At 37.9% G+C, this 144,179-nt stretch overlaps 1 protein-coding gene, 1 long non-coding RNA gene and 1 other non-coding gene across 6 annotated transcripts in view; 1 reads left to right on the forward strand and 2 right to left on the reverse strand.

Annotated features, from left to right (window-relative positions):
- Positions 1-16,260: 16,260 nt before the first annotated feature.
- Positions 16,261-69,208, reverse strand: LOC138924795 (uncharacterized). The gene is made up of 3 exons (XR_011440052.1): positions 68,975-69,208; positions 58,434-58,475; positions 16,261-17,698 (listed from the first exon to the last, which is right to left on the reverse strand). It is a non-coding gene; the product is annotated as an uncharacterized lncRNA (long non-coding RNA).
- Positions 69,209-111,145: 41,937 nt separating this feature from the next.
- LOC111773967 (uncharacterized) lies at positions 111,146-113,231 on the reverse strand. The gene is made up of 2 exons (XR_011440053.1): positions 113,094-113,231; positions 111,146-111,313 (listed from the first exon to the last, which is right to left on the reverse strand). It is a non-coding gene; the product is annotated as an uncharacterized protein (transcript).
- A 1,321-nt stretch (positions 113,232-114,552) lies between these two features.
- Positions 114,553-144,179, forward strand: part of ARID2 (AT-rich interaction domain 2) — a 161,213-nt gene continuing 131,586 nt past the window's right edge. For 2 of the 4 annotated variants that reach the window (XM_070271289.1, XM_070271290.1), the window contains exons 1-3: positions 114,781-115,199; positions 115,314-115,407; positions 116,488-116,585. Coding sequence is in view for 2 of the 4 variants with exons in the window: in XM_023643424.2 (XP_023499192.1) it covers positions 115,108-115,199; positions 115,314-115,407; positions 116,488-116,585 (284 nt within the window). In the remaining 2 variants the exon portion in view is untranslated. Of the gene's footprint in view, positions 115,200-115,313; positions 115,408-116,487; positions 116,586-144,179 lie in introns of all 4 variants that reach the window. The other 2 variants (XM_023643424.2, XM_023643426.2) reach the window with 2 other exon arrangements.

Here is a 144,179-nt window from a genome sequence, read left to right on the forward strand (position 1 = left end):
AATAATAATAGCACCTACCTCATAGAATATCATGAGGATTAAATGAGATCAACCATACAAAGTGATTTGTGTAGGATCTGCACATAGTAAGCACTCACTGAGCAGTAGCTACAGGTAGTTTATCTTAAAACGTATGTTAAATGCATAGTTCATGTTAGCAGGAGCAATGAAAGTACGGGTAGATAACAGTTACATATTTGGCCATCATTCCTCAGCCATATGCTCAATACTTGTGTGGGTTACTTAGCAAGTGCATTATATCATCTCTGCAATCTTAGCTCTACCATTCAGCAAGAAGACGGGACGTTCACAAATAAACTTACATAGAAAAAGGAGACAACAGAAAAGAAAAGAAGAAGTCAAATTCTATCATCAATGTAATTTTATATATGAAAAATAGACCAGAGTCTCATAGAATGTAAAAGAAAAAATGTTATACTGCACTGCTAACTGGTTTCATATTTAAGCATCGCTCAGGAATAAAAAAAATACTTCCTTAATATGATTGTTTTTAAATATCACACACAGAGCCAATATCAACAGCCAATAGAAACATTCCTATTAAAATTGGGATGATAACATGGGTCTGGCCCAGCTGCATAGCGGTTAAGTTCGTGCACCCCACTTCGGCGGTGCAGGGTTTGCCAGTTTGGATCCTTGGCATGGACCTACACACCGCTTACCAAGCCATGCTGTGGCAGGTGTCCCACACATAAAGTAGAGGAAGATGGGCAAAGATGTTAGCTGAGGGCCAATCTTCTTCAGCAAAAAGAGTAGGATTGGTGGTGGATGTTAGCTCAGGGTTAAACTTCCTCAAAAAAAAAAAAATTGGGAAGAAAACAGAGGTGCCCACTAACACCATCATTATTTAAAACAGGTCTGAAAGTTCTGGACAATGTCATAAGATATGAAACTGAAATGAGACATAACAATTGGAAGAGGGAATACATTGATCACATTGTAGATTACAATGTTAGACAATATGAGAATGCACTGGAAAAACTAGAATTAACAAAGTTTAGTGAAGTGCGCAGAAGCACTCTATATCTAAAAATCAGGAGGTTTCTACACAACACTATATTGTCTGCCTACCTGTACTACTAGTCATTATTTATTCTGCCACTCAGTTAAACTATCCTATCCCAGCGGCTCAGTTCTTCACTGCTCTAATTATTTATGCAATTTATGGTCATTGACTTAGGCTTTTCCTTATTTGCTTAAAATGCCAAAGCAGTAATAAAAATAACCTAGGAAATTACTGGGGTGGCTTTGGGCCCAACAGTGCTACAACGTGGTCCCCTAGGGAAGTCTATCTCATCTTCTGAGCGCTGGAAGAGAACCAGGCTGAGATGAGACTTTCACTTTTTCAACAAATACATCCTCCATATCTATGCCAGACACTGGGATAATGCTGGGAACACGACAACCACATGGCTCCTGCCCTCATGGAGCTTGCAGTATAGTGAGAAAAAACAGAAATTAAATGAGTAAACCCAAGAAAACATTCATGAAATGCAAGTTGTGACAAGATCTGTGAAGGAATAACAGAAAAACAGAGAGTAGCAGGGGGTGGGGGAGAAGAGCAAGTATAAAATTTAGAATGAGGGTCCCGCAAGCCCTGCGGAAGAAATCACAAATACCAAAACTACAAATATAAAACTAGATACAGGCTGTTGAAAGGGGCCTGGGTGCGCCTGAGCTTCATTTATTTCACAGTGTATCAACCTCTGGCTATAGGAGAGGGAGGCAGAAATCCCATTGAGAGCTAACGTTTATGGAGCATTTACTATTGCCAGACACTGGTTTGTACGCTTTAAACATACTTTAATTCACTTAATTCTACAACAATCCAATGAGATATTTTCATCATGTCCATTTCACAGATGAGGAAACTGAGGCTCAGTGAGGTAAGAAATGCATCCAGGTCAACAGTGAGCGAGCAGTAGAGCTGATATGTGAAGCAGGATTCTAGACCTTGATGATGATGCTAGGCTGCCTCAATACATAACTCTCAGGTTTAGGGATTGAGAAAGAAGAGAAATGACAATACGATTTTTTGACAAAAAATGCAAGATGAGCAGTTAGGGGGTTCCTGGGGAGCAAGAGTTTGGTTCTGAATAAGTTAAGTTTGCAACAGTTAATACTATTTAAATTGCAATGTCAGGTGGGCTGTCTGATATACAAGTCTGAGTCTCAGAGAAGAGAGCTAAGTGGAAGATGTACATGTGGGAGTCACCAGCATGGGAATGAGTGAGGTAACCTAGGGAGACAACACTGCAAAGGGGAAGAGACTTGAAGGAGACCATAAAGAAGGTACAGTTAAGAGAGAGGAAAACCAGCGTCACAGAAGCCAAAGGAGGATATGATGAACCATATAACTGATTATGGGATTGGTGACCTTGACTCCCTAGTCAAGTGCAGAAAGAAATAAGCTTAAGAGGAAAATGCCACTATTTAAGAACATCCCAAACTCGTACTTTTAGGAGCCTTCTTACAAAGCAACCAGAGATAAACTGATGAAGAGAAGCCTCTGGGCAAGCATTCTATGGATACAGCAAACAATTCATGGGAGGACCATCACTGCCTAGATATAAGGAAATTTTCAAGTACATCCAGGTCCAACACTACCTGGGGAGAAGCCCAGAATTCTGGAAGATGTAGGGAATGCACGACACAAGCCTACAACTGCCTCCTCCATGTCCCCATCCAGCAGAGCTTCTTGAACTTTATTTTTTTGCAGGCGCATAGAATTGGATCAAACGTAATCCAAGTTCATGACACCTGCATGGCCCAATATAATAATTAACTTATCTAGTTAGTTAGTTATTTTTAATATTGTAATGAAAGCACCTCCAAATCCAACACTCAAAACGCTGGTCCATTAACCTTTGAAAAAGCCACTTAGGGAGATCTTGCTGGCACAGGGGAGTGAAACAGCTAGAAAATCCCAGGCTGGAATTGCAGTTCACTTCCGGAGCTACAAAAGCAAGCAATCTTAAGTCACATTAGTAAGACTGTCCACACCAAGGACAGTAAAAGTCCCACGGTAGCCATCAGTGGGGACACGGTATCTGGTTTACTTCCAGGAGTTATATTTTAAAGAGGACTGTTGACATATCAGGGTATATCCAGAGAACACAATTTAGGATGGTGAGAGGTGATGAATAACTGAAGACATATTTATCCAGGAGTTGCAGGCAATAGAGGTGGGTTGGGAGGGCATGGTATGGCAAGCAGATTAGGTCCTCTAGAGGGGTTCCACGTTGTACCAGAGGGAAGAAAAGGGCCAACTGCTGGTTTTTGCAGGAAAGTTGATTTTAGCTAAATAAAACAAAGAACTTCCTAAAAATATCCAGGTTCTATCAACAGCTCTGAAAGAATAAGCTCTCTGTCACCAGTGAAATTCATGGGTAGGGATGCTGCAGAAGGAAGCACCTGCATTCAGGCAAAAGTTGGGCCTGATCAACCGACCTTTAGTTTCTCTTGGTTCAGTTTCTTCATCAGGTTCTGCTCTCCAAATCCCTCTCCATAACCCCCCATCATAACTAGTCAGCTGGCTTCTTTAGCTGTACCCAACTACCTCAAAGCTAGGATGCTTATCAACTAGTCGTACAGGGCACCTACCTAAAGAGGAAACCTTGGCGTGTCATCCATCACTGTTTTACCCTTCTGGATATTCTTCTCTGGACCAGATCCTGAAGGCTGTGTTTTATGATGCCTTCCCACCCTAGCCCATGTGACTTCTGGCACATCTCTCTGAACCCTCGCTCTCCCTGAAAGTTACCATTCTCCACCCCACTGCCCCCCCACAACTTGCCTTTAAATTTCCAATGGTCGCCATATTGTCAGTCATATTTGTTCAAAAATCATGAGGTTTATTTTATATTGTTTGGGTGCTCTGGCCTGAAATTTGGAGAATTTCTACTTCCTTTCTTCTACCCACTCCCTTTACCGCTTCCCCTTGCCTGCACTTAACCTTCATTTCTTGTTCTCTCTGTCCCTACTGCTTCCCATCTCATCCTATTGCCCCTATGCTTCATCTGCAAGTTATTTGGGGAAAAAAAAGAACAGCAGAAATGTAGACGGCAAGATACAAAAACAGAAGCAGGGAATGCAAAACATCCTCCCTCTGTCTCTGTCTCTTTCTCTCTCTCTGGCTCTCCCTCCCTCCCTCTCACAAACTGTAAAAGGAGTGAAGCACCAGAGTGGGTAATCACTCAGGCCTTTGTCTCTGGGTTTGAGAGGAGGTTCCACCCCTTGTTTGCAGTTAGCCTTGGGCAAGTTACAGACCTCTTTGAGCCTTAATTTCTCCATTAAGAAGATGAAGATAATAATCATATCTGCATCATAGATGAAGCAATGCATGTGAAGGGCTTACACTGTGTCTGGCACACAGTAAGTGACTAATGGATGTTTGTTGTTACGAGCACCATGTGAGGAAATTATTCTATGACAGGATATGGTCATCTCTTGATTACATACGTCACATGTATGTATCCACCTTAAAGAGATGTCTCCCCTCTGTTGCCCTGCTAACTTATTTATTCATGTATTCAACAAATACCTGTTAAGCACATACTAAGTTTCATTCGTTGTAGTCTATTAGGAGGGGCGTGGTTAAATAAACTCCGGCATAAACACACTATAGACTATGCTGCTACAGCTAAAGAGAACTAGATATGTTTATACGTGTTATTATGGAAAGAACCACAAAGATGAGGAATTCAGGGGGAGAAAGAAGTTGCTGAAAAGTTTATCCAGAGTGACAGTCATCCTATAAAATTACACAAACACTGTCAAAAAACTGCATATTTTGTATGGATCTATATATACATCTATAGATATTATGTAAATGTATGGAGGGAGTTCTAGACCCATGGACACCAAACTGGGAAGGAAGCTAGGATGGGGAAGTGGAGAGCCGTTTAAAGGAATGTTTGCCTTATTTGTCATGTTCAAGTGTTTACATGGAGAAGGAATTCCTATAATATCTAGATAGTTTGTAAAAACAAGTAGTAATATGGCTCCTGCCAAGTTTCCTTAAAGTCCGCTTGTCACGGCCCCTGGGATTTCTGCCTTCAAACAGGGATTCATTTATCAACTTAAAAAAAAGTCTAACCACACTCAGAAGATCCCCCTAGATCCCAGTCTTGTCACTGTCTTCTTCAATGTCTTGAAAAACAAGGCAGAGGCATATTTATATAAGCACACTCACACCAAGTTCTAAATTTACCTATTTAGAAGCGTTCGCACTTCCACACGCCGCCTCGCGGGAGAACCACGGGCAGCGGGCTGACGCCGTGGTCGGGCGCGCTGGACGCAGCTGCCTGTCTTCCTTCCAGCAGCCCCGCTCCGGCGACAGCACCTTCCGTTCTTGCATCAGCTTGAGTCTCCACAATATCAGCCTGAAGGAAGCAGTAAAAAAAAGTCCTGGGTGACACTTCTCACTTCCAGTATGTGGGATGCTGAAGATCTAAGTTCCCACCTTCTTCGGGCTTGCTTCGTGGTCCTGACAAATCAGATTAACTTTGAGGCATGGGTGAAGCTGAGGGGATGATGGGAAAGACTGTCAGTCCCTTTAAACAGGAAACTTTGAATTTGCTGAGTCCTTGGAAAGCAGAAAGGGTTATATGGATGCAAAACACGCACCTTTGTGAGTTTTTATACATGTACATGATGTATGTAATTCGATAACAAGTGATTATATTTATAAAAATAGTATATCCTAGGTTATGTCAGATAGCATGAATAACATGATGTATTAATATTTTATGTACATGCATAATTGTGTATATAAATGCTGGGTTTTAAATAATATTAATATTTTAAATGTCTATTAAATGTATATACTAATATGTTCACAAAGTTTTGTCTCTTGTTAATATCCCAAATATAAATTCTAATGGGTGTTCATAATCAATACAATAATGGCTATCAGCAGAGCACATAGGTATAAACTGCATAATTTATAATTATTCTGTTATGAGATATTTTTAATATAGGATTAGTAAAGTATAGTTTAAAACTCAAGGCCAGGACTAGGGTGAAGCAAATGAGGTGCTTAGGTGCAAATCTGAGGAGACCCTCCCTCTCAGGCTCCTGCAAATGCCGCTTGGCTCATCCTAGTTGCATCCCTGACAAAATGCCCATTTCTCCCATCATCCTCGTCCCCACCAGCAACAATTACAAATTACTAAATGCCAGGCACTGTTTTATGTACCTTACATACATTAAACTATCTAAAGAAATATTGTGACTACAAATAACATGAATTCTAAGTGAATTATGAGAACTTGTGCCTAACGAGTAAAATGTTTTGAAAGCCGTAACTGAAAAGCTGCAGTCTACGTGACCTCTGATGAGACCTCTGCAGCGGAGCGATTAGCCCAGATCTCCCAGGAAGCCATAGCACCGGCATTAAAATCTAGAGTTCTTTACTCTGCATTAGACACGGTGAGGTTTTTCTTTGAATATACACAGCATCGTGCCCTTTTACTAAACTCTCTCTGTGCTGGCAGGCAGTAGGCTTCAAATCTATCAGCCTAGGTTTAATATAATGGACAAATTTCAAAAGAAAGAAGGATACCTATTTTCATTTCCTAGATTACTACTCCTCCTTGGAAAATCGAGGTGGATAATGGAGCTTATGATAGTCCAACTGTACTTCAACAAGATAATACGTTTCTATTTAAACTCATACGTAGACCAAGGAAGGGGGATTTACACAACACATTATCTAGTATCTAGCTACAGGTGATTTACTGCTGTGCACTGAAATATGGTTGATGTACAAGATGGATAGTAATATTATATTGTGGTATATATCCTGTTCACATCAGGTCTTCGTAATAAAAGCCGAGCAGCAATCTACAGAACCTGTCTTAAATCTGCCACCTAAGATACTGATTGTAAAATAAAATGATCAAAGTGCAGCTTCTCTCTATACTGCCTTCCCCTGAGAGAGTGGTATGCAAAGAACTTCCTACTTTTTATTTATTTACATTCAGTCCACAGAAACATAAATTAAATTAAAAACCTTAGTGTTAGGTGGACTGAATAAAGCACATCTAATATGTTGCTAAGTAGATTTTCTTTGGATACTACAGACCATAGCCCGTATTGTACTTTGATCCAGTGCACCTTTTACTACTTACTGACAACAAAATATGCTTATAAAAATAATAGATTAAAATGAATTTTGCAAACTAGCAATTTCACATGCTACAATCCTTGTGAGGATAAACAATTTTTAGTGGGTCTTTTTATTTGACCCACGAAATCAAACATTCCTGCAAGTTGATTTCATTTTAAATAATTTCTTGAGGATGCAATGGAAATAGACCAACAGAAACTCATTAACATTGCATAGAGAAATCACAAATGGATTTTAAGCAAATCTCTTTGTCTTTATAGGCAAGTAATTGCAAGAACGTTAAAGGCCAGACTTCTCTGTAAAAAGGGATGTCCTTGTGTGTTATATAACGTAGAAGGCAGAAAAGTCTGCAGTCTGGGGTAAATCTTCCTCTCTTCTAATGTGTATACATACATAGACTCAGGTTCAAATGAAGGCCAAGAGAATGGTTAAAGGGGAAAAGAAGTTCCAGCACTTGGATCACGTTTCTATTCTACCCAGGAGTTAAGACACACTTCTCAGTGCGTCCTCGTGCCTGACACAAACCCCTTCTGCGAGACTCATCTCAATGAATTACGATCATTTGTTTGTTATATATTTTTGTTATATAGAACAATATTAATGTATATCAATATGTATAATATATATTTATAAATTATAAAGTATTTATATATGACAAATATAAATTATGATATATAAAATAACTAAATTATATTACATAAAAATAAAAGATATTTATATCTATACTTATATAATATAAAATAGATATTATATATATAATTTGATTATTTGTTATCTTCCCAGCTAGAGTGTACACTCCTTGAGAAGAGAAACTGTCTCCTTCATCCTATGCCCCTAGCGACTAGCCCAGTACTTAGCCCTGAGTAGGTGGTCTATAAATGCCGGGTGAAATTGATATTGAAAACAATAACATATGACTTGAAAGACAGAGAGAGGAATGTGGAGGGGGGAGGGGACGATATGGTCACATTGGAATGATCTTGTGAAAATGAGAGCTGGTTACAGGTAGATTTGACACATGGAGCTTTTTAGGGTCAACTGTTGAACCACCTCCTTCTCCCACTTGGGCCAGTCACCTCCTCCACTCATTCATTCATTCATTCAACAAATATCTATTGAGAGCCAACTATGTGCTAGGCAATCATTATCTACTACAATAGCCTGATAGCATGAAACTCAGGATCCCTGGAATTTGTCATGATTTCTTTACAGATAGGCCACCAAAGACTCAGAGCTGGGCTTCAAGTTCAAGCTCAAGCCCAACCATGGAACATTTTTATTTTACCATTTAAATATATCTTGCCATTAACTAAGTAGCTTCATTCTTCTTAAGACTCAAGGGCTTACTCTAGTATACATTTGACAACACAATCAAATCTTCCTAAGATCCTGGCTTAATTCTCCAACTTTGCAGTCATATGCTAAGTACCACTTATAATTATCCCGCAGCGGGCCTCATTTTCCCTAGCGTTTCCTGTCAGACTGGAGACCTTGGGCAGGGTACGTTTTTTTCTGTACATGATTCTATGCTGAATGGCTTATTTTCCTTCAACAAATAATACCTGCTTCTAATATAGCAAAGAAAAAATGGGAAGAAAATATCTTGCACCTTCAGTCTTAAAAGATCATGTTAAAATGACTGCTCACATAGTTTACAAAAACATTTGTCTTTTCATTCAATGATGGAGAGAATCCCAGTGTTTTAAAAAATCCTGTCCACTAAAATGAAGGCAGATGTCTTTTAAAACTATATAAAGCCTTTGACTTCTTTCTTTCCCAGTTACACACAATTTCTGGATGGGGGGGAGCTCCTTCAGTAAAATGCGAATATAGAAAATGATACTACAGTTTTGCTTAAGACAGGAATAAAAAGCTTTTTTTTTTTCTTGCCATCTCCCCTTATTAAACTGACAAAAGCATCGCTTTTAGAATTCTGTTAAAAGCAAGCTTGTTTGCTTATAGGTCAAAGAAGAGAAACAGCAAAATTAGAAGTGAAAGAGACTCATTTGTTCTATCCAAATGATGGCCAGGACATTATTATTTCCTTCAGTGGCCTCTCTGGTTATAAATGTCATAACTGACAGTGGATTCAGCATTCACCTTGAAAAGATGACTCGTAATTGAGCAGTTCTCCGTCAAAATAGGTAAGGTTCTTAGCATTAGTTCAGTCATCACTGTTTAAAATTCAACCTTATGTTTCCCCTCTTACTAATTAACTCTATCCCATTTTATTCTTGTATTTTCTTTTTTCCTTTACATTTTTACACTTAAATATGAAGATGAATATTGTCATCATTTCCAGAGTGTACCACATTGTCTTTCTGGCCGTGGCTTAACCATACAATATACTCCATAAATCTTTCTTCATAAATCAGTACCTCCCTTCCATTAATCATTTTCATTATTTATCTCTGGGTTCCCTCTGCCAACATCGTTTGTTTATTTAGGTACTGAAAATGGAATACAGTTGTCTCAGAGTAATTACAGCCACGCTCGTATGAGAGACCACAACTGCCCCTCGCCTCAGTGTTACAACGCCGTCTCAAGCAGTCCTGCTCTGTGTTTGAATATTCGCTGTAAATTTGTCCGTATTTCTCCCAGCCCGGCCTCCGTCTTAGGTTGTTGCCAGCATTTCTCCAGATTCTCTTCTCTTCTCCAGTGAATGCTTCTGATGTGATTTTTGCCAGATAAATGTTTATATCTTTCTGAGAGCAATTTCATTTTTTCATCCCATATTTCTGACTTGTTTGGGTCTTTTTGAACTGCACTGCTGTTCATATCCTGGCCATTTATCAAACTTGTAACGCCTCCCAATTTAGTCTTCTCAGCAACTGTCATTAGCATTCTGTTCATTCCCTCTTTCAGATTATTGATGCATACATAAAATACGAACTGTGGCGACTCCCTAAGAGACAGGCCTTCAGAACAGCACACAATGCTACTGTGGTCACCTTTTACCCGTGGCCTATCAGCCACCGTCAGTCTGTGTGGCTGCGGTATTGTCAAGGCTACATGGAACTAACGCATCCAGGAGAATCCAGCATGCCGAATTAAATGTTTTGCTCAAGTCTGAATATAATGCAAATGTCCTACTATGTTCCCATGACTGGCCCGTCTCTCCTCCATAGATAAACTTCTCTAAAATCTGACTTGCTTCATGGGGATTTGGGGTGTGTGGGTTGGTTTTACTTTATGATTTGATTTAGTTTAGTTTAGTTTGGAGTTTGTTTTGGTTAGGTTTTTGAGCATCCCTGCCTCAGAGGATGTGATGTACTTGATGTGATGTATTTTGGTTGAGTCAGATGCACATCCAGGGGAGTTCAAGAGAGTACCAGAAATACCTCAGAAATATGTAGCTGTAGGTGCATATTCTGAAGGCTCTGGTGATGTCCTTGGTCTTGAGTTCAGTGTCTACTTCAGTTAACAGAGCACAAAGCCCCCTGCACACTGCTGCTGGTGGGGTTTAACCCTGTGGCTGTTCTTAATGCTTCGCGCCTACCAATTCCACTCCAGGGTTTACTTCAAGACTTGAAACTTCCTGACTTTCTCCCCACATTGTCACAAAACTGGCCAACTTCACGGGGGAAGAAAGCTTTGTAAAGGACCAACAACAGCCATGTGCCTTATCTCCAGGGCCCATTGGTCACACCGTATTTTCTGATCAGTGGCCCTCACTCCCAGCACACAGTGAATGGTGCCCCTGGGGTTAAGCAATCTGGAGGCACTCTGGGTCTTTAGCTATTAAGTTTATAACCCTGATTAGATTATGGGGAACAAATGAGACAATTGATATCAATGTATTCTATGAATTTAACATTTTTAAAGAAAAAGTATAGCTATTTTTCTCAATTTTCCTTTTTTTTTTAGCAATTTACATTATGTGGGCAAGAATTTTGTTCTTCTCAGCTTCTACTAATCTTTACTCTTTCCTTGAACAAGAAGAATGATATTACAACTATTCTTCAATATATATTCCCTTTTTTTGGCTGAGGAAGACTCATCTGAGCTAATATCCAGTGCCAATCCTCCTCTTTTTTTGCCTGAGGAAGATTAGCCCTGAGCTAACATCTGTGCCAATCCTCCTCTATTTTTTTGTACGTAAGTCACCGCCACAGCATGGCTGGCAAGCAGAGTAGATCCATGCCTGGGATCTGAACCTGTGAACCTGGGCCACCAAAGCAGAGCATGCGGAACTTTAACCACTCAGCCATGGGTCTGGGCCCACAATAGATATTCTAATAATTGATTCGCATATTTCTTGACAGAGGCCCTAATATTTAAATATTCCATGACTACTTATTTAAACTTCATCATATTTGGGCTTTTCACTTTTAATATTTGCCATTGAATTCTTCCCTCCATTTCCTGCCATTCCTGCACATTGTTTTAGATATTTCTAGGCCATGTTCCAAGCTAGTAGACAATCGCACCTATTAGGAGCACAGATAAGAACCAGGAACTAGTAAAAATAAGAGCTCTGTGCAACTGAGCCCATCCATTAAAATGCATGTAATTCTATTCAAAGGTGAGGCTCAAATTCAGGGCTCATTAACACTTTGCATACAATTCTAAAAAACCTTATAGCTGTTTTGTAAGTCTAATATATATGCCAGTGAGTCTGAAATGCAGCAGAGTTTCTTCCTCCAGGTCTGCATTCTGAGAAGTGTCAACAATGTAGTCTACAGAGAAATCCAGAAAAACGAAACTACTCAGAACTACTGCAGAGGGAAGTCACTAAATTTAGGACAAGCAGCCCTATGCGCCTCAAATAACTGTGATGATACCACTGTGACACGCCACTGTCTAGTTAGTAAGTGCAGTTCGTAATGGTGATAATAATGTCCATTGCATTCATATTGTTTCCTGCTGAAGGAAAGAAGAATAAAACACATTTTAGACAGACTTCCATCTAAAATATTTTTTTAAATTTTTGTTGCTTAAAATAGCTAAGTTATTTTTAAAAGGCTGTCTAGAACAACTTGATGTGCGAAAGATAGCCAAGCTCTTCTATAAATGGCAATATATTTCTCACGTCCTCCTAGGCTTACACACACCAATGCCCAACCTTTGGAGAAGAGAAATTCCTCAATAGCAGGGGTGGGTTTTGTTCTACGTGTTTTGGGTGTAGAATGGCCATCTGAGCACACGGAGAGTTTAGAATCCTAGACTGTTAGAATGAAAGGAATCTTGGAGAACATTCCAATCCAATCCATTTATTTTACAGAAGTGTTAACTATAGGCACTACATTTTCTTAAAGTCAATATGGCATTTTCCTCCAAAACTGTACAAAAATCTATGCAGCAAAAAGTAAGTCTCCCTCCCGGACAGAATCCCCAGTGCCCCAGTTTTTCTCTCCTGAAACAGCCACTGTTAGCAGTTTCTTTTGTAAAAATACTCTATGTAAATATAAGTACATGCTTAGAGTTTTACAAAATACAAACAATAGCATTAGATAAAAACTGCTGTGCAATTTGCTTTATTCACTTAAAATACTTAAGATTTTAAAAAATAATCTGTATGCAGTGAAAATTATAATATGTAGTAGACACTAGAATTAAGCTCTCTCATGCTATTACCTAAAGTTTATTACTAATGAGTCATTAATAAGCACAGTATACACCTAAAGATTCACTTCAGGCTGTGCAGATGCTTCCTTTCAATTGAAGGGATGGAATAATCTCCAGGAGGAAGTGAAGAATATGTAAAAATCAAATGTTTTACCTATAAGAATATCCCTAAACACATGGTCCCTCAACACTTTAAGATGAAAGCGGGGTTGGGGAGCAGAGACTGTCTAAGCTATGTTCTTAATGTTCTTGTCATTAAAGGTACTTATAGTGTCAGAACTAAGGAAGATAACCCAAGATCCATTTAATGTGGTGTTTGCAGATTAGAGGTCACAACTGATTATGTGGGTCCTAAAATCAATTTAGTGGATTACAACCAGCATTTTTTAAATGAAATGAAATAAAATAGAAAATATCAGAATGCATTCCATTTAGTAATGGTAAAAATTGTTTTGTAAAAATCCCCCGTGCATGCGTGCATGAGTGTGTGTCTGTGTGTACTGGGTTGTGATGTGTAAATGTATTTCTTGCTGTGTGGATCACGGGCACAAGAGATTGAAAATCCCTGATCTGATCCAGCCTCTGGCTTCTAATGAGGTGTAACTATAAGCGTTCTCAAACAAAGAGGTGTCTGTGCATTCCTTGCTGTCTTAACACAAGCCTCTCCCAAAGAACCATCGTTACTTTGGCTCATTATTTGAAGTGCAATGTCAAGTTCTCTTTTCATTAAGATTATTGGCGGACAGGCTTAATTCCAAACTTTCTCTCTTTGCAACATAACTTTACCTCGCCAAGTAATTGATTAAAACCCAGTAGAAATCCATCTAAACCATTAGCCATTATTATTATTTCAATTATAGGAACGTAGCGATAATAGAAAAAACTTAGCTGCATCTGGAAATGGACCTCACATTCTTTGACAGAGTTCCTTTCCTCCTCAGAATCAGTGAGGAGGAAGCCAGCTGACCCATCCACCACCTCGGAGGCACGTCAGAGGGCTCACGGTCTCAGTGTGGGTAAGCCAAAGGGCATAGTGCAGCTGTACTTACAGTCTTAATGAAGAATATGTCGTTCTTTGCCACACTCCTTCCTCTTTCTGACAGAACTGAGTGCAGAAATAATGGGGAGAAGGAACAGATGTCCAGATATTTTTGTGTTTTACTGGCTTCTTATTCCAATAAGCAGGCAATGGAGTAGAGTGTGAGTGTAAGGGTCAAGAAATGTGTTTTCTGGGTTGAGGCTGAGTTTGGCTGTAACTGGAGCAAGTCCTTGAATCTCTCCGGGCTTTCATGTCTTCATTTCTAAAACGAGGGACTGTGTCCCAGCAGTTTAGCCAGGAATAATGATCATAGCTACGCTTAGCACCTCACGGTCTCGGTTTCAAGCATTTTACATAATTGACTAACTTAATCCTCACAACAGCACGAATAGGCAGGCCACTTTTCCTTATTTTCCAGATGGATATGGATGGGTGAGTAGCAGAAAGGTGACACAGTTAGAAGTGGTAGAGCTGGGATTCAAACCCAGGCAGCATCCAGATGCTGTGCTCTTAATATCAGGCAATATTGCCTCAGCCAAGACCCTTTCTTATCACTTATTCCATCCCTAACTAGTGTCCAAAGCCCATGTTACTAAAGACATTTTCTACTAAATAAGCTGTAATTACTACGTAGCATTTAATTCATTTTCCTTTTTCTTAAATCAAAGATATATTAAATAGCCAATCAGAGTTTCTGATTAATATAAAATGAGTTACTACACAAAATGACAGAATTCCTGTCCAAAGTGAAAACTGAATGTTTTAGTTAATCTAATAGTCATATCATATATGATTTCCATTAGCTCAGGGATTCCAGTTACCACTTGGGGCCTTCTTGTGTCTTGGACATCAGAGTTCCTCTGAAAACTTTCATAACTTGATAGAGATAAGATAACTATTTAACTTGTCGGTCCAGGATGCCCATAACTGACATGTATGCACATTATATAATTCTGCTTTTATTTATTTATTTTTTTAGTTCCTCTAATGGTCAAGAGAAGGGAAGACACCACCACCCTAGAGGGTTTTGGAAGTTAGGCGGGGCCATTTTTGGTTTTCATGATGACTGGAGAGAGGAGACGCTGGATGGGGGGTTGGATACTGGGATTTATGGGCAGAGGCAGGGAATGATAAAGCCCTGCTCTGCCATGGGACAATGCCACCCAAGGAAGAATTTCCTGACCAAATGCCAAGAGTTTCCCTGCTAAGAACCCCCAAGGGCTGGTTGCTGGAGAATGGCAGAGGTAAAGCAGAGACATGGTACCTCCATTCCTATCATTACCTGCCACCTCTGCCATCACTTTGCTGGGAGAACCTCCCCTCCTTCTGGCCTCTCGTGAAGTCCAGGCAAATCTCTCTTATCCTTTATACTCTTCCCTTAATGTTTCCAGTCTTTGTGTTTGTTTAGTGCTGCTCTTGCAGAGATAGCAAGACATCATTTGGGAAAAGGCACTGTCTTTGTGCAATGATGCTGTCTGTTCTTCACGGTTACAGCTTGGAAGATCCTTCTGCACCCAGGCCAAACTCCCCACCAGCCCACTAGATTTCCAGGGATTACCTTTGCTCTTCCAGTTGTTCTGGGAGTGCTTGGGGAGACATCCTCACAGGGTAATCAGAGGGTGGCAGAGAAAAACCTCATGACACACATCAAACAAGGTTCTTGATCCAGATTTATTGGCTCTTTTAAAAATATACGTCAAAGAAGCACAATGAAGTACCACTTCACATTCAGCATGACTGCTAAAGTTAAAACAGATAATAAACAAGTGTCAGTGAGGATGTGGAAAAATAAGAACCCTCACACACTTCCGAGAATGTCAAATGGTGCAGTCACTTTGGAAAACAGTCTGATAGTTCCTCAAAAAGTTAAACATAGACATACCATATGATTCAGCAATTCTACCCCTAGATATATACCCAAGGGAATTAAAAACATCTCCACGTAAAAACCTGTCAGATAAATGTTCATAGCAGCATTATTCATAACAGCCCCAAACTGGAAATAATTCAAATGTCCTTCAACTGATGAATGGATAAACAAATTACGGTATATCCATTCAGTGGAATATTATTTGGCAACAAAAAGGAATGAAGTACTGATACATGCTACAACATGGATGAACCGTGAAAGCATCATGCTAAGTGACAGAAGCCGGACACAAAAAGCCATTTATCACATGATTCCATTTATATGGAATGTCAAGAATAGGCAAATCCACAGAAACAGAAAGTAGATTAGTGGTTGCCAGGAGCCGGAGAAGAGGGGAATGGGGAATGACTGCTAAGGCGTATGGGTTTTGTTTGGGGTGAGGAAAATATCCTGGACTTAGATATTGGTGACGGTTGCACAACTCTGTGAGTATACTAAATACCACTGAAAGAGTTAATTGTATGGTATGTGAATTATATCTCAATTTTTAAAATTCAGATTTTAAAAGTCTTCCTCAACCCTCTTAGGGTCTCTGGCTGGGTCTGAAATTAAACTGACAAAGACAGATTAACAGGAGAAAGGCATACAAATTTATTTAATTAATTTTACATAACACAAAAGCCTTCATAAGGAAATGAAGACCCAAAGAAACAGTTAGACCTGTGGACTTTAGCGCTAGGTCTGACGATGGATGGACAGCCATGGAGGAACAGGATAGGTTAAGGAGTATGAGGTCATTGCGGTAAAATGGGGGAACTTAGCATGGCCTGTTTGTTAGGATTCTTCTCTCGGTCCCTTTCTCTTTGGAGATAAGGATGTTCCTTTCCTAAAAAAGAAAAAAAGTAGACTCATAGGTTCCAGGAGCCGGTGGTGGGAGGAAATGGGGAGTGACTGCTAACGAGTTTCTTTTTGGCATGATGAAAATGTTCTGAAATTAGGTAGTGGTGATAGTTGCACAACTCTGTGAATATACTAAAAACTAGTGAACTCTACATTTTAAAAGGGTAAAGTTGGGGCTGGCCCGGTGGCGCAGTGGTTAAGTGCGCACATTCTGCTTCGCCGGCCCGGGGTTCACCGGTTCGGATACTGGGTGTGTACATGGCACTTGGCACACCATGCTGTGGTAGGTGTCCCACATATAAAAAGTAGAGGAAGATGGGCATGGATGGTAGCTCAGGGCCAATCTTCCTCAGCAAAAAGAGGAGGATTGGCAGCAGTTAGCTCAGGGCTAAACTTCCTCAAAAAAAAAAAAAAGGGTAAAGTTGATGGTATTTGAATTATATCTCAGTAAATCTATTACTAAAAAAAAGAAATAGGTGCTGAGTTCCTACCTTGTGGCAGACCCTCTTCTAGGCATTGAGAGGATTCAGGAATAAACAAAGTAGATAAAGTACTCGATCTCACAGGATCCGCAGTTCTAGTAAATAAATTAACAAATGAAAGTGAACGGCATCATGCTCCTGCAGACTGAACCCTGGAGCGAGCCTGGGGTGCAGGCAGTGTTCAGTTCCCACTCACATGGACTCTGATGAGCACTCTCCCAATGCAGCTCCTGGGGACTTAGATAGGCCCCTCACAGTCTCCTGCCAGGGCCACATTCACAGCAGCTCGTTGGCCAGGGGCCCCGTCCAGGAATCCACTCCTGGCTCAAGAAATCGGAGTTCTCCACTGACCAACCCCTCTCCTCTCCTCCCAGCCTCCCTGGCTTTCTTCCCACTCACTTTTACCCTTATCCATTCATTTAACAAATTGTTTAACAAATATTTACTGAGAGCTAAATTAGTTAGAATGCTTTGGGCTAAAAGATACAGACAATTGACTCAAAACGTTTTAAACAATAAGGAAAAATATTATTTCCTGTAACAGGATGTCCACACTCCAGGCACGGGCTTTGGCTCTGTTTCTCTGGTATTCACTCAGCTCTGCCCTCATTAGCATGTTCTCATTGTCCTCAGGCATCCACTAGGGCAACCAGCAACAATGGAGCAACAAGATTTCTTGGTTCCATCTAACAAGAAAGAGAAAGAAAAAAAACGTAGACTACAAATCCTCCAACCATAGAAGGAAAATCCATATTTTCCTTCTATGGGAGACAGCACAGACCAAGTACCCACAGTTGGCAGGGAATGCCATGTGATGACTGGCTTCAGCTGCCCTCTTGGACCAGCCACGACCAAGGAGACTGGAATTCCCGTGATTGATTGAGACTGAAGCCTGGAGCGAGAGGAGGGGTCAGCATCCCCTGAATCATATGGGCTATGCAGGATGGAGGAAGGGGTTCAGCGTGATTTACTATTCATTATAAACTAGCTCACTGTTCCTTATGTTTAGTCCAGGTACTAAATGCTTCTCTGTGTTCTCGGGGTAGTATACTTTCTATTTGATGAGGGACTATTTTTACAGCTAAAAGCTGCCTCTAAATTTCCCCGCAAGGAACCATGTGTTATCTCTCCAAGTGGTGAGATTTCAAGATCTGTTTTACTTGGATGGGGTGATATTTGAGAGCAGGTACCTGACGGCCTCAATGTCACATCCTGCGAGCAGCCACTCATTCTGCTATGCTTATGGCCAACCCTGCACATATCCCACAAGATTCTCATGAGCGTAGGTGCGCCTGCTAGGAGAAAGTTCTTTCACTTCTCTTCCCATCTATGCAATATACTATACAGTGGATGCCAAATTTCCTGCCAGAGAGCTCTACACTTCTTATCCAGAAAGCTGAGTCAAGCATTGGTCAAATTATCAGCCTATGTTTAGAAAGTTCTTTGGATATTTTGGTCGCCCCTCAGAAATATTTTAGAAACCTAGTTGTAGACTATTCATATGCTGCTAGAAATAAAAAACACACTTTAGGGGCCGGCCCTGGGGCTTAGTGGTTAAGTTCGTGTGCTCCGCTTAGGCAGATCGCAGGTGGGTACCCAGCACTGCTGGTCAAGCCACACTCTGGTGGCATCCGACATACAAAATAGAGGAAGATCGGCACAGATGTTAGCTTAGAAACAATCTTCAAAAAGAGGAAGATTGGCAATAGATGTTAGCTCCGGGCCAATCTTCCTCGCATACACACACAAAACAACACTTTAGGCAAGTCATGAGACAATTCATACTCTTTTTGTTTCTGAATTCCTACACAAAGGAGAATTTAAGAGGGTCTTTAAAGTACATGTAGAGGTACTCCACCGCCACATACACACATGCCACAATTTCCCCACCTACCAAAAATGTGATTTCAGGTGGCATCAAGAATGAATATGAGCACTAATTCTAAACTCCCTGTGTGCTTAATCAGAATCACAATCTTGTCTGTACGGTCCTGTAAGTGCAAGACAAAAGAGACTTGCCAATGTAGCAGGAAGGAGACAGGCCAGCTGGTTAGAAGAGATCCATAATTAATTGATTAAATTTATAAGCAGCAAATACAGAAATGGTGTTTTCGCAGGAAAGATGTTTTCAAAATAATACGGAAACCTAAATCCAAATGATAGCATTATTAAGAATACTAATTATTCTATCATGCTTTATTATTTATAAAATACTTTTATGTGCATTATCTCATTTGGACATGATGACAATCTTATTAGAAGGAGAAAAGGTATTTCCATTTCATGGATGAAGAAACTGATATGGCAAAGTTTAAGGTTACATCACGAGACCTAAAGATAGCAAGTTCAGGAGATGACGCTCACTCCCTAGTTGGATTGTCCCCAACCTGCACCAGGCTCTCTGATTCCCATTCTCTTGTGAGGAGCGTTTATATTTCAATGTGTCCAGTGCAAAAAATAAGCTCAAAACTGATTGTCAAATGGCTGGATCAGAAGAATGGATGGAAGAAAGAAAGAAATTTCTGATCTGGAACAAGTTATAGTGACAACCAGAATCACAATTAAGGCAATTTTTAGGAACAAAGAGAGTTAATTAATGTAAACTTCAAGTAAATACAGAAAAGTCAATAAAGGCAAATTTGAGGAACTTTGCTCACTGATTTAAAACTTATCTTTTGCAAAACGTACTCTGTAAACCTTGATTATTGTTATCATCTAAAAAGATCTTTAATATCTCTATTATTTTTATTAATAGGTACCATTTGTTTTGTTTACTCAGTGCCAGGCACCCTGCGTACATCACTTGGTTTAACCGTCACAATTACCCGGTAAATGGGAATTCTCAGCTGCGTTTCAGACAAGGAACCTACAGCCTGGAAGGGTTAGGTACGTCTCTCAGCTCGCACGGGAGAAAGTCATGGAGCTGGGCTTAGACGGGAACATTGTCATGATCCAACGCCCTTCTGCTGGGCTAGGTTCTCTCTTTGAGAGGCCGGTTCCTAACAAACTTCTAAAGAGCAGATGCAAAAAGTATAGTTCTTAGTAGCAATAGCATTGGCCACTATTCTTAGAAATATCTGAAATTTACTTAGCAAAACTCAAACCTCAATTGTGGCTAATAAATAGAAAGTGAAAGATGGAGTAAAATAAGGTACATCTGGGCAGTTTCATCTCTTCCCTCTTCATTTTAAGTGATCAAATATGTGTGGGATTAATCCACAGTTGTTGAAATGTTGAAAGTATTAACGTATCAGGATTTTAATTCCACGTTCCCAAAACACCAGGAAGGGCTATAAGGATTTCATTATAAAACTGCATGCACCTTCCCTAGTAACCAATGATGCGCTTGTTTTTTCCTGATTTGTAAAACTTAGGGGACCACCTATGAGATTTTTAATACTAAATTTCTTGTATTGGTAAACCTTAAAAAGCTACTAAGTTGATATTTTCAATAGCCCCCTAAAAAGTCATGATCGGGGCCAGTCCAGCGGCTCAATGGTTAAGTTCGCATGCTCAGCTTTCGTGGCCCAGGGTTTGTGGGTTCAGCGCCCAGGCATGGACCTGGCACCACTCGTCAAGCCATGCTGTGGCAACATCCCACAGAAAACAGAGCAAGATTGGCACAGATGTTAGCTCAGCGACAATCTTCCTCAAACAAAAAGAGGAAGATTGGCAACAGATGTTAGCTCAGTGACAATCCTCCTCACCAAAAAAAAAAAATAAAAAAAGAGGCACGATCAAACTGAACAATTTAGGTATAGGAGGAAATTAACTCTGTTTAATGAAATAGTTCGAGACCGATCCAGAGTCATCATCTGAAATATTGCCCAAGATTGAGCATTGAAGTATTCCAGGTGTTCTGCAGCCACAAAAAATAAATGAAGAAACAAACAGAGGTGCATAGTCCTGCCCTCCAGAAGTTTAAACCGTAATGAAAATGGAAAAGGAAAGCAAATCCAGCCATATGTTTAGTAGATCATTAGCCAGGCTCTAGAGGACCAGACGGCATCAGAAGACAAACAGGTTACTGTGAAAACTTTGAAATCCAGATTCCTTGAGAGGTAAACGCTCCCCACCCCTGTGGCCTGGTTAGTGACACTTCAGCAGATGGCTGATTTACCTTTTCTATTTCCCTCTTGCAGTTAACCTAAAAGGGGAAGAATTCTCAATTTCCACACCAGATGTGCATGCCCATTTACCTCCAGGAAAACACACAGAGAAATAGCTGGTGAGTTTCTCGTTGGTAGGCAATGTCATAGAGACAAACACTGGGGTTTCTTTCTGCAGCTAAAAAGATGTGACTTTTATTCCATTTAAAAGCATTGAAGATTCCTAACTTTACTAAGGGAAAGAAGACTGAAGAATACATCCTCCAGTGGAAAATTCTGCTGAACCATTTTCCTCCTCAATTCACCTCAACTTGTTACTAGAAAGAGCTGTGAGTCGGGGCCAACTCAGAGTGTGGCACTCTTCTGAGGAATGTGATGTGCCTCAGATAATTTGCATAGGCTTTTCTTGAAAGGCAGAAGATGAATACTAATAAATTTAATTAGCCAGTGCTTTTCTTGAAATGTATCTGAAAGCAGATGACAGATCTCCATAATCAAACTACCACCCACACTTGAATTTTACACTATTTTCTCAAATTCTCAAAAGGGGAACATACTGGTTTGTAACTGTAGTTGCTTATAAATATGTGCAGTTATTTTTATCTTGTTTTCTAAGCTGGATGTGGCTTTTGCCTATATATAAATTAGCAAGAAAGAGCTGCCTTTGCAAGGGGAAATTTAGAATTCGTTGTTGATGCGTCCTACTAATTGCATAGAATAAATTCGTGTACTATCAACACTAAGAAGGGCTTCTGTGGGCCCAACACATATAGCATTTTCACTTTTTACTTCAATTAACACATTTTAATATGTAATCCTTTGAAAATAATGGCTAATTCATCTGACTGCAAACTTTTAAAAATACTTTCAGGATGGTTTGAGTCCAACATCCCATCACTCACAGGTACAGTCGTCCATTGGTATCTGCGGGGACTTGGTTCCCGGACTCCCGTGGATACCAAAGTCTGCGGACGCTGAAGTCCCTTATATAAAAAGGCGCCCTATTCCCATATAACCTACAAACATCCTCCCGTACACTTTAAAGCATCTCTAGACTACTTATAATACCTAAGACAATGAAAATACTATTCAAATAGTTGTTATGCTATATTGTTTAGAGAATAACAAGACAAAAAGACTGTACATATAGATGCAACCATCCTAGGCCTTTCCATCCGTGGCTGGTTGAACCCATGGCTGCGGAATCCGCAAATAGGAAGGGCTGACTCTAACGCTATGCACAGCTTTTCAGATATAGGATATCATAATAAAAATGTTATCTCCATCCATTCTACTTACTGTTTGGATAGTCTCACGTCCCCTCTCAGTACTTCATTAAGATTATTCCTGCACGCAGCATTTACTGAGTGGCTACTATGTGGCAGGTACCAGGGATACAAAAATGCTAAAGACATAATCCCGCCCCCTAGGAGAGCAAAGTCTAGTGAGCGAGATAGACACGTAAACAAGTAATTACAGAGTGCTCTGAGATCCCAGAGGGAAAAGTTTTTTTCTAGGCGGGTGTGTGTGGGAAGACTTCGTGGAGACTAACATTCAAACAAGGTTCTGAAGATAGAGCAAAAGTTCAACGAGTGAAAGATGGAAAGGGAGGCGGGACGGGGGATGTTCTGGGATTGCTGTGCTTGCTGAGGTCGGAACACAAGGTGAAGATGGGTGTTTATTAATGCCACATTGGACGTATTTATTAAAATACGACTGTCATAGACTACTAAATGTTACTTAAGTTATTGACCATGCCTGCTTTCCTAAAGGGATTTTAATAATGCAATGCTACACATAAAATAAGAACTGTAACATCATTAAGAGACAATAGGCAGAGAAGAATAATTCCAAAAGATACACATTCGATTCAACAAATATTAGTGGGCTGTTAGTAGTATTAATTTGTTTATAATAAATAATTTTATATATTTATATACATGTACATATTTATAATATTTAAATATATAAATGTGTATTTAATATTTAATTTATATCATAAAGATAAATATATAATATATAATGTCTATAAAAACATAAGAAATATGTAACAGACAATGCATAAGAAATAAAAGCTGGGTCTGCTTTATTTGGCACCTACTATATTCTAGGCTATGTTCTAGTCATCAGGGAGACAGAAGTAAACAAAGCAGATGAGACGCCAGCCCTCATGAGACTTACATTACAGGGGGCTGAGGGCAACAGATAAATGCAACGAAAAACAAAATAATGTAACTCCTCAGAGGCTCAGGGAGATATCGAAGCATCAGTTACAATAAGTAGATGTGTTTGTATTTCCTGGTGTTAGCTTGCCCTCTAAAAGCAGCCTAAACATTATAAACTTTACAAATATGTGGGTGTGATAGATTTGTTATCTCTATAGTTTTCATAGTCAATACATTTTTTTGTATTTATCATGTAAAATGTAAACCCACACAGCAGTATTAATGGTTTTCTTAAAGAAAAGTTTCCACCTTAAAGAAAGGCGGGAAACTGCCATGGTGGTGAAGAGCAAAAGTTCTAGAAACAAACCACCTGGGCTCATATCCCATAGCTGAGTGGCCTTGGGCAAGTTAAGGAACCTTGTGTCTCAAGTCCCTCATCTGTAAATAATAACAATAAACGATAATAATACCCACATCATGGAGTTGCTCTGGTATGAAATGTTTTAATCCATGTCAATCAACTAGAACAGTCCTAAGCAATCATAAGCACTTGAGAAATAACACCTCCCATTATTATCAAAACATTAACAAAGCAAGTTCAAGTCTCAAAAAAAGTCATGAAAAATTACACTATGGAGGACTTCCCATGATTCACAGTGCATACTATGAGTAGCCATAAGATTAAAAAAGAAAAAGGAAAGGAATAAAAACTCCCAGAAGTAGGAAAGGGGCCTCTTGTCCTCAGCAGAGCTTTAGAGGCCAGCTGAGCCAGAACTGGGGAGTTCGTCCCATGGCTACAACATGCCACTTCTCCTGGGCAGATGAGTAAAATCATTCCTCTTGAGGGTAATAGGCAAAGCAAACCATTTCCTATTTTCATCAACGCTGCAAATGGATTAAACTAGCCCTCTGCAATTAGCGATTGTTTCTCTGGTGGTTTCAAAGCTGCTTGATCCTCTCACAGCACTTTATTTCCGTGCATTATTCATACATCTGTTGAGAAGCCAGCATAATAAGGTGATTGCTCCCATTAAGCTTTCACTTAGTCAACTTTACTCATTCGAGTCAATGATTGTTCTCCTCTTCCTGGGAGAGCTGGAAAGGCTTCACAGAGGAGATGATATTTGAGTTGGATCTTGAGCGAGAGAGGCTATAGGAGTCTATCTCGTTGACAAGGGCAGAATGTGCAAGTTCAGAAAGGGGTGATCGAGTTTGGGGTGTAACATCTACACGGTTTAAGATCATATTTCACTTAGAAATGGACAATATTAATATAATGGGTCATCTTTTGCTGGCTGCTGCTAATGTAGATAACTTTTCTTCTCTCTTGCCACTGCCTCCCCTCCCCCAACGCAGACACATATAAATGGACATTCACACATATTCATAAGCATGGGAGAGAGGTTCTAAATTTGAAAGAAGAGAGGCAGTGTTTGGTGAGGAAGGACAAAAAGTGGAGAAGGAAAAAGCATATAAAAGAACCTAATCCTTTTAAAACTAGTTTTGTGCCCTCCAAAGAGAGAGGGCAGTAAAGCCAGTAGTCTGATGAATCTATTCAAGAGTGACCTGTGAGATTTTGGTCACAAAGATGACCCACAGACTCAGGCAACAAAGCATGGCAGAGAGCTACAGCCCCCCCCCCCCCCCCCCCCCACTGTTAAGACTTCAGTACCAACTTGTGCCCAGGGTTGGTAGCTTTGGGAGCTTCCAGCCGCTCCAAATAAACAGGACATCTCAGTAGAAAGCAGGGTGCCTGCTGTGCAGATGGAGCTCAAGACCGTCTCCTCCCCTCTCTTCTACTCAGACGGCCACCATGAAGGTCCTCCTATAAAAACCGTCTGGGTAGGAAAACAAGCCGAGAAGCACGCGGCAGAGACTGCACATCACTCTTCTCCAAGGGCCGTGTGAGCAGTGAGGCTTCTCCAGGTGGTTTCACATGCCTGGGGAGGAAGACCAGGCCAGGTGCTAAGAGGTGACCACAGCTGGCAAACTAGACTGCATGGTGGGAGCTCTTGCAAGGCATTAAGTTGGAAACTCTTAGATATCAATGGGGGTGCACTTTTGCACATTTCCAGATATAATGGCTAACGAAGAGCTTGTACTAACAGTGAGAAGTGTCAGGTCTGCAATTTTCTTACCTTTATTCCACATATCTGTATGGTCCGCCATGGACTGGGCACTATTCTAAGTACAGGCAGGACAGCAGCAGAGAAAATACCTATGTCCCCAGGAAGACTACCTTGGAGCAGATAATAGATATAATAAATAAGTGAATTAAAAGATACGTTGGAAGATAAGCGCTAGCATAAAAAAATAATAATAAAGCAGGATGAAGGGAATGAGAAATATAGGGGCAAGTGCTGCAATTTTAAATGATAGGTGACATGCGAGCAAAGAGTTGAAGGAGCTAAGGGAGTGGGCCCTGCCAATAACTGAGGGAAGAGCATGTCAGGCAGAGGGACCAGCCAGAACGAAGGCCTTGAGATGGGATGCGGCCAGTGTATTTGAAGGAAGGCAAAGAGACCAGTGTGACTGGAGAAGAATGAAAGGAGAGGTGGGTCCTGCTACTCCTGTGCTTACATTATTAGTAGAATCTTCAATATTTTAAGTTATTTGAATATTTTATGAGGTTTTCTTTAACTGAATGCAGATAATATAACCGAAATAATCCACTTACCCAGGCGTACATAAGTTGCAATCCTTTGCAATAAGCTGAAAACAAACAGAGAATGAGGATGCCACTGGCATCCCCTTCCACAGCGTGGAACTATCGGTCTTCCTTCAGGATACATCATGTATTATACATGTTCTGTGACCATCCGACATAGCACCAAGTGTATGTGTTGGTCTCAGTCCATAAATTGATATTAGTAACACTTAATTTCTTATTTTTAATTAAAATAAAATATAAATATTAATGCAAATAATACGTTCTTCCAGCCTGCTTATACCCCCTGCCCACCCCAGTGATCTTGTGCGCCACTAAGAAAGATGCACTAGCCATGGTCCCTCTGTCCTAGAGAAGCAGGGACTGATAATCCCCAGCTCAGGCTGGGCTATGAGTCCTGGGAAACCTCTTCTGGGCTCCATTGAAGAAGAGGCTTGTCTATGAATTACAGGGGATGGGGGCCGGAAAAGTGACACAAAAGGCACTATCCAGGAAGGAAATTAAAACACAAAATGGGACAATGTACCCTAAAGAAGCTGCCAATCCAAATGAGCAGGGCAAACATGGAAAAATCCAGAAAGAGGTAATGAAACAGAAACAGTGAAAATAAGAGTCAATTCTTTGCTGTGTGTTTCAAAAAGTATCTAATCCCTGAAAGATTTAGAGTGTAGAGGTTATGCCAGAAAGAAAAGATTTGGAAGAATTCCTGACCAATCAGAGCCAGTTTTCCACTTTACTGCTCATCCCCACTCCCGCTCCGGAAAAGGTGACCAACTCAAGTCTGTTTGCCCCAAATTTTCCCCATTTTATCCATAAAAGTCCTACATCCTGGGAAGCTCTCAGTCTCAGGAAAACCACGACAGTGGGCCACTTTACTCCCAGATTACATAAATGGTTCGCAGACTTGGAATAGGGGGAGCATGAGGAGACAAGCAAAAGAATTTGATGCTGATGTGGGTGTTGAAGAGCTGGTCTCTGCAGAGGAAGAATAATGGGAGCCTAAAAAGATCTGGGAAATCCTAGAGCAAAGGGGACTTATGTCCTCACTCCAAGGTAAAACCTAAAGAAGGGACAAGATGCAAGGCCACGTGGTGCAGAACAGTAACAGAAAGGGGTCTGTGGTAAGTCTAGGCTAAGGGAATCTGAGACCATCTGAAACAGTTTCCTACTTCTCGCATGACAGGGAAGGAATGCTACATGTTTTCTGCATGCCCAAGAGGGGTTTGAAGAGTCAGATCCAAGAAACCTTGAAAGTGAACATAAGAAGGACACAACAGTGCCCTGCATGGACCAGAGGGGCAGGAATGTCTCAACAACTGAATGGACAACCAAGGACCAGTTGGGTAGATGATGGATGATCCAGAACTACCTCAGTCCCCCCCAACACACACACAAAAAAAACCTTGACAGGCTCAAAGCCCCTGGAATTTAGATGCACTCTTGGGTAAAGGCAGGCCTGTGGGGAAAGGGTATGTGTGTGACTAGGACAACTCTGAACTGACTAAGATTTCTTTCCCTACCACATAGTATAAAGGGACTTAATATACAAATTCAATTCAATTCTAGAAAAATAAACTTCTCTTTCCTACACACCTGAATCTGTGCCCTGAAATTTATAATTTTTCTTTCTCTAAAATATACATATACACACACACAGATCTGGAATGATACACAGCAAATGATAATCGTAAACTCTGGAAAGGAGTTCATTGATTTTGGGGACAATATCACTTTTTACTCTTTATGGTTCTGAATTATTTAAATTTTTAATAAGATAAATTTATTTGTCACTTGTATAATTAAAAAATAAACAAAAGGGAGAAAATATGGGTTTTTCCTGTAAGGATGGCATATACTTATTTTATTATTGTTGTGCTGCTAATGGACAGATCAACGAAAGATAAATGGAGAACGAGGCTATGCAGAAGACTCAATTTGAGAAAAGGAGAAACCCAATGAAGAGTGATGATTAGAATGTGACATGGACCATAGAGGTAGAGAAAAGCAGAATTTTTGTTTTGTTTTGTTGTATTGTGTTGTGTTTTAGGAAAAGTTTCTGTAGGCTGATGGACTAGAAAGCAAACGTAAACAACTTTTACAGTAGAGAAAAGAAGGAAGTTTAAATAGCAGAGAATGATAGGACTCAAAAACAACATTCCATGGTCCTTTATCAGCTTCATCCTCAGCTTTCAGCCTTGGGGCAGCATTCGACACTGGACCATCCCTCCTCGCTGAGCAGTCGTCTCCCGGCTTGCTCCGGGGTCTATCTGGCCCTTTTTTCTCTGGGCTCTCTCCTGTAGCAGCTTCCAATCAGCTCCCATGTGTTTAATTAGCATTTTCATACAGACAATTCCCAAAGCGGTATCTCCAGAGGCGACCTCTCTCCTGGGTCACATTCCTCACATCTAATTCCCTACTAGCATCCCATCCTGATACATGACAAACAGAACCCATAATCCCCCTTATCCTCCTGTTTCCATTCATGTTGATTATACCACTATCACTCCCCAGCCCTGTAACTTGGGGTCAAAATCTTTTTTCTCTTCTTCATTTCTTTCCCTCCTCATACAATCAGTTGCTCAGATCTGTTGATTCTCCCTTGCGTGGGTCTCACTCCGCCTCTCCATTTGAGCGGGCCTGAAATGGTCCCATCAACCTCTCCCTTAGACTACTGCAATACTAGTAGTCTTCCAACTTATGGTTAGTTCCCTCTGCAGGGACAACCAGAATTCATTTCACACAATGCCAGAAATCTCCTGGAAGCAAATTCGTTCATTCAATACAAATGTATTGAGCACCTGTCCGAGCACCAGGCACTATTCTAGGCTGAGGTGAATCAAGAGTAAGTAAGACAATGTCCCTACTCTCCTAGAGCTTACATTGTAATGGGAGGCAACAGACAATATACAAGTAAGCAAATAAATAAATAAGGCTTTCGAAAATAAGTACTATGAAAGAACAATATTCTTGGATAGCTCATTGGGGATGGAATTAACAACTTCACATAGCTTAGTCAAGAAAGACTTCTCTGAAGCAACTACCGTGGGCTGATACCTGACTGATCTGAGACTTGCCTTTTAGGGCAAAATATTTCAGGAAGAAATTTCAGCTAGAAAGTAGGGGAGGGGTAGGCAGGGCCCAGCTCACAGAGGGCCTTATAGGAGTATGGATTTTATTCTTAATGTGAAGGAAATCCATTGGAGAGTTTTAAGCGGTGGACAGATCTGATCCAATTTAATTTCTTTTTTTTAATTTTTTTAATTTTTATTTTTTTCGGATGCATCATATTTCAAATTCTGTATACATTACATCATGTTCACCACCCGAACACTAATTATAGTGCATCCCCTCAAATGTGACCCTAATCACCCCTTTTGCCCTCCCCTCTCCCCCCTTCCCCAATGGTAACCACCAGTCCAATCTCCAATGCTATGTGTTTTTTTTGTGGTTTTTTTTGTCATTTTTATCTTCTACTTATGAGTGAGATCATACTTTCAGGGATCATTTCTATAGTTCGTCAATTTAATTTCTTAAAAGCTTCCTCTAGCAACTGTGTAGAGAATGACTTGTAGGGGGCTGGAGTATGGGAAAGATGGAAGCAAAGAGAAACTTAAGAGCTACTAAAGTTGTCCAAGTGAGAAATGATGGTGGCTTGGACCAGGAAGTCATCAGCAAAAATGTTGAGTGGTTTGGGACATAGAGCCAAGAGAAATTTGCTGACGGATTTACTGTGAGGTATGAAGGAAATCCTGGATGCCTCCATGGTTTTGGCCTGAGCAACCACGTAATGAAGGTCTATCAAGCAAGATGATGATTATTGGGTGAGGAGTAGGCTTGGAGGGCAAGGATAGGCACATATAAAGTTTGAGGTGCCTATTAGGCATCTGCGGTAAGATGATATTTTAAGTAGTTTCTTGTATAATTTATATGGTTTTTATTTTGAAAAATTCCAAACATACACAAAAGAGAGAATTATATAATAGATTCCCATGTATCCACCATCCAGCTTCAAAAACTATCACTATTTGGCAAATCATGTTTCATCTCTATCCCTAGAGTTTCCCCACCTACCACCTCATCCCAACCCTGTTGGTATATTTTAGAGTTATTTCCAGACATCATAGCATTTTACCCATAAATGGTGTGGTATATCTAATAGGTGAACATTCCTTTTATAACATACCCACGAAATCTTTATCGAACATAATAAAACTATTACTAACTTCTTCATAGCATCAACTACCTAGTCATTGTCCCAAATTTTCCAATTGCTGGAATAGAATAGAGATCCCAGAATTAAAACTTTATATACATGGTCAAATGATTTTCAACAAGAGTGCCAAGACCATTCAACAGCGAAAGGATAATCTTCTCCACAAATGGTGCTGAGAAAACTGGATATCCACATGCAAAAGGATGAAGTTGGGCCCTTACTCAACACCATATACCAAGTTAACTCAAAATGTTTCAAAGACCTAAATGTAAGAGCTGAAACTATAAAAATCTTAGAAGAAAACATAAAGGAGAAGCTCCATAACATTGGATTTGGCAATGATTTCTTGGCTATGACAACAAAAGAAAAATGATCCATTGGACTTCATCAAAATTAAAAACTTTCCTACATCAAAAGACAGTATCAACAGAGTAAAAGGCAACCCATGGAATGGGAGAAAATATTTGAAAATCATGTATCTGATAAGGGATTAAATATGTGAAGAATATGTCAAGAACTCCTACAACTCAACAACAAACAACCCAATTTAAAAATGGACAAAGGAGTTGAATAGACATTTTTGCAAAGAAGATATACAAATGACCAATAAGCACAAAGATGCTCAATATCTCTAATCATTATGGAAATACAAATCAAAACCACAATGAGGTACCACCTCATGCCCATTAGGATGGCTACTATCCAAAACTCAGAGAATAACAAGTGTTGGTAAAGATGTGGATACATTGCGCATTGCTGGTGGGAATGTAAAATCGTACAGCCACCATAGAAAACAGTATGGCAATTCCTCCAAAAATTAAAAATAGAACTACTGTTTGTTCCAGTAATTTCACTTGTGGGTATATATTCAAGAGAATTGAAAGCAAGAACTCAGACATTTCTCATAACCCATGTTCATAGCAGCATTATTGACAATAGCCAACAGGTGGGAGAACCCAAGCATCCATTGATGGATGAATGGATAAACAAAATGTAGCTTATTCAGCCTTAAAATGGATGGAAATTCTGACACATGCTATAATATGGATGAACCTTGAAGACATTATGCTAAGTGAAATATGGGTAGTAAAATTCATAGAGACAGATTGGTAGTTGCCAGGGACTAGGGGAAAGGGAGACGATGAGTTATTTTTCCATGGGTGTAGAGTTTTAGTTTGAGAAGATAAAGTAGCTCTGGAGATGGATGGTGCTGATGGTTGCACAACAATGTGAATGTGCTTAATGCCACTGAACTGTAACTTAAAACTGGTTAAGATGGTGAATTCTATGTCATGTATACGCTACTGCAATTTGAAAATTTCCAGTTGATTCATAAATTGCTTTTTACAGTTGGTTTGTTTGAATAAGGATCCAAAGTCCACACATTGCATTTGGTTAATTAGTATCTTAAGTCTCTATTAACTGATAACAATTCCCTCTCACTTACGCCATTTTTTACCTTTTATTGTTGAAGACACCAAGTTGCTTGGTTTGTAAATTTCCTACATGTGGATGGGCTGATTGCATTCTTGTGGTGTCATTTAATGAGTACTTCTGAATCCTGTACCCTGGCAGCTAGAGCTAAATTAGATTAGATTCAGGTTCAGTTTTTTTTTGTTTTTTTTTTTGGCAATGATACATCCTAAGTTAAGCTATGTACTTCCTATTGTATCACATCAGGAAGCAATTAATGTCTGATTGCCATTCTTTGTCTGATGTTAAGATTGATGAGTGCAATCAGGTGTTGTCAGCCTGCTCCACCTACTGTGAAGTTCTCCATCAACCTTTCACCCAAAGATTCTAGCAACCATTGCTTATCATGGATGACCTAGATCCATTATTTCATTACGGGAAGCAAAATGGTCATTTTCTAATTCTATCATTCTCTCAGCACTCACAAGTTGGAATCTTCTATAATTTTTTTCACCGGAAGTATTTTGTAAGTAGAAAATAAAGTTTATTCAAGTAGTAAGGAAAAATGCTTGATTCTTTCCCTTATTTGTTTTCAGAATAACGTGTTGGTGCCTAGCAAATTTCAAAGATTACCAATTAGTTTTTCATTTGTTTGGTTTTAAACACGGATTTGTAACATATTTGATCTTTTCAACTCACTGCACTCATTCTTATTGCTCAAGGGTTCCCATCTGTGACCAGTAGACATCCCTTCAAGTCAGCTCCTGAGTCCTTTGAAAACCCCAGTAGTCTATACTACTTTCTTTGCCTTCTGGCACATGATGTTCCAGGTTCATCTTGTGTATTTCCTGCTTCAGACCTGGAATCAGCAATTTCTCCAAGGAGCCTCAGGAAATAGCACTTAGAGACCACAATCTGGGAGGCAGGGGAACTAATTGCTCCTGGGACATCACCGCTTCTAGGGCTTTTCAGCATCCAGAGCCAGGAAATAAATTTTGTTGTTTTTGTTGTTGCTTGTTTTGTTTTCAAGAGAAAAATACATTATGAGTGCATATCATATTTCCAGAATACAGGGTTTTAACTTCTCTAATTTTATACCTATATCTCTTTTATCCTGAAAATCTTGGTTGCTGATGACATTTATTTGCTCTTTCCTACTATATACATATTATGGTTTCAAAATAACAATATCAATATTAATACTAACAATATGATTACTAAGTGCAGTTTAAGATGTCCTTACCGTTCTTTTTGTCCTTATATTTCACTAGGAATGCATTTTCAAATTACATATGTTTTAAAGCCACATGAAGTCATCTTCCTCTATGTTACTAAGACACAAATCTACAAATTCGAAATAAATTTATTTTGCTTCATTTTGTTTCCAATTTTTATGGATTGTCTTATTTGTTGTTTTTTTCATTTTCTTCTAATTTTGTTTTAGGATTGAGTAGAAACATTTACATGGCTTCAAGGTCAAACTATCAAACTACATTTAGAGAAGTCTAGCATCCCCGTTTATCCCCACCACCCTGTGACCACCCTTCTCACCTGTCACCAGAAAACCATTTAAGTAGTTTTTAAAAACCTTTCCATTGTTTTATTAATACAAATATTTTTTCATATTCCCACCTCTTCCTTACATAAAAGGTAGCATATTATAAGCACTGTTCTACCCCTGACTTTTGTCAATTAATGATATCCCTAGAAAGATATAGAGATCATCTTTAACCCTTTTAACCACTTTTATGGTCTTTCATTGTGTGGATGTACCATAGCTTATTCCACTAGTCTCTTATTTAAGACATTTGGGTTCTTTTCTATTTTGCAGTTACAAATAGTGCTGCTGTGAATTGCCTTGTACATATGCCATTTCATACTTTTCCAGGCGAATGTTCAGGAAAGATTCCTTGAACTGGGATTGCCAGGTCAAAGCATAAATGCTTATGTAATACTGCTAGATATGGACAAATTCATTCCACCAGCGCTGTACTCCCATCAGTGAAGTACAGGTTGCTTATTTCTCCACAGACCTGACAACAAAATCTAATTCTTAAACTCTTGGATCTTTGCCAACTTGATAGGTGAGAGATGGTGTCTTAATGTAGTTTTAATTTTCATCTCTCTTATTATGAGCAAGGTTAAGTATCTTTTCATATCTGTAAGTGCTATTTGCAGTTCTTTTCCTGCGAACTGTATGTACATATTTCTTGTCCAGTTTTATGTTGTTGTCTTCTCAATTTGTAGAAGTTCTTTAGATATGAAGGATATTAACCCCTTTCCTGAGAGAGAAATTGCAAATATTTCCCTAGATGGCTCTTGTATTTTCACTTTGCATTTAGTGGCTTTTTGCCATGCAGAACTTTAAAAAATGTAACCAAAGTTATCAAACTTTCCCATTACCTTGGGAAATTTTCACTCACAAGTTATGAAGGATTCACCCATGTTTTCTTCTAGTATTTGTACAGTTTCACTTTTTACATTCAGATCTCTTACCCATTTAGAATTGATTCTGGTATATGGTGTGCTGACAAATTCAGTTTTGTCTTTTTCATGTGGCTGTCCAGTTGTTCCAACATTGCTTTTTTAAAGTCTATTTCTCCACTGATTTCACATGCTGCCTTTATCATGGTCTAAATTTCCATGTGTGCAATTAGGTTTATTTCTGGATTTTCCATTTGGTTCCATTAGTTTGTCTGTTTATTCACTTGCCAATATAATTTTCTTCTAATTATAGAGAGTTTTTAATATGTCTTAACATCTGGTTTAAGATCTAACCCCCGTTTATTGTTTTTCTTTTTTAAGGTTTTCCAGGCTATTTATGTTTAATTGCTTTTCCATGCGAAATATATAATCAATTTGTTCAGTTTCAAAAAAAACCCTAATAATATGTGATATTATCAGAATAAATATCATTACAATATTGCATTTTCCCAGCCAAACTCATGGGATGGCTTAAGCTTTGTTTCTGTCTACTTTTGTGTCATTCAGGTATATTTGACAGTTGCTTCATATGTTTTGGTCATTTCTTATTAGATTTATGCCTAGGTACTTTTGTTGCTCTGTTTGTTTCAATTATAAAAAGGGTCTTTATAACTTCCAACCAGTTATTATTTTTAAATATGAAAGCTATTCCTTTCTATATTGATTTCATAACCTGCTACTTTACTGAATTCCTTGTGTTTCGGTAATTTTTTCAATGATTTTTTTTTTTTAGCTTTTCTCAGATATATAATAATATAACCTGTAAATAGAGATGATTTTACTGCTTTTTTTCTAATTCGTATGCCTCTCTCTAGTGGCACTAGACGATAATTTTAAAATGATTTGAAACAGTAATGGTGATATTGGCCATCCTTGTCTTATTACTGACTTTGGCAGGTGTTTCCTCATCAAATAAGATGCTGGCTTTGGGGATGAGAAACATATAATTTTGTGGTGCATTTTTAATTCCTAGTAAATGTATCACTGTTCCCCCATTGAGGCTGAAACGGTTCAGAAATAGAGCAGAAATCGGCAAGAATGGTTGCTTTTCAAATTTTTATGTGCATACAAATCACCAGGGGATCCTGCTCAAGTGCAGATTCAGATTCAGCAGGTATGGGATGGGAGCTGAGATTCTGTGTTTTTAACAAGCTCCCAGGGTAGGCTGGGATGCTGCTACTCAAAGTGGACCACACTTTGAGCACCAATGATCTAAAACAAAGAAATCATTTTCCAGCTTTGATTTCCAAAATGCACTTTAAAATAATTCAAAGGAGAGGAATTAATAATGAAAACTCTGGTTTTCAATTTTAAGAGCCAGACACTTGAGAGAGAATTGGGGGTTTGTCTCCTCCTTTACTTTGTTTTGTTTGTTTGTTTGGGAGATTTAGAAAATCTCCCAAAGCTGATATTCTAACTCTCTGTAGACCAAGCCTAGAGGACTAGAGCAGAGGTTTTTTTCACAAGCCACAGAGTAGGAAGATGCAGGATATGATGAAAGGGTGGCTTCCTGCTGCATAGGAAGAGGAAGAACTTTCTTTCTGCAGTTGTGGGGAGGAGTCTGAGGAGATAGAGTTGAGACATGTAGTTCCTGACGCACCAGAAAACATGCTGGGGCAGGGCACGGGGTAAAAACACAGAGAGATCAAGGGAGAATCCCAGAAAAGGAGGGATGCAGGAGCAGCTGTAGCTCCCTAGTACCTCACACAAGAGCCCCACAGGCAGAAGGGCCAATCCAAAGCCCCCACAGAATGAGACCCTTCAGCAGAGACTAGCCAAGCTCCAACCCCTGAGACCAGACACTCCTTCCCCAGTGCCAGGATAAGAATTTATTGTTGATGTTGGGTCTAGATTTAACAGATGAAAAAACATTGAATGAATCTGAAGCAGAGAGAGTCAATCCATTCATCCATGCATCCACCCACTCTGCAAATTGAGTACCTATTATGTCTCAGGTGCTAGGGACAAAATGAATAAGTCAGACAGAGCTCCTACCTTCGTGGAGCTTAAAGTCAATAACATCTATCGGCAGTAGTACTTCCCACAGGGGTGTATATCTGAAAATCTGCATACACACACCCATACCTGCTCCTGGCGATCTGATTCTATGGGTCTGGGAAGGACCTGGGAAAGTATATTTTGTAAGCGTCCATGTATTTCTGATGCTCAATTCTAGTTAAGAATCACTATTTTTCAGCACTCATATATTATTAGAGTATTTAATTTACCAACTAAACACTTAAAACTACAAATTTAGTTATGAGTCTATGATAGAATATCTTATATTCTTTTTGAGTTCTAAAAAACATTTCTGGAATATATCAAAACTGCTTTTTAGGAGACTTCTTAAATTAGTCATACTTTATTTTGGGATATGTTCTAAGTCATAGGACAAAGCTTCACAATCTTTTCAGTTATAACTTTTCTAATATGTACAAATCGAGATTCAAATATAGGCTGTATTTTTATTAGCACTCTTTCTTATAATAATTTAAGCCAATTAGTATTTGCATATTTTAGTAATGCTGTGAAAAGGAAGTTCCAGGGTTGAAATAGTAAATCTGTGAAAAAGTGTTAATTGTATATATTTTTCTATTTCTGGTGTGAATGTGTGTGTGTGTGTATGTGTAATTGCCCTATATTTGCAGATTTTAAATCCTAGTATATATTGATGTTCAGAAAATAAAATTTACAAGATTTTCTTGTATATAAAAATAGCTATTTTCCCACTAGGACATCACTTTAATCCAGACTTCCTCCTGGAATCTTCTCCAAGCTCCACCTTCCCAGCCACACTCAGCCCCAGGCTTTGATTGTGCCAAACGGTTAAGGCCCTATTGTGTTGCCTCAGTGTAATTGCCAGAACATCTCTGAAAGGGCAACTTGATCTCAGAGATCTAAGTGAAGCCTGCTATTTTCGAAATCTTGCTCAAATGTCATCTCCCCTTTAGTTACCGTATCCTGTTATGCTTCCCACACCACAGTGTCACTTACCAGTTTACGAGTCTATCTCAACTAGAGTGGAAAGAGAGGTTCTTAATCTTACTTATTTTAAATCTGACACACCAATAAATCAATAAATGCTTAACAAATGAATGATTAAAGGTGCATTTCCCATCTTCCTTTAGAGCCGTGATTTAACCACCAGCACTTAGCCTTCATCTTTTGTGCCCCTAAAATTTGGTTTTGTAACCAAACACAATTCTATAGGGCTTAGGTCTCTTACTTCCCCTGTGAGCTGCTTCTTTATTCCAGAGGCACAGAAACCACCAGAGAGAGCAATGAAAAGGACAGCAGTGCACTCCAGGATCTGCTCTCAGGAAACCAACCAAATCACAAATCTGAAAGCCAGTGGTGACCACTTCAATTGCACAGACACCAAAGCAAGGCTACAAGGATCACAAAGAATCAGGGAAATATGACATCACCAAAGGAACAAAATAAAGCACCAGTAGCCAGCCCTAAAGAAATGGAGATCTACAAACTGCCTGACAAGTAATTCAAGATAATCATCTTAAAGAAGTTCAGTGAGCTACAGAGGAACACAGATAGACAACTAAATGAAATCAGGAAAACAATACATGAACAAAATAAGTAGCTCAACAAAGAGATAGAAATCATAAAAAAGAATCAAACAAAAATTCTGGAGCTGAAGAACTAAGATTAAAGTTAAAGTGAAGTTGTTATCAGTTCAAAACAGACTGTTATCACAATAAGTTTTGTGCAAACTGCATAGTAGCCACAAAGAAAAAACCTACAGCAGATACAAAAAAGGTGAAGAGAAAAGACTCAAAGTACATCACTATGGAGAAATCATCAAACCAGAGAGGAAGAGAAGAAAAAATACTACAAAACAGAGAGTAAACAATCAATAAAATGGCAATAGTAAGTCCTTAGCTATCAATAATTACTTTAAATGTAAATGGATTAAATTCACTAATCAAAAGACGTAGAGTAGTAGAATAAAAATAAGATCCAACTAGGGGCCAGCCCAATGGTGCAGCGGTTAAGTTCACATGTTCCCCTTCAGTGGCCCAGGGTTTGCAGTTCAGATTCTGGGTGTGGACCTATGCACCACTTGTCAAGCCATGCTGTGGTAGGCATCCCACATATAAAGTAGAGGAAGATGGGCACAGATGTTAGCTCAGGGCCAGTCTTCCTCAGCAAAAAGAGGAGGACTGGCAGCAGATGTTAGCTCAGGGCTAATCTTTCTCAAAAACAAACAAAAAAAAGATCCAACTATACACTGTCTACAAGAGACCCACTTTAGATTTAAGGACATACATAGACTGAAAGTAAAAGGATAGAAAATGATATTCCATGCAAATGATAACAAAAAGAGAGCAGAGGTGACTATACTCATATCAGACAAAATAGACTTAAGTAAAAAACTGTCACAAGAGACAAGGTCATCACAAAATGATAAAAGGGTCATTTCAACAGGAGTACATAACAATTACAAACATATATGCATCCAACATCAGAACACCAAAATTTATAAAGCAAACATTGGCAGATTTGAAGGAAGAGATAAACAGCAACACTATAATAATAGGAGACTTCAATTCTCCACTTACAATAACGGACGAATTATCCAGACAGAAAATCAATACGGAAACAGAAGACTTAAACTATGCCATAGACCAAATGAATCTAAAAGACATATGCAGAACACTCCACCCAACAGCAGCCAAGCACACATTCTTCTCAAGTGCACATGGAACATTCTCCAGGAGAGATCACATGCGAGGTCACAAAAAAAGTCTTAACAAATTTAAGAAGATTGAAATTATTCCAAGTCTCTTTTCCAACCACACTGGAACGACAACAATAACAATATAAAATGAAAAAAATCACAAATACATGGAAATTAAATAACACACTCTTGGACAACCATTTGATCAAAGAAGAAATCAAAACACAAATTAGAAAATATCACGTGACAAATGAAAACAAAAACACAACATACCAAAATTTATGGGATGTATCAAAAGCAGGACTGAGGGAAATTTATAGTGATAAATGCATTATTTATCACTAAATAATTAAAAAATAAAAAAGATCTCCTATAAACACCCTAACATTACATCTCAAAGAACTAGAAAAGAACAAACTGAGCTCAAAGTTAGCAGAAGGAAGAAAACAAAGATTAGAGCAGAAATAAATGAAATAGAGAATAAAAAGGAGTAGAATAAATCCATAAAACTGAGTTGGTTCTTTGAAAAGATAAACAAAATCAACAATCCCTTGGCTAGACTAAGAAAAAAGAGAGAAGAATCAAATAAACAAAATCAGAAATGAAAAAGGAGACAACCAATGCCACATAAATTTTTTTAAAAATCATGAGACTATTTGTTTAAGTCATTTCTTCTTAGCATATTATCACCACTATCTCCTCTTGAGTGAGTGTGTGTGCATTTTTTTTTACATTTTTTTTAAAGATTGGCCCTGAGCTAACATCTGTTGCCAATCTTCCTCCTTTTTTTTCTTCTCCCCAAGGCTCCCAGTACATAGTTGTATATTCTAATTGTAGATCCTTCTGGTTCTGCTATGTGGGACGCTGCCTCAGCATGGCTTGATGAGCAGTGCTCAGTCTGTGCCCAGGATCCAAACCAGTAAACCGTGGGCCACTGAAGCAGAGAGTGTGAACTTAACCACTCAGCAACAGAGCTGGTCCCCATAAAGGACTATTATGAACAATTATCTGCCATCAAATTGAACAACCTAGAAGAAATAGACAACCTACCAAGACCACATCAAGAGGAAATAGGAAGCCTGACAGATGAAGAAGAAATAAAGAGATTGAATCAGTAATTTAAAAAAATCTCCCAATGGAGAAAAGCCAGGATCAGATGACTTCACAGGCAAATTCTACCAAACACTTAAAGAAGAATTAATACCAATCCTCCTCAAACTTTTCCAAAAAATAGAAGAGGAGAGCATACATCCAAACTCGTTTTACAAGGCCAGCATTATTCTGATATCAAAGCAAGACAAAGACATCATAAGAAAAGAAAACTATACGCCAATATCCCTGATGAACATGGATACAAAACTCCTCAACAAAATATTAGCAAACCAAATTCAATAGCACATTAAAAGGATCACACACCATGACCAAGTGTGATTTATCCCTGATATGCAAGAATGGTTCAACATATGCAAATCAACCAATATGATAAACCACATTAACAGAATAAAGGATAAAAATCACATGAGCATCTCGATAGATGAAAAAAAAGCATATGACAGAGTTCAGTACTTTTTCATGATAAAAATCCTCAACAAATTAGGTATTAGGAACTTAATCTCAACACAATAAAGGTCATATATGAAAAGCCCAAAGCTAACATCATACTCAGTGATGAAAAACTTAAAGATTTTCCTTTAAGACTTAGAACAAGGCAAGAATACCTATTCTTGCCACTTCTACTCAATATGGTTCTGCAAGTCCTAGCCAGACCAGTTAGGTAAGAAAAAGAAATAAAAGGCAACCAAATCGAAAAGAAAGTAGTAAAATTACCTCTGCTTGCAGATGACATGATCTCATATCTTGCAAATCCTAAAGATTCTACAAAAAAATTGTTAGAACTAATAAATTCAGCGAAGTTGCAAGATACAAAAATCAACATAAAATAGTTGCCTGTCTATACACTAACAAATTATCCAAAAGGGAAATTAACAATTCCATTTACAAAAGCATCAAAAACAATAACATAAATACTTGGAAATAAACTTAACCAAGGATGTGAAAGATTTATACACAGAAAACTACGAAACATTTATAAAAGAAATCAAAGCATTCACAAATAAGTGGAAAGGCATCCCATGTTCACGGATTGGAAGAATTAATATTGTTAAAATGTCCATACTACCCAAAGCGATCTACAGATTCAGTACAATCCCTATCAAAATCCAAATGGCGTTTTTCACAGAAATAGGACAAACAGTCCTAAAATTTGTATAGACCCACAAAAGAACTTGAATAACCAAAGCAATCTTGAGAAAGAACAAAGCTGGAAGCATCACACTTCCTGATTTCAAAATAGATTACAAAGCTACACTAATCAAAACAGTAAGGTACTGGCATAAACACGGATATATAGCCCAATGGAACAGAATAGAGAGCCAGGAATAAACCCACACGTATATGGTCAACTGAGTTTGACAAAGGTGTTGAGAATACACAGTGGGAAAGTATATTCTCTGCAATAAATAGTGCTGGGAAACCAGATAGCTTCATGCAAAAGGATGAAATTGGACCCTCATCTCATACCCTACCCAGAGATCAACTCAAAATGGATTAAATACTTAAACATAAAACTAAAATTCCTAGAGGAAAATCTTCTTGACATTGGCCTTGGCAATGATTTCTTGGCTATAACATCAAAAACACAGGCAACAGGGGGCTGGCCCCGTGGCCGAGTGGTTAAGTTCGCGCGCTCCGCTGCAGGCGGCCCAGCGTTTCATTGGTTCGAATCCTGGGCGCCGACATGGCACTGCTCATCAGACCACGCTGAGGCAGCGTCCCACATGCCACAACTAGAAGGACCCACAACGAAGAATATACAACTATGTACCGGGGGGCTTTGGGGAGAAAAAGGAAATAATAAAATCTTTAAAAAAAAAAAAAAAAAAAAAAAAACACAGGCAACAAAAGAAAGAATATGAGTGGGATTACATCAAACTAAAAAGCTTCTGCACAAGAAAGGAAACAATCAACAAAATGAAAAGGCAACCTACAGAATGGGAGAAAATATTTGCTAACCATTTATCTGATAAATGGTTCATATCCAAAATACATAAGGAACTCCTACAACTCAATAGCAAAATAAACCACACATCCAATTTAAAAATGAGCAAAGGAACTGAATAGACATTTTTCCAAAGAAGACATACAAATGGCCAATAGGTACATGAAAAGATCCTCAACATCACTAATCACCAGGGAAATGCAAATCTAAACCACAATGAGCTTTCACCTCACATCTGTTAGAATGGCTTTTATCAAAAAAACAAATGTTGGCAAGAATGTGGAGAAAATGTGCACTACTGGTAGGGATGTAAATTGGTGCAGCTGCTATAGAGGACAAGTTCCTCAGAAAACTAAAAATAGAACCACTGTATGATCCAGCCATCCCATTCTGGGTATACATCCAAAGGAATGGAAATCGGGATCTTGAAGAGATGCCTGCACTCCCATGTTCACTGCAGCATTATTCACGATAGCCAAGACATGGAAACAACCTAAGTGTTGACGGATGGCTGAACGGTTAAGGAAAGTGTGGCACATACATAAAATGGAACATTATTTGGCCTTTAAAAAGAAGGATATCCTGCCATTTGCAACATGAATGAAACTGGAGGACATTACGGTAAGTGAAATAAGCCAAATACAGAAGAATAAGTACTACACGATACTACTTATAAGATGAATCTAAAGCAGTCAAACTCCTAGAAGCACAGAGTGGAATTGTGGTTGCCAGGGGCTGGGAAGAGGGTGAAACAGGGAGGTATTAGTCAAAGGGTGTGAAGTTTCACTTAGGCAAGATGAATAAGTCATGTAGATCTACCGTGCAGCATAGTTAACAATCTGTATTGTATACTTGAAAATTTGTCAATAGGTTAGATTTTATGTTGTGTTCTTATCACAAAATAATAATAATAATAAAAACAACAATAATAAAAAGTAAGAAAGTGGGAGGAAACTTTTGGAGGTGATAGGCATATGGCATTGATTGCAGTGATTTTTTTACGGATGTATACTTATCTCCAAACTGATCAAGTTGCATATGCTATATACAGCTTTTCGTATGTAAAAAAAAAACTTTTAATAAATAAATATCATAGAGCCAAAGTAAAAAAATTCATGTTAGTTTTGAACTTAGATATGTAAATCTTTGCTTTCAACTGTATATTTTATGAAATATAAATACAGATCAAGTATATCCAATGAAAATTTAGTGTCCTAATTGAGAGATGCTGTAAGTAGAAAATATACAGTGGATTTTGAAAGCTTAGTATGAGAAAAAGAGTGCAAACTATCTCACTGATAATTTTTAATATTGATTACATGTTCAAATACTAATATTTGGAGATATATGGCTAAATAAAATATTAAAAGTATGTTTTTAAAAAAGATACTGTGTGTGAAAGCATCTAGGACTATGTTTAGCATATGACAGCCACTCAAAAATTTCTGTTTCAATTAACCTCTTAGAGCTTTTGTTTTCTCATCTCAAAAATTGAAATATTTTCTGAGTTTTACTAAGAATCAAATGAAAAATATTCCAAGGCACTCTGCAAACTACAAAGCATTATTCAAATCTTAGTTATTGATATTATAAAGGGACCTTTGGCATTTTGGCTTCTCAGCATATAAATCCCATTCTGTTTGGGGGAAACCCCAAGATAGGTGGGGAGCAGGGACCACACCTCACAATGGCAGCCAAAGAAGGGTACATTTTTCCTGACTCTTGGCAGGTAGAGCAGACTCAAGCAGACTCCTGGTTGGACTTTGAAACTTAATGGAGTAACCAAAGGCACGGGCACAGGGTCAGAGATGCATTGCAGCAGCTGCAGGGGCTTGGAACGCAGTCTCTTGATGGCACACGTGCAGGGCAGTACTGCCAGCAGCAGCAGTGGCAGTGTCCAGTGGCAACTGTGCCAGCACAGTATCCTAAACAGAGGCAGCCTGTGGTGGGATCTTGGCTGTGCCTCATCTTGCTTGGAACCTGCTGGAGTCTGGCTCCCTAAACTTTCCCCGGATTTTTTCCGTACTTAAGATATGCAGAGGCCATTTCTATTTTCATAATTAAAATATCTTGATTAGTATATATACCATCACATAAAAGATTCAATCCCTAAGCCCAAGGAGTTGGTATAGGGTCTGGATTTAATATTCAATTGCCAATGATAAAATGATTTCTACATATTTAGTTATTTAATATGTTGGCTAAAACCCAAAATAATCAGATCTTTTTAGCATCAGATGGAAAAAAAAATCAGCCAATGCCCAAAGTAAATCTTCAGTTGAAGGCTTGTATAGTTAGATGCCCACATTTTCTTTAAACCCTACACTAAACAGTGGCAAAAACTTCACAATTAGGTCAAGTGATTATGTTCCATCTTCTTCACTGAATGAACCCAAGCAAAAAACCCAAGACACTCCAGTCCATCTCAGACACCATAAAGATAACTAAAATTAATTTCTTCTACAAATTATTTTCTTAACATCTCGAGAATAGTGTTTCTCAGCCTTTTTTCATTATTAGTCTCTAAGGAGAAAAATTTAATTTAATTTAAATTCTCCCTAATAAGAAGAATTAAATATTAGGGAATAAGATTTCATCAGCCAGGGTTGAGCCATGGAGGACCACCATGGTACTATTTAAGGTTTTTTGCTCCAAAGAAGCAACTTTGGGGGCAATTTTAGAATTGTGGTCTTAGACAATACACTAAGCTTACAACAATGACTTGGTCAATGCTATCAATACTTCCCATTCAATGTCTAAATAAATATTTATTTTGGGCCTTAGTCCATTCAGTTTATTACAGCTAAGAAGTTTTGTCAGGATTAGTCATGTCTTAATGCCTACAGTTCAAATTTTGCCTCTAACTTACACTCTGATAATACATTGATTTATATGAAATAATAGGAATGTCTTTGTTAACCTGAGATTGAGTTCAAGTTTAAATTACCCAACTATATTCTAATAGGGAGAGAAAACATCACGATGTAGGATGGACGGTACAGGTAGACTCTAGATTGTATCCCATATCCATCCCAACTCATTCTGGCCCATGGACTGCCTTCTTTTCCTATTCTATAAACTCTCCCAACTCACTTAATCATGACTTTGGCTTTAACTATCACCAAAGTTTATTACCCTAAACCTCTATCACTAATTCACATTCCTTTCCTTACTTCCAGATTCACTTATCCAATTTCCAATAAATATCTATACTTGGATTTCCTCCAAGCATATTCAACTCAGTGTATTCCAAACTGAATGTGCTCTTTTGCTTTCATTTTATATTACCTTGGTTAATGAGTGACAATTTCCCAAGCCATAAATCTTGGAGTCACTCTAGATTTTTCTTCTTTCTTGCTTTCCTTATCCAATTAAACTCCAAGTCCTACCGATTTTACCTCTTAAGCATCTCTACAACTCCTGTTCTGGTCCAGATCATCTCTCTCAAGAGTACTACCATAGCCTCCTAAGAAATTTCTGCCTCCAATCTAGCCTCCCTTGACTGCTTCATACATCACACTGAATGCTCTCATTATAATGAAAATGGAAACCACACCCAATCCAAAACTTCAACGCACAACACAACTACATCCTTTCCCTTGATCTCCTGGTTAGGAGACTTCTGCCACAGTAACACACTTGTTTTCTTTCAAATTGCCTATCACCCCCAACTCATATGTTCTCGTGGAAGGCTTCGTGATTTTCCTGGTGAATTTCAGGGAATATCCTGGCTTAGCCTTTCACAGACAGGCAATGTGCAGGCATGCCCCATTTGCTGTTCATCTGTAGGATAATTTTTTAGGGGCAGGCCTCCTCCCTTTGAAGAAGGGTTGCTACAGTTTAGGAGGTAAAGGTAATTCAGGAAGAAGTACTGAGAAGCCTAGTATGACTGTACATCTAAGCTACACCATTCAATACAGTTTTTATCTGTAATAAAGCTACTTTCCTTCTTTTGTTTCAGAATAAAAATTCAGAATTTTTTTCTCATACTTCCTTCCTTTGTACATGCTATTCCCTTTGCAGCATTTGCATTTGGAAAATTCTTCTCATACTTTAAGCCTCAGCTAAAATGCTACCCCCAGACAGGCTGAAGGGCTCTTATTCTGCTCCCATTGAAGGTTATCTGTATATCCATAGAGAAATTATCATATTACATTGTAATTAGTTGTTCGCATATTTGACCGTAGCCTGTAAATTCCTCCAGACCAGGAAATGTAATTTATCCTTGAATTCCCAGAACTTAGCATCAAATGACATAGTAGGCCATCAGTAAATAATTATTCATAGGTAAATAAATAAGCTTACCATATACTTTCATCCCAAAAAAAGAGTTTGAATTAAAAAAAACATGTTGGCAATATAACTAGATGAGTACTAAAATTGTGCTAAGAAAAAGTGCCACAGTTCTTTTTATAATGTAGGCCAACTTTAGTGAAAGGAGAATTATTACTCCTTAGATGTGTCAACAGGATACCAGTCTAAAAATAAAATCAGCTCTATTTATAAGTCCTATTCTATAAATGCCCCAAGTAAGAAATTATATATTAAATACCTAAAAAAGGAATGCAATTCTTCTAGATAAAATCAGTCTTACAGAAAATTGTACACAATTGATTTTCAAGCTTGCATTACTTACAGTTTATGGGCTACAAAATGCTGATCACACCATTTTATAAGATTCACTCACAGAGAACAGTGCTTTGGACAGAGCATGGCATCACTATAATTCCACAGGATAATATTATAGAATGAGAGGATAGGTATCTATTAACATCAAATGTTAACCCTCTCAGAACCATTCCAAAACAAAAACTGAGCTATTTTAGAACAAAGGACTGCTAAAACATATTTATACATCATCTCCTGGCAAGCTTATTGAAGATGGGCTTCAAATACAATAGGAATATAATTAAGTGAAGAAACCAGGAGAAAGAAAAATAAGTGTCAGAAAAACAAGATGAAACCTGCAGCGAGATTAGGACACAAAATATATGCCATTGGGTTCTATCCCCTTTCAGAGGTTCTATATGAATTTGGCCTCAAACAGAGTTTGGCGAATTTCTATCAACTTGCATGTTGTACATAAGCACAAACACACTAGAGTCTTTATTGAGCCCTTAGCTTAATACTTAATGCATCTTAGCATATAGCTTATTAACAGCAATGGAATGGGATGTAAATAAAAGGTCAATAAGTCATAAATAATCATCTGTAATCCTAACATTTTCTTCTCACTGTTAAAGAGCCTGTAGTGAGATGGCCAAGTCTTAAGTCAACCAGCACTGCAAGCACGATTTTGGTCTGAAAGGCCCAGACTTAGAATTTAACAAGGAAGTTGGTATGCATTTTGGGTGGAAGGTCTAGAAGCTTATGGGTTAATCATTTTAGAGGAAGACAGTTTCTCTCTTCTAAAAGCAGAAAGGTCATAGTCTAACATCAAATAACGAAACCATATTCATAACTTTCATAAAAGCAAACAAATGGTAAAGGACCAAAACTCTTCACTGAGAGTTACTTATCATTCAGAAAGTAGGAAATCCTCTTAAGGTATTTTTATTTTAACAATTATAATATCTAGATGTGTATATTAAGACTCAAGGTAAATCTTGGCATGGGAGCTACAGAGTTTAGGGAACTTAACCTTAGTTTGTAAACGCAGAAAAATGAGACACTCAGAGAATGAATGAAATCTATACTTCTGTGACTTTGCTTATCAAATTCATACCTCGGATGACTTTGCCCCAAAATCTGCCACAATCACTGGACAGTTAAGTCAAATTTAGGTCTTTCCATATTTATATCTGAGAACATTTTTTTCATATAGTGAAAAATTTATAACATAATTTAAATTTCATAAAATCCTGGGTGACCTGTTCTAATTTCCTTTCATATGTTACCTTACTATGGTGACCAGCGTTTTTGTCTGCAGCTAAGGGTTCTTGCCCAAACCAGGCAGTAGAAGGAAGAGTTTGCTGGGCTACAGTGCAGTTTGAAAATCATTAGCTTCCCAACGATAGAAGATGACAGATGAAATCTCTCCCTCAAAGTACATGAGAAGGATTGTTTTAAAGTTTTAGAAGTTTTCAGGAAATAAAATGTAACCCATAGTTTTCAGGCCTTTGTTTCATGCTATTCTTCATCTCCTAATGTCCCCTGTTCTAATCATGAGTACAGACAGACTATGAAGTGCAAATAATGAGGTAGAAACAATAATTTTCATGCAATCTAAAATAGCCATGGTAGAGAGGGTGTCAAGATGGCAGTGTAGGTGGACTTTGAACTCACCTCCTACCATGAACACAATCAAGCTACAATATTTTTGGGAAAATTACCCCTGAGAACTGAAAACTGGATAAAAAGAACCCCAACAACAAGGGACAGTCCTGACTGAGGCAGAAGAGGCAGAAATTCCTGTCTGGAGAGAAAACCTTCACGAGCCACAGAGCTTCATGGCCAGCAGGCCAGGAGCAACCCTAAGGTATGAAGCCTTCCCTGGAGGAGTGGGTGGGGGACCTGAGCAGGGGAGTGTTGCCACTATAAGCACTCTTCAGACTCAGCACAACTGAGACGAGTCCCATACTATCTGACTTTGCTGGCTATTAACTACAACAGGGAACACCCCAAGAAAAGGTAGCAGACATAAGCAAAAAAAGCCAGTTCTTAAAGGGTCCATACACAAATTCACCCATTTTGAGAAGCAACCTAAAATTACCAGAAAGAAAAGTACACAGTCCTTTGGTGAAAAGAGACTCACCTAACAGGCTCTGGGTGCATCTCAGTGAGAGGTGAGACCTCTCCAGGGACTGAGACATTGGCGGCAGTCATTATTATGACCTAGTACAGGCATGCTGACACAGACACCAGCAGACACTACTGGAGTTCTTCCCCTGGCCCATTAGCCCAGGATCTGCCCCACCCACTAGAGTGCCCAATTTAATCCAGCTCAGCCAAGGCAGGTTGCCTGCCCCAGGTATTAGCCCCACCCATCGGCAAGCCCTCAGGCAACTTTTCCACCTACATAGACCAGGTGCCTAGATCCCCTGCAGGCAGACAAGTGGGTCCACCACTGTGGGGCAGGGTGTGCATGAGAAGCAAGTGGAGAGTGTGGGGCATTGGTGGAGTGTGTGGGGACCTCTGCAGAGGGGCAACTGGATCTGCTCCAGGGGGTTGGGAAGTGTGCATGGACCAGGACTGTGTTGACAGTATGTGTGGACCTGTGGTCCAGGGGGGTTATCAACGGCAGAAAACCTGTGCTTCTCAAACAGCCACATAGGGAATCAGCTTCACCTTCCAAAACCTGAAACACTTGGGTACTCCCATGCCTGGGGCCAGCCCCACTCAGCTGCAATCCTGAGAGAGCTGACAACAGCCTTGCAGGCCAAGGCCTACAGCAATTGTAAGCCTCTGAGCCTCAACCAGCCATGTTGGGGGGCTACTTCCTTAACAGAAAAACTGCAACAGGAATGCACTATTAGACCTTGTAGCCAACTGTGCTGGGGCTCTCCAAACCTCCAAACCTCTAAACTGACTGAAGTGTCCATAGCAGCCACACACAGCTGAGCACTACAACCAATCAGTCAGGTGGACAGCTTAGACTCCTTGGGCACCTGCAGCAAGAGCAACCCTGCCACAACAGAAGGACACGTGTAGCCCACACAGGAGTCACTCCTGGGACATTTGGAAATAGTGACAAGAGGGTAGCACACTGCTGGGCCTCAAAAGATGTCTCCTACATAAGGCCACTTCTCTAAGATCAGATGTAGCTGACCCACCTAATAAATAGATATAAGCACAGAGAAAGAGGCAAAATGAGGAGGCAAAGGAATATGTTCCAAGCAAGGGAACAGGACTAAACCCCAGAAAAAGAACTAAATGAAACAGAAATAAACAATCTACCTGCAAAGAGTTCAAGCAAAAAGTCATAAGAATGCTCACTGATCTTTGGAGAAGACTGGATGAACACAGTGAGAACATCAACAAAAATTGGAAAATATAAAAAAGAACCAATCACGAATGAAGAATACAGTACTGGAAATGAAAAATTCACTAGAGGGACTCAATAGCAGAGTAGATGATACAGAAGAATGGGTCAGCAAGCTAGAGGAAAGACTAAAGGAAATCACCCAACCTGAACAGGTGAAAGAAAAAAGAATTACAAGGAATGAAAACAGTCTAAGGGAACTCTAGGACAATATCAAGCATGCTAACATTTGTATTATAGGTCTCCCAGAAAGAGAAGAGAGAAACAAAGGGGCAGAGAATCTATTTGAAGAAATAATAGCTGAAAACTTTCCTAACCTAAGGAAGAAAACAGGCATACAAGTACAGGAAGCATAGAGAGCACCAAACAAGATAAACCCAAAGAGGCCCACATCAAGATACATTATAATTAAAATGTCTGAAATTATAAAGATAGAAAGAGAATCCTAAAAGGCACAAGAGAAAGGCAACAAATGACGTAAAAAGGAAACCCCATAAGGCAATCAGCTGACTTCTCAGCAGAAAGCTTACAGGATAGAAGGGAGTGGCACAATATATTTAAAGTGCTGAAAGGAAAAAAAACTACAGCAAAGAATACTCTACCAGGCAAGGTTATCATTCAGAATGGAAGAATAGATAAAGAGTTTCCCAGACAAGCAAAAATGAGAGTTTATCACCAAGAAACCAGTTTCACAAGAAATGCTAATTTAAGTGGGAAATGCTAATTTAAATGTTAAATGCTTATTTCAGTGGGAAAGGGAAGACCACAAATATGAATAAGAAAATACACACACACACATAAAAAAAGGCAATAAAATCACTGGTAAAAGCAAAAATACAGTAAAGGTAGAAGATCAACCACCTATGAAGATAATATGAAGGTCAAAAGACAAAAGTACTAAAATTACCTATTTCAATGATAAGAGGGTAACAGATATACACACACAAAATAAGAGGTTAGATATGATACCAAAAACATAAAATGTGGGAGGCGGGGAGTAAAAGAGTAGAGCTTTTAGAAAGAGGTCAAACTAAAGAGACCATCAACTCAAGATAGATTGCTATATACATAGATTACAATAAGTGAACCTCATAGTAATCACAAACCAGAAACCTATAATGAATACACAAAAAATTAAGAGAAAGGAAAGCAAACATAATACTAAAGAAAGTCGTCAAACCACAAGGGAAGAGAGCAAGAGAAGGAGAAAGGAAGAGAGAAGAACTTCTAAACACCCAGAAAAAAAAGTAACAAAATGGCAATAAGTACATGTTTATCAAAAGCTACTTTAAATGTCAATAGATTAAATGCTCCAATGAAAAGGCAGAGGGTGGCTAATTGGATAAAAAAACAAGACCCATATGTATGCTGCATATCACAGACACACTTCAGACCTAAAGACACTTACAAACTGAAAGTGAAGGAATGGAAAAAGATACTCCATGCAAATGGCAAAGAAAAGAAAGCTGCAGTAGCAATACTTATATCAAAATAGACAAAATAGACAAAACAGACAAAATAGACTTTAAAACAAAAACTGTAACAAGAGACAAAGAAGGACACTACACAATGATAAAGGGAACAATCCAACAAGAGGATAGAACACTTGTAAATATTTATGCACCCAACACAGGAGCACCTAAATGTATAACATAATTATTAACTATTAAAAGGATTATTAATTATTAAAAGGAGAAACAGACAGTAACATAATAGTAATAGGGAACTTTAACACTCCACTTTCAAGAACGGATAGATGATCCAAACAGAAGATCAATAAGGAAACATTGGCCTTAAACAACAGATTAGACCAGATTGACTTAGTAGATATATATAGAACATTCCATCCACAGAACACACATTTTTTTCAATGCACATGGAACATTCTGCAGGACTGATCACACATTAGGCAAAAAAACATGTCTCAATAAATTTAAGAAGATTGAAATAATACCAAGCATCTTCTGACCACAAGGATCTGAAACTAGAAATCAACTACAGAAAGAAAACCAGAAAAGCTACAAAAATGTGGAGATTAAACAAAATGCTATTGAACAACGATTGGGTCAATGAAGAAGTCGAAGGAGGAATCAAAAAATACCTGGAGAAAAATGAAAATGAAAATATGACATGCCAAAATCTATGGGATGCAGCAAAAGTGGTTCTAAGAGGGAAGTTTATAGCTATACAGGCCTACCTCAACAAACAAGAAAAATCCCAAATAAACAATCTGACAGTGCACCTAAAGGAACTGTAAAAAGAAGAACAAAGCCCCAAATCAGCTGAAGGAAGGAAATAATGAAAATCAGAGCAGAAATAAATGAAACAGAGACTAAAAAAACAATAGAAAGAAATTAATGAAACCAAGAACTGGTTCTTTGAAAGATAAACAAAATTGACAAAGCTTTAGCTAGGCTCACCAAGAAATATAGAGAGAAGGTTCAAATAAATAAAATCAGAAATGAAAGAGGAGAAATAACAACAGACACCTCAGAAATACAAAAGATTATAAGAGAATACTACAAAAAGCTATACACCAACAAATTGGATAACCCAGAAGAAATGGATAAATTCTTAGACTCATACAACCTCCTGAAACTGAATCAAGAAGAAAAAGAAGAGAATTTGAATAGACCAATCACCAGTAAGGAGATTGAAACAGTAATCAAAAACCTTAGTAACCAAAAACCTCCCCTCCAAAAAAAATCCAGGACCGGACACCTTCTCTGGTGAATTCTACCAAACATTCAAAGAAGACTTAATACCTATCCTTCTGAAACTCTTCCAAAAAATTGAACATGAGGGGAAGCTTCCTAACTCATTCTATGAAGCCAACATTACCCTGGTATCAAAACCAGACAAGGACAACACAAAAAAAGAAAATTACAGGCCAATATTGCTGATGAACATCGATGCAAAAATCCTCAAGAAAATACTAGCAAATCAAATACAACCATACATTAAAAAGATCATATACCATGATCAAGTAGGATTTATTCCAGGGATGCAGGGATGGTTCAATATCCACAAATCAATCAACACGATACACCACATTAACAAAATGAAGAATAAAAATCACATGATCATCTCAATAGATGCAGAGAAAGCATTTGATAAAATACGGCACCTATTTATGATAAAAACTCAGAATACAATGAGTATAGAAGGAAAGTACCTCAACATTATAAAGGCCATGATGACAAACCCACAGCTAATGTCATTTTCAATGGAGAAAAACTGAAAGCTATCCCTCTAAGAACAGGAACCAGACAAGGATGCCCACTATCACCACTCTTATTTAACATAGTATTGGAAGTCCTAGTCAGAGCAATCAGGCAAGAAAAAGAAATAAAAGGGATCCAAATTGGAAAGAAAGATGTGCAACTGTCACTATTCACAGATGACATGATTTTATATATAGAAAACCCTCAAGAATCCAGCAAAAAACTTTTAGAAATAATAAATGAATATGGTAAAGTTGCAGGATACAAAATCAACATACAAAAATCAGTTGCATTTCTATACACTAACAATGAAGTAGCAGAAAGAGAAATTAAGAATACAATCCCATTTACAATTGCAACTAAACTAATAAAATACCTAGGAATAAAGTGAGCCAAAGAGGTGAAAGATTTGTACACTGAAAACTATAAAACATTGTTGAAAGAAATTGAATAAGACACAAAGAAATGGAAAGATATTCTGTGCTCTTGGATTGGAAGAATTAACACACTTAAAATGTCCAAACTTCTAAAGCAATCTACAGATTCCTACAGACACATGAAAAAATATTCAACATCACTAATATCAGGGAAATGCAAATCAAAAACTACAAGAGATATCAACTCACTTCCATCAGAATGGCTATAATTAACAAGAGAGGAAACAATAAGTGTTGGAGAAGATGTGAACAGAAGGGAACCCTTGCACACTGCTGTTGGGAATGCAAACTGGTGCAGCCACTATGGAAAACAGTATGGAGATTCCTCAAAAAATTAAAAATAGCTCTACCATATGATCTAGCTAGTCCACTGCTGGGTATTTATCCAAAGAACATGAGAAGATGAATGTATAAAGATACATACACCCCTATGTTCACCACAGCATTATTCACAATAGCTAAGTCTTGGAAGCAACCTAGATGCCCATCAAGGGATGAATGGATAAAGAAGATGTGGTGTATATACACAATGAGATACTACTCAGCCATAAGAAACAATGAAATTCACCCATTTGTGACAACATGGATGGACCCTGAGAGCATTACGCTAAGTGAAATAAGTCAGAGGGAGAAAGTCAAATTCCATATGATCTCACTCATAAGTAGAAGATAAAAACAACGACAAACACACACACAGAAACAGATTGGATTGGTGGTTACCAGAGGGGAAAAAGGGAGCAAGGAGGGCGAAAAGGGGGATTAGACACATACGTGTGGTGATGGATTGTAATTAGTCTTTGTATGGTGAACATGTTGTAATCTACACAGAAATTGAAATATGTAATGATGTATACCTGAAATTTATATAATGTTATAAACCACTGTTACTGCAATAAAAAATAAATTAATTAAATTAAATAGTCATGGTAGTTAGCATATATGAACAATAACTCACATAATCTGTGATACAGTTTCTAAAAAAGACATGGATAAATTTCTCCAGATTGATCCCATGTTCTTCCTTTTAGCTGCAACAGATTAGGTTACTAAATAAATATGGGGAGAAATATACTGTGTAGACAAATTTATATCTCTTTCTGTCTTTTTTAACCTTGCTTATAACAAGAAAAATGCAAATAAAAACTATATTGATGCTGTTTTCCACATCATAGTAACAAATACCTCAAAGCTTGATAATACACTGTATTGGAGATTTGTGGAGAAAAAAAGACATTTTCAAAAATTGCTAGTGGGAGTGTTAATTGGTACAATGCCTATCGAGGTCCATTTGGCAATATCTAGCAAAATATGAAATTCCTGTACCCTTTGCACCAACAGATGTGCTTCTTTAAATTTATCCTATAATATACTTTCACTCATGCAAAATACCACATGTACACTGTGATTCACTGAAGTAATGTTTTAAGTAACTGATTAAATAAATTATAGCATATTCATAAAATTGAATCCTACATGGTCATTAAAAAACAGTGAAGTTTTTTATTTAAAAATATAAGGTACATTAAGAGAAAAAAGCAAAATATAGAACAATGTGTATAATACGTTATATTTGTCTTAAATAAAGGAAGATATATATTCACATTTGCTTGATATAAAAAAATCTCTGGAAACCTACACGAGAAACTCACAATAGCAGTCAACTTTTGGAGAAACAGGGAGGTATTGGGCAGATGGGGGCAGGGGCGAAAGAAACACTTTTTATTAATCCTGCTTAGGAATTCTCCTAATTATGATCAACCCCATCCAAAAAATCAAAAGTTTAGGATCACAACTAACTTTTCATGAAATGCAAGATTGCTTTTTCTGTTGCTGTTCGTAAGGAGAAAGTAAATAAATTTCTCATTTTTGGTTGAAGGAACTGCCTCGGTCTTAAGCCAGAGGTTTTCCTAAAAGTAGAGTAGCCCCCTTTTATGCCTTGTGATTTCAAATGATGTGAATGTATTACCTATTCAAAAGATGAAAAAAATTTTTAAATGTAACTTTAAAAAATTAGTGGAAAAGTTCTGGTTTAAGATGACTGCAATGGACTGAACATTTGTGTCCCCCTAAATTCATATGATGAAATCCTAACCCCTAAGGTGATGGTATTAGGAGATGAGGCCTCTGGGAGGACACTAGTCATGAAGGCAGAGCCCTCATGAATGGGATTAATGCCTTTAAAGATTTTATTCTTCCTTTTTCTCCACAAAGCCCCCGGTACATAGTTGTGGGTCCTTCTAGTTGTGGCATGTGGGACGCTGCCTCAGGATGGCTTGACGAGCCGTACCATGTCCGTGCCGAGGATCCAAACCGGTGAAATCCTGGGCCACCGAAGCAGAGCACGTGAACTAAATCACTGGGCCACAGGGCAGCCCCCAGATTAATGCCTTTATAAAAGAGACCCCAGAGAACTCCCTTGTCCCTTCCACCATGTGAGGACACAGCAAGAAGACCACCATCGATGAACCAGAAAGCAGGACCTCACTAGACATCAAATCTGCCAGTGAATTGATCTTGGACCTCCTAGCCTCCAGAACTTGAGAAATAAATTTCTGTCATTAAGTCATCACCCAGTCTATGGTATTCTGTTACAGCAGCCGAAACAGACTAAGACAGTGACTAAACGAGCATGCATTTTTCATTTCTCTCTCATGACCTCATTAAATTCCAGGAATAATATAAAACAGCATAAATCCATGGAATAAAACATGACTTCAGGAGGTGAGAAAAAATGTTTTTCTAGAAGTTAGAAAACAGATGGCCTCAAATGGTTAGATAAACCAGAACAAAGGAAATCGTGACTCCAAATATGCATAGAACAAAGCTGCAGAGGAGATAAGAGGCATTCTTCTGAGCAGCTTCCCAGAGAGACCCAAGTTCACCGTCTGCAGGTACCATGATCAAGCCATTTGGGCTGAAGGGCAGAAATGCTGAGGAGCAGCCTCTCTCATATAAACAGAGAGCAGCTGATTTCAGCATTTCATGTCCACTGGGTGTGGCTGTTAGGCTAGAGAAGAAAGTAGAAAAGAGCCTGAAGTAACTCTGGGCCTCCGAAATAAAACTAGAGAGGAGAAAGGGCCGGCCCAGTGGCTCAGCGGTTAATTTCACATGTTCCACTTCAGTGGCCAGGGGTTCGCCGGTTTGGATCCCGGGTGCAGACATACGCGCTGCTGGTCAAGCCATGCCGTGGCAGGCGTCCCACATATAAAAGTAGAGGAAGATGGGCAGGGATGTTAGCTCAGGGCCAATCTTCCTAAAAAAAGAGGAAGAAGAAAAATAGAGAGGAGAACATACAAGTATGTGTGCTGGGTCTAGAGGCTCCTAGAACACTGCGATTGGCTGAGCTCAGAATCAGCCCTACACAAGAGAAAAGACCTCCTCACGTTAGCCATTGCCCGCCCAACCCTTGTCTGGGGACTGACTGTAAAGGATGCCTGATCCACGAGAACTACCCACTTACCCGAGGTCAGCCCGCCCTATCAGGGGAGAGGGCTTCTGGGTAATCAGACCTATCCAACTGTAATCAGACCTACACAAAGCCAGGCTGCCCACCTATGCTAATCAAGATGGTCCTCTATCCTTGAACATAAACAGGCAACCAAACATTTGAAGAAAACTTAAAGCACGAAAGAAAAAGATCAATAAACAACAAACAACAATTGATCAAGAAGAAAGAAACGATGCAAGGAACAGAAAAGAACTTTCATAAATTAAAAATAGTATTCCCAAGGAGATTTAAGAGGATCTTTCAAGAATGGAATAAGAATAGGCTGCTATAAAAAGATCAATAAGAAAATAAGAAAGAGATCTTAAAATATGACTGTTAGAAGAAACAAAATAGAAAAGCTAGGTAATAGAATTAATAGAATGAGCCACTTTAAAGACCAAATTAGTGATCTTGAAAATAAAGTTGCAGAAATGGTAGCTATTACTAAAGAAGAGAGCAGAGATAATGCAGGGAAGGAAAATAATAATAATAGAAGAAAACGTCACTGGAAAAAAAACTAGAATCCTCGAAGAAAAGGAGCTCACTGTACTAATGAGTATGAAAGAAAAACCCTACACTTAGACACACGTTGGTGAAATTTTAGAATTTCGAGTACAAAGAAAAAATAGCCCAGAATAGTTAAACGATAAAAATAAAAAAGTAGGCCATCTACTTTATTTCTAAAGGAAATAAAATTAACTATCTCAATAGCAACACAAGTTCCTGTGAAACTTTAAGCGAAAATGACTTTGAATCTAGCATTCTATACTCAGATTAACTATTAGTCAAGGGTGAGGGAAAATAATGACATTTTCAGGCTTATAGTAATGGCTAATATTTAGTGACCTCTCACTATGAACCAGATACAGCTCCAAGTTCTTTGCAATTATTAACTTATTTATTTAATCCTCAGAACAATCCAATTACTTTGGTACTGTTATCATCCCTGGTTTTACAAATGAGAAAATAGAGACATAGAAAGGATGAGAAACCTGCCAAAGATCGTGTCACTCATAGGAGGCAGAGCTGGGCTTTTCTTTTTTTTTTTTTTTTAAGATTGGCACCTGAGCTAACATCTGTCGTCAATCTTTTTTTTTCTTCTTCTTCTTTTTCTCCCCAAAGCCCCCAGGTACGTAGTTGTACATTCTAGTTGTGAGCACCTCAGGTTGTGCTACGTAGGATACCATCTCAGCACAGCCTGATGAGCAGTGCCACATCCGCGCCCAGGATCCCAACCGGGGAAACCTGGGCAGGTGAAGTGAAGCGCGAGAACTTAAACATTCGGCCACGGGGTCGGCCCCCAGAGTGTGCTTTGAACCAGGGAGTCTGGCTGCAGAGCACACACTCTTCCTTGCTACACAATAGTGCCACTTTGTTGTTCAGGCACTTAGAAAGTTTATGTCCCATGCAGCCTTCCTGGAAAAAAATTACTTGAGGGTATACTACAGTAAAATGAAAAAGAAATTCAAGAAACAATGGCACTGACCTGGGAGTTGAGTGGTTTCAGGCTCTCAGCTCTGCAATGTGCCTAGGAAATCACAGAAAGGAGTTTTTATTGTACAAATTGTGTGATTCAAATCCAGAAGTTCTTAATTGTAAAATGAGGGCATGTATTTCTTCTGTCAAAAAAAAAAATGACAATTGGAAACAATTAATTTTGAGCCATTTTTTGGAGTGAAAGAAAAGAGAATGCCTGGAACATTCTCGTTCTAAAGGGCCAGATTTAATCACACAAACATTTCTGTCAATGTGAGTCTAATCACACTAGTTGCTTCTCCCATGTATATTTACATACTCAATATTGCAAATGTAGCTTATTGGTTTTCCATTTTTAGAAGAAATTATAGGAAATGATTGGAAAACAAGTATGTTTTCTATAGAATAGAAAGAAAATAATAGAAGCCTTAATATATAAGTAATGGAATAGTTAAAATAAGCTAAAAGGAAGAAGGGACAGGAGAGATACATGCAGAGGAAATAGAGATGTGCTTATTTCCTCATTTTTTAGAGCAAGGAATTATTAAATACAACTATAAAATATCACAAATTTATAAAGGTAAACAGTAAAATAGGTTAAAAATATACCTAACCAAAACTTGAAAGTAGAGAGGGAAAGAGAAGGGGGAATGAATATAAGTGCACCAAATTCTTTACCTTTTACAGCACAAAGCCAATAGGTACTGGTCAAATTTTATAAAGCAAGGAACAGAGGTGCAATTAGAGTTTATAATGGTATCTACTAGATTAAAATCAGAAATGGCTAAAAGGAGCTACATCTAAAGAGTAAGCCTGTTTTGTTGCCGTTGATTGTTTGTTTTTACCATGTGCATGTTCTAGTTTTAAAACGGAATTGGGTCAATGACTGGATATATGGATGAAAGGATGGAAGTAAAGTAAATAGAGATCTGCACTACTTTCTGGAAAAAGGGATATTTAAGCAGAAACCTGGAGAAAGAATAAGAGTTACCTAAGTGAGGAGAGAAAGGAAAAAGTATTTCATGTAGAGAGTCCAGCCCAGAAGGAAGTTCATTGGCTGAGACATGGAGTAGAAAGGAAGAACTGAAGACAGTAATAAAGGAAGGAAATCCACTGTAGACCAGCAAGCGGCCTCCGTCCTTGGTAAAGCTGTCTGTTGAAGAAGGCTTCCTGAGAGAATCCCCTCCAGTCCTATTGTGCTCTTTATTGACTCAGACCTCAGGGACGGGAGGCAGAAGACATCCTCCCTCTCTTCTCTTTTGCCCACAGCCATGTGTTTACCAACTCAATGAAAGAAGGCCATGGCCCTGACAGAAAGCAGTCTCCACCTTTCAGAAGCTGCAGCACCTGTGAACATTCAGCCTCTGGAACCTGCTCATCTCTTGCATGCTAGTGCAAAGGAATATGCTTCCTCCAGAAAAACACTTAAAACTTGATTTCATTCATTTATCTACCAACACTTAGAGCCTACTGTCTACTGACTTGCCACTTCTTCAGAGCAGTCTTCCCTGACCACCTGATCTAAAGAACCTTCCTCATATAACTTCCTCTCTTGTAATATTCTGTTCTTGTCCTTCATAGACTTTTCATAGTTTGCAATAATTTATTTATACACTCACTCTCTTAATGTCTATTTCTCTTACTAGATGATAAGCTTCACAAGAACAGAGATCACACTGTTTAGTTTACCATTAGAGAACACAGTACTGGAACTTAGTAGGCCTTCAACGAATACTTATTGGATGTATGGATGGTCAGAAGGAAGGAAGGAAGGATTGGCGTGTAGATATATGGGTGGATATGTGAACATACCAAGCCCTATGCTATTTGTGTTATTTAACTTTGGAACCCAGCACCTCCCATAGTGCTTGGTATATAGTGTGGCTCTATTAACTTGTTGGCTATATCCTAGGCACTAGGGATGAAAGAATGAGTATAGCACCGTTCTCACCTTTTAGAAGTCAAATTTTAGGGAGGGAAACATAAATTAATAATTACAGCAAAGTGCGATATATGTTATGTTAGAAACGCAAACCAGGGACTATGGAAGCATAGAGGAGAATGTGCTTAACTGCTTGTGGAGCTCAAAGATGCCTCCTGAAGGAAGCTATACTTGAGCTGAGTCTTAAAGTATGCTAAGAAATTTTCTGAATAAAGAACAGAGGAGGGGCCAGCCCTGCGGCCAAACGGTTAAGTTCATACGCTCTACTTCAGTGGCCCAGGGTTTCACTGGTTCGGATCCTGGGTGTGGACCTAACACCATTCATCAAGCCATGCTGAGATGGCGTCCCACATAGCACAACTAGAAGAACCTACAACTAGAATATACAACTATGTACTGGGGGGCTTTGGGGAGAAGAAGAGAAAAAAAAAGATTGGTAACAGATGTTAGCTCAGGTGCCAACCTTTAAAAAAAAGAAAGAAGAGGGGCCGGCCCAGTGGCACAGCGGTTAAGTTCGTCCGTTCCGCTTTGGTGGCCCAGGGTTCGCTGGTTCAGATCCCGGGTGCGGACGTGGCGCCACTTGACACACCATGCTGTGGTGGGCGTCCCACATATAAAGTAGAGGAAGATAGGTATGGATGTTAGCTCAGGGCCAGTCTTCCTCAGCAAAAAGAGGAAGATTGGCAGCAGTTAGCTCAGGGCTAATCTTCCTCAAAATAAACAAAAACAAAAACAGAGGAAAGGCATTCCAGAAGATGGTATGTAAAGATAAAGAGAAGATCATCGAGGGATCATGAGTCAGTCAACATGGCTGCAAAACACAAGGTGCAACGTAGAAGCAACATATGAGGCTGGAACAAGGACAGAGGACAGACTGTATTAAAACATTTTAGCTTTGTCTTATAAGTGATGACAAGACCTGGGATGACAAGTGTGAGAATGACATGATCAGATTTGCATTTTCTCAAGTTCACTCTGGTCAAAACATAGCTAATAAGCTGGAAGGGCTGGAGGTACGGACAACAGTTAGGAGTCATGTGAGACAATGAGGAGGGCTTGAATGTGGCAATGACAATGAAAAGAGAGAAGAGACCATTTCAGGGACATTGAAAAGGTAGAATAGGCAGAAGGAGACAGTAACCAATGGGATGTGGACACTGATGGAGAAGGGGTCTCTAGGATGATTCAAAGGTTTCTGGCTTTAGTGCTTGGATGAACTATGGTGCCATTAAGCAAAAATTGGGAGGAGAAAGAAGAGGAGAATGTTTGAGAATATATTACCTTTCAGGTTCCCCAATCTAGAATGATACAGTAATTGAACAGATAAGTCTGTAACTCACATCAGCAGTCAGAGATGAGGATGAGATTTGGCTACGATCAGTTCATGGATGATAGTTACAGGTATGGGCAGAATATTGCTGAGGGGAACAGAGAAGAAAGGAGAGGAAAAGGGGACTAAGTGTGGAACCCTGTGAAATATGTTCATTTCCATAGCAAATTATGGTTTATTTGGTGTAGATTTCTTCCAATGATTTCATTTTAATAATTTAGTTATTCACTCTGGTTAGAGAATTCCATAATTTAGTTTTAGTAACGTGTATGCAGTATTGACACTGTTGCTATTTGCAATAACTCAAGGCTAGTGTTTTAATCTTTTCAAATGTTTTCATTATTTGTTTATATAACTGAAACTTAACATACTGCACAAATGATGGTCATTTTATATCTTTGGTTTAATTAAAAAATAAACATGGAGACACAGACAAACCTTGAAATGATTTCCTCCTTGCCTCTTCCTTCCTCTGCTTGTCTACTGTTGTCTTTATTACTCAAATATTATTATAAGTGTGCCTTGCTTTTGAGAGAGAAAGTCACCTGGCAAATTGCCATTTCAAAGTTCTTAAAGAGCAGCTGGAACAAAAATCCACAAAACAGAGCAAGCTAATAGTTATTAGCATATTCATAAACTGAGACATAAGGTCAAACTCCTTATTTTCATTACAAAAGTCACCTACTTGTGTCATTGATGATGCCCTTTGTTCTACAGCCAATAGATTAATCCTTGTGTGATTTAAATAAATTCTCAGAGGCATTTATGCTTTAAAAAATAAGAGCATCCAGAAGGAAGAATTTTTAGTAGTTAAAGGTACTTATTAAAATACTGCAAAGGTTTAGGCAGCTCTGTAGGCAACTTCAGGAGAAAAATCTGTTGTCCTTTAAGAGACTCATAATTTCACAAGAAAAACCTCTTTCCATTCATTGATATTTGAAATAAAAATTGTGACAGCATCATGCTGAAGTAATTTCTTAGCTCATGTAATAAAATTAAAATATTCAAATTATCATTGTCTTTCTTACTGGGAGTTTTTGAAGAAGCATGAAGATAGGGAGAATTTCTTTAGCACAATATTCATCAAGAGGCATAAAAAACTTCAATGTTAGTTTGAAAAAAATATGAGAAAATTCATGAAGCATTTGAAAATTCTCTTGGATGTTGAAAATCAATATGACATGTACACAAAAATCAGAAGGCAAGGATGTTTCGTGTATACCGTGTGGCACCACCAAAGTTAGCCCAGTATTTAGGCAAAGAGGTAGCCACTTAAATGATCTGAGAGTCAATCATATCAGCCTGATTGGAAAAAAGGATGATGGGAATGGACAGTGCTTTTTCTACTGTTTGATTTCTTGAATTCTGGCCTATCTGAGGTAAGTCAGCAGTGGTGGGTAGAGGTATTTTTCTCTCTACCCTCTCAATCCCAGTAAAGCCTAGAGCCTAAAAGGATCCTTTGTGCCATCATAAATATAAACTCTTCCTCCCCTGTCCTTTTGTGCTATTATCTTCAATAAAAAAAGAATTTTCTCCCCTTAGAAAAATATCAAGGCATAGTTATTTTTAAAAATGGCTTTGACTCCAGTGGAATCTAAAGAAAATGCTACTAAACAGTCAATGGATCATTAAAGAAACCAAAGAGGAAATTAAAAACTACCTCAAGACAAATAAAAATGGAAACATAACATTGCAAAATCTACAGGATGCAGCAAAAGCAATTCTAAGAGGGAAGTTTATAGTGATACAGGCCTACCTCAGGAAATAAGAAGTCACAAATAATCTAACCTACACCTAAAGAAACTAGGAAAAGAAGAATAAACAAAACCCAAAGTTAGTAGAAGGAAGGAAATAATAAAGATCAAAGTGGAAATAAATGAAACAGAGACTAAAAAAATATAGAAAAGATCAATGAAACTAAGAGCTGGTTCTTTGAAAAGATCAACAAAATGGATAAACTTTCAGCCACACTCATCGAGGAAAAAAAGAGAAAGGGCCCAAATAAACAAAATCAGAAATGAAAGAGAAGTTACAATTGACACTGCAGAAATACAAAAGACTATAAGAGATTACTATGAACAATTATACACCAATAAATTGGCCAACCTAGAAGACATGGATAAATTCCTAGAAACATACAATCTTCCAAGAGTGAAGTAGGCAGAAACAGAAAATCTGAACAGACTGATTACTAGTAATGAAATTGAATCAGTAATCAAAAAACTCTCGAAGTCCAAGGTCAGAAACAAAAGTCCAAGACCAGAAGCCTGCACAGCTGAATTCTACCAAACATTTAAAGCAGAGTTAATACCTAGCCTTCTCAAAGTATTTCAAAAAACTGAAGAGGAAGGAATGCTTCCAAACTCATTCTACAAGGCCAGCATTACCCTGATACCAAAACTAGACAAAGACATGACAAAAAAAAGAAAATTACAGGCCAATATCCCCGATGAACATATATGCAAAAATCTTCAACAAAATATTAACAAACCAAATTCAACAATACATTAAAAGGATCATACACCATGATCAAGTGGAATTTATCCCAGGGATGCCAGGATTGTCTGATATTCACAAATCAATCAACATGATACACCATATTAACAAAACAATTAAAATCATATGATCATCTCAATAGATGCAGAAAAAGCTTTTGACAAAATTCAACATCCATTTATGATAAGAACTCTCAACAAAGTTGGTATAGAGGGAACATATCTCAACATAATAAAGGCCATATGTGAGAAACTCACAGCTAACATCATACTCAATGCTGAAAAGCCGAAAGCATTTCCTCTAAGATCATGAATAAGACAAGATGCCCATACTTGCCACTTTTATTCAACTTAGTATTGGGAATCCTAGCCACAGTAATTAGACAAGAAAAAGAAATAGAGGCATCTAAATTGGAAAAGAAGTAAAACTGTCACTGTTTGCAGATGACATGATACTATGTACAGAAAACCCTAAAGATTCCACCAAATAACTATTAGAATAAATGAATTCAGTAAAGTTTTGGGATACAAAATTAATATACAGACATCTGTTGTATTTCTATACACTAATAATGATTTATCAGAAAGAGAAATTAAGAAGAGAATCTCATTTACAATTGCATCAAAAAGAATAAAATATCTAGAAATAAATTTAACCAAGGAAGTGAAAGACCTGTACTCTGAAATCTATAAGACATTGATGAAAGAAATTTTAAGATGACACAAATAAATGGAAAGATATATGGGCTCACAGATTGGAAGAATTAATATTGTTAAAATGTCCTTACTACCCAAAGCAATCTATAGATTCAATGCAATCCCTATCAAAATACCAAGGGCATTTTTCACAGATCTAGAACAAATAATCCTAAAATTTGTATGGAACCACAAAAGACCCTGACTAGACAAAGAAATCTTGAGAAAGAAGAACAAAACTGGGGGTATCATGCTCCCTGATTTCAAACTATACTACAAAACTAGAGTAATCAAAACAGTATGGCATTGGCACAAAAACAGGCACATAGATCAATGGAACAGAATAGAGAGGCTGGAAATGAACCCATGCTTGTATGGTCAATTAATCTATGACAAAGGAGGCAAGAATATACAATGGGGAAAAGACAGTCTCTTCAATAAATAGTGTGGGGAAAACTGGATAGCCACATGCAAAAGAATGAAACTAGACTACTATGTTACTATGTTATATACAAAAATTAACTCAAAATGGATTAAAGACTGAAATGTAGGACCTAAAAACATAATATTCCTAGAAGAAAACATAGGCAGTAAATTCTTTGACATTGGTCTTAGCAACATTTTTTGGGATCTGTCTCCTCAGGCAAGGGCTACAAAAGAAAAAATAAACAAATGAGACTACATCAAACTAAAAAGCTTCTGCACAGCAAAGGAAACGATCAACAAAATGAAAAGGTAACCTATTGTATAGGAGAAGATATTTGCAAATGATATATCTGATAAGGGGTTAATATAAAAAATATATAAAGAACTCATAGAACTCAATATCAGAAAAAAACCTGATTTAAAAAATGAGCAGAGGACCTGAAAAGACATTTTTCCAAAAAAGACATACAGATGGCCAATAGACATATGAAAAGATGCTCAACATCACTAATCATCAGGGAAATGCAAGTCAAAACCACAATGAGACATCACCTCAAGCCTGTTAGAATGGCCATCACCAAAAAAGACAAGAGATAACAAATGCTGGCATGGACGTGGAGAAAAGGACCTTTTGTGCCGTGTTGGTGTGATTATAAATTGGTTTAGCCGCTATGGAAAACAGTATGAAGGTTCCTCAAAAAATTAAAAATAGCACTACCATATGATCCAGCTATTCCACTTCTGGGTATTTGCCCAAAGAAAATGAAAACACTAACTTGAAGAGATATATCTACCCTATCTTGTTGCAGCATTATTTACAACAGCAAAGATATGGAAGCAATCTAAGTGTCTATTGATAGAAGAATAAATAAAGAAGATGTGGTGTATGTATACATATATATATGTATTACGCTAAGTGAAATAACTCAGACAGAGAAAGTCAAGTACCATATGATTTCACTTGTATGTGGAATCTGAAAAACAAAACAAACATATAAACAAAACTAAGCAAACAAACTCATAGATAGAAAGGACCAACTGGTGGTTGCCAGAGGTAAGGGGAGAGAGGGGGTCGGGTGAAATAGGTGAAGGGAATTAAGAGGTACAAACCTCCAGGTATAAAATAAATAAGTCACAGGGATGTAATATACAGCATCAGGAATATAGTCAATAATGTTGTAATAATTTTTTATGGTGACCAATGGTTGCTAGACTTGTGGTGATCATTTTGTAATGTAGATAAATATTGAATCACTACGCTGTATACCTGAAATTAACATAATATTGTATGTCAACCATACTTTAATTTAAAAATTTAAAAATAAAAATGGCTTTGACTCCCAGACACATTCCCCAGTCATACCAAGTAGATTTCTGTCTCTGCACTTTGTATATGTTTCTCTTTGTCTCTATTTCTCTTACTACATTCCAGCATCTAGTAGCTCCCTATTCCCAATACTCAACTCTCACCATTTAGGACCAACTTGAAAGTCATCACCTCTGCGCAGCCTTTCCTGATCTCCTTTCCCAATCCCACTTCAAATCAATTGCTTTCTCACAGTTGATTGCTTTCTTAGAATGGGGTGGTTGTGAAGATTAAATGAATTAATCTATATAAAGTGCTTAGAACACTACCTGAAATATAATATGTATTATATAAGTGTTGGCTGCATCACCATCATCATGTGTTTCTGAAGCATCTTTTACAGACTTTCATGGTAGCATGACTTTTGTCCTACCACTTAGCCTTTCTCCTTACTTCTTTACCCAAAATTCACTTTCTCAGTGAGGCCTTCCCAGCCCACCTATCTAAAACTTCAAAATCACCCCCCTTTAAAAACTCCTTTTCTGATTTTTTAAATCCTTAGCACTTCTCCCTATATACCATACATTTTACTTCATTATCTTGTCAGCTTGTTTACTGATGAGTCCCTCATCAGAATGTAAGCTTCATGAGGGCAGTAAACAGTCGTTCAATGAGTGTGTTTGCATGCGGTCTCACCATATTCCCAGAGAACTTAACATAGTATCTGGTACTCAGTGGATCAGGTGAGTAACAGAAAGGTCTGAAATCATGAGGCCATTCCAGAGCATGGCACATCTGAATGGAATGTCCCAGTGAGAAACACTCAGCCAGTTACATCATGAAGGCACTGAGCGTTAGGAGGAGAGGAAAGAATTCTTAACATGGACATGACAACTTTACATCTTTTTCTTGACAGTGGTTACTAGGGAAGGCTCTGGGTCCCAGGCACATTCTTGATATTTAATAGTAATGGATCATTTATACAGATTACTGATGCATAGTATTTGGCAAAGAAATATAAAGCTGACATATATACTATTTGCTTCAAAATATAAATTTAAGGGCCAGTCCCAATGGCCTGATGGTTAAGGTTTGGTGGCCTGCTTTGGTTCCTGGGCATGGAACCACACCACTTGCTGTGCTGTGGCAGTGGTTCACGTAAAACAGGAAACAAAGAGGAAGATTGGCAACAGATGTTAGCTCAGAGAAACTCTACATCAGCAAAAAAAAAAAAAAAAAAAAAATTATATATATATATATATATGTAAATTTAAGGTTAGGTAAAAACTTTCATATTACAATATTATACAATGGGTACAGTTTTTTAAAAGCATAATCCAGGGCCATTTTTCTCATTATACCAAATGGTGTTTCTGTATTGAAATAATCTCTAAGGTCATATCATAAAATACTGTGAAAATGTCACAGGTAGGTAGTGTAGGGTAGTTTTCAAGTGAGGAATCATCATTCTAAATGCCCATTAACATTTTCTTATTGATTTTTAATTAATTTCAGGGGAAATCTTTTGAGAAAGTGTCACAAAATAGCTCCTGAGCAGAAATAGTACAGAGAAAAGCAGGGTTTGTTAACTGGAATAACATAAACCTACATGGAACTCAAAATCCCAGCTCACTTATAGGGTATCTGCCATGCCCTGCTCACATCCGGTCCATTCCTAGCCAGGAATGTTAAGTCCTAAATAATTCTAGCCTGAATGATATGGAAACTGATAAAAATAACCCAACAGCTCTGGGAGACTGAATGTCCTATGCCCAGCTCAGAAAGAAATTTTGAATCTCATCCCACTCAGTGGCTGTGTGACCTCAAATAGGAAACTTTACCCCTCTGAGCTTCCATTGCCTTATCACAAAATGAGGATAACACATTAGTGCTGCCTTACGCAGTGGTTGTGAGGATCTAATTGAATACTGCGTGAAAACATTTGGTCAGCTCTGAAGTGCTATGCAAATGTAACGTATAATTTTTGTGTGTTAGAGGTCTTTGTTACCTAGTCTTTGCCTCAAAAAATGACCTCTTTGTTCTCAAGTTTCCTTTTGTCCGGTCTTATATTGGCTCAAGGTTTAATTTCTTACCTACTGAAGTTATCTCTTTAGACCTTGCCTCTGCCCAGCTCTTTCTTGGACTACTAGAACTTGATGACTTTTTTGGCTTCCATTTGACTCAGCGTTTAATTTTAGGCCTGTGCTGAACCTGCCACCATCAGAACTGTGAGTGCAAATTAAGGGTGCACTCCTCTGTCTACTGAAGCCAGCTAAGTAATGTATAGTATTTGAGGGTGCAAGACAAGGGCCATGGGATTTCACTGCTCTCTCAGAGAACTAAGTCAATTCCCTACCTTTAAGAAGACGTACTTGAGAGGACGTCCAATTCCTCCTCGTGAAATAATGTAGAAACCATTGTTCTTTCTGTTCACTTCGGCACTGGGACGAATGTGCTTAAAAACTAAAACTGGGAGGGCTGGCCCCATGGCCAAGGGGTTAAAGTTCCACATACTCGGATTCTGCATCCCATGTTCATGGGTTTGGATCCCGGGTGCGGACCTGCTCATCAGCTGTGCTGTGGAGGCATCCTACGTACAAAGTAGAGAAAGACTGGCGCAGATGTTAGCTCAGGGTTAAGCTTCCTCACACACACACACACACACACACACAAACAACTAAAACCAGCAGGTATTCTTGTTTGCAAAAGACTTTGATAGAAAACCAGAGCTGATGGCTACTACTAGCAGTAAAAGTCTATACATTAGTTTCTTCCTTGTATAAATAATAATATCCAACAGATATAGCACTTACTATGTGCCAGAGTCTCCACATGTACTATCTCATTTACTCTTCATAACTATTATTCCCATCTTACAGATGAGGAAATTGAGGCACAGAGAGATTAAGTAGTTTACACAAGGTCAACAGCAAGTAACAGCTGAAATTCAAACTCCAGAGTCAGGCTCCAGAGTCTATAGTCTTAACTCTGTATACTGCTAAGAGTCACAGTATTAATAGAAGTTGTATTATCTATTGTTACATGACAAATTACCCCAAGACTTAGGGGCTTAAAACAACATCACAGTGTCTGTGGGTCAGAAATCTGGGTACAATTTAGCTGGGTCCTCTGTTTCAGGGTCTTTCATAAGCCGCAATCAAGGTGTCATCTGGGGCTACAGTTATTTCAAGGCTCCACTGGGGAAGGATGCACTTCCAAGCTCACTCATATGGTTATTGACAGGACTCAGCTTCTGGTAGGCTGTTGGACAGAAGCTCCCTTAATTCTGCGCCAGCAGGGCAGTTTTCAAAGTGTGCAAGCTGGAAAGGCAATAGAGAGTCCAGCAAAATGGAAGTCAGTCTATGGTAACATAATCACAAACTGACATCTTGTTACTTTTGCCATAGTCTATTCATTAGAAACAAGTCACTAAGTCCAACCATAATCGAGTGGAAGGGATTACACGATTATAAATACCAGGAGGTGGGGATCAATGGGAGTCATGTCAGAAACTGCTTACACCATAATAATTAACAGTAGCTAATGTTTATTGAGGGCTTACTATCTGCCAGGCAATAATCTAGATATTTTACATATATTAATTCATTTAATCCTCACAACAAACCCCAATCAACAGATGAGTTAGTCACAGGGAGTGTCATGATAACACTTGGGGTGGAAAAAAAGAATACCACTTTCCTGTATCCCAGCAGAGAAAGTGTGCGTTAGAATGCTTCAAAAACCATTGTCACAAGCTAACTTTACCCTGACCACAGCCCCTTTAAGAAGCTTTTGTCTTATCCACAGCACGGGCCGTCTCTAGATAACATCAAACAGTACGTTCTCAAAGTAACTTCCCTCTAGCTCTACTAGTCCTGAGCGTGAGGAAGAAGAATTATTCTTTAAAAAAAAAAATCACTATTTCTCATTTACGTTATAACTTATAGAAATGAATATATTTTTATATTAACTCAGTTTTCAAAACTGAATAAGAATCATCTTAAGTTTTCTATATGAAAAGCTACCAAGGATTCAAGATATCCAAATGCATTGCAGTTTTAGTTTTATTCTAAATTTGTTTAGATTCTGTTTCTCTTCAAAAAGTTGAGGTGGCTGGCTCCCAGCTGGCCAGTCTTAAAGAAAGATATGCAAAAACAAGCGTTTCCTCTGCAAGATTCCAGGCTATATGGAATTGAGTGGAGGGGGGTACTGATGCTGTGATCAGACTCTCTCTCTGCGGCCCTGCCCTCCAAATTAGAGGCCTGGGGAGGAGGTGGAATCACCTAGGACAGGAGGAGCTGGAAGTCCTCTTCCCTCTTTTTAAGAGGAACTAAAGCACTTGCTTATTACAAGAGCTATGTGGAAGGCATCCCAGATTCCGAGGCCACCGAGTGTGTGTCTATTTTCAAGCCTCTGATATCTGTAATGACACATCCTTTAAACATCTAGAAGCAGGTTCCTGGTCAAGTCAAATATGTCAGCAAGTGAATATAGATTCAAAACCCCAAATAAAATATGAACAAATTGAATTCAACAGTTTATTAAAAGAGTAACAACATTTACCAAGAAAGGTTAATCCAGTAATGTGGGAAAGATTATTGATTAATGTGTTAATATGGTTCATCACACTGATAAGTCAAAGGAGTAATACTATCTCAGTAGAAACCAAAAAGGTATTTGCTAGAATTTGGCACTCTTCATAATTAAAGAAAAAATATCTCAGTAAACTGGGATACAGGAAGTCTACTTTCCAATGACAAAGAATATTTATCTAAACTAATATCATGTTTAACAATGAAACATGAAAAGAATTCCCAATAAATTCTAAATTAAGACTAGGATGCTCTTAATTGCATTATTTTTTAAAGCACAAAAATGACATTCTAAATGTTCAACTGTGTATTAATTTACGATTAATATGGCATACTATGCAGCCAGTATCATCATGTTATACATATATGTATAAATGCGTATGCATGAGATCCATAAACACACAATATATATAGATCTATATATGTATAAATATATGTTTGTAAATACAAAGTGTGTGAATGTAATTGTGTGCTGAAACTTCTGAAAATAAATACAAACTGTTAACAATGGTTCCTTTAGAAGATGGCATTAATGGAATTGAAGGAGGATCCGAATGGAAAGGTCCTATGTAAAGAGAATCCTGTGTGAAGAGTAATTCTGCACGGTTGAATATTTTTAGAACAAGGAAATATATATGCAATATTTAAGCCAATTTAAAAAACAAGTCAAAGAATATTGACAGTGAAGAAATAATGATATTTCCAATTGAAAAACAACAGTATGTAAAAAGACATATTAATACATCAAAAAATAATCCAAATGTTGTATCCCCAAATTTTGACTTTGGTTGTTATAGTTGTATAATAGAATTATGGATAATTTTTCTTTTGCGTTTTGTGTTTTCCAAGTTTTCTCTATTAATCACGTATTTATTTTGTTATTAGGGAAAAGATTAAAGAGAACTATGGTAATGTTTAATTTGTAGATTACACTAAATGACTGCTACAAAAATTTATAGGAAAATCTGTTTATCTTAATCTGGTTTCTAAAGGGTCATGATGCGTCCTAACTGTATCACAATCTTTTAAAGCTATTGGGAAAGCTAAATGCTTCCATTTTATTGCAATGCCAGCAATCTTTTCTGGGCTTGTTTAATTTGGTCATTTCTCTGAGGTTCAAAATCTTGGAATCATTCTGCATTCTTTCCTCTCTTTTCTATATAAAGTCACTCATTAAGTTCTCTCAAGAATCATTCCTTCATTTCACACAGCTCTTTTCTGTTCTAATCCCATACCAACTCCTGGTCTAGGCCTGCATTACCTCATACCCGGACCAGTGAGCTATCTCATTGAGTCTCTTTGCCTCTAGGTTTGTCCCCACTATTTACGTATCTCCCTGTCTTCGCCTCTCATCTTTCATTGCCCTCTTTATACCATCCAATGGCTCTATTCCTTGTTCCTCTAACTTGCTACATTCCCACCTCCATGCCTATGCTCTTGACATTGCTCCTTGTAATAGTATCTAAGTTCCACTCTTCCTTCCCAGTTAGCAGACCCCTACCCCCACCATGGTCTCTCCTTCTTCATCCCTTTGTATATTCAATCCTACAATTAATACATATTGCTTAACCATGTTGTATATCAGACTTTGAGCTAGGCACAGGGAGTATTGACTAATTTCCCAAATTAGTGACTGGACCACAAAGGGTTATGAAGCTCAATTTCACATTATCTGCTTCAACAACATTTTATCATGTCCTCCAATAGCCAGAGTTCTCTAATAGCCCCTCACCTCTCTGCTTCCCTTTGACTCTAATCATGAAATCTTTCTCGTATTCAACAATTAACATGTACATGCTTCGTATATACTCAGGTTTATGCTAGATGCTAGGAATGGAAAGTTGAATAAAACTTGCCTCTTACTCACCGAGAGCTGCAGCTTAATGGAGAAGGTAGACAAGAAAATAGATACAGTAGTGAGTAAAAGGTATTCTAACAGAAATGTACAGAAGAACATAAGAGAGAGTGTTTAATTCTACCTGGAAAGAGCAAAGAAGGCTTCACATATGAGGTAATACTTGAGCTGATAGCTGGCAGAAAAGATGAGAACGGTATTCCAAATAGTGAGAACAGGATGCAAAGGCACAAGGCATTAAATAGCACAGCTTGGCAGGAAACCACAAGCACTTCAGTATGACTGGAGCTCTGAGGCTGGAGAGCTGGCCTGGGGCCAGATCTTATTTTGCCTTGTTTTGCATTTGAGGGAGTGAGTAAACACTAAAGAATTTTAAGCAATGAAGTAACATGATTAGATTTGTGTTTTGAAAAGTACCTCTGGTGGCTATATGGAAAATAGTTTGGGATGGGTGAGTGACGGGGCCCAGGATGGGCAAAAAGTCAGAAGGCTGTTGCTGAAGTTTAGGAAAGTAATGAGAACCAGGCAAGTAATGAAGTAGAGGAGTGATGGTGGGGACAGAGAGAAGGAAATGGTTTGGAGAGATACCAAAGAGGTGAAATCAACAGGATTTATCTACTGTTGGTTTTTAGAGGATGAGTAAGAGGAAAGATTAAAAAATGACTTCTGAGCTTCTGGCTTAAGTAATATAGATCCCAAGCAGAAAATACAGGAAGAATTGATGCTTTGTAAGAGGAGGGTATCCAGTAAGTTTGAGTGGCCTGTTAGGCATTGAGGTAGAAGGTCTTGGAGGTTATTGGATATACATGTCTTGAGTTCAGGATTTTGTTTGGGTTAGAATTAGAGATTTGAAAGTCAGAGTATAGATAGTGGACAAAATGATGAGAATGGTTAACATTACCCAGAGAAAATGTATATGACGAGAACAGGTGCTAAGGATAGAGCTCTGAGGAACACAAACTGCTAGGTGATCAGAATAAGAGGAACCAGAAAATGACCCCGAGAAAAAATGGTCAGAGAAGTAGGAGGACAGCCAGGATAGGCTATTGTATGAGTTTCCTATTGCTGCTATAACAAATCACGACAACTTTAGTAGTTTAAAACACCAAAAATTTATTATCTTACAGTTCTGTAGGTTCAGAAGTCCAACACACGTCTCACTGGTCTAAAGTCAAGGTGTCAGGAAAACATCATTCCATCTATAGCCTCTAGGGAAGAATTGGTTTCCTTGCCTTTTCCTGCTTCTAGAGGCCACCTTTTCTTCCATCTTCTTTTTTTTTTTTTAAAGATTGGCACCTGAGCTAACAACTGTTGCCAATCTTCTTTTTTTCTTTCTGCTTTTTCTCCCCAAATCCCCCAGTATATAGTTGTGTATTTTTTTTTTTTTAGTTGTGGGTCCTTCTAGTTGTAGTACATGGGATGCTGCCTCAACGTGGCCTGATGAGTGGTGCCATGCCCACGCCCAGGATCCAAACTAGAGAAACCCTGGGCTGCCATAGCAGAGCACGCGAACTTAACCACTCAGCCATGGGGCTCACCCCTTCTTCCATCTTCAAAGCCAGCAACAGTAGGTAGAGTCCATCTCCCAGCACATCACTCTGATCTTGCCTCTGTCATCACATGGCCTTCTCTGACTCTCTCCTGCCTCCCTCTTCTACTTTTAAGGATGCTTGTGATTATACTGGGCTCACCTGGATAATCCAGACTATGCAACTATCAGCTGACTAGTCATCTGAATTCCATCTGCAACCTTAACTCTACTTTGCCTCGTAACCTAACACATTCGTAGGTCCCAGGGATTGGGACATGGACATCTTTGGTAATGGGGGTAGGCTACCATGATTACCACTGTTGCCATCTCAGAAAACAATCGACCAAAGAACCAAACAAAAAAATTAAATGAATAAAAGAGTAGATGTTGGTGATCCTGGGCAAATTATTCAATTTCTCTTTCTGCCTCTGTTTATCTACAAAATGGAGATAATAATGGTACCTACATTGTTGTAGGTACCATTGTTATAGGATTGTTATAGGATTAAATAAGCTAATACTTTATAAAGTACATAAAGCTGTGTCTGCTTTATAATATTTTTGAAGATCAATTAGAGAGTTAAGTAAGGCAAGGACTTAAATCTGGCCATTGGGTTTGCTGACTGGGCAATTAGTGGTCTTTATCACTGCAGTTTCAAGGATATGGTGGGTCTAGTCTAACTACAGTAAGATACAGGTGAGACATTGGAGAACAGAAGTGAATACAGTTCTTTTGAAGAGCTATTTAAGAAGAGAAGGAGAAAGGGGGCTGGAGCAGTCTCAGCTAAAGGAGGATGGGAAGTTATGGGAAATAAGAACACACTTCCATGCTGTGGGGATGGGGCTGGTCTATAGAAAAGCTGAATATATGAGAGAGGGAATAAAAGAATAGTTGATGTAGTAAAATCCCAGAGGAGATGAAATAGATGTGATCAACAGCTCATATGTGGGAGTTAACTTTGAGCAGGAGAAGAAATAATGAATTCTCTGAATCTAGAGGGAAGACTATGAGGGTGAATCCCAGGAATTAAATGTAGTTCCTTTCCTTGGTTGCTACCTGTCAGTAAGAGTTACTCACAGGCCTCCACCTGAGGCTATGACACCTGAGTTAAGTTCTCATTCATCATCCAATAGCAAGATGCTATGCATTGTCAGCGGGGTTTACCTCCTTCCACCGGAAGCTTCTGTTGAGTGTTTGAGTGTTCAAGTTTAGAGGTAGCGAGTGAAAATCTCCTCATTTCTTTCAAGGTGGTCAATTTCATAAACACTACCTGTTTCAAAAGATTTCTCTGACCAAGGTATGTATGCTACACTGCTCCTCCCGAGATTTTTCGTTTTTTCTGATACAAAAATGAAGATGGAGGAGACCAATCCAATTAGGTATAATTTCATGTCAACAGAACAAGCCTTCTTTTTTTTTTTAGTTTTTTTCTTAAATTTTTATTGAGTTAATGATAGGTTACAATCTTGTGAAATTTCAGTTGTACATTATTTTTTGTCAGTTGTGTTGTAGGTGCACCCCTTCACCCTTTATGCCCACCCCCCACCCCATCTTTCCCCTGGTAGCCACTAATCTGTTCTTTTTGTCTACTGGCCTTCTTTATTTATTTTTCACTTTTTATCACGGAAGTTTTCAAACATAAACAAAGTAAAGACAATAATATAATAAACCTGCATGTACCCATCACTTCAATAATTATAACCTATGGCCAATTTTATCCCATCTATACCCACCTCACCCCTACCTCCACCCCCAGTATTTTAAATCAAATAGGCTTCCCTAAAAAAAAAGGAATTTTAAACTTTGTGATTATACACTTCATATATCTGTTTCTCTTTTATCACATCACCAAGACACAAGAGACAGTATAGCACTACTTTATACAAATTTGAAATAGCACAATCGAAATATTAATTATTAATATTAATAAAGTCTCATTTTAGATGCTAATTTAAAAAATATCAAGAATTGTGTAATAATTCAAAATCGCAGAATTTCAGAGCTGGTAGGTAAGTAAATATTTTTCTTGTTTGTCACCAGAATTGCTCAACAAAAATGCCTATCTATCCTTCATACACTATGAGCACCCTAGTTATATGGTTTGGAATGGAATGATTTTGGTGACTATTTTGCTCCTTAACAGTCCATTATTTTAATGTAAAGTTGGTTGGTTGGTTGGTTGATTGGTTGGTTTCGTTTTATCAGAATCGATGAGAATGGCTGCATTCCAACACTCAGAACAAAATTAGACACATGGGGTCTCCATGTCTCCAAAGATGAGGGCCCCTTTCTGCATTAGATAAGCATCTCAGAGCAAACTAGGGTTCCTCTCTGTCCTGCATTCAAGGTGCATCCTAAGGAGAGGGCCCTAAGGTTGTTAAATTCATCAGCAATATTGAACAGGCCTCTAGCGTGTACAGGGACTTCGTGAGGATGAGCTCCAGCCTTGACAAATAGTTGGTGTTTAGGGGAAAGATATTAAAGGAAGGGGCAAGAGAAGAGCTGAGGAGTCTCATACACCTAGGTCAGCATGGCTCTGTCTTTGACAAGCTACATGACTTTGGGCAAGTCACTTAACATCTCTGAGCCTCTAACTCCTCACCTATAAGATGAGTATATAATAGTAACAGTAATAAAAGGAAGACAAGGAAGAAGAGCTACCAAAGATTGAATATATAGTGACCCAAAAAGGAAACAAATATGGCTTCTGACTTTGAGCTGCTCAGAGTCTAGCAAGTATAACAGACAGACAAACAGATACTATAATTTTAGAGATACACTGTAAAGTTGTTTTTAATAGCGCAAAGAATGCCATCAAGTGCTGATGCTGGTGCTTGAAAACAACTCACTCTCATATCAATAACTTTGGAATAGAAGTTAAATGTGATAAATGGCTCTGAAGAAGGCCAAACTCCACAACAGCCAGTATTGTTCATTTAGAGGAGGGCATACTGCAAAATATTAGAAATGATGCTGAGACATCTAAATGCAGAAGATACATCTTTAACCTTTAAAAATCCTCAAGTATCTGGGCAAGAATAATGGGGAAAAAAATACTGATGACTAAGCTGCAAGATCACTGTCACTGTAATAGATTTATAGGCTCTGAGAAGTATTCCAGTCCTCCCCCCACCTCCACCACTACCATTTATTTTTCATTTATTCCTCTTAGGATATGATGCTAGATCTTCAAGAATATATCACCTGAATAAAATGCAACTGTCCTGCTCTCAAAATTAATGCAGGCACTTGAATGTACATCATTATACAACACTCTATTACAGCATCTTCAAGATAATCAAAAGCAAGGACCCAAACAGATATTTGGACACCCACGTTTCATAGCAACATTATTGACAATAGTCAAAAGGTGGAAGCACTGCACGTGTCCGTTGATAGATCGATGGATAAACAAAATGTTGCTTATTCAGCCTTAAAAAGAAAGGATACATGCTACAACATGCATGAACCTTGAAAACATTATGCTAAATGAAATAAGCCAGTCACAAAATGACAAAGATTGTATGATTCCACTCATATGAGGTAGCTAGAGCAGTCAAATTCATAGAGACAGAAAGTAGATTGTGGTTGCCAGGGGCTGGGGAGAGGGGAGAACGGGAGTTATTGTTTACTGGGTACAGAGTTTCTTTTTGGGCAGATGGATAAGCAATTCTGGAGATGGATAGTAGTGATGCTTACACAACACTGTGAATGTACTTAATGCCACTAAACTAACCATATACTTAAAAACAGTTAAAATGGTAAATTTTGTATGTGTATTTTACCTCACACATAAGAAAATGTAGTTGGTGTACCCTTTGCCTCTCTTCTTTGTTCATTCCTCTTTCTTGCTGGCTGGGATGCAGATATGATGGCTGGAGCTGGAACAGTCTCATTGAACCTCACAAGTTGTGCCTTGCACAACTGTAAGAGGTACCGTTTACATAGAATGTATAGATTTTTACATAAAAGAGAAACATTTTGTCTTGTTTAACCACTGTTCTTTCAGATTTCTGTTGCTTGCAAACCAACCTAGTTCTAACTGATACATAGGTTATATATACAGATATCTTATAACCCAAGCATTCACAAGCAATAAATTTCAGAGTCCAGAGGCATACGGACTATTATAATAAAATGAACGAATTCCAAATGTATGGTAAATTCTGAACATCAGACAATCTGGCAGGGGAAAAAGCAATATATAAAAATCCCATTTTTCAATTTATTTAGGTATTAAGATAATTATCTTATAAATAGTGACAAACATTGTAAAACTATGAAATGGTTCATTAATAGAAGCCTAGAATACTATGGAATTATTAAAAAGAACAAGGCAGATGTATATATAAGCAAATGTCAGAATTGCTTGTATAGTATGGTCCTGTTTGTGTGAAAAAAAAGCTGACATATGTGCTTATATATGTGGGGAAGAGACATAGCAATAGCTAAATTTACAAAGCACACATTGCGCGCTAGCCTCTGTCCTTAGAGCTTCTCCTGAACTATCTGCATGTATTCTTAAAACATGCCTGTGAGGTACGGAACCTTATTATCCCTATTTTACAGCTGAGGAAACTGAGACAAAGACAGGTAACATACGTTGTCCAGGGTCACACAAATATTAAATGGTGGAGCCAGAATATTCAGCATAGCTACCTCTGAGGGTGATGGGAACGGGGAATTGTAGTGAGGGTAATAGTTGCACTCTGCAGTTCAGTTTTATTGTTTTTTTATTATAGCATGTATTACATTTTTAATAAATATTTGGGGATGGGAGGAAAAATACTGAAGAAATGTAAGGTAATGAAACCATGGTTATACCCTAGAGAATTAAGTAGGGTTGAATTCAGAAAACATTTGAGGTTGCTACAGAGAAAAAAGAAAGAGATCAATAGAAACTTGCAAAATGTAGTATATGTCAAAGCTCAGATGATTGCTCTTAACACATTTAGTCCAAGCAGATAGTATTGTATGATGCAACATTTGTCAGATGATACTTGGACACTGAACACTGCCTGACCACCATAAAAAATAAATCCGGTATTTCATAACTTGCCTAGAAGACAAAAGAGAATGAAAAGGAAAAATCAGATAATGAGATGGGATTAAAATATCAGATTAAATAAAGATGTATATATATATAAGGCACCACATGCGGTTGTAAGGGCTGTATCTACCCAACTCTAGAGTATTGGAGCAGACTCTGCAGTGCTCAGGCCTTTCGTTGTGCTCTGGAGACTTCCACTCTCAGTGGCTGAATCTTTGTCCCTGGCGTCTTCTTCCCTCCATTTCCCACCCCATCCCAGCACCACAGAAAAGCCCCAGCCCTTGTTCCCAGCAGGCCAAGTCACCAAAGAATCCACACGCCCACACCCATGCTAACAGCCTCATCTAGTGACTCAGCTCAGGAGTTGGTATCTAAATATTACAGCTTCCTCACCCCTCAGTTGGGACAATTCTGAGGCATGTATTTTGAACTATTTCCCAGAGTTTCCCTGTGGAATTAAGCTCCAGCCACTCACTGGAGCAGCCGACTTAATAATGCATTCTTTATTAGCTGTCTTCCTTTCCTGGTCTCACGTCCTCCCTTTTCTGCCCTATTGTTTTTGTCACTTCCCAAATAAACTCTCCCTCTTAAACCCTTGTCCTGGGGTCTGCTTCTGGAGGGGGCCCTCATTCATAGTGCAGTCTATATGAATAACACTCCTTGGAGCTGTGAGTTGCTCGACCTGTGAAACCATCCATGACAACTCTGTAAATATACCAATGTCTTCATTTCTACAGCAACCAGGACAAGAAAGAAGATGAAAAAATGCCCTGCTCTAATTATGAATATGAAATGCAACCTAGAAGTCACCGTTTTTCAAAGAAAGAAAAAAAGTAAGAGGGTTTTAAAAGAGTAAGGAATTACAACATACAAGGAAAAAGAATCCATTGGGGGGCCAGCCCTGTGGCCCAGTGGTTAAGTTCGCGGGCTCCGCTGTGGCAGCCCAGGGTTTCACTGGTTCCTGGCACTATAATTTGAATATTTAGCATGCCCAAATTCTTGAGTTCACCTATGGAATTAAGACAAAAAGAAACAAATAAACAAAAAGCACTTAAACAGTTAAATCCTATCTAAATCTTAACTTTGCTAGATGAAAGTGGGTGATGGATCTTTACAGTAGTTTGCCTTATGTATGCCACCACACAAAATACAGAAATATTTGAGATTCACATGTCTTACAGAATCTTAATGAGGACTCCGATGTTTTAAGTTTAATGGTTTGAAAGTATTATTCCAAATATAACATATAAAGTCAATCAATAAGCCAATAAAAAGAAACACACCAGCTAGCAGGAGCCTCCATTAGAGAACTGCTGGTTTCCGTATTTAACAAATCCTAAGCACGTGCTCCACGTGCAGCATTGTGCTGGGTGCTGTGGAGAATATAAAGAACAATACCCTATGTTCCTGTCTTAAAATTACTTAGAATTAGTGCTATTTTTGTTAGGGATAATACCATTGTAGAGCCTCTTTCTCAGAAATTACGCAAGCTAGATCAGCACACCAGATCCTTACTTTTAAGAGAAATCAATTGCTAATAGATACTCTCCATGTTCCCATAGAGTCTAAAGTGCAAATCAATTCAAATACTGTACTTATGCGTATTTTTAAGTCTCCATAGATTAAAAATAAAAAAGGACTTGTATTTTCATCAGATAGCTTTTATATACCAATGTGCAACTCCCCTTTCAAATCGCATATTCTAATCAGGTCTAATACGATGACCTGTTTCATACTTGACATCATCAGGGATGATGATGAGAGTAGAAGAAACAGGTTTAGGGTCATCAGTTTGTGATATCGAGCCACTAAATGGCCATTTTCGGTGACTTTTCCCCTAACTTCTGAGTCTGTGGGAAAAGAGAGAGAGAATTTCCTGCATTGCAGCAGGTTTGGGGGCTGCATAGTAGTGTATGCTTTCCTGCAAAATATCAAGTCCTAGGTACTTTGAAGGAATTCTTCAACTGCCGAATCAGCGGGAAGAAAAGAACCAGGGGCCCGCCTTAAGTGGCTAAGTTTACATGCTCCACTTTGGCAGCCCAGGGTTTCGCCGGTTTGGATCCTGGGCATGGACATGGCGCCGCTCAAGCCATGCTAAGGTGGTGTCCCATGTAGCAGAACCAGAAGGACTACAACTAGAATATACAACAATGTACTAGGGGCTTTGGGGAAAAGGAGAAAAAAAAAGAGAGAGAAGATTGGCAACAGATGTTAGCTCAGATGCCAGTCTTTAATGAAAAAACAAAAAAGAAATAAAAGAACCAAAGATGTAATTAAAAGATCATAATGAAGATCTAGAGTTTGTTATAATATGTTCCAGGTGTGTGTTGAAACAATATTTTTAAACCCTCTTTAATAGACATTAAACTAATTTTTATTAAAATAGTGTGTATCAGAACTCAACTCTTTTGGGGAGGGTTTATTTCATGGTGTTTTATACAAAATGCTACTTTAAAACTACTCAGGGAGGCAAGATATATAATACAAGCTCTAAAAAAATTAATATTTATTAAGCATTTATTTTTATATGTAAAGCTCTACATATCAAAATTCTGTTTAAACTAAAACAATAACACTGTATTGTGGGTTTATAATATATGTAGACCTAAATAATATAAGTTTAATATATGCATAAGAAAAACATATTCAACAATAATATAAAGGTCTGGAGGAGAGAAATGAAAGTACACTATTGTGAAGTTCTCATATTTATTACTCCCAAAGGAACAATAAGAAATAATCGTAAATTGATATTATGCTGACTCCAGAAAATCCTAATTTTGGAAAATCTCACTTGGCATTGACCCTTTAAAACTATGAAGAAGGACATTTGTGGTAATCCTGAAATATATCTGAAATTTATCCTATTAAAATGAAAAACAAGAATTAAAATGACATTGTATAACACTTCAACTTCAAATACTGGCCCATATTTTATCACAAGCTGCACACGCTAAAATATGAGGCAGTTCTAGGGACTAATCTTGCACACTAAGCACACACACATAAGGCTTAAGGAAAGTCAGGTGTAAATCTGCTTTTACTGCAAACTTCTTACTAGCCAATTGAAAAGTATGACATTGCCTTTGTTAACACGGACGCAGAGGAAGACAGCTCCTTGCCATTGTCATGCCTCAACCTTAAATGAAAGGACCTGAAGTAGTCAGCAGTGTTGGCTCTGGGCCAGACTGCCAGGATGCAAATCTCAGTTTCACTCACGGGAGTGATCTTAGGTGAAATACTGAAGCATCTATGAGTCCTAGTTCCTCAGCTGTAAAATGGGGACAATTACAGTACCTCCTTCATAGAGTGGTTGTGAGGATTAAATGAGAAGGTTAAAGTACCCAACACAGGGCCTGGCTCATAGTAAGTGTGCAATAAATATTAGCTTTGGTCACTACATTTGTTACACAGATGGCCAGACTTGGTGGAGAGACAAAAAGTTTCTTTGATGTAGAAAGAGAGTTTGATACAGACATACCGATGTCCTCACAGGGTCAGTGGTGACAGAGCTTTTGGTTACAATTTTCAAACTTTATTATTTTATGTCCTGCTAATCCTTTATGTCCCTGTTAAGTCCTGCTGGTCTAGTGGTTAAGATTCAGCACTCTCACTGCCACGGCCTCATCATGTATAGCCTGGTAAAGTGGGAGAAAAGGCATCTGTCTACCTTTAAGATGCATGTTGCAGAGATAAGACATACACTTAAAAAATGTATCCAATACTAAAAGTGTTACTAAAAGATACCAACCGAGTGCTGGTAACAATCAGGCCAATGTGCGTTCCAGGGAAGGGCTGCATGACCTGGTACTATTCTGATCCTCTATGCTCGTAATCCGAAAACTCTGAGGTGGAGGAAGTGGGGGCAGACCCCTACATGAATCAAAGGAAAACTATGGATCCTCTCTCCAGAAAAAGTGTACATAACCCATGTACCAGAATGTCCACGTACACTTAATTTTATTCCATTGAACATTGATTTTCCTTACATAACAGACATAAAAAAATCTTTACTAAGATTCATGTCTTCCTTGTTTTCTTACACAAAAATTAACAGCTTCATTCGGAAAAAAAAGAATGTAAACTATTTGGAGAAAACAGAAAGCTAGCTTTAATTCTGCTAAACAGAAAATTTCATTGAGAAGGTTGTTTGTCTTGATTGCGAAGTTGACACAGAGGGCTGGTCTTTGCCATAGGAACATACATGTTATCTGTACCAGCTGTAACAATTTCTAAGATTATCAGAGGAAGTAATCTTCAAAAGGGTTTTATAGTGTTTCCTGTTTTTTGTGGATTACTGCCTACAGAAAAATTGATGAAGCTTTATTAAATCCTCTTACTTCTTCCCCTCCCCCGACTTCAGTTCATCACTGGACAGTTTACATGGTTATTTCCCACAAATCTTCTGTCCCACAATCTTAAGCAACATCAAAAAAGTTACCTCAGTAATTTACCAAAGAAGACGTGAATGAGTTTTTCCCTGTCATACTGTTCTTAGGAGGGACTTTGTTTTCTTTCCAAAAAAAACAACCACCAAAGTAAAATGTTTGTCTGTCTGAAATTCAGTCAAGTTCTTCAAGATTGTTCTTAGGGAAAGTCAGCCAATTTCTGTGTAGTTGAGAAGCATGTCATATATTCACATTTCTTGACAAAATCATTTTAAGGAGTTCACGGCTTTCCTAGAAACAGGCAAGATTTCTTACAGGACTGTTGACTGAGGCTTTGATGAGAGCATCAAAAATGAGACTTACTGATATATGGAGCTTCTTTCTTCCCAAACACCACACATGTTCTAGAGTAGAGCATCCTAGTCTTTGTGGCTGAATGGGTTACAGAGTTCCAACACACTGATCCTCTCTATCCTTGGAGCAACTGAATGGGAACGGTCCCATCTGTGAGCAACCCCCTACATTTGTCCCATTTTACCATACAAAGATTACCATTCTGAGCATGTGCCATGGACTTAATGGAAAAGGTTGAGAAGCATAGACGAAGTTTCGCTTGACAAAGAGGTTTCACCATTTCAAAGATATTCATGGCTTTTAAAGTTTCCAAAAGGAGTTCTTAAAATAGATTTTTTTTTATGACATGGTATGCACATAATAGATGGAAACCAGGAGCCAGCTGCCCTCAGACCTGTCAGTAGTTTCACTCAATGGCATGCTAAAGGAAACTGCAGTAGCTGAAAATTCCTCCACGACCTGCTTCAAGATAGCAGAAAAAACACCAGCACTTCCGGAGAGGATGACGTCATTCCACAGAGATATTACTTCAATTTTCTTCCTCTGATCAAATCACAAACTAGATTTACCATTTCCAGGACATACGACTTCTGCAAAGTTTCTGCAATTGTGTGGCTTCTTTTGTTTTAAACCTTGTTAATCCTTCAGAAAAGTCTGGTTTTATTCAGGGTACAATCCAAATTTGACAAAGTATGAAGTCTTTTCTTACTCCTTTTAGTCTCTCTCTTAAAAAGCCAGACATAGTTCGTCACTTAGTTCTGTTCTGCGGGGGTTCGAATAAAAAGCACCTTCGAACACTAACATGTTAACTCTTGATGCTTATTAGCTAATTAGGAAATGGTAGAAGTTATCATTTTGATTTAAGAGAGGAAAGCTGAGGCATTAAAAGCTAACGATGACTTGTCCAAAGTAATAGTTAATGGCAAGTATTGATCGAGCACCTCTGGTCTTATGTTTGGTACTATACAGATGTTTTCCGCTTTCTTAGCCAAGCCTTTATTTATAGACTAGCCGGGCTCTCTATTTTTCAAATTAAGAATATCTTTATGAAATGAGATGACGTATTATTTTCTACTTACAGAGTGTCAGTATGTTTTAAAAAATTTGTTTTCAGCTTTATTGAGATATAATTGAAAATTATATACATTTAAGAGGTACAATTGGATGCTTTGATATTCATGTACATTGTGAACTAATCACCACAGTTAAGCTAATTAACACATTAAGCAAGCATATTAACATTACTTCACATAGTTACCATTTTCTTTTTTTTTAATTTTGTGGTGAGAACACTCAATATGTACTCATTTAGCAAATTTCAAGTATACCATACAGCATTGTTAACTATAGTCACATTGCTGTGCCTTATATCTTCAGAACTTATTCATCTTGCATAAATGAAATTTTGAACTGCTTGACCAACATATCCCCATTTCCCCCTCTCCTGAGCCCCAGGTAACGACCATTCTCCTCTATGAGCTTGACTATTTTAGATTCCACATATAAGTGAGATCAAGCAGTATTTGTGTTTCTGTGTCTGGCTTATTTCATTTAGCATAATGTCCTCCAGGTTCATCCATGTCGTTGCAAGTGGCAGGATTTTCTTATTTATTTAAGCTGAATAATATTTCATCATGTGATGTGTATGTATGTAATATGTATATCATTTTCTCTTTTTTCCAGTTTTATTGAGATATAATTGACATAAAGCACTATAAAAGTTTAAAGTGTACAGCATAATGACTTGACATACATATAATGCGAAACGATTACCACAATAAGCATGGTTAACATCCATCACCCAATATAGTTAGCACACCTAATGTTTTTTTCCTTGTGATGAGAACTTTCAGGATCTCCTCTCTTAGCGACTTCAAATATACTATACAGCAGTGTTTTCTATAGTCATCATGTTGTACATTAATTCCCTGGTACTTATTTATCTTATAACTGGAAGTTTGTACCTTTTGACCTCCTTCATCCAATTCCCCCACTCCACATTCCCCTCAATACTGTTCATTGTGAGCACAATATATAGTATCAGAGATCTTATGTTCAAAAGACTCAAAGGAATTGTCTTTTGCTATCACCTTGTCCAGTAGCCCAAGTAACAGCTACAGCCAGGGTCAGGGTGTAGAATTTGAAAGAGTATCCACTTCATTTTTTAAACATTGCTGCCCTATATTCATCTTTTATTTTCTCTCTGTCTACTGTCAATGCCCTTCTTGTTAAACTCCCAAGCGTCTTACTGTTGCTACTAGAGCACTGAAAGCTTAACCCAGAGTCTTCACTGATAATGCTAGGAAAAAACTCTGTCCCATGAAATAAAACCAGATACGTACATAGGCACCTTGTCACCATAAAATATCTCCAGGCATCACATTTAAGTGAAAGAGTAATTTTATATCCGATACAAAGTTATCTTTGTGTATCTCCCCCCTCCTACTGAGATAGTCATATGAACTTCAATAATAAAAACTGGGATGCACATTTTTAGATTCTTCCTCACATTTTACAATCCTTGGAGAAAAGGTATCCTGCAGAAAATTCTAGAAAGTGCCCAATTTAAGTTCCGGCTGAGTAAGCAAAACAGTTTCTACTACCACAAAGAATTATCTAAACATATTAAGAAGAGATGAATAAATATTTTGCTAATACCAAAATCATTGCTTATCTCAATTGGAGTATCTATCACATTTTTTCAAATGAAATCTTGAATGTAACTCTCTTGTAAATCCAGTAGGACAAATTTGAAATAATTTTCCTGAATTATTGTGGTGTGTATCATTCCCAATTTCTTGTGGAACCAGACTATAAATTTTGCTTAGTGTCCTACAAAATTAATGTTCTACATTTTTATTGGTTTAATATACACACACAGATGTTTAAAAGAGAACACCATAGCCTCCAAAAAGAGTCACGTGCTAGAAAAACTGTTGTGGGGAACATGTATCCTTTGACAACAGTTTCCTCTTCCTTTCCATTTCGCCATGGTAATAGTTCCTAACTTTCTAGCTGGTATTGTTACAACTTAATTATTTCTTCCTTAAAATAAGGACTCTCAATGTTGAAACTTCACTTACGTAAAAAGGACAGTTTAATTTTTAAAATTTTAATTATTTCTTTGACCATACATAAAAGAGACATGCAGTGACAAACCTGTTGTATTTTTTGTATAGTTTATGCTTATAACTTTAAAATTATAGTATCAAAGTGAGAAAACCTATAGAAGGAAACGGCAATTTGTGGCCCCTATTTTTAGTCAGTTCATTTTGCTGTTTTTATATTCAATGTTTATATTTGTGTACATGCATACCAATTTCTCTAGATATCTTTCCTACTTGCATCTGACTTTTTTTCTTCCTGAAATGCATCCTTTTAGAATTCTCTTGGTACGGTCTGTTGGTTATAAAATCTGTTTTTGTTTTAGAAACAATTTACTCAACCTTCATTTTTGAAAGAGTTTTGCCAAGTACAGTCATGTGCTGCGTAACAATGGGATAAGTTCTGAGAAAGGCGTTGTTTGATAATTTCATCATTGTGCAAACATCATAGAATATACGGAAGAGGAACAAAGTCTTCCCCCCCAAAGTGTGTCTCTTTAACATGAGGATTATTTTAGGCTGATTTATTTTTTATTTTTTATTTTTTTAAAGATTTCATTTTTTCCTTTTTCTCCCCAAAGCCCCTCTGGTACATAGTTGTATATTCTTCATTGTGGATCCTTCTAGTTGTGGTATGTGGGACACTGCCTCAGCATGGTTTGATGAGCAGTGCCATGTCTGTGCCCAGGATTCGAACCAACGAAACACTGGGCTGCCTGCAGCAGAGCGCGTGAACCCAACCACTCGGCCACAGGGCCAGCCCTAGGCTGATTATTTTTAAGACACAAAAAGTCTCAGAAAGTTTTTCTTGTTCCCTCCCCCTTAACAGACTAAAAGAATTCAGATTAAAAAATCTGTCTCAGGGGGCAGTCCCAGGGCGTTGTGGTTAAGTTCAGCACACTCTGCTTCGGTGGCCCAGGTTCATGGGTTCCAATCCTGGGCGGGAACCTATGCCACTTGACAGCCATGTTGTGGCAGCAACCCACATATAAAGTGGAGGAAGATTGGCACAGATGTTAGCTCAGGGCTAATCTCCCTCAAGCAAAAAAAAGAGGAAGAATGAGGACAGATGTTAGCTCATGGCTAATCTTCCTCTGGGCAGGGGGAGGAGTCTGTCTCAGGATGCAAACTATCACCTTAGCATAGCTTGAACTAGGTGGTGAACAGGGAGGAACCTAGAAAAACCTGTTTCTTGGACTCCCCTCTGTGTTATTCTGTTTCTGTGTGACCAAACAAACACTTGTTTTTCTAACATTTGCTCCTTTTCACATCCCTGAGCATTGCCTTCGTTCCCTTAAAGTCCTTGACCCTCCCCACCCCCAACATCTTCTTTTGTCTTTAGCTGAGGATGGTGTTTAAGGGAGGGCTTCAGCCATTTTGATGAGTTACTCAATTCTCCTGGCTTTCTCCCATGTACACATTATTAAACTTTTGTTTGTTTTTATCCTGTTAATCTGTCTCATGTCAATTTATTCTTAGATGAGCCAGAAGAACCAAGAAGGGTAGAGGAAAATTTCTTCCTCCCCTTCAGTACTTACACGAACCTAAATGGTATAGCCTACTACACTTCTAGGCTATATGGTACTAACCTTATGGGATGACCATCGTATACGCCATCCAGTGTTGACTGAAATATTGTTATGTGAGACATGACTGTACATGATTCTAAGTTGAAAGTTAGCTTCTGTTGGTACTTTGAGGATACTATTTCACTGTCTTCTGGTTTCTACTGTTGCTATTGAGAAGTCTGCTGTTAATCTAATTGCTGCCCCTTTGAAAGCGATTTTCTTTTCTCTGGCTTGCTACCAACATCTCTATTTGTTTGGGGGATAATGCAATTTCACTACAGTGTGTCTAAGTGTGGATTTCTTATTATTCATGCTGCTTGAGATTCACTGGACCTCTTGAATCTGATAAATGATGTTTTCTTCAATTTTGGAAGATTTATGGCCGTTATATATATACTTTTAAGATTTTCTCTATTCTCTTTCTCATTCTATCCTTCATGTCTCTTTACTTTTCTTTCATATTTTCCATCTGCTTAAAATTCTGTGATTCATTCTGGGTAATATCTTCAGATTTATCTTCCAATTCATTAATTCTCTCTTTTACTATGCCTAATCCATTGTTTAATCTTTTGCTTTTTAAATTGCAACGATTATAGTTTTCTCTCTACAAATTGTATATGGTTCCTTTTAAAATCTGCCTAGTCATATATTGATAGTCCCTTTTTTCTTACTCATGTTTTCAATTCCATCTTTTACTTAAATACTTCATATTTAGTTATTTTATATTCTGCATCTCATAATGCCAATATCTAAAGTCCTTACAAGTCTAAATCTATTGTTTGTTGTTTCTTATTCCTTGTGCATTTGTTTAACTTTTTTACAGTGAACTCATATTTGGCTGAATTTATTTTCAGAAAATCCTGAGGGATTTAGATTAAAGCATGCTTTCCTGCAGAAAAGATTTCTGATTATTTCTGCTGAGTGTCAGAAGGTGCTACCAACCTGGGATCATTTTAATTTCTTGGCCTTGGCCATGAGAAATGTATACACTTCAATCCTGGACTCAAGTGGTAATAGGTTATACATTCTTTTTTTTCTTTTTTCTTTTTTTGCTGAGGAAGATTAGCCCTGAGTTAACATTTGTGCCAATCTTCCTCCATTTTATATGTGGGCTATTGCCACAGCATGGCTGATGAATAGTGTAGGTCCATGCCCAGGATCCAAACCTGCTAACCTGGGCCGCCGAAGCAGAGCATGCCGAACTTAACCACTATGCCATGGGGCCAGTGCCTAAATTCTATTATTTTTATTGTGTTTGTCTTGAAGCTATGACAATGATAAACAGATTTTATTTGCCCTTTACTGCAGGAAATTTTCTTCAGGTCATCCACTCACTGAGGCTACAGCCTCCTCAGTTTTATTTGGGGTGTGTCTGTGAGGAGGTCTCAGAATTAGCTCCCCCAATTGTATGGGCTTTGGGACCTAGTTCCCTGGTGCTCTGAATGCTATATAATACCCAAGACTCTACATTCCTGGTCTTGGCATATGCCCCCAAAGTAGCCATATTTCCTTATTTAATTACCACTCTGATTTCAGGTTGGTGTTTTATTTTTGTTGGGAGTGGATGGGCATCTTGAGGATTTTCCTTATTTTCTTGCAAGCTCCACAATACACTTAAAAGGATGTTTGTTTATTGTGCTTTATTCAGTGTCTAGGTGTTTAGCTGTGGGAGAGCCTTTCAAAAATATCTAGCTTGCTATGCTGCCAGTAGAAAAGTCATAAATAGTTTAATTTTCAAACTTTTTTGTTAAAAAAGAAAAAAGTCAGAGATCCTGCCAAAATCCTTAGTGTTAGTGATTTGTAAATTGTACAGAAAACAACAATAATGGTAGGTAAAATTTATTGCATATCTATTTGCCAGGCACTTTATGTATGTTGCATCATTTACTCTAAGAATTAGGTAATATTATCTCTAAGCTACAGGTGAAAGACCTGAGATTCAGAGAAGGTGAATAATTTTCCCAAAGTCACATCACAGTAAGTGGCAGAGATAGGGTTTGTCTGATTACAAATTTTTGCATGCTTATTTTTTTCACTAAGCTGGATTGCCTCTCTATTCAAGCTCTGCAATCATAGAAGCTAGAACCATTTGAAGAATGTTATCAGCTATATTTTGCTTTAAAGTGGCAGACTGATCAGAGATCCACTTGGAAGTATAGTATTTTCATCTCTTAATAATGTATCAAATTTGGTCAAAATCTGACAATCTCTTCAAAACCTATCATGGATCAAAGAAACAGATGAAAATGGGAAACATTAAACAGTCAAACCGAAAAAGAGCTGTTTTTTAGTCCTTCAGGAATATCAGATAAGTTCTAAAAGCAATATATTTGTTTTGTGCTTTTTTATTCCCTTCCTTATTTCAAAAAGAATTTAAGATAGCTGACAGGGATGCATAAAATTCACGATATAAATCAGAAACAGGTGAGGAAAAAGGAAGATGAAGAAAGAGGAAAAACAAAGGAGTGAAATTAAAATAAAAATGTATACCATTGAGCTTGGTATGAGGCATGCGGCAAATTTGGCCCTACGTTTTCTAAGGTCAACTTAAAAAGGGACACCTGGGCAGTTATGAGTCATATAATAAATACAACTCAATTGCGCAGAAGCAGCACGGATATGACTGATCCCTATGAACAGGATCAAAAGTTTCTCACTAAGTGCCTCACAAAGAGGGCATTGTATAATGAAAAAAGAACAACATCCTGATCATACAAATGTGGCATTTTTTGAGAGTGAAAGGAGAACTATTAGACATTATGCTGGAACAACAGGTGTAAACTGTGACTGTCTCCCCAAAATCAAACACTATGCTCACTCTACTTAGAGTAATCACAACTACAGGTTTTACTGTTGCATCTGTCAATACAAGCAGATGATTGCACACAAAATAGCAATTCAGTAAAAGCAGCTCTGTTTGAGGTTAACATAACATGACTGGTCTAACTTTTAGCTGATCTAGTTAAATGACTGGGAGATTTCAGAGCATGGTGGAGCGGGATAACAAACTCATATGGGTTCAGTGGTGAGGGAATTAACACAAGAGTGTCAAGTGGCCAAGTGTACGATAATAGGGGATGGAGAATGAAGAAAACATTTTAAAATAATGTTTTGGAAAACAAAATCCACCTACAGTTGAATTTAGTTTCCAACTAAGTGACTGACAGTTGGGAATAATGGCATATCTCTATAGTATGCTTATTTGATGTCTATGCCATCTACATTCAACATTCAATTGATATTCTAAACATTAATCAGGGCTTCATTTTTCAACTAATTCTTGCTTGTGTTTGTCATTATGTTGAAAATATTTAGGAAGGTTTCCAATTAAATTTGAACAATTTCTGAATTAATTCTTGACTTTTATAAGTAGCTCATTCTTTTGAACAGTAATCATTACTCACTCAAATTTTCCTCTGACCCTGGCTTCTGGAGAAATGCTTTTTCTTGTTCTTTCAGTATGAAAGAGCTTTTTAAAAATAGCTCATCCAATCAGGGGCTACATTAGTAAAAGTATAAAATCCCAGAGCAGGGAACCATCAGTTGAAGGGAGACAGTAGTCTCCCTTTACACTGTCTGGTCAGACTCCATCAGGGGCAGCTCAGCGTGGCTGTCTCCATTACTAAAGGGAAATATTAACAAGGCATAGGGCCCCAAAGGGCAATGCTGCCATTTCCCACTATTTCTAGGTTTCTCCTCTGTTCAAATCCCTGCACCTTAGTCTCGCCCCTACTCCCCTTATCAACTTTCAAAAGATGACTTAGCCTCAGAGGGATCACCAAACAATTAATTCAAGTCTGCTTTCCTCTTTAGATGTACCTGTGTCCAGATAGTTCTAGTTAGTGGAAGAGGTGTCCCTCTTCCTGTTGAAGACATATTCCACCACAGGATGTCACCCTTCTGCCTTCTCAGGAATCCCGTTTTATTATATATTTACACTCTATCCTATGTCTTCATCTCTTTCTTGAGGTATTCTGTATCTCCAGGCTCTTTCTTGTGGACAGAGAAAAGAATTCAAGTCTCCTGGACCCCGCCCTTCCCCTTCTGGCTTCTACACTATCTCGCCTCTACTCTTCACAGCTCCTGAAAAGGGAGCCTCCAGGCATTGTCTTCCTCCCAGACTTCCTATCCACTCCACCATCTCTGGCAATCTAGATTCTGGTCCTTTCACTAGTCTGAAACAGCTCTTGCCCAATGACTTCCTAGTTACCTAATCCAAAGAACAGTTTTTTCTTATCCTCACAGCCTTTGTGACTGTTGACTTCTTTTAGAACTCTCTCCTCTTAGTTTCTGGGATAGAGCTATTGCTTGATTTTCCTCTAACATGCCTGGACATTGATTCTCAATCAACGTGAAGAGCTGTTTGATTACACTTTAAGGCTGGCCTCCTCCATACAATACGTATGTGGTGGCTTCAACTAACACCTGTGGACAAATCCCAAACGTGCAGCCCTAGACCTGTTCTAAGCTCCTGATCTCCATATTCAAGTGCCCAGCCTTCCTCAAACTCAACATGTCTACAATTGAACTTACCTGCACCCCCTCCATTCTTCCTATGAACCAATGTCATTACCTTTCGCTCACTTATTCAAGGCAGTCATTTAAGAATTATCTTTGACCTCTTCTTCCTTTCCTCTTACATCTACATTTAATTGGTCATAAGTCCTAATTCTCTCTTGTATCATTCTACTCTCCTACAGCTCTGCCCTAATTTAGGACATTTCTCAACAGGAACATAGCAATAGCACCCTAACTGGTTTTCCTGGCTTCTCTCTTGCCCTCTTTGTCTATACTACTGCCAGAGAGATTTTCCCAAGTTGAAAGTTTAATTGGGTAACACGCTTTCAGTAGTTCCCCCTTACCTTTATGACACATCTTTACTTACTTAGGAAGGCATCCAAGGCCATTCATATTTTAGCTTTCCTGAAAGTAGTCAGTCTAAACAACTGAAGTACCCTGAATGCATCATGCTCTCTCACCTCTTTCCCTGAGTTAGGGATGCCCTTCCCGGGCCCAGTATTTAGTCCTGCAATACTGAGTTCCAATGTCTCCTCCTGAGGGCATTTCCCTAGCCTCTCCAGCCAAGATAAGGTGCTCCTCTGGTACATTCCTGTAGTACTCTGTGTTTACTTCTGTTGGAGCATGCATATCAATCCTGCAACTGCTAATTTACTTATCGGAATCCCTCTCTAAACATAGGAATAATAGTAGCTAGCATTTGTTGAAAGCTGTTTACAGGCCCTGTATTAAGTACACTGTATGCAATATTCATTTAAGCCTCACAACTATCCTAGGAAGTATGTACTCGAACTACCCTTGATTCCCAGGTCAGCAAACTGAGCTTAGAGGTTAAGCAACTTCTTCAATGTCACAGAATTATATCCTAACCTTTCTGAGGGCAGTGATCATGTCCTATTTGTCTATGAAGAGAACTTGGCAATGTATGGCATGTGGTTGTTCCCCAATAAATGTGTATGGGTCAAATAAACAAAACTGGGGCCAACAAATAGAAATCAAATAGAGGCAGATTTTCGTTTACTAGGACTATCCAATGGAATGATCACTCCAAAGACAGTTATATGTGGCACTTATCACACTGAAGAATATTTACACATTTGCATTTTTTCCCCTTGTGACTAGGGGCTCTATCTTAATCTGCTTTCACTCCTCAGAATCTAGCCAAGAGCTAGCGATGCTCAGCAGTGTTTGTTGAATGGATTGGATTGAAGTTAAAGGCCCTGCAAACTGAAAAGTGGGTATTTGTCCTTAATACCATTCATTGGAAGTTTAACTCCCATTGTTCTTTGTTTCTTCCCATTATTCTGCCTTTTCTTTCCAAAGAGCTTTGAGAATAAAGAGAGATAGGGAAAGAGTTGAGAGATCTCATTTGTTGTTTGTAAAACAAACTAAGCCTTGTGAGGGCAGAGAACATATCTTTTATCACATTACACCCTTAGCCTAGTACATAATAGCTGTTTAATAAATATTTGTTTGATGAAACACACACACACACACACACACACACCCAACAGTGTGCTCTTTACTCCTGAAGGGTCCCATGGAACCATATGCCATATAAGAAAGTTCTGCATTAGGTGAAAGATTGGATCAGCTCAGTGTTGTTACACTGGAAAACTAGTTAAATTATAAACTTTAGGTCCCAAAAGTGAGAGAAATGGAGAAGGGAAGAGAGGAGAAAAGCACTAAATTACAATCATCTTTCCCGAGACTGAGGCAAGACTCAGAGTAGTAAAAATCTTCCTCAAAGATCCACAGATGGGTAGTAAACAAACAGCAGGCTGTATGACCTCTGAGGTCCCTGCCAATTTTAAGGTCATTTGATTTTCATTTATTGATCCTAAATATCGAATTGAGAGGCTATATTTCAAGATACTGATGGTTAGATCTAGAATTCACTTATTAAACGGTATTCTAGGCACTGAGGATACAGCAGTAAAAAGAGAGAGACAGAGACAGAAATTGTGAACCTTGTGGAGTCAACCTTCTAATGGAGTATGGGTATGGGAGACAAATGATAAACAAGATATTCTAGATAGAGTGTCCAAAAAAGGGGACAGGAAGAGGCCAGGAAGTGGCAAAATTAATGGGACAGCATTACAGTCGTTCTATCTGGAAGTGCTGGGCTCTTTGGTCACTGGTACTACTCAATGGGTCTTAGAGCAGTTTTTGACAGTAACTCCTTAACATTGTAAAGATCCATTCCCTTCTCAATGGCCTATTATCTAAATCCCCCATGTAAGTTGTTGCCAACTGCTGCCCCTTCCTCACTGGCTTCGAGCTTTTCTCTCCCTGGGGCATATAAAAAACTACTAACTAAAATTTTCTCTTAGGTATTCTAGCGATCATTTCTCCTTTTTAAAAACCTTCAACAAATGTGTGAGGAAGCCTACGTCAGTATTGTCACCTAATTTTCTTTCCTGCCTTTACCTTTCTCAAGTCTACTGGCAAACTCAGCTAACTCTTCATTATCTTTCCCTCTCAATTAACTCATTCCTACAATAAACCAGACTAATCTCCTTGCCTGTTTACAAAGCAGTCCTCATCTCCTCACTTAAAATATCCTGATTTTCTTTTCCTTCCATAAAACTTTTCCTAACCTAGTATAAATAACATTAAACACTACCTATTAGCAATTTTACAATTACAGCCAGAATTTGAAGCTTAAATAAAAAAAGACAAAACAGCAAAATATATAGAAAAGGATTATAACTGAATTTTGCATGTCTGAGAATTCAAATTGGTTTACCAATGTTTATTCTTCTCTTTAGCTTTAGTGCCAGACCTTGAGAATGAGACTATTTTTTAAGCTATGTTCCACGCTTTCTAACGCAGGGGCGCAAAGGCCCTAATTAAGCTGATGTCTTGGCAGGCTTCAGATCCAAATGATAGAGAGGATTTGTCTGCTGTTGTGGCGTCAATACATGGGAATCACATACAAACACCCGTGTTTTTATTTTCTCTCAAAGAACTATAAAGACCAATATTTGCTTTTAAAAATATAGTTCTTAAATAAAGGCTTATCATTCCTAGCAAAAGAGTACGCTTTTAAAGTTCAATGAGGTTAAATGTTCATTATGGCCACCTTATGTATATCTTTCAACCTAAATCATTTCCCTCTAGGATACACCTTGAGCAGTTATCACTTCAAACTTGTACAATTCCTTGTACCTAGGGTTCTCAAAAAAAACTAATTTTTTTTTTTTTCATATTGAGTAGAAAATCTTTCCCCTATTTAAAAGAGAAATGAGGGGCCAGCCCGGTGGTGCAGCAGTTAAGTTCACACGTTCCGCTTCTTGGCAGCCCGGGGTTCACTGGTTTGGATCCTGGGTGCGGACATTGTACTGCTTGGCAAAAGCCATGCTGTGGTAGGCGTCCCATGTACAAAGTAGAGGAAGATGGGCATGGATGTTAGCTCACGGCCAGTCTTCCTCAGCAAAAAGAGGAAGATTGGCAGTAGTTAGCTCAGGGCTAATCTTCCTCAAGAAAAAAAAAGAGAGAAATGAGGTTAGAAATATGAAATTGTTCACTCAATATTTCAAAGTAAACTAGTACTGGAGCTAGTAAGATCCAGAACTCCGGTTTTAGTTTTGGACTATTGTTGTATATTTAAACTTTTACTATTGCTAGAATTATTATAAATTATCATAATTACGAAAGAAAGCATTTAAGCTCTAGGGTTTGATCATAGTGAAAGAAATACAAATTTGCTCACTATATGCAAGGAATATTTGAGGAATATCCAACCGTTTTATAACATTTCAACTGTAACAAATGACCATGCTGGAAAAATAATGATTTTATAGTGTTGAGTCTCAGGGAACATTAATGTCATTTCAAGTAAAATCATTTTCACTTTTTAGAGGGGATTCAGTCATCAATGATGGCTGAATGAAATCTACATGAATGCGCCTGGCACAGGGTAGGCACTCTGTGCACATGGTCAGATTGGAAGCTAGAGTCTATTCTTTAAGAGAGTCACATGATCCAGACTTCCTCTGCTCACATACCCAGATGCCATGACTGAATCAGGAGGTAGTTAGAGCAAGCTATCAAATCAATAAACATCCAGAAGTTTTTCAATGTTTCTCACCACTGCATGTGTCTGACTCAACTCTATAACAAATATATGCTTTTACTTATTACTTTTTCGCTGGGAAAGATTCACCCTGAGCTAAAATCTGTTGCCAATCTTCCTCTCTCTTTTGTTTTTTAATACCTTTTTTTATTGTGCATGATAATTGGTTATAGTTTCTGCAATCCTTACATTCTACCTGGCTCTGAAGTTCATCAAAAAATAAAATTAAAAAAAGCTGTTAAGACTGACATTTTAATTTCAAAGCTAAGCCTTAAGCTTACATAAATTCAGAAATGGTTGTGATCTCAGATATAATGCTTTAATACTCTAGTTATGGTCAATTGAAGTGGAGTCTTGTCAAAATACTTTTAAGCTAGACAAGCACTGAATTTAACAAATGACATCAAAGAGTTTCTATACTGTATTTAAAATTGTTTTCCTATGCTATTCAGGTCTTCCAGGTAATGAAATAGAAAACAGAATGATTCTTTATACATTTTTAATGGCACTTGTTATTTGATATTAGTTACCTTTGCACACTTTTTACTTTTATAAGTGTAAAGTAAACTTCTTGAAGGTAGCATGTAATGTGCACTTAATATTCACTGAATGAATAAATGGACAAACATCCAATGAGGCTATAGGAGAGGACAGGTAAGTGGTAGATTTACTTCCATGTATGCAGTGTAAGGCACATATTTGTAAAAAGGAATCCAACTGTGCTTAAATAATACTGGGTACACTGAAAAATTTACCAGTGACACAAAAAATACCACTTAGGTAACACACACATGTGCACGCACACATGTGTGTATAAATTACACAAGCAAATGCAGAGAAATGTGCTAATAGAACATACACCAAAGCAATAACAGTGGTTACTGCTGGGGAGTAGGCTATGATTCTGGGGGCAAAGAGGGCCTTAAACTATCTATAATGTTTTAACTTTTTACAAAAGGAATATATATTATGCAATTCAAAATTAATAAGAGAAAAAGAAAAAACAACATAAGATACTGGCACATAATCAACAGACTTTTGAAGCCTAACTTGCTGTGCTATCAGGAACAAACATTTAACTGCTCGTGATCTCTGTTTTCACATTTATAAAATGTGCAAGAGTATTACCTGATCTCTAAGGTCTGTATTTTATGATGAACTGTGAACTATTAACAATTATATAAACCATTGCCTGAAACCACTAGATCAATGCAATATTAAAATCTAAATACCCACCAAATTGTTTAGCCTTAAGAATCTAAGAACTAGAAAGTTCATTCTACTCTTATACTAAAGCATAGTGTATCTGCACAAAGAATACAACAGGTAATTTCAGGTGTTGTACCCTTGAAAGACAACACAGAGCAGGAATAAGTCCATAAAAGGGATATTAGGAGAACCCAGATGAAAAAGGGGCCTCTGAAGGAAGAAGAGAAAAAAATCAGGACTCAACTACTTGAAAAGAAAATGTTAGTGAAGTACATAACATTATGAAGTTATGTACAAAACATTGCTTTTGATGGAAGAGACATTGTGAAGATGCCTAAAAAGTTGTAGTTGTTTTTAACCAAGTATATGTGTGCAACAGACACTCTTACTCATCCTGTTTTCTAAGTTGTACTTCATCTTTTTTTTTTTTTTGAGGAAGATTAGCCCTGAGCTAACATCTGCTGCCAACCCTCCTCGTTTTGCTGAGGAAGACTGGCCCTGAGCTCACATCCGTGCCCATCTTCCTCTACTTTATATGTGGGATGCCTGCCACAGCATGGCTTGCCAAGCGGTGCCATGTCCGCACCAGGGATCTGAACCGGTGAACCCCGGGCCGCGGAAGCGGAACGTGGGCACTTAACCACTGCGCCACCGGGCTGGCCCTGTACTTCATCCTACATCAGAGATGAAGGGAAGGATGAGATGATCAAGCATAAGGAAGATAATGGCCAGGATATCTGTTCCATACTTGTTAATATAAAAAAAATGTGTGTTTCTAAGCAGCCATTTCAAAGAGGCATGACCCCAGGTCAAATTAGCTACAGGAAAGTGTCTTGTTTTAAGGTAGAATGGTGGCGATGAGGTAGTGGCCACAGCAGTGTGGAGGCAGTAAACAGATGTGTGTGTACGTGTGTTGAGAGAGTGGGAGAGTGAAAGCACACTTGAGTGTGTGCTAAGGAAGGAGAGTATGGAACCAGTATTACTAGAATTGACCCATGCAGAGTATGGATGAGTCCTGGAAATTAGCCTAATCTTCACAATTCTACTTCTGCACTATTTCTCGAATTCATCCTCTCTCCTCTCATTCTATTAATGAAGCCCTCATTTCCAGTCTCCTGTTATGTTGTGATAGTAGTTTATCTCCATTCCTTACTACTAGACACCTCCTGTTCTCAACCTACGTCAAGACAACCATTTCCCACCAGTTGTGCATAAGTAGTAATTTAAAAAGTCAAACATATGTTTAAAAAGTCAAATCTGTATCTATCTGTAATTATCTATAATAATATAATTTCCTTTCTTGTATTCCCATATGCTTGGATGGCATGGAAATGACTGCAGAAAAAGCTAGGGCCTAGGAATTAGACATATCTTTGCATGTGTACATATATATATATATATATATATAGCTATTACCTATGTGGCAGAAGAAAAGTGGCTGAGAACAACAGCCTTCAGGAAAAAGTCCAAATTCCATTACATAGATGCCTCTCCCAGACTGGGCTCAACGTAGCTTTCTGGCCTCTATTCTTCTTCACCCCGACCCCTGCAAAACGGACTCATCCACGTGGGCGTCACCATTCCCAAACCACACTATACGCGTTCATGCCTGAGCCTCCGAAAACCCTAGCTCTCCTTCCCCACCACTGACTATGAACATTCTTATTTTAAGATACACCCAAATACCCACTATTTGATAAAGCTCCCAGATTTCTCCAGGCACAGCCAACACCTCCATCATACTTCTTGATTATATTGTAACATAATTATTTCTATATCCACTCCTCCCTCCCATCACTCATGAACTCCAAAACTTTAAGGAAGAGCCTGCACCTTCTTTTTCCAGCTTCCTGTCTTGGTACCCTGCCTGGCTGATAGCCTTCCATCAATCGTAGTTTGAATGGAGACAGAAGAAAACAACAGCAACAAAACATTTGGTTCTAAAGGACACTAAGGAACTCTTCTGCTACTTACAAGATAAAACAGATTCATTTAAGCTACTCCAAGAATATCTCCTATTTTAAAAGGACTTCAAGGCAGGAAATCTTGTAATTTTCATTAGTAACACTTTTCTGTATCAAACAGCCTTTGTTAAAAGTTCTCTCTTACACAAGAAATTCTTACAAAATTCTGCAAAAAAGATGCCTAAAGTGTCAAAATATGAATTTCACACTACCTATTAAGGGTCTTCTAAAAAGCCTTCTAATCCAATTAAGAAAACATGTTTTGCCTGACATTCCAAATGTGTCTATCTTGAAAGTGATTTAATGATTAGATAGCATTCTTTCCTATTTTCTTTCTTTAATTCGAAGAATTTGTTCGTATATTTTTCCTTTTCCTATTTGCTTCTTTTACTATATTATGGCTGTATCTTTAATATCAATTAGATCCCTAATTGAAATCTTCAAAACTCCTGAGCACCTTAAAAGCCCCTAAGTCTCCAAAGAACCTCCAAATTTCTCTTTCCCTTAATAAGGTGGCAAAGTTCACTGGACTCTTTAGCACATCAGGAAATCCTCAAAAACTCTAAAGAAGCTCTGGCAGATGAGGTGGGAAAACACTGGGAGAAATTCTGTAACGTGAGGCAACAGAAAATGGATCAGGAGATTCCATGAATTCTGGAAAACTACAGCGACTCCAGAAAGGAATGGGAACATGAATAGACAAATTGTCTTCTTGGGAGGTAGGAGCTAAGAACAAAGAAGGGGGCCCACCCCATGGCCGAGTGGTTAAGTTTGCAGCTCCGCTTTGGCGGCCCAGGGTTTCGCCGGTTCGGATCCTGGGCGAGGACAGAGCACTGCTCATCAGGCCATGTTGAGGCAGCATCCCACACAGCACAATCAGAAGGACCCACAAGTAGAATATACACATATGCACTGGGGAGCTTTGGGGAGAAGAAGAAGAAGGAAAAAAAAGATGATTAGCAACAGATGTCAGCTCAGATGCCAATCTTTAAAAAAAAAAAAAAGAACGAAGAGGAAGGATATGGAAAAAATCTCAGAGGAGTAAACGTTAGGGTGAAATGAAATGAAGGTGCCAGTGAATTTTCTGATTTCTTTACCTAGCAATTTTGAAGCGCGTCATGGTTTATGAACAGATCTATTATGTTGTTAGGTCTCTATCTCTTCAACAGAGATAAAAATAGCTGGTCACCAACCTAAATATAAAACTATAAAACAGACCATTTAAAACTATTCTAGTTCTTCCAAGTATGGAGAAGAAAAAAATAACACACAAGAAAATACATGTTATTTTATAATAACGATCTTTAGCAAATCAGAAGCTTAATTTAATTAGGCTTGCCTTTAAAAACAAACTTTCAAGAGTTATTAGATTTACATTAACTCATTCAATAATATATCCTGAACATTATATTGGTTATATGCCATATGGGATTACAAGACTAAGTAGGGGTCCCTGCCCTCAAGGAGCTCACACTCTAGGAAAGGATTGGGGCACCTTTTATTTTAGACAGCTGTGTTTAATTTTTAACAATGTTTAGACCAGCAATTCTCAGTATTTTCCATGGAATACCAATCCTATAAGAAGGGCAGGTACATTTGGAAAATAGGATATACCCAGAGGACAACACAGGAGAATACTGAAGGCCTTGAGAGTCTTATAGAAAAGAACTTTAACTTTGCTTAACTTGGCATTTCACAAAATTATGTAACTGCATCTTTTTCACCTAACACCTATAAACAGATCATGTCACACTTTGCGAAATGCTGATTTGGGCACACAGTTTTAAAAAAATGTATTCCTATGTATTTCCTAAGGCACTGAAAACACAAACTTTTAACACTTTTCACATTTTCAGAAAATACATGAAAGAGCAAGTTTGCAAATTCTTGGGAATTATAAAAATAATCTGAAGGATGGGGTTAAGGGGTAGAGAGAGAATAACAAATAGAATAGCTTTCCCAAACCACAGAAAACTATCTCAAACTATAAACTATGTTTCATGAAGACTAAAAATATCCATAAAAACTTAAAAACAGGTGATTTAAATATATAATCCTTTTACTAAAATCTACTTTATGTGAACATACTGTTTAGACTGTTTCAAACAAACATATCTTAATCTGTGATCAATTTTACACATATTCTTAATTACATGTAGAGACAAGACATTGTATGCTCCATATTTCATTTGTTAACATTCATTATCTTTCCACCCTTTTCAGAATTTCTGGTTTGTACCTGCTCTTCTCTCTTGATGCTAGCTAATGGAATTCCAGTATTTAGGCACTTCTAATAGCTGGCTAAAAAAAAAAAATTTATCAAGATTAAAAGGGAAAAATGTACCCTCCTCCCCATAGTTGCAGAAAAGCAGATAGGATTCTATTCTATATCATAAAACTGCTTTTGCAAATATTATTTTTTAAAAAGTTGTCTTGTTAGACACCTGGGTTTCAGTGTTGCTATATCCTGTGACAATACCTGTGACAAAAATAGTAACTTTTAAAGTCTGTAATTCTGACTGGTTGTCTCCTTAATAATTTGTGACCTTGCTAATGATATTTAACATTCTGATTTCTGAAAGTTTCTCTGCAAATTTGTTAAGCTGAGGAAAAAAATCATTGGTACATCCCTTTTCTTGCAAATATATGGTCACATACATAACACACCTTTGATTATGTATCATTTCTTATTTAAAGAGAGAGTTTTCACTATCTCATCTTGTTTAAATTAATTATAGGTGCTATGACCAAAACAAATACTTGCGTATAATATTGAAGAGGGAACTGGTAGCTCAGGGAAAAAAATAAATTGGTCTCTGGATATGCAGTCTGTTTTCAACACAAGGAGGCAAAACATTTCACACTCTCCAGATACTTCCCAGGCAGCGGAAAGTGCTGTCCTCACCTGAGGCTACACTTTTCCTTTTCAAAAGTCTTAACTGACTGACTCTCCTCAAGCTTTCGGGTAGTTCTCGTAGACAACAGCAAAATAATAAAGGGTGCCTCACTTCTGGAGGGGCTCAAATATCCAGTCATCCTTACAGTCTCTTCAGCTGTGCTTGTTACAAAATGTTGTTATTCTTACCAAACTAAGGCAGTGGTGATTTTTTGTTCACAGGCATCGTTTGCTCTTATCTTAATCAACCAACTGGTTTCCTCTTGCCAACTCATTTAGATATTACTCTTTTTCAAGATCAGGCTGCAAACTAAATTTAAAAATAGAATAAATAAATCATTAAATAAAATCATCCCCCTAGGGAGCTGTCTGCAAATATTCAGGTTAATATTATATATGTGTTGTTCATAAAAATATGTTTTAGTGACTATGTGTACCTTTGCAGGATAGGCAGAAACATATGCAAGAACTGACATGAATATTGGCAAAGTCTTTATTCCTAAAACCTAGCAAGAGCATTTTGTCTATTGACAATCATCAGGGAATACACTTTTTCAGATAGATTGTAAAAGGAGTTTACAAAGTCCTACAGAGTTTTCAAAGCCTTTGGTGTCTCTACTTCTAGAAACAATAGGGACAGTGCAACATTTAGATGGGATTCTAAAGAAACTAAACCAATGTGGCCAGGCACACTGCCCATTGTTTTAAAAAAAATCTTCAGCAACCACGTTGGATTTTTTTAACTTATAAAATATTAATGGTCTATGAGACTTCCAGGTATCCACCTCCACACCTTCCCCATCTAGGTTCATTAGTGGAAGATATAGCCTGAAGCTCACCTAACTGGGCCTTTTCAAGTCTTCCTAACTACTTGTCAGGTGCAAAGTTCTTCCGTCTTGGATCTATGCTTTATGTTTAATAAGATGATTATCTCACCTATCAACCAATTTCTTATTATTAATTTTTGGTTTCTTATAGACACATGTCTAGAAGAAAGCTTCTTGGACACTTCCCACTTTGGAATCATCAGACTAGTGGTGGCAGCTTACAAATAGCTCCTGGTAGTGGTGGGTCTATCTAGACAGCTGGTGGACCTTCTGTCCTAACCCTGACCTTCTAGTCAGGAAAATTCAACCTCATGTTTCAGACATGTCCAAAAAAACATTCCAGACTGGTTCCAAGAGAATCTACCATGAAACAACTAAACTTTCCAGAAGACAGTGCCTAACTTGCCTGTCAATAGGAAGGTCTTGCCTGACTTCATTTGATGGTGTCTTAACTAGATTATAATTTCTCTCTCTTAAATAAAGCCCAGCTTTTGATTTCATGCTTCGAGGTTTGGCCTTGGCCACTTCTGAACTGGGTCCAAAGACTACAGAACATTTAAGGCAGATCTACTGCTCTGAAAATCTGTCTGCAAAGAACCTACTTCAATCACTTTTCTTCTTGCAAAATAAATCCTTACTAGAGACCTGTCAGTCAACACAAGAGAAAGCAGGACTGCTAATCTCCCTTTCATCAAAGACGACTGGCAAATGACCACCACTAGAATGACAAGTGCCTGACATTGAGCAAGCACTATGAGGGTTGCTACTTGCTACACTATCCTTCCAGAACTTTCTGGTTTGGTTATTAGGTCTCAATTATAAGGTGAGGAGCACCTACTACCAAGACTGAGTAAAACTAACTTTCCTAAAAATAATGGCCTTGTACCTAGTTATTGCTCTTACATTCTTTGCTATGGCAACTCAAAAGATACAATAACAATGCATTCCTTAAATGCTGACTTTGTTCTCAATTACCACAAACAGTACAGGAGAAACTCCTATGATACTACTGTCTTTTACCTGAATAGTCTGTGCAGTGTTTGGACAGCTGGAGGTAAAAATTTCCTTTAATGTTCAGCGTATGGCACTTTATCGTTTATCACAATAAAATTTGTGGGAAAATAAGAAGGTACCTGCCTTACGTTTCACAATTGGTGTCCTTGAATTCTTGTACTGTGTTGATGGGAAGTGAGCTGCTTATCCTAGGATGTACAAAAAATGCTACCTGGCATTTTGATTTTGGGTGAAATCTCCAGCTGTAATTTGTGACTTTAAGACAGAGAGTATGATAGTTTTCTAAGACACCAGTTCATTTGTTGAGCTCACGCACACTCATGGTCAAACACATGTGGCCTTGCTTTGTATCTTCCAATACTTCCCGGGGGGGAAACAGTCACATCTGGAAGCACAACAGTTTAGGGAAATAACATGCCCAAGTGAGGTTATACACAATCTCAGAAAGACAAAAAACTATTAAAATAAGGTAACAATCAGGCTAAACTTCTCTAATTCTGCTCACTGAGAGGACAGTCATTGAGGTAAGGTGCTAGAGAATCACATGGCTCAGAGTTCACCTTAGCCAACAAAGAAGGGGTGTGCTCTCACTGGCAAGAAACGATGCCCTAGGGGGCTGGCCCCGTGGCCGAGTGTTTAAGTTCGCGCGCTCCACTGCAGGCGGCCCAGTGTTTCGTTAGTTCGAATCCTGGGCGCGGACATGGCACTGCTCATCAGACCACGCTGAGGCAGCGTCCCACATGCCACAACTAGAAGGACCCACAATGAAGAATATTACAACTATGTACGAGGGAGCTTTGGGGAGAAAAAGGAAAAAATAAAAATCTTTAAAAAAAAAAAAACTCATTTGTAATCTTTAAAAAAAAAAAAAAAAGAAACGATGCCCTAGGTTCCTGGCAATTCAAGCTACACCTGAAAGAATTTGCCAGGCTGCAGCACACTGAGAACTAGGACCTATTTATGTGGGCTGGTTGCCTTTTATAGCACATTTAAGAGTTATAAAATTGTACAAGGTATTGAAGTGAGGCAAAAATTGTTAGTCCATTTGTAGCAGTAATATTTATAAATTTGTTCCATAAGTTGTAACCTGAAAAGACTCATTTCAAATGTTCTCACCTGGTTACTAAACAAGTAGTGCACATTGGCAAAGAAAGTCTAGGAAGAAGTGATAAGGGAGTTCCTGCAGATTCTAATTTAAGATAAAGTATCGCCTAAGAAATCCCAGACCTCATATCTGAGCTCAGTTTTCCCAATAATTCCCTAAAGAAAGGCCTTTTAGCTTATTCTACCATAATTCTATTTTTATTTTGCTTATTTTCTATCACTTTCACTGATCAATGACTTCTGTTTAAACTTTTATATACTCTTTAAATAATTAATGATTTGAATAAATTTATGGTTTTATGCATATTTGCTTAGCAACTAACTATGATTCTGGAAATTGGATTTTATTAGCAAGACAGAACGAATGTTTAGTAGAAAAAGCACTGATTTGTGAGCCAGGAGGCTTGCTGTAAAATGTTTACTTTTTAAGAATGAGCTCAATGTATAATATAAATCAAGAGCATCTGCCTAATTATTGGAGTCTGAGTAAAGCACATGTTTTCTCTCAAATATGCCCTTTCCCTTTGGTTCAGTAGGGAGCAGGCCAAAATCTTAATGCTAACATATATGTAAAACATGATTTAGGGCTAACCTTCCCCTCCCTCAAAGACAATGCATGGAATTTGAAATAACAGTAACAATACATATAAGAATCTACATAGAAAAAAAGGGCACAGAAATAATTAATATACTACCAATATCCATTGAGCAATTTGGAACATGCACAGTTTAGGACAGAAGTAGTTAAGCACAGTAGTAGTTTAGCAGTTTTTTAAAAGGTTATGATGAACTGGAGTCTGACGTAGTACCCTTACAGTTCCTATTATCACACATTAGGCCCGCAGATAAGCTACAAGAACTTGCTGTGGAATAAAGCAGCCCTGTTGACAGATTTCTACAAAAGCAAGGTCAGCGTCAACTCCTAGGTACATTCCTCAGAAACTTCAGCCAAGAGCAGCAGAGCAAGGAAGCACAAAGGAGAAGAGAAAGATGGCAATGGGATCCAGCCACACCATTTAAAATCTTCTGATCAATCTCACGCATGAACACAAAGCACATACTACTATGCACTCAATGGTAATAAATTCATACATGTCCCTAGGCACTCCCAATTAGTTAGCTGAAGAATTATATTTGGGGCCTATTTTGAATTAATTTAATCCTTTATCTAGACATTTTGAATAGAGGACAAATCGAAAAATGGTTAAATGCATTTAATTAAACTTTCTTTAAAAATCGAATGTAGTTTTTCTTTAGATACAGAAATAGATTTTTGCTTGTTTGCTTTAATTCTTACAATTTGATGAACTAAAATAGTATTCTTTAACTAAAGTTTCAAAATGGCGTTCCCTTGAGGCCAACAACATAGAAAATAAAAAGCAGCACCTGAGGTGATCCTCTAAACTCACTGCTTTGCAAATAGAGCTTTAACTTTTTGGGTATCGCAGGGCCCTTTAAGATCCCTGTGCCTGCTGAGGCCTTTTCCCTAGAAAAATGCAATAAACACATCTTTTTTCACAGGCTTCAGGGACTCCTTGAACACCATAAATAGACCACAAGTTGACTCTCTTATCTGGCTGGGAATGTACTAACACTGTTATTTCAAAAGTCTCTTTAGAAACCGACATTGAGAACAAGGACAGCGGAGGAGGGCGAGTATCTGCAGTGGGCACACATCCCACCCAGGGTGCTGTAGTCGCGGTATTACTATTATTTTTGGTGGCCCTAACTTTCACGTAGCAGAAAAACAACTGAGGTTAGCAAAAGGCAATGCAAAGGATGGATTTAGTTCAGTGGGAAGAGAGCAAATTCCTGCATACCCTAAAGAGAGGGAAGCTTCTTCCTGTTTCCAGAGGAACAAGAGGACCATCCTTTAACCCCTGATTAGCTCTGAGGAAACCTGTCTTTAAATGAAGTTAAAATTAACAGACATTAGAATAGGACCTAAGCTCATATTTATTTAGGTTATCAATAATCACCAATGGCTGTTATGAATATTAGCATTGTTAATAAGAGGTAAATTTGGTTAACTATGTAGCACAATACTCTCACAATTTTCATCTTTGTTTAAAATACCTGGAAGAGTTGTACTTAACTGCAAAACATTGTCAGTTATTTTGTACCCCTGCAGAACTGTTTATAAGTATTTCTCGTGTATACTGTCACATAAAGATTGTTCTAGAATACTTTCAATTGAGTTCTACATGCTACAAATTATGTGAAAGAACCATGGCACTTTAAAAAAATTGTTGCCACTGAACCATTGGTTAGAATTTCCCTTAACGTGTAGCAATAAGCTTCAACAATTTACGTTGGCCCTGGTTGACTTTTCATTTTGATGCTATATACCAACAGCTTGTGGTATGCTTTCAGAGAAAAACAAAAGCTATATAAATGAAATTATTATTAAATCTATACTACTCTGATTCATGTAGTTATAAAGTAAAAACTATATATACTTTTATGAAACTTAATTATTACATAGTTTTGCATTTTGGCTTAATTCCTACTTTATTGTTTTGCCAACAAGACTGCCAACTCCTTAAGCTTTACAGCTAGTCAAGAATTAAATCTGCATTAAATAGAGAATTAATGTGTCTTTGGGGTTTAATTTTTAAATTAATAGCAAAGTGCGATGTCAGAAGAGTCAATGTACCAAAAAATTGAACAGAAAATCAAAATTCATTGAAACAATTCCTGTTTGCTCAGTAGTATACTTTTTACATTCACTGAACATCCCCTTGCCTTTCTCATAATTAAAAAGTTAATTATTGGAATCATATTTTTTGTGGATCTGAGTTTTCAAAGAATGTGATTTAAATGATGTTATTAATATTTTTACAGCACTCTGAGCAACACTAATCCTAACATTGATCCTAACATTAATGTAATGCTGTTTTGTACATAATTATATTTAATTGTCTATTCTAAACAGAATTTTGAATTTAATTCTATGCTAAAGATCCTGCTAAAGTACTAAAAATTAAGAATCTTATGGTTTGAATATTTCACTATAATCTTTTAAAGCCAGCAGTTAAATAAATAAATATTTCCTTGGTTTAGAATTTATGCTCTCCTAGCTTTCAGAAGTTATTAAATACTACAAACAAAGTTTTAAACTACTATAAACTGTGATGATACTATAACGAGCACAGTTAGTCTGGGGCCTACTTTTCTTTTCCGTGATTGAAACAGATGAAATAAATAAGAATGCACAAATGTAGCATATTAAAACCATAACAATTTTAAAAATTCAAGATTAATTGACCTAAACAACTAATGAGGCCAACTCCCTGTCAAAAGTACATTTGGGAATGCTTTTCCAAAGATATTATAATCGGCTCAAACTTAGTTTTTAATTATTAAGTCTTATTAAAAAGTCTTATTTTGTTGAAAATTATCACTTTTTAAAAAATAAATTGCACTGGATTTATGTACAAAGCACAACCTCTACTATCTATTTGCACAGAAAGAAACAAACAAAATGCCTAAAAGCTTATCAGACTCTTTAGGGACAAATCAGTCAGAAATCTATTAACTGTAGATTCAGAACATCTCTATTACAATTACCCTAATCTGTAGTAGAATAAACTTTCTTATTTTTTAAAAGCTTAGTTACCAGTATTCCTTAAGAGTCACTATCTGAAGGAAAGGCCTTATCTATGATTTCAAATTGTAATCTCCTGCAAACAAGACAAGTTAGCCAATAGTAAAAAGCAGGGGAGCAGACACAGAGAGCAGCAAGTGGTGAACGCTTCCTCACATCTTACCAACAGCTCCTTTCTTAAGATCATCTTTAAAGAAATATAAATCTCAGTTCAGTAGCCTTGTGCAACCAATCTTTTAAACCTTAGAACAACCTAAAATCCAAAAACTTCTCCAATGAATTAACATACCAATTCCTCAATTAAGTTATTTCAGCTGTTGTAATCATACACCTGACACGCTTGATTTGAAATGTGGTCTTTTTTTAAGTTTACTTGAATGAAGGAATTTTAAACATCACAATTTTTTGATTAAATAATATTAAAACTGATAAGGATCCGAGATTGATGTAAAATAACAGAAACCTCTAATTATGGTGTGCAGGATTTGCAATTACTATTAACAACAACGCTTTGAATTTTTCACATCAAAAAAAACATTTCTCATCAGAACAGTAAACTACACAGAGTTTCAACAATTTTCACTGTTATTGGTAATTATTTATAGGAATAGTTCCCATGAATGCTTGATAACTATGAACTACATTTTCTTTAGATCGCATCAAATTAGAGAATATCTACTGTAAAATATCTCTAATATTTCTTTTTCAGGCTCCACCTGCTCTATGCTGCCCACTATAGGAAATGCAATATGGTACAAAGAAATGTAATACTATGCACTAGGGTTACCAACAGTGCAATCCCATAAAAAAATATTCTCTACGTACTTGGGTGCTAAAATAGGGTATTCTTGCAAGAGATACAGACTGATTAGTGGTAACCAAATTTATTAAATATAAAGAACATCAGTAGGAACAGACAAGACCAGAAACTCTATCTTGGTAATCCACACGCCAGGAGTAGCAACCGGGTGCGGCAGGGGACCGGGCGTGGAACTTAGTGATTCAGGCGCAGCCTGCAGAAAGATGCAATTCTGCACTAGAGAGGAAATATGAAGGTCAAAATCAACAGAAAACGAAACACCTCAAAAAAAGAAAATCATGCAAATACAAATGATTGCTGCAACTGGAAAAAACATTTGAAATAAATTATTCGTAGACTGCATATTTAAATTTTTCAGATGAATCTTCCTGAAACCTTTACATTCCTCTTACAAGCAAATACCATTAATAGCTTACTTTTGCCTTACATTCTTCTAGTCTTGGGGAAGTTGAACCAAGTAGTAATCTGATAAACATCAAGCTTTATGGTTTTTTTTCTTTGACTAGAAGATATTCAAAGTGTTATGAATTTAAATTCTATCCATCAGATATACTTTAGGACTCCATTTTGAAGATGACAGTTTCTTCTGCAGAAAAGGAATTTTTTTTTTCCAAGCGTCAATTCTCCAGTGACATATCACATCTTAAATTTTTAAAAAAAGCATTAAAACGTTAGTATCACACTCCGGGTTTTTAGCCCTGATATTTGTCCTGAAAAGCCAAACACACTACTGTAACATATCCATGTGTGTATAATACACACAAACACACATTAATGGCAAGCAGTCAGTGCTTAAAAGTAGTAATCTTCCCTTGAAAAACAAAAATATAAAATGTCACCCTTCCATTCTGCCCTTCGAATTAGAATTAAGGCAAGCAGGTTTGCCCACTGCAGGGTGGGATACGAGAAAAGACGTCCTAACGTCTAACCTGAGACATTGTTTACAATCCCGGGTCCCGACTCGGACGATTGAAATGTCAGTGTACGTGCCTTCCTTCCCACTCCTGCCCCATCAACACCATCCAGGGCCCGGGTCCGGGCCGCGACCACCCGGCGCGCCGGGGCTGCCGGAATCCGCGAGTACCGCCCGCTCGGGCCAACCCGGCTCCCGGCCGACCGACCGCGAGTCCCCGCAGCTGGGTCTCCGGGGCTCCCAAGGCCTCCGGCGTAGACGAGGGGCACCGACCGGGCTGGGCCGTGCACTCTGGCATTTACAAACTACCCAAAAGTCTCACTGCACAAGTGGCGCGGCGGGAGGTGCCGCTGCCGTCCGCATCGCTCGGTCCCCGTCCCCTCGCAGCGGGCCGGGCGGCCCAGGCGACCCTCCGCGAAATCGCGGGCAGCTGCTGGGAGAGTGGGACAGCCACCAAGACGCCGCGGCAAGTCCTTGGAGCAGTCAGCCGCAGCTTTCCCATCTCCCTTTAGTTACAATTACCCCGGCGGCTTCTGGCGCTTCCTTCGACAAAAAGGAAAAAAAAGAAGTCCAAAAAGCGTGGAGGTGCTGGAAGTCGCTGACAGTTTCTGTCGAATGAGATCCCTTCGGCTCCATCCCTCAAGGAAGATTTCCAAACTCGGATGCATCCTCAGCGGAGGTATTCCATGTTGACAGATCTCTCGCCTCCCACAAAATGGGGCCGAGGAGGCGGCCGCTGTCTCCTCTATGGGCGCCGCCATTTTGTGAGGCGGCGGCGGCGGCGGCGGCGGCAGGAACCCGGGGTGTGTGTAATGGTTGAATAGAATGACCCCCTCTAGGGAATCCCCGGCGCTGACAGTTACGTAAGGGGCTGTGCGTAAGTGCCGCGTTTAGGGAATCCGCACAGCCCGGGCCACGCAGCTCTGCGGCCCACATCTCCACCACCCCTAAGAGGACCGGTGGGGGAAGGGACAGATGACCGGGTCTCCCTCGTACCCCGCCCCTCCTCGCCGCGGGCCCTGGCCCAGCCGCCCCCCTCCCCCGGCCGGGTCTCCGCCCCTCACTGGCTTCCGAGACACTCACTGGCCCTTGGGTGTCAGGAACTTCCTAGCCACAACCTTATGCCGACCCCGTTTAAGAGACAAACTTTACTTGGGAAATAAATCCGTTTCCTAGAGGGAGCACCGGAAGCATGCTGGAGTATATTACATAATTTTTCTCACCACCGAATAAACGTTCCTATTGGAACCACTACCTGACATCATAAGCCATCCAGAACTTTACTAGCCTGTGACCTTGGGTTAGTCAGTGACTTTGTCCGCCGTGGCCATCACCAAAATGGGGATAATGATAAGCCTCACATATTGTGAAGCTTAATTAATGTTTGCAGCAGAGGGCCGACTCCAACACCCCTTGTGAATGCAAACTTAGGTGGTAGTATTTGTTGAGATGTTGTCTTCCATTTAAGCAGCTTTTTTTTAACCTTCAAAATTATTTTAAACGAGGATGGCATTTAAGACATTTGAAAGAAAGCAAGGGAAAACATCAGGTTCTATTCAACCTTTATTTTAAGCGCATCTACCTTTAAAATACCTTAATATAAAAACATAAATGTTAATTGTCAAAGTTTAAAGGATTGCTTCCCAACCAGTTTAATTACCGTTTGCGTAACTCAGCATAGAATAATCTAGCTTGATTTGTGAAATCAATCCAAGGCGAGATGAATTAAGAGCATTACTCTATTTCTGCAGAACTAGGACAGACAGTTCACAACGTATTTAATTTATAGTTTGCTAAAGTTAGTTTGTGGATAATTCAGGGAAAATGTGCTAACCAGGCCCCAAAATACTAGCACAAGGCTCAGAAAAGCCGTTTCCTTTCGACTTTAAAAAAATAAAAAAGGTAACAAATTGACTTTATCCCGACGTGTGAAGGATGCGTAGCGTGAGGAGCTGCCCCTCTGAGCTTCCTTTCCCTCGCGAGCGCCACACCGGTTCTGTCGGGCGGGCGGGGACGCCGAGGCGGCCCTTCCAACAGCCGGGCCGGGGACGCGAACATCGCCTCCACCCCTAACCCTGGAACAACCGGTAGTGGCCGTTTCCCCGCGCCGCCCCCCTTTCCGCCGGCTTTGTGTGCGTGTGAAATGTGCGGCACATTGCAGATGAACCCTAAGCCCGGCGAGCCGAGTCTATTGTTCCCCGCGAGGAGCTGCCGGGGCGGTGTGGAGCCAGGCGCAGTGCCGCGGCCGGCCCTCGGGGGTCGCTGTGCGGCGCTGGCTGCCCGGCCGTGGCGGCGGCGCTGGCGGCGGCAGAGAGGGAGGCTGGCGGGGAGGGAAGCGGGCGGGCGGCGCGCAGCGGCTCGGCTGCCGCCGGTGCCTTCTGCCCGGGGCCGCCCGGGCCGCCGCGCCGAGGCCGCGCGTGAATGTGTGCGAGGGCCCCGCGGAGCTGCGGCCGCGATACACGCTGTCACCGCGCCTTCCACAAACCACCACACAGACCTCCCCCTCCCCACCCCCAGCCCCGCCTGCCCCAGCCCCGCCGCCGTCGCCGCCGCGGCCGCCGAGAGCCCCGGCCTCCGGCCGCCCCGGGCCCTCGCCGTCGGCTCGCCTTGCCCCTCGCCCGCCCGCCCGCGCGCCCCCGGCAGCAGCACCATGTTGAATCGCGTCCCCGGGCCGAGGCGCCTGGGCCGGCGGCGCTGAGAGGCGGGCGAGAGCCGGGCCGCGGGGAGGGAGGGAAGGAAGGGGTGGGGGCCGCGCTCGCCCCGCGGCTTCGCGCGGATCCGGCAGTCGCCTGCCCCTCTAGTTTCGCTCCGATTTCTTTAAACTTTTTTAGAAATTCCCCTCCCTCCTTCCCTCCTCTCCCCCTGGCCTCCTGCTCCCTCCTTCCCCTCCTCCTCCTCCTCCTCCCCCTCCCTCCCTCCCTCCCTGCGCCGCCGCCGCCGCCGCCGCCGCCGCCGCCGCCGCCACCGCCGGCCCATGACTGAGCCCCGCCGCCGCCGGCCGAGGAATGGGCTCCGGGCTCTGGTAGGAAGCGCAGGGAGCGGGGGGCGCTTTTAAAACACCGATCCGGGGTTTTCGGAAACCTCCTTTGAACAAATAATGGCAAACTCGACGGGGAAGGCGCCTCCGGACGAGCGGAGAAAGGGACTCGCTTTCCTGGACGAGCTGCGGCAGTTCCACCACAGCAGAGGGTGAGAGCAGAACCGGGGGGGCAGCGCCGGGGCGAGCCGGGGCGAACGGGCTCTCCCGCCCGGGCCGGCCGCGGGGTCCCGGCTGACAAGTGCGGGGCTTTCTCTCGCCCGCAGGTCGCCTTTTAAAAAAATCCCTGCGGTGGGTGGGAAGGAGCTGGATCTTCACGGTCTCTACACCAGAGTCACTACTTTAGGCGGATTCGCGAAGGTGAGTGGAAGTTTTAATTTGTATTTCCCTCTCGCTGGCCTCCTCCGAAAAGTCTCCTTTGACCCCGGGGTGGGCGCTCGGGGCCGGGGGGGTGGCCTGCGGGGGCCACAGGCGTGCTTTTCGCTCCCAGCCGGTGGCACGGAGGCGGACGGCGGCGGGCTGTTTTTGGCCTGGTGGCTCGCGTGCGCGCGGCGGGCGCGGGGCTCGGCGGGCGGGCGGGCGGCCCGGCGCCGGCTCGCGCCCTGCCCGGTGCCCGGCCGGCCCGGCGGGGTCTGAGCGGCGCGGCGGGGAGTGCGGGCGTGCGGGGCGCCCGGCCGAGCCCCGCGCCCGCCCCGCGCCTGCCCGCCCGCACGCCCGCCCGCTCGCTCGTCAGCTCTGCCGCCGCTGCCGCTCTAGCACAGGCGGAGACACAGAGACACACAGACTCTGAGAGCAGTTTTCGTGCAACTCAAAATTAGCGCGGGCAGGTTTCACATCGATAATCGGCTGCGAAATGATCCCGGCAGCCGGGGGCACAGCCTCGGCCCCGTCGCCCTCGGTTTCTCCGGCTAACAAAAGAAACCAGGACCTGTCTCCAAATAGCCATCTTAGGCTTCAAGGCTAGGCAGAAGCTGTAGGCCTCAAAGAAGGGCCTATGGAGATGGATAGATCTGGGAGAGGGAGCGGAATCGGCCCCGGCCCGGGCCCCCCCAGAACCTGCGGACGTCGCTGTCCGGAACAGTATTGATCCTTTTGAACTTTTTTTTTTTTTCGTGGAAACGGACCGCGTTGAGATTTAAAAGGGGGCGACAGAGGGACTTGCGATTGGTTATTGTCCGGGCTTCAAAAACAAAACAAACCCACCAGCACCCCCCCTCCCGCCCCCCAAACAAAACAAGTGCTGTTAAATACAGGGCTCTCGGGTGGAAAACAGAGTGATTCCAGTAGCCCTAGCTTAGTAACTCTTACGGATCGATCCCAAACCCCCACTGATGCCCGAGGTCCCTTCGGATCTCTGCAGAATGGGTATTTATTTCACAGTTAGGGTAGAGTTGTCTTGGATTGTGCACTTTCAGACAGATGTGGCTGTGTTTTTAACAGGTTTCTGAGAAGAATCAGTGGGGAGAAATTGTTGAAGAGTTCAACTTTCCCAGAAGTTGTTCTAACGCTGCCTTTGCTTTAAAACAGTATTACTTGCGGTGAGTAGTAGTGACTCTTCCACAGTATTTGGAAATAAGGGGCTTATGGGGAGATTTGTTTTAAGCAAACGCCCCCCTCCCCCAGGACAAACCTTGCACACCAAACAGTTTCTAAACTTCTGTTAATTTCAGTCTGAGGAACATTAAATATCCGTGAAGGGAGGTTGTAGGGAGGTGAAAGTTTTCCTCGCCTATTTTAAGATTGTTTACATTTTTTATACAGAATCATTACAGGTGACACCCCCCCATCTTGGTAAACATTCTTTTGTGACATTGTTATTGATCGCTTGATATGCACAGAGGGGCAGAAAGGTGATGCTTAGTAAAAGAGTTAAGATAGTTAATGAAACTTTGTATCCCTTGGGGAAATTTTTTCTTTGTTTTGGAAACTCCTTTGCCTTTTTAAATTCTGACCTCAAGATTTTTAAAAAATGAAACCTCTTGTGTGGAACCGTGTCACTGAGTAGTTTTTAAGTAGAATATTTTTACATAGCATAACATGTTGGTGTCTTAGGTGACCAGGATTGTTTTTAGAATAATTTTTTTTTTGGTATTTTTGAGTGACTTGCTTCAAAAGGATTATATATTTAGGGAACTTAGAGATACTCTGAAACGGAATACTATGATTTGGATTTTCTTTCATTCTCCCCCCCTTTCTGACTGTTTATTTGACAACGTAAATTTCATATTCAGTTGGTATGTGAAAGAGTTTAGATAATATATTTTGTGATTCAGCTTTTTTTCTCCCAGTTTTTCTCCTAGGAATATTTTCATATTGCAACTTATTATGAGGTCATCTTTTATTTTTAATGTTTACTTACCCATAGAGGATCCTTAGTTGGTGGTGGTTATTTAAAACTAAAATAGTGGTCTTCATATTTATTGCTTTTTAATAATGATATTATAGGATGGTCTTTTAGATAATGTGGCTTCTGCATAATTTGAGTTTGGCATTTATCATTGCTCCAAATGCAATATCCAAATGTGGCTATTCTGTGTTGTGTTCAGTATTCTGAAATAGGAAATGCAGTAATTGCACAGGTGTACTTTCTATTGGCTATCTTAGATTGACTTTAGGCTTGAAGCTGAAGAGTTCGCAGAACTTTGAGGGTAGTTACTGAGTTACACAGAAGTCTAGGAAATATTAAATATGGTTAGTTGTTATCTATATCGTGTGTATGTATGATGGCATGTGTGTCAGAGTACGTTTTTAAATAAAGGACTAAAATTAAAATCAAAGTAAAACCAAATCAACCTCCAAAACTGTTGATTTAGTAAAGTGGTGAGAAGTAGAGACTTATATTTATGGTGATATTCACTGCTTATTTTCATGTATAATATTGAGAGGAATACTGTTAATACTTCTCCTGGTTTTCTGGTGATCAGTTTGAATCATTTGGATTTTAGAGTGTTTAAGGTACACATTTTAAACGTATACCTGATATTTATTGGGTTGATTGATTGATTGAAATTTAATATCCGAAAGGTACGGTAGGATATATGTAGTTCATGAGATGTGTGTTTCTGAAGAATTTACATTTGTAGTAAAGGGTTTTAGCATAGTCAATTAAATGGCTAGGCTTCCAGTTTTTTACAAGTTATGTAAATATTGTTTTTCTAGTTGTGATTTCTATCTTGGGATGATATCATCCATTGATTATACTTAGAGGTAATATTTTTAACTATATGGTTTCAAGGTTGTTTGCATCTCTTTACATTGTTCTCAGATCAATTTGAGCTTTATGCTCTTATTAGAAGCTGCTTTTTGAACTATGTCCTTAGCTAAACTTGTTTTTCCTCCATATGTCACTCTCCAGGTTTGTTTTTGTAGGGTTGTAGCTAGGCTACTAGGAAAAAAGTTGAAGCATTTGTTTTGGAAAATAAAACCATGTGAAGATTTGCATGGCTTGTAAAGAAATACAAAAGAAATATGCTGGTCAAAAATTGGGTACTACCAACCTTGAAAGATTTTTCCCATGGTGGTGTAATATTGCACAGTTAGAGGACATGCGTTATGCCGGCTTTTACACCTTCCTCTGAAAAATCTTAACTGGCAGACAGGATGCCAAGCTTTCACAGTAATTCTGTTACTTAACCATAAGAGTGCCTCTTCATAGTAAGAAATAGTAATCAGGTGACTTTGTGAGTTCCCTCTTTGCTATATCACATTGAATATCATAATTTCTGATGAGCAGATAATGCAGTATGTTCGATAAATCACAGGTGGAATAATTTTTTTTAACATGAACTGCTTTTTCATTTGACCTGTTATCAGACTGTCATTACATGTGTTAGTTCTCATTTACTCTACAAGTTTAATATTTGCTGACATTCCTCTAATTTTATTATTAATTGGATGGATGGCTGTTAGCCTGGTATTTTATGATATATCTGCATGATATTACAGACATTTAAATAAAGAAGAGCAAACTAGTATGCTGGCCATGTATATATTCTAACATTTTTATGTTTGTTTTGACACAAACGTGCGCTAGTCATTAAATATAGAGACTTGAGTTTAGTGGTCTGCCAAAAGTTAGCTTGATTGTGTCAAACATATATTTATATAGTTGTATATTGTCCACAAAAATTTCTCAGAGTCTAAAATTGAAGATGCAGTTGATTATTTGTTTTAATATTGGCATTTAAATTTTTTAAATGTAACTGTCCACAGATAATTAGAAGTACTCTGTTTAAAGATTGGATATTAATCATCTGTGAGGTCTGTATATTTTGTTTTCGCTTAATTCCTTTTTAGGCATGTACATCTCAATATATTCCGCAAATGTTTACTATTACAAGATCCCTCTAAGTATAAAGGATAAGGTGCAATTTCCCACATCTTGTAGATGGAGAGATTAAAGTGCAGAAAAAAATCCAAATGGCTTTAGGGGCATTCACTAATTGGACAAAAATGTTGTATTCCTGACATGTGTTCAGTAATATTTAATCACTCTATTATGAATTCAGTTTGTTAGTCACAAATGATTTTAAGAAATTAAAATATAATTGGAAATTACATATGGTTAAATTTATGTTCCAGTGTATCTGTACCCAATGTGTTCCATATTCACTCAGTGGATTTTTTTGTTGTTGTTGTTCTATTTTGGTGCTGAGATTGGAGGACAATTTACTGCTATTATTCCTGTTAAGAATTTGAAGTCTTGGTATGAAGGTTTAGGGGTAAATATTTCAAATACTTAGTTGAAGAATTTTGTTTTAGCTTACTGTCAGTAGTACAGCTATAGCTGAGGTTAACTTAATGTTTCCATTATAAAACTTGATTTTTTGGAAAGGTGGTAAAATATCTTAGACATTAAAAAATTTATTATATGAAACTATGTATTACTGGTTTTCTTACAATATTAAATGATGTTTTAACATGTTCTTACCTTTAGAATAGTCAGAAACTTACTTGTGGAGTTGGACCCACCATTGTGAATTTTCAGTTGCCTTGTGAATTTATTGTTTTTTTTTTTCTTGATGGTTAAAGCCCTCCCATAAATTATACCAATAGAGTTTACACGTATCAGTTAAATAGAATGAATACACTCAGGTGTTCTGTAGTGAGGGTCACTATGTAGATCACCTCTTTTAAGAGAAAGCCTTTTATGAATCACTTGAAGTTAAGTGAAAGATTGCTTCAGAATTGTAATAAATGAGTAAAGCAATACATTGAGTTTGTGAATTGCTAAACAGAATTGATAAACAGATTGTTCTTATTCAGGGAAGGAAAATAAAAGTAAAATGGAGAGTGGAAGAACAACTGTATCTTAAATAAATTATTCATATGGGCATTTTAAACTTAATTTTATAAACTGTACCCTTTCATTTTGAACAAATCTGATTTTGATATCTTCTGATATTCTGTTACATTTTAAAGGGCATGCAGATTTGTTGAAAAGAGGAGTAGAAAGTGGAGAAAGTTGAAAGACTGATCAGAATTCAGCTAGGTTAGTGTTGTGTCTTAGAAACCATGTTTTAAACAGCTTAAATTTGCCCCAAAGTAGAAAATCTCTTTCCAAGATAGATAGTTCACTGAAGATACAAACTTTACTGAGGATAAAAACTAAGAACTGAGCTATAACTCCCAAAAATGTTTATATGCTTTCTTGCATTTACATTTTCTGCCTTAGCTGTTAACTAAAAATGTCTATTTTTAAATGACAGTACTCTTTTATAATCCTACCTCTACTCTGTTGTGGATTCAGCATTTTCATAGTTGGTCGTGTGTGAAATCTACTATAACTTTGATAGAAAAGTTATATCATGAATCTTTTATGTTCCCAAACTGAAACCATACTGGAAGTTGGAAAAGAAAGGAAAAACAGACATTTTAATTCTTTGGAATTTAGGTGGATTAGTCAATGAGCAAGTACGTAGTTTTAGGTAAAGTCTTTAGAGTTTTTATTATTGTATGGTGAAGGCTGCGTATAGGGCATTTTCCAGAGTGGTATAGACCCTACTGAAGTTTACACGATTTGTCTGAATTGGGAATTAGAGGCTATATCGGGCTGTGTGGGGGGATTTTCTCTGTTTCTCTGATCTGCTACCACCATCATCACCACACTCTGGTATTCAGGAACAATTACAGTAGAAATTCCCAATTTGTGCTATATGAAACACTTGTTTTCCTGAAATGTCAATATGTTTCCTAGAAAAGGGGCCAAATGAATTTGAGTAATAAAGCTAAACTTAGGTTACTTTATTGCAGGACTTCTTAGAGACTTTATTTTGTTAATGTGCATTGTAGATGTCTAGACAATTGGGAGAAACACTACCTCCCTTCCCCCATACTAAACTGTGTTTCCCAAACACCACCACACATCCAAGGGGTGGTGAAACCTCATGTTTGAGGAACAGCTGCTAAGTTCTGTGGAGCACAGTTTGGGAAACTCTAAGTCAGAAGAAATGAGGGTTAAGGAAGAAAAATTTTAAATATGGAAAATATGAGAATGAGAGTTAATTTTGTGTATTTGTATAGAGGTATATAAATACAGACTTAAATAATTTTTATGGAGCTATTATTTGCATATCTATCAATGGTTGTGGAAAATTATATTGGTAATACTTAATAAATAGTTGTTCGAATAGGGGGATGTTAAAATTATCTTGTGTTCATTGCCAGGAAAAGAAAGGTAAAGAAATACTGCAGTCCAAATGGGAGGAAAAAAGTTGAACCTGTAAGATAAGTAGTGGCTTTAGTTGGCCCAGAATGTAGAAAGCTGTCCTTATAGAAGCATAACAGTATTTTTTCACTGTTTAAACTATGTGATGAAAGACAAAAAACCAAAAATATATGATTGTGATAAGGATTTTTAGGTCTTAGGCAATAGTTCATATATTGGCATGATATTCGTTATGAGAAAAGAATTTACGATTAATTTTGTTTGATTGGTTAGCCTTCTTTTAACTTAATATTCTTATTAGAACCAGCAGCTCCCAAAAGGCAAGTAACTAATGTTTATTTCCCCTGTTGTCTATCATTCTAATTAGAGGCTTCTTTTTTTTAACAGGGTTTTATATTTAAAAATTTTTTAAATTTGTCTAAACAAGCCTCTCTAAAGAATTGTAGCAGAATCATTGATCACACTGTTTTGTAGAATAGTAGTTACTTTTGTTGAAATATATGACAGTCCCGCTAAAAATTTGTATTTGCTTCAGTTCTGTGACTTTAAAAACTAGGAAGTTGTATCATGAAAGCTGTTTAGAAGTAGATATTGGTTTAAGGACCAAACTGACTGGAGTTCAAAATGGAGCTGTTAGGATTAAAGATTATCTTCAAATACTTTATGGCTTAAAGTTGTAAGCATAGTTTTTATGAAAAGCAAAAGGTATCAGCTTTTAAATTTGAAATAATATGGTTAGTTCAGTTATCCATGGTAAATCCAAGGAAATAGGCAAGTTGATTTTGATTATTCAGAAGTGCACAAAGTGCATATATACTGATTGATGTTGGTGTTGGTTACCTATAGTAAAATTTATTAATTCATTCACTTAGGAAATAAGACTTTTGGGGGACCTAGAATAAAGAGATGGTGTAGAGCAAATTGTCACTCTAAGTAGCATTCAGTTTGTGAATTTCATTAAGCTTTCCGAGAACTGTGTTATTAAAATAGAGTCTAGGGCCAGCCCTGGTGGCCTAGTGGTTAAGTTCAGCGCGCTCTGCTTCGGTGACCTGGGTTTGGTTCCCAAGCACAGACCTACACCACTTGTCTTTCGGTGGCAGTTGCTCACATACAAATAGAGGAAGATTGCCAGCAGATGTTAGCTCAAGGTGGATCTTCCTTAGCAAAAAAAAATTTAAAAAAGAAGAGTCTAACATTTTTCTCTTTCAAAACACAGAAATTTCACTTCTGCTTGGATACTTTTTGCATATTCATTATGTTGTGAATTGGAAGTTAATTCATTTTTGGAAGATATATATGCTGTTGACTAAGTACATTGCAATAACCTATTGCTGAAACTGAAATCTCTTGGTGATATCTAGGAATAGCTATCACATTCTGAATTGTTGCCCCAAAATGACAGAACTATAGTTCCATCAATATTAAGTCAGTGTTTGCAAGGTCCAACCCCATCTTACTGCTAGAGAATTTTGTGATGGGGTTGAATCTGTTTTGGCTGTTTTCTCTCATTAGTCTCTTAACAGTTCCCTTTTTCTTTTCCTATCATGCCATTGATTTGTTGAAGTAATGGCATCATTCGTCCTTTAGAATGTCCCAAATTCTGGATTTGGTTGATCACTTCCTTCTGGTGTCAATTAACCTGTTCCTCTATCCTTTGTATTTATTTCCTGAAAACTGATAGTTAGATCTAAAGGTTGGTAAGATTCTAGTTAAGTATTTTAGGCGTACTTAATAGGTAGTGTTGTCCTTTTCATCAGATCATGAGGCATATAATATTTAGTTGCCTTGTTTTAGTGCTGCTAAGATTAAGCAGTGGTTTTAGTTATTAATAGTCTGAAACTGTATTTTTAAAAAGTGTTCCCCAGGTGATTCTTAAGTATGCTGAAGTTTGAGAACAGCTGATCTAAGTATTGTAATAAAACCAATTTAGTTGCTGAGATAACTGGTTTAACTTGGCATCAACAAGTTGGCAAGGGCTACATCCAGAACAAAACCTCTAGGTGACATCTGGTCTGGGGGCACCTGCTCAAGCTGCACCTGTCATCTCTAAGCAGAGCCCGGACACACCCATACCTTGTCTCTGGGCTCTAGAGAACATAACAAGGGCTCCACTTTAGTTAAGGGGAGAAAAAGGGTAAATGAACTACCAATTTGAACTTAAGATCCTAACTGTATTTGTAAAATTTGGGTTTTAAAAAATTAATTTAAGTTTTCTTTAATATCTAGGTGTCTTCTTTTTTTAAAAAAAATATATATAAGACTTTATAATATTCTTCCCAAATGGGATACATTTGTTTTAATAAATTTGCTGAATGCTTTTTCTCTTTGTGAAGATTTTGTTGGTTTAGCCCAGTGCTGCTTAGGGAAGTTCACTTATATTGTCTAAATTACTTTAAAAATAACAGTACTAGCAATAGCTTGTTTTGTTTAATGCACTTTATCTTCATTTTTCGAACTATTTTCATATGTGAGATTTATTAATATTTCAAATTTCAGAAGTAATTGCTGTTATTTAATCTTAGAAAAAATAACACTTAGAAAAAAATTTCTTTGCACCACTCAAACTCTTCTGGAGCATATGGACTACTTCTTTAAAAAAAAAAAAAAGATTGTAGGTTATATCCAACTCTGAATATTAAGTGTCAGCCATGTTGTCAGTTAGGAAAGTATATTGTCTATATATTTTTAGACCATACTTTCCCCCCTTCACCTTTCCATTCCCTTTGCTGGTGACAGACCTGCTTTACATTTTAGAAAGCATTGTCTTCTACATAATCCTCCATTATCCACTGTTGTTAAATATCTTCAGCTATATTCCATGTTCTAGGTGTGTTTACCTTTTGTTTCTATCAATGATGTTTTTCATTACCATATAATAGGACCAAGCTAAAATGTTGCTTTTTATAAAGCTGGATTTGAATAAAGTTGTATAAGATTCTCTTGTTTGAATATATATCTTATTGTGAAATATGGCAAGTATCTATAATTCTTGTCTTTCTTTCCAAATTCTTACTATTGTACTTGGTAAATTTGTACTTATAGTGTTCAGTGGTCAGTTGCTCTGTGCACAAAGATGATGTTTATTACATAATTATGACATACACACCTTTCATGGTGAAGTGTTTTCAGATGAAATTTTATTTTGTCCCTCTCCTAGCCCATTGTTTAATTGTAAATAAATAAAATGTTAATGTAAACATACATGAGGTCAGTAGGAGCATTCTTCTGTTAAAATTGGACAAAGAAGAGACCATAAGTTGGGGCCCCATGCAGAAAATACCTAATCTGTAGCACTTTGGCCATGGGGCTGAATTTAAATTTGTCAGTAATAATGCCCAGGTTGATCCCACTTTCCATAATGGTTCATAAATTAAGTGACTTTTCAGTGTACTTGAACTCAGATTGGACCACTTAGTACTTCATCAACAGTAGTTAGTACCTTAGCAGGCTGTACCTCCAAGTGTGCTCGCAAGTAATAGGTCAGGAGTGCTTAATTGGCTGGTATAATCTTTTTACTTTACACCATTAAAAAGTCAAAATTCTGAATTTCTGAGTACTTTTTCCAGGTAGTCCTACATTGCAATGTATTAATTCAGTCTAGTAGTAAAAAAATCGGTTTGTGAGAGAAACTGCCTCTTTCCTTACTATGCTTTCTATTTAAAAATTGTTAATTTTTTGCTATCTATACATGAACTCTTATTTACACTTCATGTATGTCAACCAATTGTTATTTTGCCATTTTTGCTTTATATTTTTCTCTTTGTGTGTGATGGTGTGCATATATACACATACATTCTCGTTATTATTACTGTTGTTTAATCATTTGATATCAATACAGAGATAATGCCTTTTACTCCTAAATATGTGTTTATTACCTAAGAAGAAAAACATTCTCTTACCTAACTATAGTACAATTATCAAATTCAGAAAACATGGATACCATTGTATTATCTGTATTGTATATAGATCTTATTCAGATTTTACCAGTTGTCCCAAAGATGTCTTTTATAGCAATCATACCCACCGCTCCCCAATCCATGATCTTGTATTACATTTAGTTATCATATCTCCAATTTGTCAGCCTCTCATGATACTACTATTTTTTAACAGTACATGTCAACTGTACTATGAAATTTGGATTCATCTGATGTTTTTTCAGTGTCAGATTTAAGTTAGGCATTTTTGGCAGGAGGTGTGTGATGTCACTTTGTCCCATTATTGTTGATGATAACTTTGGTTAAGGTGGTGTCCTCATGGTTTCTCCACTGTAGAGTTTCCATTTCTTTTTTGTAATTAATCAGTAACCTGTGAGGAGCATACTTTGAGATTGTGTAAATATCTTGCTTATCATCAAACTTTTACCCAATAGTTTTAATATCCATTGATGAGTCTTGCCTGAATCAGTTATTATGATGGATGTACAATGCTTATTTTCTTTTTTGTTTTAAACTGAACTCCTTAGAATGGCACTGTTTTTTTGTTTTTTTTTTTTTGGTGAGGAAGGTTGGCCCTGAGCTAACCTCTGTTCCCAATCTCCCTCTTTTTTTTCTCTCTTTGTTTTTCTTTTTCTTTTTTTCTCCCAAAAGCCCTACTACATAGTTGTATATCCTAGTTATAGGTCATTCTAGTTCTTCTATGTGGGATGCTGCCACAGCATGGCTTGATGAGTGGTATGTAGGTCTGTGGCTGGGCCCTGAACTGGTGAACCCCAGGCTGCCGAAGCAGAGTGCATGAACTTAACCACTCGGCCATAGGGCTGGCCCCCCAGTGCTTATTTTCTAACTCATTCTTTCTACATTTATTAGTTGGCAATCTATGAAAAGGAAAGTATTTTCATTCTTATTTATTAGATTTTTATTTTATACAATGGATTAAAATCTATTATTGTCATGCATTTTGCTGCTTAAATTTGGCCAGGAGGAGTCTTCTCAAACTGGCTCCTCTGTCTTTTTAACGTGTTTCCATTATTTTTGAGTTCTTCCTTGCTTTCTAGCAAAATAAGATGTTCCAGGGTCAACTTGTGTTTTGCTTACCCAGCTCTAGCATCAGCTGTTTCTCCGAGGGGTCCTGGTTCCTTTCCATGTGGAATGGTATATAGAAACCAAGATCTGGGTGGTAGATGTGCTCATAATTATTGGATTATCTTTTCTTCCAGGCCCTTTCAGAGGATGGAGCTAGGAAGTTTATTTTAAATATAAATATATATATATATATATTGAAAATTGTAAGGCTATACTGATATCTCTAATTACAATCCACACGTTTCTTCTTGCCTTCTTCCATTCGTATATCTCCCTTCACCCTCATTGAGAACCCTAGTTCCTAGCACCAGTATATTACTCATCTTGTAAGTTCTATAATGCGTAGAGAATAGTTTCAGAATTGTTATACCCATACCAGTACAAACAACAAATCTGCCAAATAGAGTCACAGATTTGTTTGCAGTTCTTTTGTGTTCAGACCAAAGCTATCTTGGTAAAGTATTGTGTTAAAAAATTCACAGTGATTGGATTCTTTTTTTTTTCCTGGGTATTGTTACTCACTTAAAATACAGTAAAATTCATATTTTTTCCATTGTATTCAGTTTCACGTTTTTCCCCAACCTTGTTCCTTTCCTTTTTTTTTTTTAAAGATTGTCCCTGAGCTAACATCTGTTGCCAGTCTTTTTTTTTCCTTCTTCTCCCCAAAACCCTGCAGTACTTAGTTGTATATTCCAGTTGCAGGGCCCTCTAGCTCTGCTGTGTGGGATGCCACCTCACCATGGCCCGATGAGCAGTGCCAGGTCTGTGCCCAGGACCCGAACCAGGGAAACTCTGGGCTGCAGAAGTGGAATGTGCAAACCCAACCACTTGGCCCGGTCTGGCCCCTGTTCCTTTAATTTTATTTATGAATATGTAAAAACAGTAAGATTCTAAAATCAAATCCCTCTTTCTTCTATGCCGTTCCTACCCATGTTCTGTTGGTAACCAGTTTGCTTAGTTTCTGGTTATCCTTCCTGCGTTTCTTTTTGCAAAAAAAGGAGATAACATATATGCATTCTCACTTCCCCTTCTTAGAATGAAGAATGCACCCTTTTTTTTTTTTTGTATTTTGCCTTTTTTCACTTAATATATCTTGAATATCACTCTAAATAAATTCTTCAAGTCCCAACCTTTTTTTTTATAGCTTCATAGTATTCTATTGTGTGGATGTATCCTAGTTTATTCAACCAATCCTCTGCATCATGGCACTTAGGTTGTCTCCAGGATTTTACAATAGCAAATAATGTGAATAATCTGCAAATCTAGTAACCTTACGCAGACCTCTTTTCAAATTTTTGGAGATGTATCCTCAGACTAAATTACTAAACTAGGGATTGATGCAGTAATCAGAGATTAAATGCTTATGTAGTTTTGTTAAAAATTGCTAAATTCTCTTTGCAGGAGAGAACTATTTTGCATTCCCACCAGCAGTTTATGAAAGTGCCTGTTTCCCATAGTCTTGCCATGTGTTATTAGGCTTTTTAAGTTTTACCAATCTGAGGGATTAAGAAATAGTATCTCCCTATATTGTAATATTGTGGCATTATATAGTGTGTTTTAATATTTGGTAGTGCCATTCCCATCTCACAGTTCTTATTCTTTTTACAAGGTTTTCTTGGGTATTCTTCTATGCTTGTTTTTCCATATGAGCTTTAGTGTCAATTTGTTCTAGTTCCAGAAAAAAGCTTGTTGGTTTTTTTAATGGGGATTGCATTAAATTTATAAATTAAGCTCAGGGGAACTGACATGAAGATGATATTGACCTATCCAAGAACAATGAAAGTCCTCCTGTTCAGATTTTTTCGTGTCATTCAGGAGTCTAAAATTTTCTTTTCTTTCGGACATTTCTTAAGTTTATTCTTAAGTATAATTTTGTTTTTGTTGCTATTGTAAATATGATTTTCTCTTCCTTATATCTTGTAATTGGTTATTGTTTATTTATATGAAAGTTATTGATTTTTTATATTATAATCTGCTGCCTTACTCAATTGTTTTACTGTTTGTATTTTTATCATTGGTTTAAAAAATTGTTTAGATGTAACAGCATGTCATCTGCAAATAGAGATAGTTTTACTTCTTTTCTAAATTTTATGCTTTTAATTATTTTCTTTTGTCTAATTGTATTAGCCTTGTTAAATAGTTGGGAGGATTAGGGCATCTTTTCTTTGTCTTGATGCTGACCTTAGTTTGATGTTTTTAGCATTTCCTCTTTAGGATACTGCTAGCTATGTGTTCTTGATGCAGTCTTAACTCTGTATGTTCTACTAACATAGTATTTCTGTATCTCTTTATTGAATGAACTATGCTGTTAGACGTAGAAGTCAGATTTAGTGATATCCTTCATCCTTCATAGGATATCCTATCCTTATCTACTAGCGTTTGGTTTTAATTTGTTTTAATCTATAATTATTTATTATCTGTATTCAAGAGAGGAGCTAATACTGAATATTAAAAATTTAAAATCCCATTTTGTGGCTTATATTTGAATGTGAATATTTCTCATTTTCTAGGAATTTAATATATAAATAAAAATCAGCTGGGGGCCAGTCGTGTGGCCGAGTGGTTAAGTTTGGGCACTCCGCTGTGGTGGCCCAGTGTTTCACTGGTTCGGATCCTGGATGCGGACATGGCACCACTTGTCAGGCCATGTTGAGGCGGTGTCCCACATGCCACAACTAGAAGGACCTTCAACTAAGATATACAACTATGTATGGTGGAGGGGGTTTGGGGAGATAAAGCAGGAAAAAAAAAAGTTTGGCAACAGTGTTTGCTCAGGTGCCAATCTCAAAAAACAAAAAAGGAAAAAGTAAACATACTTATAACAAAAAATCAACTGAAATGCTAAATAATAACTTTGGAGGAAAATTACGTTTTCTGTTCTATCTATCCATTTAGAAGTCTTTACTATTTCATTCTTTACTCACCATTTCATCACTTGTTATCCAAAAACAAGGCAATAATTTAATTCATTGCTTTATTTTTATATTATTAAGACTAGTATAAACCATGATTTGATCATTGCTTAATTTTTATACTCTCAAGGTGGGAAGTAATAGTTTTGGTTTAAAAGTCTTCATAGGTTATCTACCCTGTGGAGATGAAAAGCAAAATCATACTTTAGTTACAATCAGAAATCTTATTTGGGTGGTTTGGGTGAATCCATTCAAATCCATTACCAGTATATTAAATGTGATATATTTTTACATTGTATATTTGATCCTCAGAATTAGGTGTAATTTGGATATTAAAGTCTTCTAATTTTGAGAGTTGCTTAGAACATCTCTCCTTCTTTATCTCCCTGTTTATAAACTATGGGGATTAGCTTAAGTGGATGTATGTGTGTGTGTACACACATGCAACACTGTTTATTAGCTTCAAGCAAGTTGCTTGGTAATTTCTTGGTCAGTTCTTGAGCATGCCAAATCTTACAGATATTTACCAAGTCCTACATATTTAAGGGGCCAAGTTGAGGTAGACATTAGATATTATAGGCAAATTTAATGTTTTATAGAGGCCTAGTAGTATAACTTATAGGGCCTGAAAACCTGGATTCCTGAAGATAGGAGCAAAAGGTATGTAGTTAGCAACAGTTAGATATGGCTACTGACTCCATCAATTCACAGCGTCATCATTTTTAACTAGAAGGGATTTTAAGAAGGCAGTCTAGCCCCATGCTTTCTGGTAGGCTAGAACTAAGGATATTTTTTATGGTAGGTCTGCATAAGGATAATTGACTTGCCTAAGATCTCTGTTACTGAATGATGGGAGGGGAAAGTAGAATCCAATTCAGAGCTGCCTGTATTACCCTAGCCACTCTATTCTGGTTTAAAAGGAATAAATGTAAAAGATTGTCAGAGATTTCTTTGCTGCTATGAAACGTGACCTTTACTTTTATGTTAAGATGATTCTACTGACTTATACCATCTGTGAGGCATAGGTATTAAATTGTTGGCCAGTAGCCGTGATAAACATGCACTTGATTTATCGTTTGTATCCAACAATCTTATCTCTTTCCCTTTCCTGTCCAAAGGATTAGGTTTATAAAACAGGTGGGTATTATTGGAGAGCCCATGGCAAAACATATAACAATCACTGGGAAAACCCACTTTTTATTTCAGATATTCCTTATTTTAAATGTTTTGCTTAGAAAAACTTAACCTTACATAACTGGCTGCTAATTTTTCTTTTTTTTTTAATAACCAGGAATACTAATTTAAAGTTTTCAGCTGATACATTATTTTTTAGATGGAGACCTCTACTGGAAGTATGAAGCAATAGATGGATTCTGTTATACATTATAAAATGTCTAGACAAAGGGATAGTAGGGAGATTTGTTTTTAAAATAGTCAATGTAAAGTATCATAGAGTCCTTTTAAAAGAATCTTTGTTATGGTACTTTAGATAATAGTGTACTTTTGGTTTATGACATCATCTTAAGTTTAGTAAAAAGCAGAATACCAAGTTTATATTTTGGTTTTAGTTTATTGAATTTGCCGTGTGCCAAGCACTGTACTAAATGATTTATGTTAACTCATGTCTCCTTCACACCTCCCTGTGACATAGGTACTGTTGTTATTATCCTGATGTTATAGAAGAGAAAACAGGACAAAGAGGTTTAAGAATCTTGCCCAAGGTCACGCAGTTAGTAAGTTCAGGAGCTAGTGTTTGAACCTAGGCCATCTGGCTCTAGACAAGGTGAGCTATATTGTCTTCGCCCAGGTGATTAAACTTTGTAAAAAAAAAAAAAAAAAAGTACGTGAAGTCAAGGACCTGAAGAGAATAAGCAATATGAAAATGGTGTGGTAGTTGTGGGATTGTGGCTTTTTATTTTAAAAATCCTTTAATGTATGTTTTTACAGTAAAACTTGTGTGCTGTGGTACAGTTTATAGCATAGTTTATTTGTACAAATATTCCTCTTAGTGGATTTTCACAACTCTACAAGATAGGTATTATCCTGTCTTATAGACGAGGGAAAAAGCCTTAAGCACCAGTGCTAATAAGTAGTGGTATCAGGATGAGAGTTTAGTTTTGTGAATTATAATTCACTGCTCTTGTTTTACTGTCAAAGTCTTAGGGTCAAGGACTTTTTTTTTTTCTTTTACGTTTCTATACCTCTTAAAGCCACTAATTCAACATCTGATACATTGTAGTTGAACTGAATTAGATCCCTTGCCACTGGGGAGGTTCTTAAGAACTCAGGTGGGTATGGTGGGTCTCTCAGTAAGTGGGAAATCTAATTTGGGAAATTCTGAAAGAATTGGAAAATTCTAAAATACAGAATTAGTAGTTATAGCATTCCATTGGTGTGGCCCTAAGTTTAACCTTTTCTTGTGTGCTTTTATGGAACAAGCACCAAGACTCAGTTCTAGTTGTAGAATGTAAATTAACAGTGTGATAAATGAGGCATTTTGAGCAATTTTATATAGCACTTAAAAACTTTTTTTTTTTAGATAAAATAGACACTAATGTCACCCCATCTCTCTTTACAAGCTACAACAGAATAGAATCTTGCGTAAGCTAAGAGTTAACCCAGAGTAATATTGATTTTGTTTCACACTAGCATGTGAGGATCCAAGGATTTTGCGAAGTAACTACTATTTCTGAAAAAATGGGTATTGGAAATGATGTGATAACTCAGTAGAGGCTTTTCGGGCGTCAGGAATGTTCATTATGATCGTAGTAATAGCTAACATTTGTTGAACATTCACTATTTGCCAGGCATTATGTTCAACCTGCATTATTCTAATCCTCAAAACTATCCTGTAAGATTGATACCATCATCTTGATTTATAGATGAAGGAACTAAGATTTAGAGAGGTTAAGTAACTCGCACAAGGTCTCACAGCTACAAAGTGGTGGAGCTGGAATATGATCCAGGTCTTCTGCCTCCAGAGACTGAACTTGTAACCACTATCCAGAATGCTGCCCTTTATTCATTCAGTGAATGATGATTGATCGTCTCTTATTTGCTAGACACTATTCTATGCACTGGACATACATCAGTGATGAAAACAGAGAAAAATCTTTCCCCTTTGCTGCTAGGGAAAGGAGACAGATAGTAAACAAGTAAGTAAAACAGAGTATATTAGGTAATATTAAGTGCAAGGAGAAGAATAAAGGAGATAAAGGAGAGAGTTTTTGGATGGGGAAAGTTACATCTCTAGATAGAATGGACAGGACAAGTCTTTCTAAGAGGGTGACATTTGAATAAAGACCCAAAAGAGATGAAGGAGCAAAACAGGTGGATGTCTGGGATAAGAGTGAACAAACAGCAGTGGAGCTTGTCTGGTGTGTTCCAGAAACAGTATGGATACCACTGTGCTGGAGTTAGTGAATAAAGAGGAGAGAAGTTGGAGATGATTAGATCAGAGAGATAGAGATGGTAGGAGATCTTGTGGGGCCTTTGTAAGGTCTTTGCCTTTTACTGGAACTGTTGGAGGATTTGGGGCAGTGAAGCACCATTATCTGGATCTCTCTGGTTGTTTTATTATATATGGATGAGGGGGGGGTCAAGGACAGAAGCAAGTAGACATACTAGAGGGCTAATAAAATCACCTAGGTAAAAAATGATGGTGATTTGTACCAACCAGGTTCGTAGCTTTTGAGGTGGTGATAAATAGCCATATTTTGGATATCTAAAGTTTCAAATCTAAAACTTTCAAGACTTTAATTAGCAGATACCTAGTCAGATACTTCCTAAGAACCCATAAGGTTCAAGTTTATGCTTTTTCAATTATAAACTTTATTTTCCTTGATTATCATAATATGGTAACACATGCTCATTGTACCCAATCTAGAAAACACAAAGAAAGGGAAAATATTGAGCACTATTAGTATTTTAGCATGTCTTCTCCTAGTCTTTTGTCTTACGGATTGAACCTTAAAATCTATCTACCATAAGATGGCTCTCTGTCTCTCTTGCTGAAGTGTTAGCTCCTTCAGAGCAGGAGCTGTGCTCTTTATTTTTCTATCTTGGGTACCCAGCACAGTATCTACTTCATAGTAAGTGCTCAGTAGTGCTTGTTTTGTTTGAATTAATTGTGCCAATCAATTGGGTGCCATCTCCTTGTACATTCTTTAAGGAGATACCATGTTTTTTTCATTTGTTTTAAGGCTTGGGGATTGGGCAGTCAGTAAGTGTTGGTAGACTTAGTTAATGTACTCTGAACTCCAGCCATGCTTATCTATTTATAGTTCTCCAAACATGCCAAGTTTTTCTTGCCTCTCTGCCTTTGCATGTGCTGTTTTCTCTGCCTGGAATTCCTTTCCCTTCTTCTTTGCCTGACATACTCCTACCCATTTTTGAAACTTAACGTAAATGTCACCTTCTCTAAAAAGCCTTTTCTTATCTCCCCAAACAGCTTGAAGCGATACTTCTTTATGATCCCACTTTTCCCCCATTTATACCTCTGTTATAGACACTGCTGTAACGATTTTTTTCATGTCCATCTTCTTTATTACACTGTGAGCCCAAGGAAATAGGGACTTAGTTTTATGTATCTTTGTAGCCCCATTGTTATGACACAGTGCTTGTTAATGCATAAGAGTTAATGTGTGGCTAATGGAATCAACAAACGAATGCTGGAAAGGGTCATTGGAAATAAGAGAAGAAATCACTTTGGCTTGAAGGTAGAGAGGAGCTTATGTAAAAGGCCTTGAGCTTGGCATCGAAAGACTACTGTATTCAGATAGGAAAAAAAAAAAAGAAAGATGGAGGACTTTTTAGGTATGAGGAAAGGGGGAAATGATGGGTGTGTTTTAGTTGTGCAGATGAACCCTGCTGCATCAGAAGGTTTGTGCATGCGATTGGTGGAAGATAAGATGGGGACCAAAGATTGGTACCAGATCATGGAGATTTTGAAAATCAGGTCAAGGTGTTTGACCTTTATTATTCTATATATAGTGGAATGTGAGGTTTATGTTGTTTGTTTGTTAGCAGAACAGTTTCTTGATGAAAGTGATGTTTGGAGAACATTAATCTTATATTGGTGTGTGGAATAAATTTGAGATAGGGGAAAGTAGTGGCAGGAATGGCAAACACAACTGCCTGGTGTGATCAGAAAATTGGATAATATTTTATTGAGTATTCAGATAAATGTGAATTATTACCTTTTTTGCATTTTCAAAAAATCAAAGTATAATTGATATAACATTATACTCGTTTCAGGTGTGCAACATAATGATTTGATATTTGTTTATATTGCAAAATGATTAATCCGGTTAATCGTTAATCTCTGTGACCACACGTAATTTTTTTTTTGTGATGAGAAATTTCAAGATCCACTCTCCTAGCTATTTCAAAATATGCAGTATGGTATTATTAACTATAAGCTGTACATTACATCCCCATGACTTTATTCATTTTATAACTGGAAATTGTACCGTTTGACCCCCTTTAAGCGTTTGACCTCCCTCACCACCACTTCAGGCAACCACCAGTCTGTTGTCTATATCCCTGAGGTCAGACTTTGTTTTTTTTCTAGATTCCACATAAAAGTGAGATCATACAGTGTTTATCTTTTTCTTTCTGACTTATTTCATTTGGCATAATGTCTTCAGGGTTCATCCATGTTGTTGTAATGGCAAGCTTTCATTATTTTTTTTATGGCTGGATAATATTCCATTGTATATATACACCACATTTTTTTTATCCGTTCATCGACTGATAGACATTGAGGTTGTTTCCGTGTCTTGGCTATCCTAAATAGTGCTTCAGTCAGCATGGTGGTGCATAGATCTTTTTGAATTAGTGTTTTTGTTTTCTTTGGAAAACTTCTTAAATAATAGACAAGGAAGTCATATTCAGAAAGTACTTCAGAATCCTATAGTATCTTTGTGTTTATTATAAATACCAGTTTTCATCAGACTGTCACTTTACAGAAGAGCAGGTTAATAGAGAATTCCAGTTGCTGGTACATTTGATAAACCTACTGTTGCTGCACTTTGTTTTATTTATTTGAGTGTAGGCCCACCATCGTTAGTTTATGGTCATGTAAAATTTTGGATTATATGTAGATTATTAATTCAATTTGTCTTCTATCTCTACGCTGGGAGGAACTTTTACAACTTTGTCTCTGAGTCCACATTTTTTTCCCTTAAGCTCTGGATTTCAGCATTTCTGTTTATTTGCTAAATAATTTAGCACTCTTTTCCTTCTATTTTCCTCAAACCATGTGAGATAGGATCTCATGGTGGTTAAGTATATATACTCATGACAAGAACAAGCTGAACTGAAGACAGATGTACACATTTGATACATTTAAAGTTCTCTAGAATATGTTTTCTAATCTTGGATATTCCTGGACACACATTTATGTGACTAGTATGTCACATAAATGGTTAAGAAAAAGGGTTAAAAAGTGGTTAAGAAAAAGGGATTATTTTGGAAAGAGTGTTTAAGAGTGAGGAGAATGGTCTAGTGGGATATGCTTAGGATCATATCTTATTAAAATTCTTCTCCTGAAAGGACTTTGCCATTATTTGGAATCTTATTTGAACATTAAACTGATTTGATTTGGTTTGGACATTTCTGTATTTTTTCCCACTTGTAAGTGATTTTAAAATAGTGATCACAAAGGTTAGAGCTAGTTAAAATTGCCTCCACCCTAACTCATCTTAATATCTGAAGAAATAGATAACAGAGCAACATTCTGGCTACAATTAGAGGAAGGACACGTATTCCCAAATGATAATAATCCAGCATTTAGAATGGAGTTAATTTTTCCTAAGCTTACTTGCCTGTAACATCCAAGGCATGGGTTTACTTTTGCCTATAAGAGCAGAGGAAGTTGTAACGTGGACAAAGTATGGAGCTCTCTCCATGATATTCAGAGAAAATTCAGGAATATTCACCTTGCTGCCCAGCAGGGAGGATTCAGCCTTCCAAATTGCAGTCTGAATTAAGGAGAAAAACTCAGTCCATTTCTTTCTCTGCATCATTATTAGGAGGAAAAGCAATTTAAACTCCTAAAGAAATAATCGAGTCTCCTTTCATTGCACAGTTTGCGATGATTGGCTAAGGACTGGTTTTCCTCACAGATCCTTAGGCCAGCATTCTCAAACTGTTGATTAGGTGGGCTGTGGAAAAAAGTGTTGTGACTTAAATATAATTTGGAAACTTTGTTAGAGTTTTAAGAGTTAAAAGTTAAAGTTTTAAGGTCTGAAGTTTATGAACTTTAGTGAATTCGCAAATATTTAGTATGGAGAGTTGTTAGGATTAGGCTTTAACACTTCATTGCAAGTTCTTCCTACTGTTGTCTGAACACAATTTGAGAAAGCATTTCAATTAGACCTGTAAGTTGTTGTATTATCTTACCTTCTTGAACTTTAATAGCCAGGGTGTTCCCCTCAACTAACCATTGGTAAGGACATCCAATGAAAAATATATTTTCTCTGCAATATTTTTCTAATATAGTCCTGTAAATGAAAATGCGAAGATCACAATAATGAATTGTCATTTACCAATTCCTTATGAAGAACTGAATTTCCATTGACAAATTGATCCTTCAAGACAGCACAAGTTTTCTTTCCCTGGAATCTAAATAAGCAGAAAGCTTATGCTGTCTCTTGACATAATACATATTACTTTTTTGAGAAAAATATAAAAGATAAGCAACTGGGCTTATATTAGGAAATTGTTAATATGGAAAACAAACATTGAGGACATTTCATTAAGTCAGGGTTTATTTAGTCTAACTTCTTAGACTTGCTCGTACTCTCTACGAGATGACAGTTGATGTTCCAAACTGTATTAGGATACTGGCTTCACTGCTTTTATAAACATTAAAATAAGTGACTTACACATGACTTAAGTTTGTTTCTCTCTCGCAAACATAAATAGTCCAGGGACTGATAATGTTGCTCTAAAGGAGCCCTGCAGCCTGTTCTTTCCCATCCTCTACATATGGCTTCCATCTCGTGGTGCCATATGTAGATGACTGCTCTAGCACCTGCCACCACATCCTCATTCCAGCCAGAACAGACTAAACAGAGAGAAGAGGAGCTCTTTCTCTCTTAACGGGGCATGCCTTTTCCATTCACATTCCATTGGTCAGAACCTTGTCACACAGGAAAGTCTGGGAAAGTAGTCTTTGAACTTTCATAGACCATTCCTAAAATTGATCACATAACAAGCCATAAAGGACACTTTTATACATTCCCCAAAAAGTCACAAACAGATATATTTTGCTGAAACTTCTGTTGTGATAAAAGAGAACACACATGCAGGCACATGCACACATTCTATATATACATATATACATTATATGTGATATAAAGAGAGAGAGTATGTGAGTGTATGTGTAGACAGCAGTCTCTGTTATTCATTCTCCTGAGATACTTCTCCAGAGAGTGAAGTGCCTTCTGAGTTAGCACAAAAAGAATAGGTTGTGCTGGGTAGAACATCAGTTGTTAAGTATGTTGTATTCTAATTCTCCGTAAAGATGTAACCTTTGGGTTTAGGAATTTATAGTGTATTAAGTTAAATGAAGCGTTCAGTTCCCGAAGATGTCAGTGTATATTGTTTCTGTGAGAGAGATATATGCATATACATATATGTTTGTATATATGCATGTACGGGACTAGAATGAAATACATGATTTGATATGCAGATATTTGATTTACAGACTTTTTTATCAAAAATAGATGTAATACACAAAGTAAAATCAAGCAGTGGTTTATTGAAATGAATACTTTTGATTACAGTTATTTTCCACAAAAGGAAAAAATGTTGACTTGATGTAATAATCCACTTAAATTACAATATGATCTAGGAGATTTTAGGTCTTGTTTCAAAATTAAATTACTACAATTTGAAAATTTTAAAGATAATTGGTGTGCTCATCTTATTGTAAATGTAGGAAAATGTATCTATTCAGATACGTACATTAATTTTATAGACCCCATGATATTTTGTATGTAAACACATGAACACGAATGACAATTCCTTTTAGTGTAATGATTTCTATATTGTCTTCCAAGCAGAACAATTAAATTTAGAGAACAATTTTAAGTACATTTTAAAATAATACTTTACATTTGGGAAGTTTTATAGTTTACCAAGCACTTCTTCATGTATATGATATTCTTTGATAGTATCCTAGAGGTTGTTTTTACCGAATCTTATTTTCTGATAAATGTTTTCAAATCTTTAAATTTCTCTTTAAGTCTTAACTGGATTTCACATATTTTGACATGTGTTTTCTTTATCATCTTGCTCTAAGTATTGTAATTTCCTCTTTAATCTGCAGATTAATTTCCAGAAAGAAGATTTTTAAGGTTCTCTTGTGGTTGTTTATTCTGATTTTAATTTTATTGCCTTATACTTTGAGAACACAGTCTCTATTTTGTTGATTTGGGGGTATATGTATCAAGGTATCTTGTGGCCTATTATGTGATCGATTTTTATGAATGTCCTATGTAAACTCAAAGAGAATATATTCTCTGTTTGCTGTAATGTCATATATGTCATACATCATCAGGCTTTCAAGGTAGTATTTTTTACATCTTTCGTATCTTTACCTTTTATTTATTGCTTCATAATTTTTCAAAGGCATGTTAAAAATCTCCAGTTAGAATTGTTCATGTATTGCTTCTGCACCAAAATTTCAGTTGTTGCTTTATGTACGCTGAGGCTGCATATATATATTCACACTTATTTTATCTTTTTACCAGTATATAATATCCCTGTTTGTCTTTTATTGTCCCCCCCCCCGGAATTTTAATTCTTTTGATATTAATGGTGGCTTTCTTTTGTTTGTATTTTTCAGGTACTTTTTTTTGTCCCTTTATTTTCCATTTTTGTGGAATCTTGGTTTTACATTTAATCTAAGAATGTATCTTCTGAGTTTAACCCACTTATTTTTAATGTGATTCTCGTTACATTAGAGCTTAGCTCTGCCATTTTATATCATATCCTTTCAGTGTCCACATTTAATCTCTGTGTCCTCTCCCCTCTCTGCCCAATAAATTCCAAGAACCTTTACATACTCTCCCCTTGCCACCCCTGTTTTGTTGGAATAGGGTGATGTGATGTTTTAGTTACTTATGAATATACTTTTTTTTAAAGATAGCAAGTCTTCTAAAATTTACCTTTACTTCCCATATTTTGTTGTTTTCTTCTGGATTCATTTATCTTCTTGCTAGATAACATTCTTCAAAAAGTTCTTTGGAAGAGGGTATTTTTGTGGTAAACTTTGAGACATTGTATGCCTAGAAATTCTTTATTAACTGCTCACATTTAAGTGATAATTTACCTTGATATAAACTTCTAAGTATAGGGCTTTTTCCTTCACTGTTTTGAGGATGAGTTGTACTGGTGGTGTTCTTGAGAAGATTTGACCAATTTGATCTTGTTCTTCGGTATGTGATCTCCACCCTCCCGCCCTCTTGGAAGCTTTTAAATAATTTATCTTTTTCTTTTGATCTTTGAAAGGCTTAAATTTTACTCTAATATGTTTAGATATAGTCTTTTTTCTTATGTTCTTAGCATTCTAAGCCATTTCAATCTGAGACCTTGTATATTGAATTCTGTGAAATTCTTGGCCGTTATTTTTTCAAATTCTTCTCCTTCATGTATTCTTTTCTTTGCTTATGGAATTCCTGCTAGGTAGATATTGACACTTATACTACTTTCCCCATACTGCTTTAACTTTCTCTTTTAATGTTCATCTTTTTATTCTTTTCTGATGCTCTTTGGGACATTTCCTGGATGCAGTCTTAAAGATTACTAAATTTTTCTTCAGCTCTATCTATCACGTTATTCAAACCATTTTATGCTTTATTTCAGTGATTATATATATTTTTATAGCCAATGTTGTCTTTGTTCTTAACTGCTTATTCCTGCTTCATGCTTCTGATATTTTCCCATGTCTCTCTAAGGCTGTTATCACTGTTTAAAATTCTTTTTTTTTTTTGGATTGGGTATCCTTCTTTGATAGGTTATTTCTTGTGCATTTGGTGTTAGCGTGTGTATTTGTCTCCTCTCCCTATATTAGTGAATCTCAAATATTTCCTTATTTTTCCTCCTTATTTGTTACTCTTTTATAATCCTGAGGTGAGTTTAGAGAGTGAGAGATGGATGTCCACTGAGTTCAACCATTCTTAGCATTTTACCCACATGTGGCTTCTTTTTCTTAGGGACACTTGTCTATAGGCACTGCTTATATTAGTAGAGTGCTTCCCTCAGTTCTGTTTGTTTTAATCCTGATGTCTGGCTGTTTCTGCTGCTTTCCTACACTAAGGTAATAATGGTAACATGGGCAATAATCTACCTAAGAAAATGCAGCCTAATAAAAGGGCACACAGCTAGAATTCCTAACCCCTGTTTATTCTCCCCATCAGTGGGTACTGGCTTTCATGTGCTCTATGACTCCCTTACCAGGCCCTACTCTTATTTGTGTCCTCAAGTGTTGTTGAACTGGACTCTGAGATCCAGCAGTGTTTATACCATCTCTGTGTCATCTCCAGAGTAGGATTCAAAGGAAGGAGCCAACAGCTAGCAGATGGTGCTGGTCTTTTACCTTTTCAGGAACCAAAACCCATATCTTACTTTTACAGGCGGTGGCTATAGTGATTATTAAATTTCTTTCAAGTTCTCAAAACATCTTGGAGTTTTAGAGTAGTTTTATGAACAGATACGAAGGAACTAAATGTATCTTTAACAATTTATGTCTCTCTTCATGCATAAAATTGTGCTGTTCTGGTTACAGTACATTTTGAAAACCTTTTATGATAGGAATATAATTGACTTTTAAAGTATTGTGATCTATAATAGCTTCTATTTATTGAGTACTTACTGTGTCCTGAGTACTGCACTAAGTGTTTTATGTATGTAATGTTGGGGAAAGACCAGGGTGATTTCTCCAATGAGAAGTTTTAACTTAATAGGTTTATAAGAATTGTGGATTACTGTTGACTCTCTCAGACAAAAATTATACTCAGATAGTTTAGCAACAATAAATTCTGTTAAAGTCATAAAATGTTTTGCCTGTAGAAGAGGGAAATAATTGAAGGAGGAAACTTAGAGATTGTTATTGTTGAGAGAACTGACACCTAGAGAATTTGTCACTTTTGTATACTTCATGGGCTTTGTCTGTTTTTTGGTTTGGGGGATATATTTGGGATGACTATATAGAACCATTTCGTTTTTAGAGTATTTAATATTTATAGAATATTGCAAATAGAAACAAACACTGAAAAGCTATTTTCTGTGTGCTCGTGTGTTTTGCATTCAGATATGAAAATAGAAAATACACAAGAAATCATTCTGGCTTCTTAAAGCAGTTTAAGTGATCACTATTTTTCGTCTAAAAGACTAGTATGCTTAACTGTTTAAATCTATTTTTAGTAATAAACTTTTAGATCCAGCCTTTACCTTAAAGCCTGATTTTCTACCCTTATCTTGTGCTTCCTGATTATACTTCCTGGTGGAACCCAAAACGATTATTGTATGAAATAAGGAAGAAAACACATAGATTAGAAAATTGCTGGCTGTGTGTAGCTAGAATTTTTTTGCTTGACATTACTTAAGCAGAGAAACCATTTTTCCTCTTTCTTTTTAAATTAAATATAATTTACATACAGTATAATTTACCCTTTTTAGTGTACTGCTATGCGAGTTTTCACAAATACAAACAGTTGGATAAGTATGACCAGAATGAAGATATAGAATGTTTCCATCACTCACAAAATTGCTCTGTATTCTTTATAGGTAACCCAACATTCTATCTTCTGTCCCTGGTAACCACTGGTCTGTTATATGCCCCTATAATTTTGCCTTTTTAAGAATATCTTATTAATAGAATCATACCATATGTAGCCTTTTCAGTCTGGTTTCTTGTGCTTAGCACAGTGCATCTGAGATTCATACATATTGCCTGTATCAATAGTTCATTCCTTTTTATTGCTAAGTAATATTCCATTGTATGGAGATACTGCGGATTCTTTATCATTTCCTAGTTGAGGGAGATTTGGGTTGTTTCCAGTCTTTGGTGATTAAAAACGCTATAAACATTCTCTTGTAAATTTTTGTGTGAACAGAAATTTTCACTTCCTTTGGATAAATACCAAGGAGTAAAATTATTGGGTCATACTGTAAATAAATATTTAATTGTAATAAGAAACTGCTAAACTGTTTTTGAGAATGACTGAACCATTTTGCATTCCCATCAGCAATGTATGAGAGTTCCAGTTGTCCCTCATGCTTACTATGGCTTGGTATTGTTAGTTACTTTGTTTTTTAGTTTTAGCCATTCTAAAGGATGTATGGTAGTATCTCCTTGTTCTTTTAACTTTGATTTCCCTAAGTGACTAATGATCTTGAACATTTCTTTTGTTTATTTGCTGTGTGTATCTTTGGTGAAGTATCTGGTCACATCTTCTGCCCATTTTTTATTAGGTTTTCTTATTATTGAATTTTTTGAGTTCTTTAAATATTCTGGATATAAATCCTTTATCAGGTATATGATTTTCAAATATTTTCTCACAAGCTGTTCCTTGTCTTTTTCTTCTCTCTTCATTGATTTTTAAACAGGTTTATTGAGAAATGATTGATACGTAGTAAACTGAGCATGTATAAAGTATCCAATTTTTTAAGTTTTGACATATGTGTACACCTGTGAAATCATCACCACAATCAAGATAATGAGCATATCCATCATCCTCAAAAGTCTCTCCTGCCCCTTTGTAATCGTTTCCTCCCACTTATCCCCAAACGACCACTAATTTTTTTTAAATTAGAAATTAGTTTACATTTTCTAGAATTTTATATAGATGAAATCATATAATATGTACTCTTTTTCTTGTTATCTTTCACTTAGCAAAATTATTTTGAGATCCTTTTGCCTTGTTGCATGTATCAAAATTCATTCTTGTTTTATTACTGAGTAGCTTTCTGTTGTATGGATATATCCCAATTGGGTTATTTCCAGTTTTTGGCTGTTACAAAAAAACCACTATGAACATTTGTATACAAACTTTTTAATGGGTTTATACTTTCATTTCTCTAGAAGTGAAATGGCTGGGTAATATGGTGTGTATATTTAACTTTTTAAGAATCTGCCAAACTGTTTTGCAGAGTGAGCATAACATTTTGCCTTCCCATCAGTGGTGTGTAAGAGTTCTAGTTGATCCACATTAGCACCCAACACTTGATGGTCAGTCTTTAATTTTAGCTGTCCTAGTAGGTGTGTAGTGGTGCCTTATCGTGGTTGGAATTTGCTTTACCCTAATGATGTTGAAAACTTGTCATGTACTTATTTACAATTCATTTATCTTTTTTGGTGAAGTATCCATTCAGACTTTTTGTGCACGTTTTTATTGAGTTGTCTTCCTTCTATTCAATTTTGAGAGTACTTTATATATTCTGAATATTATCCAATATGTGATTTGCAAGTATTTTCTCTCAGTCTGTGGCTTGTCCTTTGATTTTTTAATGAGAAGTTTT

This window comes from Equus caballus, chromosome 6 (assembly GCF_041296265.1).
Source record: "Equus caballus isolate H_3958 breed thoroughbred chromosome 6, TB-T2T, whole genome shotgun sequence".
Taxonomy (NCBI): domain Eukaryota; kingdom Metazoa; phylum Chordata; class Mammalia; order Perissodactyla; family Equidae; genus Equus; species Equus caballus.